General features: G+C 44.6%; 4 protein-coding genes and 2 long non-coding RNA genes across 10 annotated transcripts; 2 read left to right on the top strand and 4 right to left on the bottom strand.

The window, feature by feature from the left end:
- Nucleotides 1-12,523: 12,523 nt before the first annotated feature.
- Nucleotides 12,524-35,226, bottom strand: ACTR2 (actin related protein 2). Of its 2 annotated transcripts, XM_021555857.3 has the most exons (10): nucleotides 35,082-35,226; nucleotides 29,662-29,772; nucleotides 26,817-26,831; nucleotides 24,566-24,781; nucleotides 20,913-20,985; nucleotides 18,915-19,051; nucleotides 18,002-18,151; nucleotides 17,158-17,303; nucleotides 16,636-16,768; nucleotides 12,524-15,557 (listed from the first exon to the last, which is right to left on the bottom strand). In XM_021555857.3, exons 1-10 carry the CDS (start codon nucleotides 35,127-35,129, stop codon nucleotides 15,387-15,389), a joined length of 1,200 nt encoding a protein of 399 aa, XP_021411532.1. In that variant the 5' UTR covers nucleotides 35,130-35,226; the 3' UTR covers nucleotides 12,524-15,386. The 2 variants fall into 2 exon arrangements, with proteins under 2 accessions (XP_021411532.1, XP_021411533.1); XM_021555858.3 differs by lacking the exon at nucleotides 26,817-26,831.
- Nucleotides 35,227-35,356: 130 nt separating this feature from the next.
- Nucleotides 35,357-59,612, top strand: LOC146768066 (uncharacterized). 4 transcript variants are annotated; one of them, XR_014954078.1, is made up of 3 exons: nucleotides 35,357-49,088; nucleotides 51,732-51,833; nucleotides 53,217-59,612. It is a non-coding gene; the product is annotated as an uncharacterized LOC146768066 (long non-coding RNA). The 4 variants fall into 4 exon arrangements; XR_014954079.1 differs by having other exon boundaries at nucleotides 35,357-42,307; nucleotides 43,079-49,088; nucleotides 51,732-59,612; XR_014954077.1 differs by having other exon boundaries at nucleotides 51,732-59,612.
- A 2,443-nt stretch (nucleotides 59,613-62,055) lies between these two features.
- RAB1A (RAB1A, member RAS oncogene family) lies at nucleotides 62,056-75,181 on the top strand. The gene is made up of 6 exons (XM_021555856.3): nucleotides 62,056-62,279; nucleotides 68,215-68,287; nucleotides 70,240-70,335; nucleotides 71,665-71,760; nucleotides 72,747-72,878; nucleotides 73,138-75,181. Exons 1-6 carry the CDS (start codon nucleotides 62,257-62,259, stop codon nucleotides 73,333-73,335), a joined length of 618 nt encoding a protein of 205 aa, XP_021411531.3. The 5' UTR covers nucleotides 62,056-62,256; the 3' UTR covers nucleotides 73,336-75,181.
- A 608-nt stretch (nucleotides 75,182-75,789) lies between these two features.
- CEP68 (centrosomal protein 68) lies at nucleotides 75,790-85,055 on the bottom strand. Its single transcript, XM_085576123.1, is given in 8 exon segments — nucleotides 75,790-76,414; nucleotides 77,098-77,119; nucleotides 77,121-77,244; nucleotides 77,712-77,808; nucleotides 78,019-78,141; nucleotides 79,217-80,644; nucleotides 81,145-81,573; nucleotides 85,013-85,055. Coding segments are annotated over 7 exon segments (2,229 nt in total). The 5' UTR covers nucleotides 81,529-81,573; nucleotides 85,013-85,055; the 3' UTR covers nucleotides 75,790-76,363.
- A 6,249-nt stretch (nucleotides 85,056-91,304) lies between these two features.
- On the bottom strand, nucleotides 91,305-124,096 carry SLC1A4 (solute carrier family 1 member 4). The gene is made up of 8 exons (XM_021555867.4): nucleotides 123,530-124,096; nucleotides 114,893-114,935; nucleotides 113,725-113,787; nucleotides 108,863-109,029; nucleotides 105,967-106,200; nucleotides 104,604-104,798; nucleotides 102,951-103,085; nucleotides 91,305-100,757 (listed from the first exon to the last, which is right to left on the bottom strand). The coding sequence occupies exons 1-8, from the start codon at nucleotides 124,051-124,053 to the stop codon at nucleotides 100,523-100,525; spliced, it is 1,596 nt and encodes a 531-aa protein (XP_021411542.3). The 5' UTR covers nucleotides 124,054-124,096; the 3' UTR covers nucleotides 91,305-100,522.
- Nucleotides 124,097-124,531: 435 nt separating this feature from the next.
- On the bottom strand, nucleotides 124,532-132,014 carry LOC146768067 (uncharacterized). The gene is made up of 3 exons (XR_014954087.1): nucleotides 131,899-132,014; nucleotides 131,280-131,384; nucleotides 124,532-127,954 (listed from the first exon to the last, which is right to left on the bottom strand). It is a non-coding gene; the product is annotated as an uncharacterized LOC146768067 (long non-coding RNA).
- Between the last annotated feature and the right edge of the window lie 10,963 nt (nucleotides 132,015-142,977).

A 142,977-nucleotide genomic window follows, 5' to 3' on the forward strand; every position in this document is an offset into this window, starting at 1 on the left:
GTGGAATACTTTTTTTAACATATCCCAGTGATAGCTAGGAGGGGAATGACATGTTTTCCCAATCAGAGAAGAGAAATGTGTCAAGTAATGCCCTGGTTTTTTTCAGTCTGACTCTAACTGCTAGAGGGTCTGCTTCACAATTTGTTAGTTCAGCTGTGAGTGTTGGCTGCATCTTCGAAGGACTGTAGGTGGATGATTTTTTTTGTTGTTGTTGTTGTCAGATTGAAGTCTGCTTTCACCTTTTTTTACCACTTTCTCATGCATCAGTATCAGTATTTTTCCATCTATGAAGCTAAATTATTGTAGCTGCAAAGCCAGTGATTCCAAGAGATTTCTCTGGGCTTCTGCTTGTATGATGAGAGAGATTCCTGTGCTCCAAAAGGCTTAAAATGTCTGGATCTTGCTAATAACAACAGCCCAAAAGGGAATAGTCCAACTGACTGTATGTAGGCCAGACTTAATCAATTAACACATTGAGATAATGACATACCAGCCTATGGAGCCTTCTAAATATAATTGTGTGTGAAGAAGGCCACTGGCTACAGGATGCCTTCACAAGTTAAATAGCACAGAAATGCCAATATTTAGGTGTGGGATTTCCAGAAGGCCGCACAGAGACAGAGATCAACAGCGACTTCTGAATAAAGGAGCATCTTTCCATGCCGATATCTCTACTGCAAGCACGGCTCAGGGGACGCTGAGGTCAGAAATTTATTTCCACTGCTGTCCTTTATGGCTGGTGGTTGCAAAGCAATTCCTGCTGGAGTTGTGGGGTCGTTCCCAGGGGCATCGTTGCAGAGCACGCGGAACCTTCGCTTGCCGCCAAAGCTTTGCTCGTGTCGTCCAAGCCCACGTGAGCCCAAGTTTGCATAGCAGCTCTTAAGAAAGTGGGCCCCAAAACGTCCGAGGGAGCCCCCTTTCATGTGGGAGATGGAAGCCACGTTGTCTCGGCACAATTCCAGCATCTGCCCTTGTGTGCTCGAGCGGACGATGGAGGATTTCTGGTGGTGGCTCCTGAACCGGGCGCCCTTTGACAGCCAATAAAGCTGGGTGGATTTGCCTTGATTTTGCCGTGGGCTAAGTTGGGTACAAAGGGGTTACAGCCAATTCTTAATTGGTGGCTGCTTCACTGTGTGTGTGAGCCCCCAGCTCAGCCACATGTACAAGGAGGGCAAAATAGGGGTGACTTCCTTTCTGACGCTTCTGTCTAATCTGGTTTGATTGTAAGATCTTGCAGGCAGAGATTGTTGCACGCTGTCTGTGCACTGGGGACCCTGGTTCCAGTGGTGTGTGACAGCCCCCAGCAGCTACTCTCACGTGAATAAAATATGACCAGCAGAGTGGTCTGAGTAATCTATCAAACAACCCCCAGCTCCACCCACATACAGCTCCTCCATATGAATCCTGAGGTTAATTTAAAGAATCTAAAGAATGGTAGGATTAGTGATTTTGGTTGAGCACTGAAGATTGATGTAACCTCACAAGCTCCCCGTGCTGTTCCTCCAGGCTTGGGGTTTTACATGGTTGCTGGCTAGTCCCCAAAAGACAGGAGTAGGTTTCTAGCTGCTCTGTGGAGGCTATGCCAAACTACAGGTTTAAATATTCATTGCATTCTTCACATGCCAAATCATCTAAATTGGAAAGCAGGAGTCTAAGATTTTGCAAAGCTGCTCTTGCACAAAAAGACCATTAAAAATTCATCGTGACAGAGAAAAACCAACAACACTGCCAGTAGTAAGGAACTTTCTGTTGACTTGGCTAATGCTGTGTGGAGCTAACCCACATTAATCCACTTAAATGGAAGGGTGAGCCTGATCCAGTAAAAGCAATAAATCCTCTTTAGAGCTGACCAGACTCCAGTTGCACTATAGAGAACCAGGCTGAATGGCAAACAGTTGGCAGGAGGTAACTGGATGGGGCCTGAATTTCCAATGCACCAGGTAATTTAACCCACAGCATCCCCTTTCCTTTATATACACAAACCAGCTGTGGGTAGGACCACATCCCAAAGGTCTTGGCACTAGGGGTGGAATGGTAGACTGCAGGATGGGGAAACTCCCTGCCAATACAGAACTGGAAAGGTTGAGGTATCTCTCTGTCATCACAGGGACTGGGTACCTGGGATGCCTGTGTTGGAAGAGTTGCTGTCCCAGGCAGCTCAAGCAAAAGGGGTGAAATGCAGGGGGCAGAGGTGGAGAGAGAAAAGCCTGACCTGGAGCTGGTGGGGCTCTGCCTTGTCTTGGAGGCAGCTTGCAGATGTTAAGAGAGAATGGTCAGCTGCTGCTGCCTTGCTATGGGTGAGGGACTAAGTGGGGTGCTGTTAAATCCCACAGAATTACATCTGAAGCTGAACTGGCTTGGGAGCAAGGGGATCTGCGTGCCTGGGAAGTGGCTGTCACTATCAGCGTGCAATTTTCTCAAGGCTGACCCAAGACGTGCAACTAAACCCAGACTGGGTGAATATCTCCGTTTCCTTATTCCTCTGAGAAACTGGGCCCGAATTTAAAAGGCTGTTTAACACTTTGAAGCCACCCACAGTTCTGTCTTTGCCTCCCACGCAAGCTCCAAGGAACTGACTCATTCCCACCGTATTTTCAGCTGTGCGTAGATCCTGCTCTCAGCCCGGGAAGTTCCCGTTCAGCCAAGCAAATCAAGTGCACATTGTGACTTGAGTTAGCTGGGCTTGAAAGGGTTTTGCGACACCAACTCACAGCCAGCAGTATCTGAAGACATCTGGCCTGCCTTTTAAAGTCGAGTAGGGGCCATAATCTTGAGTGAGCTGTATAATTTATGCCTGATCTGCCGTTCTCTATTCATGATGCTTCCTTATGTTAAATAGCTGTTTGTGACAATAAGTGCCGCTGTCATCTGCTGTTATATGGAAAGAGGTCTGCTCACAAGCAGGCATTCACCTCTCCTCTCCTCTTCCAAGTGGCAAACTCCTGTTTCTCTTGCCAGGGGGACACTCTTTTGGGTTTTGCAGGGCTTTCAAGGATGTGAATGAGACACACAGCTCTGGATGGTTTGTGACTCAGGAAAGCTTTTCTGCAAGGGAGGATGTAGGGTTGTCCCTCTGTCTCTTGCCAGCTTGGTGAGCTGAAATGTTTTTTCCAGTTTGGACTGAAGTCCTGCCATCCCTGCATTTCTAGCTCACTAATTCTTTCACTGCTGAGGAGAATAACTCACTTCTTGCTGACATCATGTTGTCCTCCCTCTATGCCATATCCACTGTGAGCCTTTAAAGCTTCAAGCTATGCCTGAACAATTACACCCACGTTTTGACTTGGAAACAGAGACAGATGAAGGCAGCTAGAAGGAGGACGTGGGAGCCTTGCCTTCTGTTTTCCTGTTCTTCACACTGGGCTCATTACTGCCATCTTTCCCCTTGCCTGGTAGCAAATTTCCAGCAAATGTTTTGGGGTCAGCACTCCCTGCTTCTCTGTAGAAAACAACTCTGGTCTATTTGGGCTCCAGACCACTTCTGCATGCTGCTACACCACAGCACAGCCTTTCCAGATAAACATTTGCAGGTTTGTAAGCACAGTCCTACTCACTACATCATTACAGAAGAGAGGGGGAGTAAACATCCTTTGCTGTACAAAGGAATTGTCAACAAACTCGGAGAGAAGGAAAGAAATATCCAAAGGCAGCCTTCATTTCTGGCTTGTTACATTTGGTTTCTTTCATGTTACTCACTGAACGTTTGCCCCCTCTGCAAAAATCCAGGGCAAAGGCCTGGCTGTTGTCTGCACTATTAACTAATGAAGTCAGGAATTTACCTCTGTCACCACCTGGGAATTGAATAATATAAAACCCAGCTCCTCTGTCCTTCTGGCACTGGGCTGAGTTCCATCAGCTTCCGAGGAGCTTTTTGGAGTGCAGAGTCCTGACCTGCTCACAGTGGCTAGTATGAGCTGAGACATGAATAAACAATAAAGGAGATAAAGGAGAGGCTGGGTTGAAAGCAACAGCTGTTTCCTATGGACTCCTGAATAAACTCCAGCTCCTCTTGATGATGGGCTGGGCTTTTGTCGTTGTGCAAAGGAATGAACTGCTCTGGGAATTGCATTCTGATATGAGAGCAGTGGTGCTTGTGTATCACTAAGTATAAAGGGTCTGCTCCAAAAATTTTAAGAATAAAAAGACGTCTACTTAATAATGTATTTATTTCAGGTAGTTCCCAAACTTTTAGCTGTGTTACCTCACTTCAGCTGTGGTTCTAGAAGTAGAGTTACACCCAGACTTCCACATGTAGCTCTTATATGGCAAAGAGCAAAGTCCTTAGCCCAAGACAGCCTTTTGCTGACTCCAGATGTGCTCCTCAGCCATAAAACACTTTGCAGGCCCAGTGCTACATTACATAAGCCACTCAGTGGTTTTAAGATTCATTTCACCAGGAGCAATCCCTTCTCTGTGTAACTAAGCAAAAGGTTTGGTTTGAACCTGTTGCTGTAATGAATTTCTAAAGCTGGGCTTGTGGGAATGACTCTATTAGTTAAGCACGAGCCTCTGCTCTGCTCTGCTCTACCCCCAGGAGTTCATATCAAGTTTTTGAGTTTTAGGCATTTACTCCTCTTTTCCACCAGTGGAGCAGAGAGACGAGCTTGGCCAGAAGTGGATTTTCCTCGTACTTCCGTTGTGTAAGCTCATCCCATTTGTTTGGAAATCAAGCATTTTTCTTTTATACAGAGGCAGAGGTTTTGGTTATCTCAATAGTACAGCAAGAGAAAATTCTAATATCAGATCCAGGAAACAGATAAATACAATATATCTTAATGCAACAATGTCTTCTGCAGTTTACTAGTACCAAGTTACTATACCTGCTAAATTTCTAAGGCTGATTCTGAAGTCAGTGTGTTTAAACTTTGATATTAGTTATAATTCAAGTAAATTCCTTCATTATTTCCTTTTTAATAGAAAATTAATATCTCTTTTTTTATTGTCTCTTTTTAAATGTCTCTTTTCTATTTTTTACCAAGTCTTGCCCATCTCAACTGCTTTCCTGAAGCTCTTTTTTGTTTATGCTACACAATTTCCTTCCTTCCTTCAAGTCCAGACCCCCTTGCTCCCCTGGGACTTTGTATGATAGCTAGGCAATAATCATGTACTTCTGCCCCAGAAGCACAGATAGGGGCTTCCTCCCCCTGCTTCCAGTCAAAGGAGGATGTAAGGCATAATGGTAATCTTAAACAACACTGCTATTCATTGTTTGAGAGATCTGGGAAATATCCTTGAATTCAGCTTGCTAAATTAGCTGCTTCTTGAGTAACCCACAGCTGCTGCGTATCTGTCCCATTACATTTTACAAAAATGCAGCAGTTCTCATTACGTAGGATATTCTCTAAACATATGGACCTTCCACTAGTTTATGTCTCTGTGTAGCTCTGTTGCCATGAATGTACACACAGAAACATTTTCTTTTGTACTTAAAAAAAAAAAAAAAAAAAAAAAAAAAAAAAAAACCCCAAACCCAACAATTCTTGAAAATAGATTAAAGACAGGCATTTGCAATTACTCAGATGGAGCAAAGATGTTGGAGTGCTTCAGAATACAGCCTTTGTCAGGAGCCAATACTTAGATTAAAATGTTGCTTCTGGCAGTAAAAGTGTGACTACCAGTGGTTTTAAAGCTTCATCCTGCCTGCTGTGCACATGAACATCTCCCTTGAAGTTGGCAGGCATCGCCCTGTGCTTGCAAATGTTGAAAATCAGATGGACCATCAGTGTAGGGTGATGCTTAACTGTCTGTATGAGGCAATGACACGGGTTTGGATTTGGTCTTGTGTTTTTGCTCCTTCACATTGATTTACAGGGGAATTTGGTTTGCAAGAAAATGTATTTCTGATGTTACTGTGTTTACACTTCCTACTCTTTAATAACTTCTCTGCATGAGCAGGGAACTTGAGCAAATCTTGAAGAGAAAGGTTTCTGTCTCCTCCCTCCTGTGCAGTTTTCTAGGCTTTGTCCTTCAAAAGGAGCAGCCTTGAGGAAAACCCAAACTTCCATCTTCCATCCAAGGAACATCCCATGCTCCTTGGGACATAGCTGGTTCCAACAGGGAGTAATTGAAGCATCAAGTATTTTAACTAAAAACACAGCGCTGAACAAGTGAAAATTTTCCTTGTACCCCTAAAAATCTGTTCAATGCCTGGGATCCCATTCAGGGTTTATTTCACTGACTTCAGGAGGGGTCTGGCCAGGCATGAGCATCTACTGTACTCTAAACTTTGGGAGAAGTGCCATGCCTGCACATTGCCTGTTGTCACCTCGCACAGAACAAGGGGTGACAAACTGCATCCTCTGTATCCTTGGGCTATGCTTGATTGTGTGGCCACCAGCAAGGGACAGCATCTCTGTCACAGTGCTCCTGACTGTGTTCTTGTGGTTAGTAAGCCAGTGGTATCTATCTCATTGCCTTCTGTCCCTCTGCTCCTGGTCATCTCTTGTCCCTCTTCTGTTTTACTCCTCTTTGCTCCTTTTAAAACTAAAGATGTCCCCCCAGACACATCCACCTGAGTACAGGTACTGCCTGATTTGCTTCTGTATCCTGTATCTGAGCCTTCCTGCAACACACGTGGATATCCAACCCTTGCTTAGTGCTTTGGTGCTCCAGGAGGGGAGGATCATCAGTCTCCAGCAGGAGCTAGAGAGCAAAAGGAGATGGGAATCCGTGCAAGGATGTGGCTTTCCTGCAGCCTGGGGGAGCTGCCAGTTCTGGGGGCTCCCAGGTACCACGCTGGTGCATTTGGGAGGATGTGTAAAGGATTCCTAGAGCTGGTGAGCTGTGGGCAAGCAGCTGCCAAGCCCTGGCAAGTCAGAGAGGCTGAAGCCACAGCTGTGGGCCCTTGAAGCCAGCCAGGTGCTTCATCCTCTGTTGCAAGGACATGTCTCCTCCTCGTCAGGATGCACAGGCAGGAACTCTGCAAGAGAGGCCCTTCTCACGAAATAGAGGAAGAGGGTTTGGGTTTCCTTTCAGTGGCCTCTAAATCATTTGTCCAGAACACAGAGCTGTCTCTTCCTGGAAATATTTAGGCTCGTTCCTTTAGAAGTCATCTATGATTGTGTTAGTATTTGTGCATAAATGAATATTAATGGTGACTGTGGTCTGACTACCGGGCCCATTTCCTCCCACAGCTGTTTTTGTGAGAGACCTGATGCAAAAACATCTTGTGCACACATCTTCCAGCCTGGCTCCTCCGCAGGCCAGCTTGATGGGGAGTGCTTTGCTGGTTGTGGTTTAGGCATGGACACAGCACATAGCTGCTCAGTGCTGTCAGGCTCTCAGCAGATCTGCATTCACTTCACTGCAGACATTTAGGTACCAAGGGGAACTTGTGTTTTAACTGGAAAAAAGCTTATGTGCCCAAGGCCTCCTGTTATAGGGGAGGTTGCAGCTGAGCAGAGGTTTGGAGGGGCTTAATGCTGGAGTTGGCTTCTCCAGCTGGCAAGGAAAGCCCACCCACAGCTTAGGTGGGACCAGCACCTGAAATCAAGTTTTGAAACACCTGCATTATAGCCCTTTCATTTTATTTGGATATTATTCTGTGCGGTTCTACATTTATCGGGTTTTTTAGTGGATTTATCCCAAAGATAGTGCTGGGAGTGAACCCGGGGTTCCTAAAGAAAAAGATGATCCCAGAGATTAGAGATTCACAGAAGACATACTCCAAATGCCCCATTTTTTAATCATTAAATGAGTATAACCTTACAGATGTAGACTGATTTAAGTAGGGAAAGGGATTTTCTGTATGACTCACATGTCTGAAGTATTGCTACTCATTTTTTTATGTAAAACCCTCTCAACTGTTTGCAAATGAGCTGCAAAGGATTCCTGTGCTCGGAAACTCTTGAGCAAGTGATTTTGGCTTCGAACACTTGAAGAGGTTGTTTGCAGATGATGCGTATGCTGACCACTTCTGTTGAGAAGAAGCCTAATTCAGAGTATACAGCAGGCAGCAAAAAGGCTCCCATTGCCCCAAATTAGTCATAAATAACTTGCCTTACTCTAGGTTTTAATCACATGATCCAATTACAACTTAAGCCCATCAATATGAAATAAATATTCCCACCTTTGGTTATTTTCTTGGTGTGGAAATCTGCTCACAGCCTCATGCCCAGCAACGAGTCAGTGTTTTGTGTTCCTGTTGCAGGAGAGGAAGGGGGACACAGGAAGGCTGACTGGGGGAACAGGCAGCTTGAAAACCTTTCTTTCAGCCCAGAGTGGGAGCAGAGCAGCCCATGGAGAGACTGTCACAGATCCAAGCAGGCTGGGGTTAAACGGTTTCCTCAGCTTTTCTTCCTAAATCAATTTGAATATTCTTGGCAAGCTCTGTTACTATGCATGGTGGGCAGCTGTGATTCAAGCAGGGAATTTTTTTTCCCCTTTCTACTGTCCCAGTCTTCCTGTCTTGTGCAGATGTGATCCTTTCCCTCTGTCTGCCTAACAGCTAATTATTTTACCAGATGAGCCCATAGTCTGAAGAAAACAGACCATGCATATTCTTGAAAGCAACAACTGTGTTACAATGTCGGGGGGATGGGTAATTAAAAAAATAAGGAGTCACTTCCTTCTGACCCACTCTACTCCTTAAGAGTAAATAGCAAGCATTCTGATTTACAAGTTACCTCCCAAGTTAGTACCCCCCACATTTAACAGCAGAACCTTACACTGTGCTTTTTGGGAAAAAGACAGTTTGAATATGTAAGATATCCAGCTAACAGCTCTGCAATCTGTGGCAGCCCCAAAACATACACACCCCTGCAACTGCAAGAACGTGGACAAGAGCACATCACATCAGCTGCTCCCCAGAAACTGCCTGCTGCACTCACTGACCCTTCATTCCTAATCCAAATTACACTTTTCTGATTAAAATCCTTAGTCCCAGGCTCTGGCAAGGGTAGAAATTCTGCTTCTCGTGTTTGGTGGTTATGCTGGGGGGTGTTTTCTGGTGGGGTACCTATCTGGGCTTTGTAGCTCACTGCAAAGCTCCAAACCAGCGTCTGCCACCGTGTCCCAGGTGTGAGCTGAGAGCTACCAGAGAGCACCACGAGCACACAGGTGAGTTGCACAGCCTACAGACCTTGAGAGTGCTGCACTGTTGGTTACACGGGCAGGGCAGGAGGGGAACGCTGCATTTCCAAATCCCACAGGAGCTCAGCACCTGGGATGGGAGCTGCAGTGCTGTGCTCCTGCTGAGCCTGCTGCCTGCCTCCCTCCCTCTCAGCCCAGCATCCCAAGAAGAGCAGGGCAGCACTGCTGGCCCTGGAAAGGCTGGCACCTCCCGTGTATTTGGGGTTTAAGCAGGGAGGGGCTGGCTGTTCTTCCAGGGTAGAAGCAGCATATGAATGCTGAGAGGCAGGAATGAGGGCTCCAAAGCAAGGCATGCAGCTCAAGATGAGGTAGGAGCTGTCTGGTACTTTTTGGAAAAGATAAATTAGGGCTTAAGGTGCTAATCATTATTGCTTTTGGCAGGATAAGGATTTTTACAGAGGTTTAAAAGCTGCAGGGTCTTGAATCACAGGAAAATGCCACCACTTTTTTTTGGCAGGCAGCTACTTTTCCTAGGTGGAAGAAGCATGCTTCGGTATGGGGTAAAACCAAGGCCTGCCCCTAAAACACTACATCCACACCAAGGGATCAAGTGGTCTGGGTATTTTATCTTTAAAATTCTGCACAAGCAAACATAAAAGGTGAGCCATACTGCTCTCAAGGCCAGCACTGGCTGCCTTCCTGGATAATCTGGGTCAGTGAATCCTCCTTCATTTGATCTGTGGCTTAAAAGTTGAGGTGCTTCCTTTTGACTAAGCAGACTGCTCTGCTGAAAGCTTCCTGCCTCAATCCCTGCAGCAGGATGGAGAGAGCTCTGCTCATCCTGGACAGTCTCACTCACTTCTCTAGGAACACATGACTTTACTGACAGCAATGAGCCAAAATAATGAATTTTCCTCCTTTTTTTTTCTTGCCATTTTAAGGGTGGATAACCATTTAATTAGTTTTCACCCTCTGGGGCTGTAAGTTCTTGTATAATTAGATAATGAGCAATTATCATTAGCGCATTTTGTTCTCACATGGCACTTACATGGATTCCAGCAGTGACCACATTTCAAAGGTTTGTGTTCCAGGTTATTACCCAGTAATGCTACGAGAACACCTCTCTTACAAGAAGATTTTAGAGGGGACAAATCTCCCAGTTATTACAGGTGCTAACATAAATCCCACCTGCTCTTACTGGACTTGTCCCACACGATTTGTGCCAATACCCACTACAACAGGAAAACCCTAAAATATTCCAGGGAGATGATGTGGTTGTGTCCTTCCCGAAATCCCGCTTTTCATGTCCTTAATGCCACCCTTGCTTTTCCTGCTTTGGCAGGGAAAGCCAAAATCAGGGTTACACTGAGTGGTTTAGAACAGAAAGTTCCAGGCCAACACAAAGGTTTCAATTTGGAGTATCCCCCAGGAGCGCTGCTGTGTTAAGAAAAGTGCCTGATGGTAGTCAGGACTTACAGGATCTACTTGCACTGAGGCCAACAACTGGCAATTAATTAATTCGTTAAAATGCCTGGCGAGATTAAAAACGGGCACGTGGTGAGAACATGAAGATCTTGAAACCACTTAGGCTTTAGGGCAAACAAAAACCAGATGGGAGATGGGTGCAGAGATTAAAAGGTGTAATAAGGGGCCCATAACTGTCATTTTTCCTGCAGCTACAGTTTAATTACTACTCCTCAGCTTTGGGAACAGACTTTTTCTTTAATAATAATTTTTTAAAAGGTATGTGAAGTAACATGAGTTCTGCAGCTGAAGATACCATCCCAAGTACTCTTAATATGCTTTATTCATGACCCAGAATAGAAACTGTTTCCCTAATCTTCAATGTTAAGGTTGCTTTCAAAAGGAAAACCAAAATTTAAAAAAACCCAAATAAACCAATTGAGAAACAAAGCCCCATACTGCCTCTCCTCCCTGAACTTCTCCTTTTTCCAGCAGCACCACAACAGAATTCTGCATGAGGCACAAAGAAGGCAAGAAGCTCTTCTCCAGCTGTTTGGGCAATAAGCAGATGTGCACAGAAATCTTGTTTTGTGCAGCTGTTAGTCGGTTCAATGGGCTGCAGCACCAGGTTACAGGAAGGTAAGCAATTTACATGGAGGATGTTATTAAAGAGCTATTTTAACATTGTACTGCAGGGAAGGTAAGAAGCAAAATTAGCAGCCTGATCTGAATGGAAGAGTTTTTTTCTTGAGGCCTATAATGGCAAAGTTGCAGTGGCTTACAGCACCAGGACAACAAGCCAACCCAATAGGAAGGAACAAGCATGACATAGCAGAGCCCAAATAAAGTAAAATTCTAGCTGAAGTACTTGCTGAAAAAGTCCAAATCAATTTCCTCTAATACCATTCTTAGTTACAAAATAGAAGCAGATATATTTGGATTAAAAAAAAAGCAAAACAAAAACAAAAACAACAAAAAAAAATATAAAAAGCGCTCAAAAATCCACACCAAACCCAACAAACCTCCCCTTCAAACAACAACCAAAAGCCCCTCAAAACTAGATCTTCCAGAATTTTGGAATAGCTAATGGCACTTGTTTGTGGAAAATAGCTGAAGTGCCCACAGGGAGGAATTCTCTATTGAAAAAGTTGACCAGCAAATGTTGACTGAGCTGTATTTAGTCCTTTCCACACAAAAGCCATGTCAGGCAAAAGAAGCAAAAGGGGAGGAGCAGGGACCATGAATTAGTACTGAGCAGAGGTATAGCCAGATGTACTTATTTCTTCCCAAGAATGCAGTGATGGAACACAAATTTGGGGTTAAGGGTGGCCTTACTTTTTTCCCCCATTAAAATCCTACCTATCTGCATCTGTCCCTAAGATCACAAGTGTTTGGCTCAGCCACTGAGGCAGATGCATCCAGAGCCAAACTGCACACAGTGGCTCCATCTAAGAAAAGCAAACCCATTATCCCACCAGGAACAAGATGCCTGGGGAACATTCCCCCAGCCCAGCATGTGCAATGAGCTGGGGGAAGAAGCTGGTTGAGTTCATTTCAAAAGCCAAATAAATGCTCTGTGAGTGGTGGACCAACCACTAACCCGCTCAAGTCCTTCTAAACACAAAAGGTCAACCCCACGTGCACTTTTTCTATCAGTTAAAATCAGGGATGCAGGTGAAATAGCACATGCAGTCAATGCCAAGGAGACTTTTCCTAAACAGAGCATCATTATATGGCTTCTGAGCTTTGCCAAGGATGCTGAGGTCAACACAAGGTGAGGGCCCTTCCCACTTTGCAGTATGGAAGTTGAACTAGAAAAAGATTCCTGCCCAAGGATAAGGATTTTTTTCTTTTTAACGAAAAGGACTGGAGTATTGGCTAAAGGATGAAGTATGACAGCAATCAGTAGACAATGTGTTATTTTGTCATGTCAGATTTCCTCAGCTCGTGATAGTTTTGCGATGGAAGTTAAGTTAGAGAAATCCTGACAGAACTGTGATTTCCCAAAGGAAACAAAGCAAACATAATCTACTTTGAAAAAAATCTGATTTTATTTTTTGTATTGAAAAGACCTGTCAATTTAAATAGATGTTTATTTCCATTCATGGTCTCAACCAGTGTTGTGTGTTAACATTATTCAGAACTGTATAAAACCCATCTGTGTTACATTGGTTAACATCCTAGAACACTGGGGGAGGGGAGGGTTTGAAGCAGCTTAACATTAAAAATAGGATGTTCCCAAGAAACTTACAACTGATGCGGCATCTTCTATTCTAATTTTAAAGGAGCTGAAGCATTTTGCAAATACAATTCAAGTTATTTGGTCTTCAAAAAAACTTTAAAACCAGATTGCTTTCATAGCAGTAATGAAGCTGTCAGCTGAGAGAACACATACACAACACTCTTGTGTGTGCAAACACATACATGGAGAACCACACCGAGCACAACTGGAACACCCCATTCAGTATTTGGATTACAAATGTGCTCCTTCGAATCCATGATCACAGTTAATTTAAAATGCTAGTTTCTTTTTTTAATATATACATGGTTTCCATGGAAACCCAAGATTCTGCACAATCAACTGACATTTATTACTCATGGTGCTGTGAAGTTCTCTAGCAAAGGGGCCAAATTCCAAAACCTTTACTCAAACATGCACATACCTCACTGAAACCAGTGGACAGGGGAGAAGATGGTGCAGAAAAGGGGTTGCAGGGTCAAGGTCTAGATTTGAAAAACCACATGACAGATTGTCATTTAAAAAAAGTTTTTAAGTCATTCTTTGGTTTATTTCCATGATTCCCAACACTGTCTGAAAAGCCCAGAGACAGTCACATGAGAAATCATAGCTCTAAAGCAAGCCCACAGCATTTTTAAGTCTTGTGTATTAAAGGTTGAGAAGACTACAGGAATTCAGAGTACCCCTTACATTCATGTCCCCAAAAATCTAGTGACTGCTTAAGTGCATGCACTGAGGCACGACCGGCATGCCTGTAAATCCGTATTGTTCAAGTTAAGAGTAAATATAGCTGCAAAAAACCCCACCCACCTATAATTAAATGGTCATTGCTAGCAATACTATAGTGACTGTCTTGTTATTAAAGAAATGCAGACATGGTTGCTGCCCCTTTGGCTTGCTCAGCCAAAGGAAGCTGCCTGCTCAATTTAGAAAGGAAGCACATTTTAAGAGTCCAAGGGAGTTTAATATTTCCATGTTTCTGGGGTCAATTATTAACGTAAAGATGTAGACAAATGGCAAGTATATGAAAGCATCTCTCATACATTCCAAGGTTTGGAAGTCAAGAGCAGATCTTGACTTCCTTATCCTTAAATGTTATGGTAGGCTTTGAAAACCAGTAAGAAGTGATATAATATTTCTATGGAAAGCAAAGTAGAACTAAGTCTAGCTAGCATTTGTATGCAAGCAGTTTTTGCTATGCTTAATGTAAGGCAGATTTTATTGCAACTATAGTTACCAGTCTGCTATAGGAAAAAAACGCAGGCAACTATACTCAAAGAAGGTGGCTGATAATTACTAGTGACAACTTCTATTTTTTAGAACAACTCAGCTTTAATGTACTTTCTGGAAACAACATTTTCATCACTGGTTTTCACTTCCTTCCCCATCCCATGTTAAGTATCAAAAATCAAGACTGGATAAAATGAATTGTGGCTATTTACCAACCAACATAATCTATTCCAATATTATTCTTAACTGGAACAAATATAAGTAATTCTTTATAACCTACTGCCACTGGTTGTTTATAAATATCTGCTTGTTGCAATAAACATTGGTCATTGAAATATTCATTTGCAGTAACTACTTGGCACTAGGTTAATATACTTGTAAAATTTAATGGAAGTGCTTCTAATGTACATACAAGCACAACATCAGACTTTTTAAAACTTAGTTCTGGGGCTTTAAATATTTATAGTTACAGTTTTCACAAGCATTTCTGAAAGTATTAAATCTGTTCAATAAGTTCAGAGGCTCCTGTCTCAGCATACCTAAGTTTCTTCAACAATTACAGAATAGCTAATTTAACATTCTTGCTTCCTATGCTGAGACAACAGGGTACTAAAATTTAGTTATAAAAAGAGGCATTTTTGGTCAGGCTGACCCTCCCAGCTGTCCCTTAACAAAAAAGAAACACAGCTCAAACCTGTCTCCTCTCTCCAGAAAAAAAGACACCTAAGGCCACAAATGTACACTTGCCAGAACATCAGGTGTTTCTCCATTTGTGCCAACATTCCCACTTAGAGAAATACAGTCTGAAGGCCCCACCACCACCTTGAAGGGTGAACCATCTCAGAAGCCAGTTTAGGCAGCAGTGCATATGAAACCACATTACATCAAAACAGTGTGTTAAAGTCATTCCAGCTACTTCAACTAGTTTTCAACAATGTTTAATCAAAATTCCTAGTTGCAGGAAAGAAAAAAAAAAAAACCCCAAACTTAATGTAGAGAGAGGCATAAAGATGTAAAGATAACCACCACAATGATAGCAAAAACTCTTGTTTAAAGGTTTTCTTATGCTAAAAAAGGCACACAACCCTTTGTGAACTAGAGACAAAAGCTAGCAGGACTACAGCAATAAACCCAGAAGAAAAAGCCTACCAGAATTACCCAATTGCCTACTGGGAGGGAACAATGAAATAGACAGGCTGCTCTTGCTCCGTTTTGTTTGCAGGGAAGTGGTCAAATTTAATAGTCAAATTTAGCCACATTAAGAAACATTTAACAAAAGCTACCCCAAGAAACCAGAACAAAACCTGACGTTTGGGTCAAAAGGCCACAGACAGGCCCTTCCATAGCATGTAGCTGAGTGAGTTCAGAGATTGGCAATGAAAGGAAAAAGCTTTAGACATGTGATGGGAACAAGCTTTGGGATTTATCGAACAGTCACACCAAGCTTCTCCAGCACACGCACTCCCTTTTCTTGGTATTCTTGTCGGGTCATCCAGAAGTTGTCTTTGTCTTTCATGATGTCTGCTAGAACAGCACCCCCCAGAAACACCATGTGCTTCCGACGAGGGGGATCTTCGATTCGGATCTTAAATTTCTGGGAAGAAGAACAAAAATCGTTACGAGGGTTCTTGAAGCAAAGCCTTGCAAAAGAAAACTGGGCTTTCCACCAGAACAATGAAGTGGAAACTGTCTAGTGAGAAAAATGCAACTAAAAAAGCTGAAATGTTAGCACAGGGCACTCTGTGCGAGCTTCCAGCTTGCACAACTGAAGTAAAATAATGACTCTGCAATGAAAATTACACACAGCTACAGCCACTTGCTGAAAAACTGTACTTTCAGTATATCAACAAAAAGCCCAGGATTCAGAATACTGACAGAAAATTAGAGACCAAATTTTTCATTTCAGGAACACTATTAAAAGTGAAATAATTCCTAATCTTTGATGGCTGAAATTATCAGAATCACAAATTTTGGAATTTACACAATCTAAACCAGCTTAACTAATTAATATTCCCTTAACTTCTTCAGTGCTAAAGCTCTAACTTCAAGAGCTACAAAGAGAGTACAAAGCTATGACTGAAATACTGTCTCAGATGTAAAACATTCTGTACAATTGAGTCATTCCACAGAAGACCTTCAGAGAACACTATATGAAGAACCAGGGAAGTTCAATTCATTGGAAACTGCAGTCAGAGGAATTTTCAGTACAACACACTGTTACCTCTGTAATGTATGTGGCTGTTGCCTGCTTATCACATTAACAAATGGAAAAGGGAAATTTACTCCACCTGAAAGTGTTAGAGAGCTCCAACCTCTCTCACTTTTGAGTATTTCAGTTGTAATATGAACCAAAATTTTCACTGATTAAAAAAAAGAATTTTTTTTTACTCAATGGCAACTTCAAGGCACAGAAACTCCTTAGCTTTGTTTAACCAACATTACAATTTGCGTCCTGGTATTTATCAGCCTATTCTACCTAAGACTTGGGGAATTAGCAGGGTCTAGAAGGGAACTTTATTGCAAGTATGTACAAAGCAGAGGCAGGGGCGTGAGGAAGGAGGGGCAGCGGTTTCGCAATGGGCAGGGAGGGCCGCCCGCAGCCCGAGTCATTCCTGAATCCCCGCTTCCCTCTAGCGGGGATTCAGGGGAAGCCACGCCATACCCAGACCCACCGAGAGCTTCTCCACGTCTCCTTTGAGAACCCGCTCCAGGTAGAGCTGCTTCAGCTCCCGCTCCAGCCGTGAAGGCAGCCCCGGGTACATGGTGGACCCTCCAGACAGCACAATGTGCTTGTAGAACTCAGACCTAGCCAAAAGAAAAATTGTCCTTTTTGTAGTGTGTATAGTTTACAGACAGGGGAGAAATACAAATCTAAAAAACTACACAAAATCAAGCTACACAATTTCAGCTGACTTACTTATACTTTCCCAGAAAGCAGAAATAAAAATATTGTGCTTTCAAGATTTTATCTTTACTCATTCTTATTGAAATAGTTTCCAGACAACCTGTTAAGCTCCAAATGCTCAGCCTGAGCCCCATTCCCAGCATACACCCTTCTCCCAGGTGTATCTTAAATTTCTTTATTACTGTCTAAAGTGTCTAAACACATTATTAGCGTCTAAAGCAAAAGTTGTTACTTTGAAGACAGTTCTTGCATCACCCCTGACACAGGATTTTAAACGTTCTGCTCTTACCTGGTATCAATGTCAGCAGCCTGGATGGTGTTGAACAGCAATTCAGCCACACCAACCCCTTCAACATTGATTAAGTGAGGCTGGAAGAGAGCCTCCGGTGCCTCAAACCGTTCTCCACCAACTTTGATAATTCTGCCATCTGGGAGCTAGGGAAGAAACAACACCATTGAAAAGACTACTTTTAGCCACTTGAATGCTAAAAAAAAAAAAACAAAAACAAACCAAGAGGAAATGACCTACATTGCTCCCAAATGTTTTAACACAGGAAATTGTTGATAACTGTCAGCACTGCAAGAAGTCATTCAGTAGTACTGAAAGAATATACAAATTCTTTAATCACTCTGCAATTCACTTGGAAACATCAGGGACCAGACACATCAATACTGAGCTACCAAATATTTCCTTGCTATACCAACTCCTAGTATCAATTTTAAAAATTATCTTACAGCAAGAATAATGCTTTTTTGCAAATTTTTCCAACTGTGATCACAAAGTTTCCACTAAGAGAAAGTTTACCTTTTCTGACAGAAGGTATCAGCCTCACGTCTCACTGCTGCATGGATGAAGCTGAAACAATTTTATATGCTTTCTCTACACTTTCTCTACAAATTCTTGCACTGTAATATTAAAATTTCAATTATCTACAATGACAAATGTGAGTACAAATCTTACAGAAAATCTGAAAAAAAAAAAGCCTGCAGAAGAACTTCCCAGAACCAATTTGATTCCACAGGCTGAACGGTGAGCTACCGCCAGGAAAAATTGTGAAGGAATCAAAGCTAAATGCTACCTGAATTTAAACCTAGGGAGTTTAAGATGGGGAAAGCCGTCTTGAGACACTCACCGTGTAGGATTCAACTAGAACTGTGGTCTCTAGTGCCAGCTTCTGCTCCTGCTCAATGTTGTATCCCACGTAACACAACTTCTCCTTGATCATGCGAACCGTCTCAAAATCAGCAGAATGGTTGAAAGCATAACCTCGCAGCAAGAGGAGCTGGAGGGAGAACAACAAGTTACCAGCAAGTGAGAGGAACAGCCCAGGTCTCTCAGTAGAGGGGTAGTACATTTAGACACATTTCTCTGTTCACCTCCCTTTTTAAGTGGCAAATTTGGGTATTAAGAGAAATTTGTATCTATTATCCCCAGAAAAGCAGCAGTGTTACTCCAAAGGGGAAATTTTCTTCATCATTACAACTCGCAGCATAACCAGAACAAAGACAAATTTAAAAAACCCCAAAATAATTCTTCTCTTTAGAACTTCACTTCAGAACATTCCCATATTCCAGCTTAACCATAAGATTTGTCAATATGTTGCTTATATTTAAAATGCCCAAACAAATTGTCTATCAAACATGCTCTCTTATTTAATAATCAGGGAAGAGTCACTACACTATTTTCTATACTGCAAGAAAGTCTTTCTGAAAACAGATGAGTAGAGCTGAGAGAATACAATTTCTCTTTCACTTTAAGTATTGAGAAAGCAAATTTTCAAGCTTTTGCTTCCCAAATATGGAATAAATTCCCTTCCTACAAGATTGCCACTAAGAAAATGTGACGTCTCTGAATAACATCAAAATCATCACTTGTGATTTAGATGAGAAAACATAGTAAGAACAGACTGAAGTAACACAGAGAATACAGGAGTTCTTAATGTAATTAAAAGAATAATAAAGGGAAAATACACGGTGGTTTCTCACCATCCAGGGATTTTGACCACAGATACCACCTCACCCTTAAACCCTTTTCCTGCAGCTCACCTTGATGAGGTATCTGGTGATATCCCTCCCAGCAATATCTAACCGTCTCGTGAGGTGAGGGAGGGAGAAACCTTCATAAACTGGGCAAATGTGAGTCACACCATCCCCAGAGTCCACCACAACACCAGTCAACAGACCTAAAAGAATTGGGGGAAGCACAGCTTTTATTGCACTTCCATAAACAGAGCAGAACAGCAGCAAGTTTAAGATAGGATTTTTCACTGTAAACCGATAGAACCTCTCTTCCCTCAGTCATCAGTAGATATTAAACTTCAGGTTTTCAGAGTAACAAATGCTTTCTTTTTTTATTTTTATTACTTTTACCTAAATGTTTAGAACTCTACCACTCACAATTTTATGTGGTCTTTTGACATCTTAAATTGCACTCTAATTAAAGGGAGTATCTACACTCACTGAATTCTTATTGGGGCACAAATTCCTCCACAGATTCGGTTGTGCAATCTTATATTCATTTCTGAAATATGAAGAAATCTAGAGATATTCAAGCCACAAGTTTACCTTGTTAAATTCTTAGGACTTGTTGAATTTTACTGGTATAGAAAAACCCAAATACTTTCATAAGGTACAAAACACTTGGACTATACAGCACACACCTAATATTTCTTCACACAAGTGGCATTAGGCTGAATGAGATCCACTTTCTTAGACTAAAAAAAAATCAACTCTCATGGAAAAAAGTTAGCCACAAACTATTAAATTCTGAAATATACAAAACAAATACCATGAACATGCAGAAACAGAAGTTTATATACTTAGGAGGCTAAAATCAATGCTGAAAGTTGATCAGAAAACGCTTTTATAGTTTCTCACAAGCTACCTAAATTAAGAAACCGTATTTTAAGGACAGATCTTAGAAGTGTAGTGCACTGAAATGAGGCACATCTCTATATAACTTTAGCCACTACTTTAATCTTTGAAATAATATAAGTAAATAGGATGTTTTAAAGGACTTTTTTAAAAAAAAAAATGTCTCAAGCAAATGCCTGATCATGTGCCCCTTGATTTTTACATCTTAGAAGGTCTTCAGCTTTGTTTTAGATGATGGTTTATAGAAACACTGCAGACTGCCCTAAGTTGTCTCATGTTCTGCTATTCACAAAGCAATTGAGCACTACACAGTGTAAGGTACATGTACAATTACAGCAGAATTTAAGACTGCAGATGTCAGTTAATTAAATATTTGTAAAGAATCAACCAAAGAAAACTAAGGGGGAAAAAACCTAATACCACAGACTGCAGCAAATAAAATTAATACTCAGGTTTGAAAAAGTGGTTTTGGTTCAAGTAATTATATTGACTTGCATGGCAGAGCCACCCTTCCAGTATTCCACTGCTTTTGGTCCTGGACAGACACTACAATGACACATTAATACACAGGGATATTTGTGTCCTGCTATGTGACAGCTCAAAACACCAAGTCACCAACAACCAGATGCAAGGAGTCATGGTATTAGAACTGATGTGCTTGAGTAACTTCTTAAAATCCTAGATGGATTGAAGTTGATGGTAAAATTTCCATTTAATTCAGTCAATCCATAATTTTCTGCTCAGGCTGAGGACCACTTTAATTTAGTTTACTTACAGCAAAAGACTCAAGTTTTCTTTTTCCCTTCCTCCCCCCTCAAAATAGTGCAGAAGTCACATGATCATTTTCTTGAAATTACTCTCTTACTTGTGGTAAAAAGTTCTTCCTTTTTCAGGAAGAACAAAGTAAGCCATTAAGTCCTGATGCCAAAGGCAAAACAATTACACCCTAAAAGAGTTTTGAGGAACCAAGTTTTTGCATTAATCCATGAAAACACCTCCAACAGTGGTACCTATCAATAGCTCCTCAAAACAAAAAGGAAGCTGTCAGTCAGAGCTGAGCCTCCTTAGAGAACAGCATGGACACAGCCCAACACATGGTGATGCCATGTTAGTACTTAGGCTCAGCAACACATCTGGAAACTAAAGAAATTTTAGGTTAATTTTGCCTACCTTGAGCATACAGAGTAAGAACAGCCTGGATGGCTACATACACCCCAGAAAACTGGTACGTCTCAAACATAACCTGTAAGATGAAGGCAAAAATCAGCTTCCAAAACAGGCCAAATACCTCAAAGAAATTTCACTGGTGTTTGAAAACTGTATTTCTAGAATTTTGCATTTTTACTAATCAAAAACACTTCCCAAGAATTTTCATCACACAGATGCCATAGGAACGTTAGAAACCTATGTGCTTTGAGACAGTAAAAAGTGCATTCAGGTCTGTATCTTACCTATTCACACCAGACAAGCCAGATGAAATATTCCACATCCATTAAGCAACAAAAGCAAATACAAGACACCCACACATCAATTTTTGCAGCTTTACACAAATTTTCACTTTTCCAAAGTGCTTAATGAGTGGGAAGCAGTACTTGTAGACCAGCCAAGCAGTTCATTACTGAAGTGTGACTTGGTAATAAAATGTTTGTTTAGGATGTATGCTTTAAAACAAAATTCTGGCATTTTTCATTCTTCATATTAAGCCATACAGACGTTGTACAACAGCACACTATGTCAAATAAAGACCATACTCCTTCATATCTTAATCTAAAATGAGCCCAGTATCACAGGTTGCTCTCTGTATCCGGACCACCTTCTTCCCTTCTTTAAAGGGTAACCAATGACAAACTTTTAAATTTAGTGTAAAATCCACTAGAGATAAAACTGCAGATTTGCAGAACTAATACTGAAACAGGAAAAGTAATTCCTTGTCTTGTACATTAGGCTTCCCTAATCACTGAACCAGTTTCAGTTAAGAAGCAGGACAAAATTAAAGAATGTAGAGTTCATAGGATCTTGTCTTCTTCCTAAACACAAGAAAAGGCCAAGTAAACAAATCATGCTGTACAGCAGTTTTCCCCTCAATAAGCTGTACCAGGAAAAATGGATGAACTCTGATTATTCCAACACATACAGAAGCTTTGCTTTTGCTACCCTGCAGCCTTCATAACCCTTCTGCAACTTCTAGGCTTAGAAACTGATTGAATCCTAAGTGCTCCCACAGCTCAAGTAAAAGATATCTAAATATTTTTGAAGATGCCTGACAATTTTAGAATTCTGAACTATTTAAAGAAACCTCCTCCGTTAGAACAGTGTGAAAAGGAACAGAAAGGGAACAGTTGAAAGGGCAGCAACTCAAAATAGATCTCCTTTGAGTAGTCATTGTCTAAACCCAACACTATTCCCATGGATATTTTCAAACAACCCGAGTGCCTGTTAAATGAAAAAATAATGTAAGAAAAATCTAAATTATCACCTTCATACAACAAAATCAGTATTCAAATGGCACGGGTTACTGCCTTCACATGTACCAAACCCTAAAGGCTTCTACAAAACCTTTTATAACCTTTGGGGGTGTTGTCATTCATTCTCTCAAGAAAAAAGAAATGCATTCTCCTCTGCATTACTTTCTTTGACATGGAAAATGCCTCGACACAGGGCATGTACATTAACAAATATATATAGATATAAATAGATATAAATACTGAGCAATACGTTTCCCTGAAAAGATTCTTCTTCATGTAACAGCAGAGTTTTGATTACCTACAAAGGGATGTTCTAACTCGGTACAGAAAGAATTAAAAAATGGGGAAAAATATAAGGAATTCTAGGTTGGGTTAGATGAAGTGACTGTGCTCAAGCATCTCTTGATTTGCCACTACAGTCTGGCTGTTCCTGAGGGTGTTACACAATGAGAGTGCAGCAGATAAACAGCAAACACTCCATTAAGCTGAGGAGCAACCCGGGTCTTTTATGTGCTATGAGAGGAAAACCACTTTTTAAACACATATTTTACAATATAGGTGACATGTGAACACGTGCTGTCTTACTATTGCAGGTGGGCCTGACAAAGTGATGAAATGAAGAGAGAATTACTGGAACCAGAATGAAGGACAGCATATATAATTATCTATCATCTTTATATGGTCCAGATGACTAAGCTTTTCTTCTAAAATGTTACTGCACTGTATCCCAAAATGCAGATATTATTATATTTATTGCAGGCATTAGGAAGTGTCTTCATTCAGTCCTCTGCCTCATACTGGGCTTGCCTCTCTGGAAAGGAGGAGGCCATGACAAAAATTAAAGGAATATAAATACTTTGCAGTTAAACTAAATATTCCAACTTCTCATAACATTGTGCTCCATTAAAACCATTAGCAGAAACAATGAGCTGTCTAACTCAAACTTAAATTTACAAAAATGGATTCTAGCTCTTATTAATCTTCTGCATCACGATCTTTCAATCTTGCATCTTGCAAGATTAAGTATCTATAGTCTCTGGGGTAGTGTTAAGAAGGCAAATGAAGCAATGCAAATATTCTATCAGAATTCAGAGGCCATACTTAACTCTTGAATTTTTGGTATAAAATTACTTGGCACAAGAATAACTAAAATCCATCCTTTTGTATTTACCAGGAAAGCAGAAACAAAAGCACTACTGTTGACAACTGAAAAGCAAAGAAGTCTGGACAGGAAATATAGAGTCATTCCTGCTACATGGAGGCCACCCAGAATAACCTGCTCTGCCTATCACACCACAGCTGGCTGATATACACGGTATTACTAGTGCTCCATTACCTGATACTTAGGTCACAGAACCCTAATGTCCACAATTGCTTTAAAAAAAAAAAAAAAAAGCTGAATTTAAATTGCACAGTAATTTTTTTTTTTTTCACTTAACTTTTCCCAACTTTGCTAGACTTCATTTGCTCCCTGGTCACTGAAAGAAAGGATTAGTGTAAATGTATTCACTTCCAAGTTGCAGAAAGCAATACTGAAGCTGTGACATCAAAAGGATTTCAAAGGAAAGGTGCTGATAAATGTAAATTCTTAACAGACTAAGGAATGATTTTTGGAGAAAAATATATATATATAAAAGCTTTGATATTCAAACCTATATGAATTGAAAATACCTATGATGCTTATGAGATAAAAATTCAACAAAACAGAAAACAAAACATTCTGTTCTTGTCAAACATTACTGCTCTTCAAACCTGAGTCTTCATCACAGGTAGAGGAGCTAAACAACACATATCTGACAACCTGCATTGAATACAAGGTTCAACTGGAACTTAGATCACCCAGGGCAGCACTCTGAGATTGAGGATGCAAGAACCAGGCTTTCCTTCTTAGAAGGCTTTCATTGATAATCCCTAGCACTAATTAAAGATTAGTGCATTGGCTGTCATCACACCTTCGTCTCAACTACCTCCAGCAACACTGCTCCCTCCATCTGGTAGGCACCATCTAGCTCCAATCTCCTCTGCATTACTGGCTTATACAAGTCCAAGTCATTTAAAGTAATTAACATTCATCCAACAACTAGTAATCAACATATCCTGGGTATGTGAAGACAGACTTGTATTTCCAATTCAGTGTTTTAATGCTGCTATTAATGCTCGAGACAAGAAGCCTGCTTACAGCTTGTGAATGAGATCAGCTGGTTTGAATTTAAGCACAGCAGCATTCATGCCTATGGCTGAGAATGGGTTTTGGTTAGGGAACAGAACTGCTTTGCTTCACACAAAGCAGTGTTGCTGGAACAAGGAATCTCTCAGTGCTCCAATGACTGTAGATCAGCTCCTACTAGGCACACGTACCTCCACAATCTTCTCCCTATTTTTAGTCGGATTCATGGGAGGCTCTGTGAGTAGTATTTTACAATTTTTTGTGTCAATATTAAGTTTTTCTGGTCCAAAGGTGTAATCCCAAAGGTGCTTCATGTCATCCCAGTTCCGAACTATGCCATTCTCCATCGGGTAATTCACTTCCAGCATCGATCGTAATTCACTGGCTTCATCACCAACCATCAGATCCTGTAACATTTTAATACAAAAACATGTCAGTCTTTACAAGGTTTTCTAATCCTCAAGAATGACAGTGAACTGCTTCAGCCTGTGTCCAATGTGTTCTTAAACAATGCCCACATTTTTGAATCACTTGCAGGTACTTAGGAGAGAAGTAGAATATATTTCATGTAATATTTAAATTTGGCTCTTACCCATCCCATAGCTTTTCCAAAATAAACATTATTATATTTGATTTTTTCAATTAACCTTTAAGAAACCAATAAACCCTGTTAGAGCTAGAGACTACAAAGACTTTTTAAGTACAGATGTTTCTCCACTGACACCTTCAAAATTATTTTACCAAATACTAATTTCTAAGAGCCGAGATGCAAAACAGCACATAAGGGTAGTAGGTGGGATTGGCAGAATATTTTTCCATGCATGTTGCAAATTTCTGTGCACAATACCAAAAAAGGAATAATGAGTGGTGAATAAGCATACCGAACAGGAGCAAAAGCAAATAAGAGATTATAAATTCCACACCAGACATTAAAAGAAACAATGGTTTACATATTGCCTGTGTCAATAGGGTGTGAAGAGACACATCTGAATATAAAATATAACCTCATCTGTTCCTTGCCAAAAGTCCCAAGCCAGAAACCCCAGTAATGCATTCTTGCACAAACACAACCAACTAATGCAATTTGTATAGTCATTTCACACTGATTAAGCAATCTGTTTATTAACGTTAGTTATGCAAACATTGCACATTCAAATTAGTAGCATCACATCTTCTCCTTTCCCACGTATTTCCCACAGGAAGTATGCACAGTAACATCTTATCTTTGCTGCTCATTATAGCCCATATTTTTCTAAAGAAGCCTGAACTGACTTACTTGTACTTAGGCTGTAAGAACATTTTCTAGGTACCATTAGTTCTGTGTCCATAATAATATTAATTGCACCAAAAAAAAAAAAAAAAAAACCAAAGCCTGCTGCTTCATCTTAACATATACCACAACAGTTTGCAGCTGCTGTGGCACAGTGGAAGTGAGTTACTCAACCTACTATTCAATGCCAGGGAAAAAAAAAAGATGCACAAGAGAAAATCTGGCATCTGGTTTACAACACCTATTTTAGAAGTAACCCAAGCAGTTGCTGTTGACTATATAAAAAGGAAGTTAATTGAAAATAGTTTTAGTGAAACTGTTCCTCTTTCACCCCCTCTCCCTGATAAGGTGTTTTATTTGTTTTCCCTTGCACAGCAGATCACATTCCAGCTTTTGACTGTAGAGAAGACAAAAGTCAAGACTCCGACACTTTCAATCCAAAGCATTCTGGTGAAACCACACTATGAGAACTCCACCATGCAGCCACATTACTCATGAGAATTTAAGACAACATAAACTCCACCAGTTAGAAGAATCAGCTTTTTTTGTGCACTGCTCTTTGAGGCTCCAAGCTGCCCAACAGGACGCAGCCAGGAAAAGCTGCTATCCAAAGGTGCAAAGCGTAAGTTGCACAAAATTTTCACATCCTTTTAAAACAAAGCTAAAGGGCAGAACAATTGTTCTCTCTCAAGAACATCAGCACTAGCACACTAACAAACATGTACACTTGGCAGTTGAAGAGGAAGAAGGACAACACAACCAAATTTGCAAAGAGGAATCAGTATTGTGGCATCCAATATTTCCACCACTTCAATACACAGTAATATCTGTCTAACTGAAAATCTGAACATTTCTTCAAACTCTTGGTTTGTTATGTTAAACACAGTAATTTCTACTGTTAAAGATGCTGAGTTCATGTTGATCTTTCAGTGTTATTCTTGCATCTTGCAAAACTACAGGTTACATAGCATTTAAAAGCAATACATAAAATGTTCTCATTAATTAGTTGCCAGTAAACCAAAGCAATGAACAATGTCCAAAATAAGTATGTATTCAAATGTAAAATGTAAGACAAGACAAAACAATGAATAGCATTTAAAAAATAACATAACAGCTACTAGGTCTCATCAAGCAAAAATGGTAAACAAAAAGCACAGGGGCACCTCACTTACCATCATTTTGTTATTCTACTTCAACAGGTCAAGAAAGGTGAAGAAAAGGTAGAAGCAAGAAAGTCAGAAAAGGCCTAAATGAAATTCTCAAATTATTTTAAGTACACAGTAGAATTAGGCTGAAAAGAGATGCATGTACAGCAGGAAATGATCTGAGTTAGTTTAGTTAGGGCCAAACTAACATTATCAGGACATCAGATTAAATTGTCTCTTTAAAGGAAGCTATTGCTACACGTCAGTGGCAAGTCATGTTTTGGCTTCCTAGATTGCAAGCAAGATCAGTGTATCTGCCTATCTCTCATAAACAGGATTCTGTGTATATATATTCTGTAACAGTGGAGCTTTACTCTGGGCTAGGTGTGTACCTGAAAGACTCTGCACAGGACAATTGACTATAATTAGTTCTGACAATTGCTAAATTTAAATTTTATTTTTTAAATTCACTTCATATATCTAAGAACTGAAAACTACTCCTTAGTACTGACTTATTAATACCCCCATAACCTGCTGCAGACTACTACATCAGGAAAAGCCAAGAGCAGCATCTATACTTATGGTTTTAGTTGCAATTTTAAGCAAAATTATCCCAGTAATAACTGAATTCCTGAGTGGGATAAAAAGCTATATCCCTGCTGCTAGCTGAAAGGAGAATGCATAAGGAAAATATGGTCACAGTAACTTGAAATTGGTAACTCAATGGATGACCACTGTTTTGATCAGCTTCCAGGCTGCTTTCACAGAGTTTCTGAATTCCACAGGAGTGCAGCTTTCCTGAACAGTTTTGAAAAGTTAAACTGATAAACTCCTTGCCAGCTTCCTTTACTCAGTTTTAAACTTATCCCTTTAGAACTCACAGCATATGCCTAGAATTAAATTTTGGCATAAAACTCTATCTGCTAAACTAAATTTAAGAAATCTGCAAGATTCTCACAAAGAAAAAGAGCACTCACACTTAGTAAGTCTTTCTACTGTATTATCCTACTGGGACACCCAAAGTGTCTGTAGCAGGGATTTCTTCTCTTGATACACTACCTCCTTAAGAAAGGGTGACAAGCTGTTATTGTCAAATGATATAATACTAGAAAGAATCAGTTTATTCTCTTTGAAATACACCCACATGATCCATGCTCAAGCAGAAGACCAGCAATGCATGCAAGATGATCATTTACAGGTTCTTTTGCTGATCTCATAGCAATTACCAACTTCTACATCCTACCTTTTCAATGCAGCACTGTTATCTGTAACAATATTAAATTATCAGATAATCGGAGGATACCAAAACTGGCAGGACAGGCTGTATTGAACAGGCTGGAAAGAAAACATTACTTCAACTGTGAGAATTCATGCAAGAAACTTTTGGGAGGAGTTTAGACTCATAAATCACTGCATAATTTCATAAAATTTTACCAAGACCTCCTTTAAGGAGACTCCTCACATTAAGGTCAAGAAGATACCCAAGGAAATACCTCTCCCAGATCTTATTAGAAAAAAGATTACGTTTTATGTCTCCTTACAAAAAAATACTCTTTACTGTGAAAGGGAAATATCTCTATCCTCTCAAACAAATTGTCCTAGCTGATACAAGAGAAAGCATTACTGAGATAGTAATGAGACAAACCTACAACCACATTTTGGGAAGCTCTAGCATCTTTTAGCCTTTTGACTTCCTTGCATGGCCTTCTGCTGATACTACAACCATTTCATAGGCAGAAGCAGAAACCAAACAACTCAAGTTCTCCTTGTCAACTACAGGATTCTGAAAATATGGAACAAGACTGGACTGATTTTTTTTTAACTCTTCCTAAACTGCTGCTCAGAACAACTAAGGAAAGCAAAATTGAAACCCTGTCTATGTGTGGTCCTACTTAGCCTTCACTGGCCTAAGTGGGCACTTCTACAGTTCTGCATTGCCTCCTGCTTCTCCCTCACTGTCCACCTGGAGTGTGCACCATGGTCTGTCTAGTAAGGCAGTCATTACTTTACCTGACCAAAAAATCCTTCTTTTTCAGCTGGATCAGCTCACTAAAGCAGATTACAACATGCCTGCACAAGCAGCATGACCAGCACAAGTTGAGAATTGTGTGGCTAGAAGCAAGAAGGGAGGATATGACCACAGCAGGGCCAAAACATTTACCAAAGCCTATACAGCAGAAGCAACTAATAACATTTGAAGTGTTACTCTCTAATTACAAAATAAATGAAAAATTATAGCTCCCTGGACTTCAGAAAATTAACTCTCCAACAGTGGTTCTCTCCTCATGCCTTGGAATAATGCCCCAAGACAAAGCAGCCTGGACAGAGCCTCTCCATCTCTAACTGGTGTGGAGCACCTAAGTCCATCAACAGCAAAAGGAAAACGAAAACCATAGAAACGATGAAACGCAAACACAGCCAAGGTTCAACATCTCATACAAGATCACAGATGATCAGCTCTGAGTAGAAAGCAAACCATACAGAAAAACCTGGAAGCTCCAGCAGTTCTTCAGCACTGTCTCAACATGCCACAGAACAGCTTGGTGACAGTCAGTCACTTCTGTCTGATTTCTGCCTTCTGATCTTGGCACCATTTGCATTATTGGCATTTGAAGCCCCTTTTTGCTCAGAACCACTCCAGCCCTACCTGCTGCCTCCTCAGGTGCACTATCTGAAGGCCTCCAATGCTTTAGATTACCTCTTCTTATCTTAGTATCTGGTGACAGGCTAAAATCCAATACAGAAATGAATCAAGAGATACTGAAACAGCATAAAAGGGAGTTAAGGAAAAAATATTTCCAAACATTACACAACTCAAAAGCTGCCCTAAATATTTTCATCTGTCAGAAAGAAATAACAATAAAAAATTTACCTTGATTTCAATGTTTCCTACTTTAGCAGTTGATCTTATAATGGGTCTGCCAACCAAAGCTGGAAAAATGTGCTCTGGAAAATTCGAGCCTGCATAGCCACATTTCACAAACTGAAAAAGAAGAAATAATTCTATTAGAATACGTATTACTTTTGTTTACAAATAGAAACCTGGTTTGGGATAAAAAATTAAAAGTCCAAATCTGAGACCATGTGCCCCACTGAAAACCAATTTAATATATACTCTCAAATAAATTTTACACATTTTAGATGGTGCATAGATTTTTAAAACTGAGTAAAAGTATTTTCCAGAATGTTTCCTGAATCAAGATTATCAGATTTTTGAGAAACAGTTTAAAATGAGTAGGTACATTGGAAGATGCAAAAGATTCCAGTGGCAGGATTTCCTGCCACTCCATCCAAAACGTCCTCTAGCAACCTGAAATCTGTAATTTTGTAATAGATCACCTTATAACGGGTACCCAATAAAACCTAATTAAATCACCTCTCCAATTACGAGCACATGGTAGCATTATGAATTACACACCAAAAAAAGCCCCAAAACCTTGTGAATTCAATTTTCACACTCTTGCAAAAAGTGCTCAAATGTGAACTCACAATTCAGACGGATTTCTCAAAGTTTCATAATTTTGAGGCTTTCCTTTAAGGATAAATTCTGCAGTAAGCACTTCTAAAACCAACAGCACAACCAAAACCTCAGATGATTGCAGTTCACACCAAACAGGATGCTCTGAAAGAGTGTTTATTACCCAAATATATACAAAAGGAAGCTTTATATCACTGGCTTCCAAGATAGTATACACACTAAGAAAACAATGACAATTTACTGAACAATAAAAAAATATATAGTCACTAGAGGAAGTACAGTTGTAAAATGTGAAATTTAAATGTGCCAGCAAGAAGTTTAGTTCACGGGGATCAGCAAGCTGTGCTCTTCAGTATTTTGATAGGGTACTTTAATGTATCATATTCCACTGTTCTGGTAGGAGGGAACCTCAGGAGCTGCATCATCCAACGCTGGGCTCAAACCAGTCACTGCTGAATTCTGAGCAGCTTGCTCAGAGCTTGGACCAGCTGGCTGCTGGGAGCCTCCAAGAACAGGCAATTCACAGACTCCTTGGGACCTTGTCCTAAAATGTAATTATCCACTGCAGGTTGTATTAAAAACCATTTGCTAGAATTTTCCAAATATTCGCCGAGTTTTCTGAAGCGAGGTCTGAAGACTGCCACTGGAACAATTATCCCAGCAAAGAGTACAGCTAATTGCAGCTGAGAGGAATTCTGTCATTACACTAACGGTAACATGGAAAGTCACTTGTGCTGCTGCTCCTAATTATTCACCTTACTGCACCAAAAAAGGGCACCTGTTGTGGAAAGAAATTCAGAGACCTGGTTACAGACAAAACCAAGACATATTTTAATTAAAGTTGGGGTAATAGAGGGGAGAAAGGATTTTTATTTTGTTTTTTTGTGACCCTAATTTCCTTCCTCATTCAGTGGTTGCCCTCCAAAGGCAGAGCTGTTTAGAATACCTGAAGAACGACACTGCGTACATAACTCATTTCACTCATTCTACTTCAAATCCAGAATACTCTGAAAAGGCAAGTATTTATCAATTCTTTTGGTTATACTAAGGCCAGACCTGCCTAGGAGTTGTGTAGATCTTATCTGTGCATTCAAGAATGCAGTGCTGCTGTGAGAAAGCAAAGAGCAGCCACAGGCACTTCTGGATCACATCCCTGAGTACACCCGTATATCATATTTAGTGGATAGTCCATATCCACTAAACAGGATATGGAATATCTAAATACATCTTTACAACTTAAACTCCTGGAACATCCCCTCAAGAAGCTCCACCACTCAAATTTTTAAACCTCCAGTATTTATATAGCAACCCTGATATATGCAACCAAAACAATTACTGCACAAAAATCAGTATCTCTTGGCCACCCTTTAAAACACCTCTCAGAATCACATACAACTATACTGACCTAAAAACTGCTGACCTACAAAACCACAAAAATTCTTACTATTTGACATGAATAGTAACTTCCAGCCTCTTTTTGCATTTAGACCTCGATGCATCTTCCCGGGAAATTAACAAATTCTAGGTTTTAAAAACAGATTGTAGTTTCTCCAACCAGCCTGTAACATAATCAAAAACAGATTTAATTGATGCAAACTACAATGAGCGAGAATAAGCTTGGACATTGACAGTCTGTTTCCTACCTCTTTCTGGCCACAACAGAGAGCCTTAAAAATTACATTTTACAAAGTGTAGATAGACTGTGTGATAGACTGTGCCATAGACAGAAAGAATTCTAACTTGACTTCAAATTTGAAATTTCCCCTTCCAGTCTACACAAAAATTTGGTGAAGGTAAGAACAAGCAGGCCTTCTTTGTCAGCTTCCCCATCAATGGGGACATGCCCACTGTAGTATTCTCCCTGACACTATCCTAAATATTCAGCTGGTTCTGCAGGTTTGTGATCACCTAACATTGTCTATCATGGCTGCAGAAACAGGTAAAACTACCAATAGGAAAATGCACAGATCTATACAATAACAGACTTTGGACTCTCTTAGATTTTTTGAAGGGGTACAGGAAATATAAGATACAGGAAATCCTTCAAAATCTTCAAGTAAATGTTATGAACAGCAGTAATCTAGAACAGATTCTCTTTTCTAAGGCCCAACATGAAACACTCACTGCTCTGCCACTCTCAGTTTGAAACACTCTAATTCAAGTTCAGTGCACTTGTTTCTCTTCCACCTCTTGCCAAGCACACCCCTCACAGCAATTATTGAATTACAATGCTCATGTTTCCAAAAAGAACACAAGCACTCCATGAATTTACCTATTTCTGCAAGAACTTCATCATCATTTGTTTTTGCACACATTTGCTATACATTCAGAATGTTCTAAGAACAGCTATTTAGCCTGCCTGTGTGCAAGACCATGTATGTAATTTTTACCATATATAGTTTCTTCCCCATTTCACTGTGGTTTATACGGAGTCTTTCACTTCCTACTGAGTCATCAAACACCAAGAACTTGCATGTATAAGTGTTCTTTCAAACTAAAAGAATGAGGAAGCTTGCAAACGGGTCACGTGACTGGTTTTAAAATGAATAATAATACTCTTATCAGATCTCCCTGCTTGATCCTTTCCACTGATGCAACTCTCAAACAAAAACCCTAAACACAGTTACAACAATTTTACAGGCCAGTGAGTAACTTTCTGCTTGGCCTCTAACAATAAGAGCATCCACCTCTAATGCTGCAGACCTTTGAGGTGCCATTGCCTGCCTCCCACACTATGTGTTGCAAGAACTTCCTTCGAGCCACTCACCTCTTCCTCAAAGACTGGCTGCAGCCTGATGCATCAGGAGTCCTACTGCAGCCTAACAAGAACAGCAAATTGCAAAGACGAGCCTAACGTTAAAAATTCACCCGTTTTTCCAAAGATATTCTCCATTTTTTACCTATAAGTTTTCCGACACATGGAGAGCGATTTCATTTCAATCATGCTTTTAAGTGTGAGATATCAGAAATAATGCTAAACATTTCTTGTCACATAGGCAAAATATTATTATCAAAATAGTGGCTTGACAATACAGAACTACTTGATACCTCGACATGCAATTGAGACTCAAAAATTTTACTGAATGGAATTTTTGTGCAGATTAGTTATCCCAATCCTTGTCCAATTATCCCAAATCAATCTGAACATTTTGAGTTGACTCATTTAACAATTAAAACACTCTTTCACTCTACTCTCCCACCCAAGGAGTTCTGTGGCTTCCAGGCACACATTGTTCTGCCCAAAAACCCAGCACAACCCAAAACCACACAGGCTGAAATGACACAGGCTCCTCTTGCACCATAAAGACACCTTCCACTCCTGTGGTTATTTATATCCTGCTGGTCCAACTCATCGAGGGAAAAACTGTATGGATCCAAGATGTGTCTGGAATTAACAGCATGCACAGATACCCCAGGCTGTAAAGAAATGTGTGTGGCACACCCAGCTTGGGAAATCTGGTTGGAAAAATTGCTTTTACCCTCTGTGTCACACCTGAGACCAGCCAAGGCACAACACTGCTGTCACCAGCAATACACTCAACATTTTACAACTCAGTGATTATTGCCATATAAAGGACCACACCAATGGATGAAGCTCTGAATTTTTTGTTTTGTTTTTTTTTTTTTTTTTTTTTTTTTTTACTCTGGGCCTCGCAATAGGAAGATTAAAGAAAAAAGAACAATAAAAGAAGTCAAACAAACAAACAAACCGTAAAGCAGCTTCCATATCCTTTTGTAACAAGAAAATGCTATCTCCTTTTCTTTCCTTTTTCTAAATGATAGTGTAAAAAGTGCCCAAAGGCTCTGAACTCTAACCCTATCAAAGATAGTTTTTGCTATATGAGGGTTAATGAAGACATCATCACTGTCAAACCCCGAAACTGTCAAATATGATGTTCTTCTTCCTGAACCATTCTAACAATTTCAGATGCTAACTGAAAAACCCCCTAATTTAGGATGCTGAATCTGTAATAAAATAATCCTTTGTCTCAAATATTCTTTACTAGGCTTATTAAAAAAAGAAAAAAAAGTCTTTTTTGCAAGTGTTCATATAAAAAAAAAACCCTTGTTTTTTTTTGCCATTCAAGAGATCTTAATGCACCACCAATCGAGGTAACTCTGCACATAATATTGCTTTACTGGGGGAAACCTAGACTGCTAAAAGAAATTACCGAGGGGAAATAACCACCGATAGCATCTGATCTCCTCCTGCTTTAAAATGGTATCTTTTTCACTTCCTGCCAAGGTGCTTCACAGCCTGACAAAAGGATGGATTTTCCAGCGGTGCCTGCACGCTTATGGAGGCCAGGAAAGGTGGAAAGGATGGGGAGAAAACCTTTCATTTAGAAAATGCCGATTATGGGAGGTACGCGGCAGATCGGAGAGGCACGGAGGAAAGGATGATGCTCTTAAAAAAAAATAAAATAAAATAACCAAACACATTTCCCTCAAGTAATAATCCTGGAGACACAGGACGCATCCTGACTGCCCAACGCATAATGCGCTGATTCAGAATTTTTAAAAATCGCCGTTTTTGTCTGAAGGCGCGCTGCTCAGGGGACCGGCCCAGGTCACGCAGGGGAATCGGGACCGCCGAGGGCCGGGGCCGGGCACCGCAGGGCCCGGGGAGCACGGGCACACCGGGCCGAGGGCCCATCGCCCATTCATTCCGCGGGGACGGCGGCCGGGCCGGGCGGGCGGTGCCGGCAGGAAGCCGGGCCGGCTCCGGTGGGGGAGCGCCACCCGCCTTCCCCTTCCCCTTCCCCTCCGCCCCGGCGGCAGGGCGGCTCCCGGCGCCGCCCGCGCGCACTCACCCCGGTGCCGTTGTCGCACACCACCACCTTCCTGCCCAGCGTGTCCATCGCCGCCCACACCGCCGAACGCGGCTCCGCACCGGCAGCCCCGACACGACACCGAGCGCGACAGCGGCACCGCCCCGAGCTCCGCCGGGCCCCCCGCGCGCCGCCCGCCCGCCGGAAGCCGTCAGCGCGCGCCGCCCGCCCCGCCCGCCGCCCGCTCCGCCCCCGTTGCCGGGGCGGCGGCGGCGGCAGCGGGGCACGGGCGGTGCGGCGGCCCGGAACCGAGCCCCCGAGCCACCCCGAGCCCCCCGAGCCACCCCGAGCCCCCCGAGCCCCCCCAGCCTGCCGGCTCGCCTCCCTGCGCCCGCCTCCCACCCGTGCGGAGGTGGGGGTCGCCTGAGGGGCCGCCCGCCTTCCCCCCTCACGCCGCCCCGCCTGCTCTGCCTGCCCGCGCGGGGCGAAATCAGCCCCGAAAAGCTTCTGTTTGCCGGGGATGCTGTGTCCATTCGGCATCTCCCGAGCTTCTGCTCCTCCCACAGGCCTTGCCCAGGTTCGCCCGGCGAACAGTTTGCATTTGTGTGATGGGTTCTGAGTGAAGGAAAAGATAAAGTGTGATCTGGCTCCTCTCTGGCAGCTCCATATTTGTAAAGGATAAGCGTGACCTCCTGCATTGTCTCTGGCAGCCTCAATATTTGTTTATTGTGTTGCCCCAAATTCCAGAAGAAGTCAGGAGCAACCCCAGGTTTTTCCCTCCATGCCATGAGCTGTGTCGGTCCCCTATGAACAGCAGCCTGTTCCAATTGGGTATTAGATGCCAATATTTGTTTATTGTGTTGCCCCAAATTCCACTGACTTCCACAAGAAGTCAGGAGCAAACCCCAGGTTTTTCCATCTGTGCCATGAGCTGTGTCGGTCCCCTATGAACAGCAGCCTGTTCCAATTGGGTATTAGATGCCAATATTTGTTTATTGTGTTGCCCCAAATTCCACTGACTTCCACAAGAAGTCAGGAGCAAACTCCAGGTTTTTCCCTCCATGCCACGAACTGTGTCGGTCCCCTATAAACAGCAGCCTGTTCCAATTGGGTATTAGATGCCAATATTTGTTTATTGTGTTGCCCCAAATTCCACTGACTTCCACAAGAAGTCAGGAGCAAACCCCAGGTTTTTCCATCTGTGCCATGAGCTGTGTCGGTCCCCTATGAACAGCAGCCTGTTCCAATTGGGTATTAGATGCCAATATTTGTTTATTGTGTTGCCCCAAATTCCACTGACTTCCACAAGAAGTCAGGAGCAAACTCCAGGGTTTTCCAACCATGCCATGAGCTGTGTCGGTCCCCTATGAACAGCAGCCTGTTCCAGTTGGGTATCACACAATATAACGTCTGGTATAGTTAAGAGAGTTACATGTTGTGTGGAAAATCACACTGTGAAAGGCCAGTGTCTGCAAAGGAGACAGAGGAGCCCTGCAAAAATCAACTTTATTCGAATCAAGGTAGAGAGCCATGCCCCTGTGGAGTTTCAACTTTCCCCGGGTACAGCCTTCCCAAACTGTCCCCTACACATTCCCCCCTGAACGTGTGTCCCTCCCTCATTGTGCACTGCATGACCATTAAAATTAAAATTAACCATTAGCCCACCCCGGGAGGAGAAATTAATACTCATAAGTCTATTAGCTCTCTGCATTTTCCCCCAAAGTTCAGAAGTTCAGGCTGTGCTTTGCTTTGCAACAAATGCAGGGCTTGATGTAGGTAAAGACCCCCACGCCCATTCTTCCAGAACCTTGCAGGTCCTTTCAGATCAAATCTTTTGTAAAGACTTTAAACCCATTTCTTCTATCACATATGAATAGATACACATGTTTATGGTTGTCTTTTTTTTTCTACCTTTAATTTTACAGAACAGTGAGAACAATTAGAAATTTTATAAATACCAGAATATAGGCCATAATATTTGACTTTTTTAAACTTTAATCACATCCAGATATTGAGGATGAGGAAACAAATACCTTGTAGGACGAAGAGGCTGTGGGAACAAACAGGGACTGATCCAGTGGCATGCAGCTGTGATGGAAGGACATCCTGGTCACTCTGCACAGCTTTACCTGGGTACAATTGCTTTCTAATATACATAAGATTAATGATCTCCTTTTAATCTGCTTTTCAGAGCATGGCACAATTTACATTGCTCCTTGAAGCCAGATGTGTAAAGCAATTGCCTTAAAAGCCTGCTCTTTGTCCAGAAAAATGAATTAATCTATATGTTTTAAACCCCTCAGCTTGTTGAACCTAGCATAGAGGGCTCACTGGGGGAACTACACCGTTTCCTACTCTGCTGATGGACTTGCTGAGTAATTCTAACCAGCCTGTGCCTCAGACCCACAAAGCTGGATTTGGTACCATGCCACCTCATACTAATGCTCATGTATAAAGTATCTGCAATCTCTCAGTGAGAAATGTTTCATTTTGGGTTCAAATTATTTGTCAGACAGAATGTTTCAGCTGTGCCTTCTCATGCACAGTGGTGGCAACATTTACTCTGCTCCAAGGCAAGCTATGTTTTAATGTGGCAGCAATGAAGCAAAAAAGAAGCAAACTTTCTTCCTAACTTTTCTGAGGTTAGATATTCAGTAGATCCTTAAATAGGCTATATATAACATTCAACCCCTTTTTAATAATGTTTTGTAGCTTTTATCAGAAGAGCATTTTCCTGCCAGGAATTTAGGCTATCAGTTAAAGAAAACTATGACAAAGGGTTAGTTTGATAATTGCCATCAGAATTTAAAGTATAATCAAAGTCTCAATAAATAGTGATATTGAAGTCTAGCAAATAGAAACGGTTAATTTGCTGTTTATAGCCCAGCATGAAGATTTAATATGAAAGGGATACAGGTCTGTACCAGAAGTACCAGAACTTATATCCTTCATGATACAGTCAATAAATTCACCACTGTTCTTACTACCAACTGTTGTTGCTGTTAGCTGCTGGATAGCTGTCAAAGATTTTTGCATTTTTTTAAATGTCATGTACAATGCAGGAGAGGAAATATAATGTGGTTTGAACAGACATCTCTTTTAAAACTTTATTTTACTGATTTAGCTGGACTGAGATATTACTTCTTGTTTTAAAGATTTTTTTTTTTTTAAGCAGTGTCAGTAGGAAGAAAAGCCATGGAGGGAACTAACCACAGTTTCCTAAGAGCCCTAAGCTGTGACTTCTGTGAGTGAGCAAGATGTCATGATAGAGGATAATAAAAGTATGATGACTAAGCAGAGTGCCGAAGCTTATCAGAGAAAGTACTACCTCTCTCTTATAATGAGTTTGATAGACCTTTATGAACTTGCCAATTAAGTGCTCTGTGCTTAACCTAATAGTGCAGGCATACAAAGAGAGGCAGGAAATACCCAGAATTAAAAGGGAAAATGAGTTATTGCAACAGCTGTCCTATAGCTCTGCTGGGTATAGAAGAGAAAGGAGGGTATAGTGATATCTTGCTTGCAGCAAAGCAAACAGTGTGTTCCTCAGCCCCACCTCCACTCCCCACAGAGCCAGGGCTCTCCCAGTATATGGAATTTGGACCTGGAAACTCTGGCTGGCTGGAGAAACTGAGGCCAGTTCATTCCTATGCTGATGAGGCTGGTTCCAGTGCTGTATTGCCAGGGCAGGAGAAAGACATTCTACCTGAAAACCAGCATTAACCTTTTCAATAATCTGTTTGGTGCTTATTGAGCCATTTTACCTTTGTCTTGGATTTATTTCATTACTTTACCAAAATAGAAGGCTAGAAATATTCACAGAAAGTGTCCCCTGACTAAACACTGATCGTTTTCTGGATTTATCAAACTGTGGATGTAACAAGTTAAAAACAGTCTGGATACTTCTGAATAGATCATGGTTTAAAGGGCAGAAAAGCCCTCAGCAGACACACCTTCAAAACCGTGACTACCTCATTAGCATTAAGGGACTCTGACCTTCAGCAGATCCTCAATATCTCACTTTCCTGCTTACCAAAGCCAACCAGGCTCAGGTGCCAGAGGCAGTGTGGCCGTGGGGGCCAAAGCAGGATCATTTTCCTGCTAAGAAAAGACAATTTGGTTGTCAAACTGCACCAGCCCAGGAGTGCTGAGCAGGCCTGGATTTCTGTGAAGGACAAAAGGGTCTGGATTCTCCTCCCTATAAGCACCACCCATTCTGAGTCATCTGAGCTGGAAGTACTGGCATAATTGCAAAACATCTTCACACAGATGGTATGATCCGGTGTAGCTTACATGAGGATTCTTGAGTGAGATATTTGACTGTCATTAAAATACTATGAGGAGAGGTTTTTATTGTTGGGTATTTTCACAAACATTTCTTCACAGGTCAGAGAAAATGCTGGTTTTTTTAACATCACAAGGGTGTGGAGTATGAACTTTTATTTTTGTTGGCTCATTTCCAGATAAACATAAGAACACATTGTAAAGGTCACTTTGTGTTTTAAATTCAACAAAAATTCCATTTTATGTAGTATCTCTAGCATATATCCCACCTGCCATCCAAAACTTTTAAAACTCAACTTCAAACAAAGTTATCTTATAGACTTCAGGCGCTGCAAATCATCATGAATTTTGACCGCTGTAGATGTGATGATGTCACAAAAGCCCAGATCCATGCAGGACATACACTTGTGCTGATTTCACTAAAATTTATGGGCCACAAATAGTTTTATGGTAAAGAAAATCTGCCTTTATAGCTTTGCTTCTTATTTGAAATAGTTCAATTTCTGAGGCCCTAAGATGAAGCAGTAAAATGTGGAGATGAGATGTGTTGGACACTGGACTCATGGGATACCCCTGGATGCTCTCTCTGGACCCTGTTCTTTAGGGCAATATTTAATGCCCTAAATATTTTGTAGTTGTTTAGGCATGTGCAGCAGATGCAAGGTATTAATAAATCTGAATTCTTCACTTACATCACTGGTAACATTTTGAGGCCACTTTCCAGAGATATAAATGGTACCCAATAGAATTTTGGAGTTTCAGAAACCTGATTTCCAGAGATTTCAAGTTCTTTTTATACCAGCTGAAGCGAATGAAACTATTTTCTGAAAACTGGGTTCCAGATATTAAAGTCTGGTAGGAAAAGCTGGGTTATCCAAAATTAGATGCCAGTTCTGAAAAGATAATTGTGAGTGATGGTCTCATAGGGGAAGTCTGAGATAAAGTTAAAACTAGAATCTAAATCATCTGACACCAATCCTGTGCATTAACCACAACACTGATTTTTTAATACTGTGAATCCAAATCCTGACTTGTTGAAAGAATAAATACAGTTTTCAAAACTCATCCACAGCACATGCAAAATAGTGTTTTGAACTAATTTGCTGAATTCTGGTAGCTGAAGTCAATTTGTATCTTAAATTTTCAAAGAAAGTGGTTTCAAATAAATTTGTTCTTTAGTGTGGTGAAGTGAAGCCCCATGCAGGTAAATGTTACTTTTAATTAATTGATTAATGGATGTATTTTTTTTACCATTCTTAATCTGTTTTCTGTACTTCTAAAGTCAGTTATTACCAAATATTTCTACATGAGAGTATCTGTGGTTGCTGTAAAATACTGTACATATTAGAAGATAGAAAGCAGTGGGGTTTTCCTTTTTTCCTATGAAGGGAGGCTGAGTAGCTGGGGTTGTTCAGCCTGGAGAAGAGAAGGTTCTGGGGAGACTTTATTTTGGCTTTTCAGTACTAGAAAGGGGCTTTATAAGAAAAGTGGCAGAAGACTTTTTACCAAGGGCTGCAGTGACAGAGCAAGGGTAAATGATTTTAAACAGAGAGGGCAGACTTAGACTGGACTTAAGAAAGATATTTTTTATGGCAAGGGTGATGAGACACTGGCACAGGCTGCCCAGAGAAGCTATGGATGCCCCAACTCTGTGTTAAAGGTTTGACTAAATGAGAGAAACATTTTGGAATGAACTGCAATGCCTTTCATTAAGTAGCTTTTCCAGAATGCATACAAATTCTGTTATTGCTGGGAGTTTGAATTGCATCTTCCACTTTTTCTCAAAAGACTTGGTGTATTTAAATTTTTAAAAAATTTAAACTTTTGTTTCTGGCCAAGTCAAAAAACTTACTAAGATTGAGAATGGAAACAGGGAAATAGCTCAAATATGTGGATGCAACACTATCTTAAGATAAGGAAAACCTCTCTTCTCTTATCACACTCAATATCAGAAATTTTCAACTAGCAACTTTGTAGAGATTTTTTTCCCTGAATTTCAAATTAACTAAGTCAAACAAAAAAGAATGGAAATACAGATATTTTTTTTATTATTTTGCAGATGAACTTTGTACGTACATGAGAACTGTATGAATGAGAATTTTTATTCTTCTTGATTAGGGAGATATTGATGTCTCAGGCTAGATAGTAAGAGAGGAATGTGCATTTACTTAGATTCCAATAGCCAGGCTCATGAAGAGAAAGTCTCAGATGCAAATAAAAGACTGTGAGGTTGTTGCCTAATTGATTAGAAGCAAAGAACTGTCAAACATCAGGAGAGACCAAAGTGTAAGATTGGCCTCTAATTTTTCAGCTTTGGCAGTTTTGATGCCACTTGTACTTTAAATTAGTATTAATACTTGGGGGGGAAATGCAGCCTTTCTCTCTTTAATCTTTCTCTCTTTAATCAACACTTTATAAATGCAGTAGCAGATTTCAGATGTCAGTAATGTATTTTTATCTGGCAATTGATTAATGTGCATAATAAAATGGATAGGCCCGTCTGCTGAGACGCTGAACAGTGACACACAGAGTAGAGCTGCTTGAGAAGGAAATAATCTTTTTTTTTATTATTTTCATTAGGGCTCATAGCTTTGGATATGCATGGAAATCAATAGCTGCTCTAAGATGGATATGGCATACTGCTTGGTTGCTCTAGTCCCTGTAAGTTATGTAAATATTTGTTTCTGATTATTTTTGAGGAAACATCCTTTCTACGCAGAATCAGCTTTACAATCAAAGCCAGTGTCGAGAGGAACACCCTGACCAGATTATTAATCAGCCCGTGAGGGAGCGGAGATTTAAAACAGGAGGTGGCAGCCTTGAGTAGGAACTCGCTGCTGGCTCTGCTCAGTTAAGCTCAGCTCCGAATGGAGTCAGAGCTGGGCACAAACAGCTCAGCATCTCAGCCCTTTTTCTTAAACATCACAACGGCAAGCAGCCTGGATAGTGGAGATGGCAACAGCTAGCTTTGTCATTTTTGCCTGGTAATTAAAAATGCAGTTAATTAATTTAATGCTTTTAATGTGAAGCTGTGAGTTTTCCTAGATTTTTTTTTTTTAAAACATTTGGGCCAGTAGTTGTAGCAGGAAAGACTGCAGCACACTTCAGAGGCAGAATTTAATCTGTGTCATTCTCCTCTGGCTCTGTTTCTTCTAAGTAGGAAAATCATGTTGCAGACAAGAATAACTAATAAAATATGGAGTTGATTTATTCAAATGAAAGTTGTCCCTATTTCTGGTCTCCTTTTTGGTACCCTGGAATGTTGGGTGATTCGTCATCCCCTAACTGTGGTGTACAAGCGGGTCATGAGGTACTTCTGTCTCCTTCATGAACTACCCCACAGTAATGCCAAGATAAACAACTTTTATTAGCAATATCACTGAAATTTTCTAATCCATAGATCAGCAGAAAACCTTGCAACTGCACAGTCTCAGCAGGGAGAGGAACTTGATGACATCATTGTTTTTCCCCTGTGAAAATGCATAGTTGGAAAAAGACAAAAAAAGATTAAATGAATCAGAGTAGCTCCATGCAACCTCCCACTTCTAATCTTTTTGAAGAATGTGAACCGTACCATTCACTGGTAAAAAATGTAACCAAGAGAATTCTGCAGTGTTGTTAATTTCTGATTGATATTCATAGTAGGAATTATACTTGTAAATTTTGTGTATGTATTGATTGATTTTTCCCTACAGCTCCACATTTGAAAAATATATATTTTGGGCCAAGTTTCAAGTTACATTTTTTTCCTTCAGGTGTATGTGAAAAGTCTTCATTTGAAAGTTTGCTAAGCAACAAATCCTTGAAATAGAATAGGTTGCAACTCTGCTGGAAAGTACACATGCATGTAAGTATTGATCCGTAACAGAGCTAATTTTCTGAGCTTGTTTTTTTTTGTCACAGTCTGTAGACAAAAAATAGCATTTTCCTCTTTTTCCCTGTGACTTGAATCGTGCAGTTAACCTGTGCATGCACAGATCTGTCTGCTGCTCACTGACACCATTGCCTGGATGGATCTGAATCGGAGACCACATTTTCTGTAACAGTCCAGTCCTGTTAGGCACAGCAGAAGGTCGGGGAACCTTCTGTTTAATCTTTTTATTAAGCAAATATTTCCTTAAGTTTGCATAATCAGTCGCCCAGCCATGGCTTCCACAAAATCCTTTAATAACTGGCAGGGTGTGGTGATTACATTTCCTCAGAGGCTTCTCCTCCATCTGACTACCAAAAGTAATTTATTCCTCAGTTCACTTGTTTTATTTTTCTTCACTTCCTTTGTCTGTCACAGGCAGGCAGATCAGGGAGTTAATAGCTGTCTTTTTAGTGCAAGAAGTGGGTGGGGGATGATTCTTTGAGCCGGATTCCCTAAAGAAATAAGGCTTGTGTTATCACTCTCTGCCTATTCCAACACTCAACATGCAGCACTAATAATGTGGAACCCCAGTGGCCATTTCACTTCATGTGGAAGAGGAACAGGGGACTCCAGTCTTCCAGCTTCCTAGCAATTTATGGAAGTGGATGGCTGGGGGGAGGAAAGAAAGCCTACTACTACCTTCTAGTATAAAGGTACTTGTTAATTTAGGACATACATGCCAAGTTGTGAATATCAAAATACCAAAAAATTTGATATTTATTTGGAGTCAAGATGAGCACCTCCCTTTTTGTGTGTGTTTGGCCACTGAAATTGTGAAAGAATGTGCAAAAGTTGCTTGATACAGATGATCAGTACTGATCACCACTTCTAGTTTGAAGGCTGAGTCATAGCAGTTGTTCTGTGCATTAATTTAATTTTCACTCCACAGCATTTTGGGATTGGAAAATGTGCCAAAAAGCCATTTGTTCTATGAGGAAGTGCAATAAACTTGGGCCTTATAATGTCTGTGTTGCTGGAGAAATATGGTTTTCTTTTTTTGAGTAGGCAGTTTTGGAGTCTTAAGGGCTCTCTTTCTGATTTTGGCTTTCTTGGAACAACAGTAGCTGCAGCCTTGGCTGGGTTAGGACATGGACAGATGTTTTGTTCCAGATACAGCTGTGCAGAGGAAAGAGGTTTTCCCTCCACAGCCACATGGGTGCTTCTAGCTGCTACAAACTGCCTTTTCATGGAGAAGTTTTCATGGGTTTTCCCTAATTCATACTAAGCACAATGAGGTTTATCATTTTAAGCAGTTTAAAATCCTGGTCTGAGGTATGGCAGCTGGCTCTGCCTCACCTGAGTTAGTAGTACTGCCACGAGCTCTTCTGTTAGCACCCTGAAGAGTGGTCAGGAACTTCTGAGGTGCCTAATCCCACCCACTGGCACTCCTAGATGTAGAAGAAACCACCTCTACATAGCCTGAAGCCCTTTTGGTAATTCACAAACATCATGGGCAGGACTTCTGCCTGCACAAAAGGTGAGTGATTGCCATTTGGGGATTTGAATATCTGAGCTCAACAAACAGAAAGAAAAACCCTGACTCATATGCTTTTGAGCAGTCACATTTTAAATTGGGCCACAACTGCAAATGGCTTCTTATGCTGAGAAAAACTGTAGATATGTGGAAAAGGTATTTGAAGAACCATTTAGTGGTTTGAGGCACTAAGGAGATCTATGACTGTGAATGGCATGAGCAGATATTTAGGGAACCCTAGCCCTGTGTGTGGTAGAAAAGTCTAAGAGAAATGAGCAAGAAGTCCATGAGTAATGGTATCACTGAAGCCTGGTTTCCAATGAATTTGTGCTTCATGCAAGTTCTCCCCCTGGCCTGTGTGGTCTTTGTCTTAGATGGATTGTCTGATACCTGGTAAGAAGGAGGCTTTTGCTACATTCTTTTCCATGGCTGGAGACACCATCTGGATCTCCTCTTTTTCCCAGCTAGCTGCCTGCTTTCACTAAACTTGGGATGGTTTTGTGTCTTAAAACCTGTGATTAATTTTCAAATTTAGTTGAAAATCAGCATTGGATTCAAAAGTTACTCTAAGAGGAAGTGAAGACAGCAGAATAGGCACTCACACACAAAATATGATGACAAAGCCTTTTTTTTCCTTAGGGAATCAGAACAGTTGGAGAAGGAACTTCCTTTATATTTGGCGATTTCCAGCACTGGCAATGTTACTTCATTGGGACATAGAAAAGGCAGATGGAAGCAGCTTTCTAAACTTAAATCTGCTTTCATCTTGCAGCCCTGTTTTATAGAGAACTGAGGGACAGGTTTACAATATTGTACTATTGTGGGGGGGTTTTGTTGGCATTTATTTGGAACTTGGTTATTCATTAGGTGAAAACATGCTAGGAGTTGGTCTATATCTTTACATAGATTGCATTTTTAAACTGTTTCTTACATCGGTATTACTGACAAGATTAATTTTGTTTAACCTGCTAGTCATTCCAAAATTACATATATTTGTCTAGTGGGGATGAATGAAACAACAAAATCCAGTAGCAGGTGCACAAAGCAATCTACCTGAAGATGTAGGTCAAGTTTAATAGGCACATTTTGTGAACCAGACCAATTTTCTGTAGTTCTTACCAACATCTTCATCTTTGATCTTCATCTCAGTAGGTAAGGACTCCATTGTTTTGCTAGTGCTTTGGTTGGCTTGAATAATTGTCTTCCTTTGACTATTTGAGGACATGTAGCTGAAATATCTGGTAGTGGCAAGCTATGCTTTTGTCCCAGGGAAAAACCACAAAAGCTTAAATAGAAAGTGAGAGAGGAACCTATCAGAAGAACTGTTCAGAATAAACAGCTGTGCACATATCCTCTGTGTCTCTGAAAATTTCATTTAGCTCCAGGCATGGGCTTGAATAACCTATCTCATGTTTACTAGCACCAGCTAAAAATTTACTCTACACAGAGAATATACACCTTTTTATTCTACACAGGGAATGTGTACCATGTATCAGCCTTGATAAGAAAAAAAGGTGGGTTTAATGTAGATTATATCATTGCCTGTAAAAAAAGATACATCTTGACTGCAGAAAACAAAAGGGCTTTATCTAGGTGCTTAGCCAAGTGCAAACGTTTTTCCACCAAATAGAAAATATCTGTTGACATAACTAGGATGGAAGAATCTGTATAGATAGGTGTGATAAAGAACCTTCTTCGCCTCACTGAAATTCTCAGTAAAAATGTACCCTTCAGTAGGGCTCGTAACAGAGTAATATTTCAATTAAACGAACTGTAACTTATGGTTCTACAAAGTAATAAAGCTTCTACAAGAACTATATGTACAGTACACCTTAGGATGTGTTGTCTAACAGCACAGCTCCTATGCAGGGGTAAGTACTTCTTAAATCTGAGGAAGTTAATTCCTATTCCCTGCTTTTATTTTATTTTTTACATTACTCTATGAGCTAGCAGACTTCTGACTTAAATTTGTGTCTTCTTGGCCTTACTTTTCCAATTTTAATAGGCAATCAGTTTGCAGGGCATGAGCCCTTCTTCCAACAGTCCCGTTTTTAATATTGAATATCACTGAGGCAGTGAGATGAGAATCCCCCTCTGAAAGGAATTCAGGGTGGTGTCAATCCTGCCAAATATAACTTTCACAATGCTCTGATACAGGTGGTGTGACCAGGGTTTGAGTGACTCCTGCCTGAGCAGTCCCAGCCTTCTAAACTACTAGCACAGGTGTCTTGACTGCTCAGATCTGTGCTTGCATGACCTTAGCCAACTTCTGAATCAGCTCCAGGGCCAAGAAAGGCAGTGGTGCTGGGTTTTCCAGGCTCCTTAGGCTGTTTTCCTGCACACAGGGTTTCCAGCAGGTGAGAACTGAGCCTTGTGTATCACCTATGAGTGCTGGGTATGTACAGGAAACAAGAGCTATCTTCTAGTACAAGGCCTCCTTTAGATACCATGAAGCTTAAGTGCATTCTTTCTGTTAATACCAACAATTTATCTACTACTACCACCTGAATCTAAATGAGTAGTTTGTGGTGATCTTTGTACTTAGCAAACTATGCAAATAAACTGGATTTTTTGATTCTGTGAAGGGAAAGGGTTTGTTTGTGCAGCCTTGGGAGCAGACATGGGTTTGTGTTCCTGGCTGCAAGAGGAACATATGTGGAATTTGGAGACTGGGAGACTGCTTATGAGAAGTATTACTACATGCTCATCCTATCCTGGATGGCCTTTTTTAGACACTGAATATTGGAAGTGTCTGTATCATGGAAAACAAGTTTTAGCCACAAATACTGTGAGGAGTGTGCCTGAGAGCAGAGACCATACCCAAAGCAGCTGTGGTGTTCCTCTTAGCATGCCCAGTGTAAGTCACAGCAACTCAGGTCACATTTTCCAGTGCTATTTTCAATGGTCCTGGGGTAGTATTTTGGATATTAGCAGTTTAAAAATTAACTGTTGCCCAAGAATATTTCACTGATTTCACTGGTGAGTAGCTAAGAAATTCTGAAGGCTACAGGGCAGTCTTTAATTTAATTTCTTTTTTCTTTCCTCCTTGCCCCATTTTTCCCCCCTTGAAGCTGTCACAGCCTCGAATATAGAGATTTTTACTCTCTGATCTCATGCCCTGAATTATGACCTCATCACTCCAGACCAATTTCTGGTATTCATTTAGCAGTACCTCTACTAAATGAGGTTATGTAAGTAAACTGTGGTGATAGTGAGGTTAAGAAAAAGCATGTAGTTTAACTTCTAGAACCCAGGCTAAAACTTTAGTGCCAAAGCATGGAAACTCTATGTTTTTCCTAATGCAAATGAACAAACTCAATTATTGAGACAATAAAGATGGTATTGTACACAGTTTTGGTTTTCTTCTTACACAGATTAACTTTTCTTATTGAAGAGAACAGAAGTAATTGAGAAAGTAAAATGAACCACCCTCTAAAGGCCAGCCAGCTTCTCTCACCAAATGGTCAGTAGGCAATAAACAGGCAATTCAGAAGATAATTCATTCTCTCCATCTTTGATACCCATTTCAGGAGAGAGGAGCTTGTCCCTCAGAAGGAAGGGATGTAGTCTTATTTGTGCAACTATCACTGCTTAGCTTTCAAATTAACACTAACAACCTTATCCAACCTGTTTTTGTGACTGGAACCTAATGAAAATGCAGTCAATATTTGCAAATGCAAAGCTCTGCAGCAATATGAGTCTTTCTACCGTATTTCACCCTGCTCCACAGAGCAGCAGAGGAGATTTTTAATTTACCCACTAAGAACAAAGCGCTGTTTTGGCTCTCTGCTTCTTGGAAACCATCTTTGCTCTGCTATTTCCTGTTATTTTCTCAAATTTTGCATTTCAGAAGAGAACAAGGACTCAAAATCTCTTTATGTTTGTGGCAGTGTGAGGTGATTTCTTGGACAGAAGGGTGCTGTTTGCAGGTGAAAAGGGAATGAAGAGCAGAAGCACTGTAGAAAGTTTTCTCCTTTTATTTGTGAGGCTTTGATGCCTGGAGGCCAGCATGCCAGGGCGAGCAGGCGCCCACAACGCTGACCTTGCTTAACACGTTCAGCAGAAGCTGCTAAATCTCATTTCCTCAGACTTTCAGCATTTTTCATGAGTGTTCCTCCTTTCGTGACGAGCTGTGGGGCGGGTCGTGCTCGTTCTGGCAGCTCCTGTGACACCTCACCTATGGAGGTGGCCTTATTTCAAACCTTTCTGGGTGCCAAGCTGAATTAAGTACTTCCAGAATCTGCAGATGACCTGGCAGGAGCTGAATGATTATCCATAAAACCACTGGCACTTTATGGTTTGTGCCCTTGACAGATCAGTGGTCGGGAAATTTGTTCACATGCCATCTGCACCTGCTAGCCTTGCCGTGCAGGAACAGGTAATTTCCTTTCCAAACACGATTGGCTTCTGTTATCAGTAGGAAATTGACTGCTCTTATATGAAAACAGTATCCTGTTTCCTCTTTTCTATTTCCACCGAGATAGGAAAGGACTTGTTATTGTTATGGTCTCAGTGCTCTGTCCAAGTTCTCTTCCCCACATAACTGCTTTTTCAGTCATTCAAAACCGGTTTGGCAATAGTAACAGCATCATTCTTCTACTGTGTATGAGATTGTCACAAGATCATTTTTTCCCCAATATCACAGGCTTCATTCTAAACAGAACTGCACAACCTACAGTGAAAAGATGTCCTCCTTCTTTTGTCTCTTGGTCTTTCTTCCTCATTTCTATGAAAGAATAAGAGAGTTCAGAATAAAGTGTCTATCTGGTGCTGGTGGTAGGGCTTAAGAAATAACATTATGGAATTGAAGTGTACTTTTCTTCCTATTTCTTTGTCATATAAAAGCATTGATGCCAAGTGTCGCTCACAGTGCTTTCAGTTTTCTTCTCAAATGGCAGAAAGCTGTTGCAATGACTTCTTTGTAAGGGTGTTTAAATCAGCAGATACAGAATCAGTGATGCTGGGTAGGATGCAGACAATTGCCTCATCTCTAGCCTCAAATATCACCTTTGCAGAGAGCTACAAAGGAGTTTTGTTGCTGAAAATATGATGGTGAATTTTATTTCCACTCTAAACAGCATAAAGGAGCTGTGTTGGCTTTAACAAATGATTCAAAGGTTTGCTCTCTCTTAAAGTTAGGGTAAATTTTTGTGCATCCAATGTGTGCTGTGTGCCTTTTTCCTGCTGTCAGTTACTGGAGATGGAGATAGAACTGTGGTTTTGTCTGTGCTTTCATGTAGCATTATTAAGGAAACAGGTAATCCTATTTGTCTTGAAATCAAGGCAAAGATCTCTTGTGCTCTGTCCATCTGTTCCAGACACCAACAGCATGCTCATCACCATGGTATTGGAACAGTCTGGTGCACAAATAGCAATCAGCAGTTATTAACATAATATTGTTACTTGGTCCATAAAGCTAATATTGGCAGAGATACAAGACATCACTCACTGTGAGACAGTTTCTTGGGTGATGTACTTTGTTCTGCCAGAATATGATAATAAAAATCAGTAAAAGGATGGGGTTTTTTGTTTGTTTGTTTCATGTAAGCAGCAAAAATTGCCAGTTTAATATAAATATATTTAAAATTTGTCTTTACATCCAGTAATTTACAATCCATTCTTACTTAGTTGTAGAGCAGCATTCTTTAGAAAACAAAAGGCTTTTTTTATATGTATTAGATTTAATCAAACCACTGAAAGTTCCCCTTTCTTTCCTTTTTTTCCCAGCTGCTGATATAGACTGTTACAGGACTGGCTTTTTGCATGCAGATCACCATTTTATCTCAAACTGGACCTAGACAAGTTCAGGTCTATTCAGCAGGTGATCTGTAGTGCTGAAGGACTGGCACGTGATTGCAGCCCACCAGGAATCTCCAAGTCTCCCAAAACATCCTGAACACCCACAAAATTTGGATGTTTCTTATTTTTCCTTACTCCCTTTCATACATCTCATTTATACATGTTCAAAAGCCCATCTTCAAATGCCTCCTTTGTTTGGTCACTTTTCCCTTTGATGTAACCTAAGGATTTTTTTTCAAAGTTGAACAGACTCACCTCTAAAATCCCTGATATTTAAATTTCTGGTCGAAAGGAGTTTATTCCTCTGAAGTGGCACATTTGTGCCAATCCAGTTAAATTAATAGCCCATCTATACATCACTTTTCTTCCCTTCTTAATCAGCATATATTCCTGGGAGACCTATTTTGTAAGCTTGTCTACAGAGACTGCTTTATCACAGCAAGATGGAGTCTTTTGATCCTGCAGCTTCACAGTTGCAGGGTTGCAGCCATGAAACAAAAGTGAAACCAAGGCATTACAGTTCCTGGGTTTTATGCACAACAACTTTTGCTCACTCTAGAAGGCAAACTGCTGCCAAATTAATATTTCTGTAAGCATTATAGTGCCCATGCCAGTGCTGCTCTAATGAGAGGGAACATCTTTATCTGAGCTGGGTGTGATGATGTCAGTAGGGATGAGCAGATTGTGTCAGCAATTACTACTCTTTCAGGGAACATGAAACTTAAAATCATCATGATGTTGGTTCAGTCTCCATTTTTATATCAATACCTTCCTTTTTTTTAAGTTATCTACAATAGCTAACTACTATTAATAATTAACTATCACAGTAAACTAATTAAAAAATGTAAATGGATTCTTAAGGATATTGTTGCCAAATGGAGGCATCCATTTGTTTGAAAAGGCCAACAGGATCTCGTTATTACAAAAGAGGATCATTTCCTGCAGGTCAGCTCTGTCTTGAACACTTTTTGTGTTTAAAATTAATAAAATTAATAGAAATTAGCTTTTGGCTCAGCTAAGGGAAAGAGTCTAAAGTACTGAGTGATTCTTATACATGTCTAGATGCAATGAAGGGCAGAGGGCAGCATTTTTATCCTGTCATTCCCTGTTATCACTCTCAGCTATTAAGCAAGTGGCGGGTATTAACATCAACTTTGCCTCAAACATTTAAAAGGTGTTACTTACTAGACAAAGTGCATGTGCCCCATGTTATTTCTTTCAGTGCCTATCTCTGACTGGATGCATGCCAGATAGTCCTTTGGGATATAGCCCAGTGAGCAGGAGAAGTGGGTTTGAACTTGGCAAAATGGCAATAAACATAAAGGTACAGTTGGAACTTTCTTGGAATACTCTCTCCTATCCTATTATCCTAGGCCAGTATCTCGGTTCTCTGCAGCCAAGTGCTTCAGAGCAATGTTGTGGAGAGGAATGAGTAATTTCTGACTCAGTTCAGTGCATTTATCAGACTGAAAAAGCTACAGCTGGACTAAATGCCATGTCCACAGCTTGTTTCATGAAGCTCTTTTTGTCATGTAGAGTGACTGCCCACCAAAAGCAAATGAAGACACATTGCTTCAACTTTTATAAGAAAGATCTGTGGCAAGTCGTGTTGTATCCCTGAATACTAAAAGTTTCCAGGGATTGTTTTGGTCTCTCTGCTCCTGTGCCTGCAATGAGCATTGCAACAGTACATGTTGCCACTGCACAGTCTCCCCTTGTCCTCTTCATTTGAGATAGGCTGCATCCTCCTCTGTAATCTTTGAGATTTATGACTTTCAGCATGAAATGTAACCACTAAAATAGGGCAGATGGTTTTTCTGCACAATTCTGAATGACTAGCAGGATTTGGGGGAGAATATGTCATAGTTTTGTAGAACTGGGTTCCTTTCAAAATAGCTGCTGAGAGTGGGGTGCTCATTCAGTTCACCACGTGTTACACTGGGCACACTCTAGAAAAGATCAGACACTGCTTTGAATTAACAAGGAGGGCTGGGATCTCTGATATTGCTAATTATGTGTTGGTGGAAAGCACAGTAGCCCATTGTGCTTTCTGAACTAGAGTATTAGAACAAAAAAAAAGCAGTGAAAAGTCATCACTGCAGAAGCTGTCACCCTTGTTCCCTTGTGTTGCTCTAGCTCTTCTACAGGGAGGTCTCATGGACACCAAAGAGGAAAGCAAATGTAGTTGTCCTGATTATTTCTTGTTTCTTCAAATCCCATCACACACAATAATCCTCTGTGGCTTTCTGCCCCATGCAATGTTTTGATAGTCTTGATTTAGCTACGATGTTCCTGTGGCTTTTGAACCATGCATTTTAGCAAATTTTCTATTTGGACATAAGAGCCCAGCTATGGAATGCATATTACACAGCGCAATATTGTGTTAGAAAACAGGCAAAATTAAGTAGTTAATCCCATGTACTCAAACTGTCACCCTTTGTTGCAGGGTACAAAAGGAATCTCATTAGTTAATGAATAGAGGCAAGGCATGCAGTGTATAGGGAGTGACTGCATTTAATTGTGAATTACTTTATCTTTGAAAAATCTTATTTTCTTAAGGTAAAAGAATCAAATCATTTCAGTACCTTATCTCCAATAATATTATTTGTAGTTATTTTTCACAACTGCAAGTGGAATATAAATAGGTAATGGTGAATTCATAGCTTCTGAAATGATATCTGTTCTCTCTCCTTTTGCTTGCTTTCAGGAAGAAACTGGAGAGCTGCTTCATCAGTGCCAATCCATACTGTGGTTGGTCTCATGAAAAGGATCTTATTGATGAATTACTGCAGCTACCCTCCCAGCCATGGAAGAATACCTCATACAAAAAAAATCCATAGGTGACTAATAAGTGTGGTAAGCAGCCTGTGAGATTTGGGAGAAACATTCTGGTATCCTGGAAATCAACCTAGACCTGAATTACCTTCCATTGTGGATATTTTAGTCTTAATTCATGCTTTTCCACCACATTTCAGAACGTCTCCTTTATCTGAACAGCTTTGCTTTCCTGTTTGTTTGTTTTTCATGTTTGTCAGTCATTACACAGTGCTATTTAGAATCAATTTAGCACCCTTCCACGTGTTGAGTGGTTGTGGTGAGTGATGATTGCAGGATTAGCCTGCTAGTAATTAAATGTTGCTGCCTCTTAGCTTGAAAATGAAACATCTCTATGGAATGTAAGTTTCTTGCTTTATTTAGGTTGGGCATGTCTAAATAGTATGGATAGGTTTACCAAGTCAGTGCAGGCACAGTGCAATCATAAAGTAATAAATTAAAAAAGCAAAATGAGGAAGGGGGAAGAGAAGAGAGAGAGAGAGAGGAAGAAGAGAAGAAGAAATTGAGAGAAGGGAAACAAATTCAACCAATCATTAAAACTTTGAATTGCATGGGGAATTTTCTACACTTTGCTGAATCTTGGGTGTAATTTCCTAATTTTGGCATTGTGCTGTCCAGATAAAAGCTTCCTGTCTGGACTCATTTTTACTCACAGATGAGTCTTCAAAACTTGTAAGTGTTAAGTTGTGTAAAATAGGATGTGTTGCCTCTTTGTTGAAGCCTAGAGGGGTCCCTGTCTCAGTGAAGCAGAGGCTGGGTTCCTTACCATTTGTGGACCCACTTGAATGCTTGATTTTCATATTGGCTTTACCACTATGAAGAGTTTAACCTCTTGAATTCAGTGATTAATGTTCTAAGCAGAATGAAGCCCTTTTTTATTTTTCTCAGAATCTGCTGCCAAAAATCACATTATTTCAGCATTCAAAGACAGTTCTTTGCTTCTTCAAAGACTTATTAGACTGATCCGTCCCATGCTCCTCACAGGACTGCAGGAGTGTAACCTCATATGATACAAATGCTGAGCTTCTGTTTGAAATAATAGGGATGATGCCTAATCCTGAGCAGACCTCAGAAGGATTTTAAATAAAGGTTGTCACTGAGAGGCCTGTAAGCTGCCCTCACTTGGGTCTGTCTGGCCTGTGTTAGGCTGAAGATGAAGGCATTTGAATGTCTTAATCAAAGCAGAGTGTGAGCTTTTTACCTAGAGCTCTTGTTACATTTAAGGATTGATGCTGAATAACAATAATAAAAGATCTGGTTTTCTGTTGATTTGTTAGTTTAATTTAGTGTATGATAGCTCAAAGTTTAGTCTGCCAGCCAACGAAGGTATGCAGTTATCAACATTACTGATAGGATAAACCAATTATGTAAGCTTATTTTCAAATCTCCCTAAATCCCATAATACTTAACCAAGTAAAACCCTTGAGCTAAAATGTACCTGTTTACAGAAAGGTACAACATCAAATAGAGGTTTCAATTAGAACTTTGGGTAGACTAATTTGCCTTGTTGGCTGCTTTTTTTTCCCCTCTGTTGCCATTTTGAGGTATGAAATACAGCAAACTGAAAAGAAAGAAAAACACAGTTGTAAGAAAGAATTTTGAGAATTTTCAGAAAGACTTCTTTACTTGCAAGGCTGTGGAGGGCCAAGCCCTGAACAGTATGTTCTGTGTCTTGAGTGTCTAGTTAGTGCTGCATCTTTGTGCTGTAACAGTATTTCCAAAACCCTGTGTCTAACCATTGCCTTGGCAGGACTCCAGACTAATCCTGTGGGGAGAGGAAAGTGCCTGTGGAGCTTGGCAAAAGTTGCTTGTCCTTTCCTCCTGATGATATGCATTTGTTCCTGGGTAGTGTGGGAGGTGGCCCCTCCTCCCTGCATTCGTAGCCACCATGGAAACAGATAATTCCAAAAGACAGTCTAATAATGCTACTGCAGACCCAAATGTCCTTACAGAGGTCTGAGACTCTCTCTCCTGACACTAAATTGTACATGCATGTGCAACCAGTGTCACAAGCCTGCTCATAAATGCCCCAAACCAAGTGAGACAGAGACTCCAAGGGGTGAACAGCATGAGAACAACATGCCAAGGGCCAAGAGAGACAAAAAACCACAAAGAGACTCAAAGTTTAATTCATGAAATGATATTGTCAATGTCAGGCCATGAGACAAGAGGGGCAATACAGAAAGTACTGAAGATGCTGTGCAGGGCAGGTGTGTAAAAAGGATGAGCATACAGAGGAGGATCGTGAGCAAAGAAAAATTGAGAAGAAAGGTTTTGAAAGAAGAAGTGGTCAGAAGAGAGCCTGGTGGCACAAAAGCTGATAGGGAAGACAAGGGGCATGACAGCAGAATGAAGGCTAAAAGCACAGCCATTGATTTAATTTGCTGCTTTTCATCAGAAACGTATCCTTTTGCCAGTTCTGGGTGCCATGCACATGTGTAAGAACATACAAGCTTTTCAGCTTGCCAGGGTGAAACTGCCCTCCAGAACTCTGGTGTCAAAGGCACCTACGAGACCCAATGAAACAACCTTCAGCATTAAATCAATGTCAGTGCTCAATAACATCCGGTGCCAGGCAGGGAGATGCCAGCCCAGCTGGGTGAGTACTGCCAGAGCATTTGGATGGTAATTGGCTGATGAATCGAGCTCTTAAGCAAGCAGATACCTAAGCAAAGAGCAGAGCAGCCAAATTCCAGGGAACACTGCCCTGCTATCTCCGCTGTGTTGCAAAATCCGTGAGTCAGAGGGAGAAGACAGCCCTGGGCAGCACCTGCAGGGAGTACTCTGACCCCCACCTCAGCAAACCTTGTGTTTCTGGGCCCTTTTCAAGTGTGCTTCCAGGCAGGACTCTGCCCTGATGCCTTGAGGAGGTGAACCAAGATCTGCAGCAGGAAGGAAGGGTTCATTCGCTGGAAGGAGATGAGCGCTGCCAGCAGGACATCAGGAGACAGCACCCTCAAAGCCCAAGCTCCTGTTGCAGAGTCGTGGGGCAGAGTCTGAGCTGCCATTATAAAAACAAACAGGCCAGATCCTCAGCTGGCACAGAGCCACAGAAACTCAGCACAGTAGCTCGAGCTGTGTCTTCTTTATTGCTTGGGGCATTGAAGATTATGATTGAAATGATGCCCAGGATGTAACAGATGAAGTAAAGTGTCCTGAATTTACCAGCATCTTAAGTAAAAGCCTAAGTTGCTTAATTTATCCTTGGAATAATTTTAGCAGTGAACTTTTTTTTACCTTTCTTGTGGGTGCTGTCATAAATGGCCTGTGGGAACAGTGGAATTGTCATATCTGGACATTTTCAAGAATATCACTATTGAGATTCAAATAGATGCAGCTGAAGCAGAGGAACTTGAGTAGATCATCTCCTGGAGTCTCTCCCAACCTTCTTTTTTGCATGATTTTAGTAAATCTGTTCAGTTGCTGTCCTAAGCTGGCAATATTACCCTGCTTCCAGAGGCTTGTGTCCCAGAAACTCCAGCTCCCAAACCCCTCTACTTCCTTCCTAGCTGCTCATACAATACACGATGTGGTTTTGTCAGTTTTGCAAATTATTGTGAAATCAAGATCTGAACTGTGGCAACAGTGTGAAGTAAAACAGAAAGATATCAAAGTTAATAGGTAACCTGCTTATTACAGTGTTTCATGTCCTGCTCAACATCATTTTCTACTTCAAATTTGGCTGACAGTTGCCTTAAAAACACAAGTGTGCTCACAGCAATACTGAAGCAAACTAGGCTTGAAGAGAGGAACCAGAACAAGGTGCTGGATCTCCTTCTAGGACTTTCCCAAAAGAGATTTAGCTCACCACAGTTGGACATCTGCTCCCAGAGCACCCTGCTATCATTTCACATCCAAGTGCTCTTGACACTCCACCCTGCTGGCGCCTCTTGTCTCCTGCCTGTGACTGGAATCACAGTGAAACCTTGGGCTCCATTCCCCTCGCTGTAGGAGGTGAAAGCACAGGCCAGATGTCCATCCAAAGTGAGGGGTAGAGCTGGACACGAGCTGGTTCCTGGTGATTCACAGACCACTGAATTCCCTTAAAGCAATGTGTGATAGTGGACCAGCTCTGTTAAACAGTTCCAGAATACCACTGTCTTGTCCAAATTATTTTCCAGACATCTTACTACGTCTGAGTATGGGTATATTTGTACTTTCCCTCCCAAGGGTACCACAGGTCCATCAGCAACTTACTTCTCCCTTGCCCTTTACTTCCTAAATTGAGAATGAATAGGAAGAATTTGTTGACACCATTTTAGGTGTACTGCCAGCACATCTGAAATGGCCTGGTTATGTTGTCTGAAAAACACTGGTAGCTGACAAGTCCTGCAGAGAAATGATGCACATGGGAGGGCTGTGAGCGAGGCGAGAGAGACACGCTGCTGTTGATAAGCTGAAATCAGTGTTTGTTCCCCAGCACTCCCAGGATCCAAACAGCCAGTTGCAATGTTGTGTGCTCCTGGTGCCTGACCTTCTCCAGAGGCTGCTGGGCATCTGTCAGCCTGAGAGCTGCAGACACTGAGAAGGGGGAGGGGAAAGGAAAGGCAGGGAAAGGCAGGAGGGCAAATAAATACCTGTATTACTTTTTTTCCCCTGTTTTATATATAGTCCAGGGAAAAGGACCTAGCAGGGAGCAAATGATTTCTGAGCACTGCTGTGCTAATATGACAGCTTTATGGGGAGGCAGTTCTGGGTCAGGAGCCCAATTGCTCCTGCCTTCGGTTCAAGAACTGTTACACGGGGCAAAGAAAGACATTTCCAGGGTAAAATTGTGCACACCTGAAACTTTCCTTTGCCCTGTGACTGTGTGGTGTGGTTATGGATTATTTCCTAAAAAGTAAGGGCAGAAAAGAAAGGCAGAATGAATGTTGTGCAGGTTGCTGCTCTCTGCAGGTGGTCCCATCCCAGCCCCACTGCCAACCCTGCAGCAGGGGGGGAACTGGGGCTCTGTACTGTGATGCAAAACCTGTGCTCGTGCAGCTGTGCATTTCTCCTCCATCATCTGTGCTATTTCTCCTCCTTCCTTTCCCCCCTTACAGCTGACTACAGCCATCGAAGCTTGCTTTCTCTCTTCCTCTCATCCTCTGTCCACTTGTCCCCTCATTCCTCAGAGCTCCTCTGGCATGGGCCTTTTGTAGCCTGGGGAGGAGAGAGATGGGAGCAGGGGAGGGCAGATCACATGAGTGAAACCAGCAACCAGTCGAGTTCAACCTCAAAAACACGAGTTAGTGGGTCAGGATGCTGCCCCAGGGTGGACAGGACTGAGGAAGTTGGTTACAGGTGGAGCCAGTCTGTGCTCATGGCTTTTCTTTGGATGCTGTGGTAGAGCACTACAGCGAAGGAAATTCTACAGCTGATTTTACTAACAGGATTAAACAAACCTCTCTTTTCACAGGCAGAATTCAGCCCTGAAGGTACGTGAATAATATCCCCAGAACTGGCATCTGATACTGCTCCCTGCATTAGATCCTGTTAGCAGGGAAACAAGCCAGGCCCCCCTGACCTCCCAGTGGTTCCTGGTGTTCAGGACAAAGCACGAAGAAGCCCTGAAGGCAGGAGGAGGGACAGGACAGAAGGTGGTGGAGGGTTATAAATCATCCCTGCGATCCCAGATAGAAACCAGGCAGGGGTCCTGAGCCTGCTCATCCAGTCTGACCGGTACGTGTGCAGACACCGGGCTGTGGCGGTGACACCACAGCAGCAGGTGACACCACAGCAGCAGGTGACACCACAGCAGCAGGTGACCTCAGCCTGCCACACGGGAAGCAGAAGGCTGCCCCTGCACCTCCTGCAGAGCTGGAGGAGACCAACTTCTCCTTTCTGCCCTTCCACCCTGCAGCCATGGCTGCTACGGCTGCCACGCTGCCCGGACAGCCACATGGATTAAATACGCTTTTAGACATGGAAGCTGTTATTTCTCTGAAATGAAACAGCTTCCCACACTCTTATTAACTTGTGCCCTACTTCAGAAGTAAATGTAATTTGGAATTTCATGGTTAGCTGTTGTTAGGTTAGACAAACCTAAATTGGTTTGTTCCTGTGTCTTCTATGATTTGGCTGGGTACATTTAAGCAGCACCATATGTGGCAGAGTCCTATCTAATTGTGGCTTGTGAGCATTATTCTTCACAAGAGTAAGGAACTGGGGTGGTTGGAGCTTTTTGTTTCACAGGGGTAGAGAAAAGTTAAAGCACGAATGTTTAAAATGTCCCTGCAAAACCAATTTTTGTATTCAGCAGAGAATGAATTGCTGTCTGCTAAGTGAAGTTTGTCATCTGGGGTATTCCTGTACATCACCTTCCATGGAGTGCTTAAAGAGAACCACGGTAGCAGAGAGGAGAGCACAATTCAAAGGACTCGCTGGATTTCTGATGGCAAACATCAAAACAAAACGAGCTTTGTTTCACAGATACACAAAGTGATGGGGAAAGGGAAGTGGAAACTTCAGCCATGACCCCCACAGAAACAACAGGACATACAGTCAGTTCTGTGGTAGATTCAACTGCAGATTGCATTACCCAACCAGCAGGGTGAGAGAGCTGAGGAAACCCCAACGCTGTGTAAGCAGCACTCAGCATTTCCTATTGCAGCCAGCACACTTCACCGACTTTGTGCAAGGAGCTGAACCTAACTAACACCTCAAAGATGTGTGCAGTATGAGTGGCTTTTCTTCATCTTCTTGTGGGGACAAAAAGGGTCCAGAGCCCAATTTCAGTTCCTCTGGGGCTTCAGCTCTAATTTGAATCTAATCAGCTGTCCAAGGGAAAGACACCCATTCCTGTGGGTTATTCCAGTAGTCCCTGGGCATGGAGCACATTTAACACCTAGATGTCTGCAGTAACAGCTCCCAGCTTGTAGCCCAGATCCTGCACACGCACACTTGCACAGTTGTTTCAGTGATCTCACAGGCCATCTGCAGATTGTTCCTCCCGTCCTTCGAGCTGGTTGGAAGATAAACTTTGGTCGGTGTATTATACTGTGCCCTTTGTAGTGAAATAACATGGGTAATGTGCATTTAGTGGTGGGATTTAAATTCCCAAGCTGATTACGAGGAGCTGTTGTAAGGCTTAGCAGCGCCCTGTGTGTGAGTCTGGAATGATGTGTGCTGCTGCAGGCTTCTGCTCTCTGATGCTGTTGAAAAGGCCAGGGCTTTGCTAGGAATAAACCTGAGAACATCAACAACTGAAGTGTCAGCAACACAATTCGATATTCGGCGACACTGTTAGAAGTGCTTGACCACAAACCAGGCTCCTGTACTGTGAATTTTCCAGCTTTAACAGGTAGCTTGCTCGGAGATCCCAGGCGTGTGGCAGTCTCTCCATGCCCGCTTCCCAGCAGGCACCAGAGCGCAGAAATATTTACTGCGCCTAAAGAATGCAGTGAAACGGGATTAATGCTTGCAAGGAAGTTTTGATAAAAGATGCAACGGCAGATTTTTTGATAAAATATTCAAAAAGGGACAGTGACTTATAAATCCACGTGAAGAACGCAGGCCTTGGAGGAGCTAAAGGTGCCCTGTGCCGCTCCAGAGCCAGCGCAAAGCCTCCATCGCTGCCTGCCACCCGGGGATAGACCCCGGGGATGGAGCCGGGGATAGATCCCGGGGATGGATCCCGGGATGGAGCCGGGGATAGATCCCGGGAATAGATCTCGGGATGGAGCCGGGGATAGACCCCGGGGATGGAGCTCGGGATGGAGCCGGGGATAGACCCCGGGAATAGATCCCGGGATGGAGCCGGGATGGAGCCGGGGATAGATCCCGGGAATAGATCTCGGGATGGAGCCGGGGATAGACCCCGGGAATGGAGCCCGGGATGGAGCCGGGGATAGATCCCGGGAATAGACCCCGGGATGGATCCCGGGATGGAGCCGGGATGGAGCCGGGGATAGATCCCGGGAATAGACCCCGGGGATGGAGCCGGGGATAGACCCCGGGGATGGAGCCCGGGATGGAGCCGGGGATAGATCCCGGGAATAGACCCCGGGATGGATCCCGGGATGGAGCCGGGGATGGATCCCGGGATGGATCCCGGGATGGAGCCGGGGATAGACCCCGGGGATGGATCCCGGGATGGAGCCGGGGATAGACCCCGGGGATGGATCCCGGGATGGATCCCGGGATGGAGCCGGGGATAGACCCCGGGGATGGATCCCGGGATGGATCCCGGGATGGAGCCGGGGATAGACCCCGGGGATGGATCCCGGGATGGATCCCGGGATGGAGCCGGGGATGGAGCCGGGGATAGATCCCGGGAATAGATCCCGGGATGGAGCCGGGGATAGACCCCGGGGATGGATCCCGGGATGGAGCCGGGGATGGATCCCGGGGATGGATCCCGGGAATAGATCCCGGGATGGAGCCCGGCCTGGCCCTGGCCCCGCCCCCGCCCGGCCTGGCCCCGCCCCCGCCCCGCCCGCGCGCTGACTCGCCCGGGCTGCCACGTCTGCCCGCTGACGTCACCCTCGGCCGGCGCCTCCCGGCCAATCAGCGGCGCCGGCCGCCGCTCCGAGCCGACGGGGCCGAGGGAAGAAAGGCCGGCGATGGCGCATGCGCCGCCGCCGCCGCGGCGGCCGCCGGGAGAGCGAGTCCGCCGGAGGGGGCGCGGCCGGCGGGAGGCGGCGGCGCGGACTCGGTTTCCCGTGGCGCCCCTCGGCCGCCCCCCGGCCATGTAAGCGCTGCTCGGCGAGCGGCCGCCCCGTTTCCTGGTCGGGCTCCGGCGGCCATTTTGGGCAGCGGCGCAGCGCGGAGGCCGCGGAGCGGGCGCGGGCGGACGGGCCGAGCCGAGCGCCGGGCGATCGCGGCTCCCTCGGACCAGCGCACCGCGGAGCGCCTGCCTGGGCGGCGGGAGCTGCCGCCGCACCGCCCCTCACAGCGCGCTCGCCGTGCCTCGGGCCGCGGGCCCCACGGACATGTCCAGCATGAACCCCGAATAGTGAGTGCGGGACGGGGCGGCCGCGGGGGCGGAGGAACCGCGCCGGGCCCGCCGGCTCAGGGGCCCGAGGGGCCGAGCCCCCCCCGGGCCCGCGGAGCCGCGCCCGGGCCCGAGCGGCGGCGGGGGAGGAGGAGGAGGAGGAGGAGGAGGGGCGGGAGGCAGCGCGGCCGCCCGGGTGGGTCCCGGCGGGCCGGGGGGGTCACTCGGGTCCCGGGGGGAACCGGGATCGCGGGGCCGGTTTTCCCGAGCCCCGGGATGCCCATCGGGGCCTCGACTCCAACAAGTGCCCGGGGCAGCGGCGGGCGATCCCCGGCGGCGGCGGCACCCGGCCGGGCCCACCCTTCGCCCCGGCCGCGGTCATGTGTGTGTCACATGGCGCTTGCAAAACACTTCTGCCCGGGTGGGTTTTGCAACGCCGTGACTTGGTAATAGCACGTTCTTGGGGCTGTTTTCAGCTGAAATAGCGCCTGCTTAGAGAGCCTGCTGACGACTCGAGGGGTTTGGGGGGGTCCTTGTGTGACTATGGCCTTTTCCTTTAGCTGGCCTGCTCGGAGTCGAGCTGTCTGAATTCTGGAAACTCGGGGAGCTGTGTCCTGCCCGCCAGGCTGTCAAGAACAATAAACTTTATTTTGTTCAAGACTTTCTTGCGTGAGTTAAAGGCTTAGTTTAGAAAGCAGTTCAAAAAAGTCAGCTGATGCGCTTCCAGCCCTTTCACCTTGCAGGGTTTGTTTAGGATCCTTTCACTGCTGCTGGCTTTGCTGGCACCCCGGTTTGAGGTGGTGAAGCCACTGTCCCATCTGCTGTCACTGGGGTGGCTCTGGTACTGGAATGCACGTGTGGTGTGACATTGCTGCTCTTGGAAGACACCCGCAGTTTTGTCCCCTCAGCTGAGGCTCCTGACGTGTGTGGCCGTGGCCCCTGTGCTCTCCACTTATGTCACAGGGGCTGGTTGCAGGCACTCCTGTCCATGAAAATCACCTGAGGAGCAAACAAGCAGTCATCGGCTAGTGAGGGAGTTGGCGACACCCAGGAGGTACAGCCAGGAACTCGAGTTACATCTTGGCAAGATTACATCACGGACTTGCTCGTGTAGCTTTGGAAAACACCAAAAGAGTGGCTGGTGGTGGGCAGCGGATGAAAAACCAGCAAACACCTGGTGCCCCGTGGGCCTGATGGCTCTCACGAGTTAAACTCCAATTTCCCTTGCTGAGTTTTGCAGTGGGAAAGCTGCCTGCAGAGTGGTAGGCCACTAAGAGAAATAAGTTGGAGGGGGGGTTTTCCATAGATTTTTTTTTTTTTGCCTTTCTTGCAGTCAGTCAGCTTTCCAGACTGATGCAGAGGGTGGTTCCCTCAGCGGGGTACTGAGTGCTGAGGACAGTGTTTTCAGACACTCATTGTCAGTGAAGAGTGCTTGGTCCTGCTGCTGAGCACGGCCGAGTTCTTGAAAGTGAAACAAGAGGAAAAGCTGGAGTTGGAGATGAACTCCAAGTGTTTAATGGCCACTTCCTGAGAGGGTGGTGTCGGCAGGATGAGGGGAGGAGATGGGAAGGGTGTGGCGAGATGGACAGAAATACCTGTTAGTGTGATGTGTGTACTTGGATCCCTGTTAAAACAGGAATGAGATTTAAGGGATTATGACATTGCTCCTTCTAGTTCCATGTAAGAGGTGCATCCATTTGCCCTCTCAGGAGTGTCTTGCCTGTAATGTAACTCATTCTCACTTCCCTATCACAGCTTCAGATCAGGCTGCAACCCCAAATGCTCTCTCCTGGGCATGCCAGAACTCCATCAGAAGTCAGTGGGATAGCTAGTTAAAATTTCTAACTAAAGACCTACTTCCTTCAGCTTTCCTGATAAAGCTACAGGGTTAGGTCCTGCTCATGCAGAGGTTTGAAGGAGAGTTGTGCTTCTGAGAGCTTCCTTGAAGCTTCAGGGCTGTGGGGCAGCCGAGTGGACTGTTAGTTTTTAGGTTGAGTGAAGGAGCTGAAGAGGGGTGGATGTGATACTAAGATTAGTGCTTGGAAGCTAAATTCTGAAAACACCTGCCCACCCAGCACTGGGATGTGTTCCCTCTGTTCCTCCCTCCCTGCCAGTGTTTGAGTGAGCAGAATGTCAATATTGACTCTGTTGTGACTAGATCACGTCGGGTTCAGCATTTCCTGCCCTTCTGCACCTTGCATGTAGCACAAACACACTGGTGGGCAGCCAAGAGGGATCAGGAGTTACTCTTGCTCAGTGCTCTGCCTGGACCTTGTTCTAGACACCTTCCAGCACACATGAGGAAACTCAGGGGGTTTCTGCATTCTTCAGAAGTGTTTGGGAATACCTGTGAGGTGGGTTTCAGTCTTGGGTGACAGTTGAGTGACAGCTCTTGGGTTGCTGGAATCATCTGAAGGTGTTTGTGTTCTAAGCTTTCTAAACAGCAATCTGCCATGCAAAGTGGCATTGTGTCTTCTGGATTCTGTTTCCTTACACAGAGTAATCAGAGTGACACTCATGCACCTCTCCAAAATTTCTGGGATGGTAGAAAAAGAGTGGGGATTGAGGCTGCTGTGAGTACCTGCTTACAGTATAAACCTGCAGTGACATCAGTGATTAAAGCCAATTCCAGCAGCTCCTTGTTGCAGACAGGTGACTGCCTAGCCTTGTCTGTTTTGGCATAAAACCTTCTTGGCATTTAAAAAATCCCCACTTGCCTCCTTATATAAATTAGATAAACAGCAGTACTTTAAAGGCCTACAGGTCCCTTGTTCCACAGAGCTTTGGCCTGCTCTGTCCTCAACTTGATTTGGAGGTGCCTTGTTTGTTTTTTGTTTTTTTTTTTTTTTGGCAAGAGGCAGTTACATTTAACATCTTTGTCCTTTATTGCTCTGGGGAGAGGAAGTTATGGGGAGGATTTGAAAGCATCACTCTTACTCACTGTACCCACCTGCCTGGCTGCACATGCTCTTCCAGTGTGCTCTTTTAAACGACCCAAGAATGGCTGGCTTATGTAAATGGTGAGAAATAATTGAATGATTAACCTGAATTCCCACTGTCTCCCAAGGAGCGTGGAGAGGGCTGTGCTGCATAGCTTAGCCAGCTTCATGGAGGCTCCCTAAACCAGAGGAGCTGATGAGTTTTAAGTTTCCAGCTTTAAAGAGCAAAACTTAGTGGCTTCAGAAATATTTGTGTGGCTCTTCAGGAGTAAATACCAAATATTTGTGTGGCTTGTTGCTACAGTTGAACCCCTTTACCCAAATATTCTATTGGTATAGCTCAGTCTAGAAATAGGTTTCTGCAAATTTTTATACTGTTGCTGTACCCAAGAGCTGTCTCAAGCATCACACTCTAACAAACTGCACATTTGGTTCTTATGGCCCTCAGTAGGCACCTGCTGTCTTTTAAAAGGTCTTGGGAGCTGTATCTTTTAAAGCTTTAAGCTGTACTTGGAAAGGAATGCACTGTAATATTGGAATATGGAGTGTTCTAAACTATTAAAACCCTAAGTTCTTAGAGTCTTGCTTACGCTATTCCCAAAACTGATGAAAGTCTTGCCACCAAAATTAGGTTTTTGTGACACAACAGCCATTGCTAAGGTCAGAGGCAGAGCTAACTCAGTAAAGGCTGTTTCCAGCTGTGCACCTGATGCTGGCCCAGGTTTTGGTGGGGCTGAAGCAGGGGGCTTAGGACCACTGTATGTCTCTGTGATTCTGGAAATACTGAAGCCCAAAGCAAGGGGACAGCTAAACAGCAAAGATATCAAATCCAGTGTTCAAGGCTTCTCAGGTCTTACTGTGTTAGCTTAACATTTGTTCTGTGTACCCACTGCTACTGTTCTTGTTTGCTGCTGAAGTGAGAGATTCAATGGGTGGGTTTGGCTGGGAGCTGCTTTAGCACAAGGAGTAACAGAGGAAGAGAAGTTTTCATGCTCGGGGCCTAGGGGAACCTGAATTACTCTCGAAGCAAGTGGAGGTTTTTAAGTGGATCTCAGACCCACAGCTGAAGCCTTATCTCTACCAGGAAGGAGTTAATTTTTTTCCATTAATTTATTGAAGACAATACAGTAACACAATATTCTTGTGTTAATATTCTCAAGGGAATTATAACATGCTACAAGCTGTAAGTAATAATTTGACTTCAGGATTGCTGAAAATTCCGTGTTTATAGGGAACTGAGCAACCCAGACTTCCTGCTGGAGTTGGAAGGAGCTGAGTGAAGGCTGAGGCACAGTGGTGGGGAAGAAGGCAAGGCAATAGGTGTAACTGTGGAGCAGGTCCTGGAGCCCTCCCACCTTTGGTCTCCAGGTTACAGAGTTTCTGCTGCTCTTGGGGACCAAGCTATTACTGGGAGTGAGAAGTTTTGTGGTCTATAGTAGTGCTTCAGCCAACTCAAACCTACTGAGATGTGTGGGTTGTGGGGTGATGTACCTTGAGTCCCCTGAACAGTTTGGGTTGTCATTCTTCTAAAGCAGTCTTGCCTTGTGGTAGTACATGACCTGACAGGTGGAATGGTGAATTCTGTGACTGTAAACTGCTAGGTGTCATTTGACTTTTTTTTTTTTTCATTCATTTAGTGCTTTTAGCCGTACACTGTTAGGAAAGGTTGCATTTTTAAGGATGGGGTTGCTACATTTAGCACTTCTGACTCCTCTCTAGGCTTGGCAGAAATGCTGCAGAGACTGGAGGTTCCAGCTGGGTGAGTTGTGCAGCCTGGGCCCAGCCAGGTGAGGGGCACTTGAGCAGAGGAGTGCTGAGAAGCCGTGCTTGTCCATCTGCTCGGCTGTTACCAGCTGGGGACGGATGCAGTTTCCTGGCTGGATGCCTGCCAGCCAGAGGCAGTGGCGATTCTAGGGGATAATAGGGGGGGACAGTGGACTTCAGGCACTCCACATATCCTTAATCTTTACTCTCCTTGCTTAAGTGGGCATAAAAATATGGCTGCTGAACTGTTGTGGTTAAGTGAGAACAGGTCTTAGTCCTGGGCCATTACAGGGCCGAAGAGTTGTCAACTGAGAATGAGTTAGTCAACTTGAGAAGCAAAATAACTTGTGTAAGTGGTGGGTTGTTATTTTTCTCTGTTACTTGTTCTCTAGCATGAAATTTCCCCTTTAGTCTTAGGACTAACACAAAATCTCACATTTTGCCAACAGTGACATCTTCACTACTCTTTCAAGTGTAAATATAGGCTGGTCAGTGACACTGTGCTTATTCTTTAATGTTGGGAAAACTCAACATTAAACACAAGATTTGTCAATTCTTCCAATGTATCTTGAGAATTACTGATACCACACCTGACATCCCCTGACATAGCCTCATCTGGAAATGACTTGAGCTTTGCTTTAATTCCTGGAATGCGGGTGTGGTATCGGTCACTGCTCATAGTCTGTTGTGGAAAGTGGGTATTCATTGTGCTGTTGCATTCTGCTGGAACTTAAATATGAGTAACTTGAGCTGAGGAAAGAAATGGCTGTGTTTGGCAGCTCCCTGGTGTTGGTGAAGCTGGGCAGTGGGATCAAACCTCTGAGTCCAGAGAAGCAAAGATCATGGCCCTGGAGGGCAGCAGGCTGTTACCACCTCCTGTGTGTTACTTGAGTTACTCAGCCAGACAAGGGGGCTTGCACTCAGTTGCAAAGCATGGTTTTCATCTCAGCTAGACCACAAAGGCTGAGCTAGGACTGTGCTACTCCTGCTGATAGTCCCTCTGTTACCCTCAGAGTAACTTCCCAGGAAGGCACAGTTCCACACAACAGTGCTGTGCTCAGAGCACCTACCTCACACTTCCCTTACCCAGTAAATTGTGAATTTCTAAACTGAAAGAGGAGCTTGGAGTTGTAGGTGATTTCCCTAGCAGTGAATTCATTTACCCTTCTCAAAAGTCATAATATACTGGCTAAGGAACTTCATTCTTGTCAGTGTTTTTCATTGAGTGACCTATTTTTTTTTTCCTTCTGCAGTGACTATTTATTCAAGCTTCTTCTGATTGGAGACTCCGGTGTTGGGAAATCTTGCCTTCTACTTAGGTTTGCAGTAAGTGATCATGCTTGGCAACTATGTAAAAGAGATACTTAGCAAGACCTTCCTTCAGGTAGCAGGGCTGATGTCTGACAGGCCTGGTAATACCAAAGAATAGGTATAGTATTGCAAACTCCTCCTGTTTTCTGAATTTGTGTCTATCTGATGTAATTGTTTCACTGAATTGGAAAGAAACAATAGCAATAATATGTCCAGCTAAAATTAATTCTATTTTTCCTGTTACTTGAGAAGAAGATACCTTAATTTAACTTCCATCATTACAGCAGTGGTAGAATGCTGAGGATGGAAGGAATTCTGGGGCTGTGCCCTTAGGCATGAGGAGTACAGACCTTGATCAGTTACTTCTTGATAAGAACATTTCAGCCAGATGAAGTTTGATATCTGCAGTAAAAAGACCTACCAGTTGTTTAGCGAGAGAAATAATGTAAATAATACTCCAGGAATAATAAGGCCTTCTGCTTTCCTTAGTGAATGTTAAAATTGCTGGTGAGTTATTCTGGCTCTAGTTTTCTTGTGAACAAGAAAATGTAAAGTGGGTTTGACAGCTCTCAGTAGAAAAAGCTGAAGTCCAGTGAACTTCTTATCTCTGTGCCAAAGTGCAGCTTTACGTGTCCCTGGGAGGAGAGCAAGGGAAGTTGTACCTGGTATTGTTAATGTCAAGTGGTGGCCTGGGTGTACAGACAGCTCAGTTAAAGCCATTGTGGCTGCTGTTGGTGCCACCATGAGCAGGAGGAGGATGTCACCTGCTCTGCTCACAGTATGGAGGCACTGGGTTGGAAGTGACTCCACAGCTGGAGCAGCACTCCCAGAGCAGTCTAGCCTGCTTCACTTGCACATACTTTTGAATTAGTTTTGGCTTCATGTAAATAATCCAACTTTTCTTTTTTGATAGCCAGCTCAAGTTTGTGCTCTGTTATCTGATGCTTCTTCAGCTGAGTAGCCTTTTCCTTCTGAGATGCATTTTTCCAACTAAACTGCTTTACCCTGACATAAGGAATTATCACAGCATACCACACCTGTGTTTTCTTTCTGCTGTAGGTTAAACTAATACAGGCTTTTCAGAATGCCCTTTGGAATATTGAAATGTTAAGGAACTAAATGTCATGTCATTCTGAAAGGCTTAATACTTGGATGTATTAAAGATGTCTTCCATTCACAGCCCAGAGGAATCCCTTGTTTTTTGTGATACCTACTGGTTGCATAAAGCCTTTTGTGGTACATTGTGTGTGAAGTTCTATCCTTTGGGTACTTTAGGAGTAGAAACTTCCTTCGTGCTGACAAGCTGACAATCACTGGAAGGTAGCAAAGACTGACCCAGCAGTTTCTGTGTGCCTTAAGGCCTGGTGGAGACTGCAGTCAGGGCCCTGCACGCTGCTGAGGCAGTGCTTTCCCTCCTGTATCGACACAGGCTGCAGAGCAGAGGCCTCAGCACGAGTACTCCAGCTGTAACTCTAACCTGCCTTAGCAACCAGCTGCAGCAGCAGAGGATCTGACACCCTTGTGTGACTGAGACAGAGCCTCTGACTTGTTCTAGGTAGCTGCTGTGTAACACAGATGAAAAACCATCAAAGGAAAATAAAAATGTGATGTGTTTCAATAACTTTAGTGGTTATTCTAAGTAGCTCTTCAGTCTGCCAACATGAGCAAAGACTGTTTTTTACACTGCAGCTCACAAGGACTTGACACTACAGGATTTCCAGAAAAGAGGCTTTTTTTGACTGGTTTTTGAAACCACCAACCAGGTCTGGTTGGTGCTTTTAAAAGCTGCAGAATTTTTGAAAAGTAAACAGTTGGTGGAAATGCTTGGCCACCTCCTGGACTTTGCCATGAGAGATCAGGCTGGTTTTACAAGGAAATTAAGTACCTTTGTCTGACTGGTGCATAATGAAGTAGGTGACTGCAGAAGAGGTGCAGCTGGCTTGACTTATGTTCACTCTCTCTCCTAGGATGACACGTACACAGAAAGTTACATCAGCACGATTGGTGTGGACTTCAAAATCAGAACTATAGAACTAGATGGGAAAACAATCAAGCTTCAGATAGTAAGTAGCATTTCTCAACTCCTGTGTGCTTCAGTCTGTTGGAGCACAGAGTTATATCCATAGCTATTGGTGGTCATCTTTGTACTTTAACATACTTGCAGATACAAGGGGTATTTTCCCTGTTCCAAGAGGCGAGGCAGTCTTTGCAAGTCTTACTTGTCCTTAAAGAAGGGTGCTTATTATCAAGGCTGTTTTCCTGGAAGAGGAGATTCTGTGCTGGAGTGCACTCATATCAAAACTGGTGCAGTTCTGCAATATTGTGCCAGGATTTGTGTAAGTGCAGGAATACCACACAGTTGTCCAAGATGCCTGAATTCCACAGCAGCTGTTACTACCAGGCTGCACTGTCTTAAGTGCTGGAAACTGCTTTTGTTAACCTGAATGGAAAAACTGACACAAAGGCTTGTAACTGGCCTGGCTGCCTTAGCACTGGGTGGTGTTTTCTGGTTATGCTTTTGGCCTTTCACTTGGAATAAACAGGGGAAGAGACTTGGCAATTCTTTAATCTTGAAGCACTCTAAAAGGGTGACTGGTGTGATGAAATCTAATATCTGTGCAAGGTCAGACAATCCTTGTCAGCCACTGCTTCCAGCTCAAGCAGAGGCTCTCAGGACTTGCAGGCAATGACTCAGGGATTCAGTGTTGTGGAGCAGAGTCCAGCTAACAGCCAGAAGCCTGAGATTCCAGACTCTAACTGTTGTGAGTACAGAGCAGCCCACTAGGAATGCTGTCGCTGCTGAAATCTGTCTGTGAAGTCTGTTTTTAATACACAGCCAGCCCTGTTCTTGACACAGCTCCAGGGAGAGAAATATTTGGGTGAGTCCTGCTCCCGTCCTGGGTGGGACAAGAGGTCAGGCACCTTATGTCCTTTCTTAACTCTCCCAGCAGGAGAAGGGAACCAAGTTTGGTTTGAGTTGTTGCTTTGCTGAAGGCTGTGTGCCAAGGAAGTTCAAGGGAGTGGTCGTGTTAGAGATCTGCAGCTCTCTGACCTTATTCCTAGCAGGTTTTCAAGTCCTGCTTGTGTTTGCTCTTCTGACCACTGAACCGTGGGTTCTTCACGGGTCAGGACTGCTTAATGTTTTCCCCAGAGAGATCTTTCGACTGCGCTTGACCGAAACCAAACAAATGAGCACTTTAGCAAAGTACATACAAAGTGTAATTCTCAGTTAAAATACGTGATATCCTCGAATCCTGTTTGATGCATAGGGCTTCAGAGCCCCTGCAGTAGCTGTGGTTGTAGTTGTGTGGCTGCTGGGCTGTTTCTGGGAGCTGATGTAGGGCACTGGCTCAGCCAGGCTGCAGGAGCTGACACTGTCACTTGTCTTGCAGTGGGACACGGCGGGACAGGAGCGGTTTCGGACTATCACTTCCAGTTACTATAGAGGAGCTCATGGCATCATAGTTGTGTATGATGTTACAGATCAGGTACGTGGCAAACCTGTGCCTGCAGAGTTTCTCCAGGCTGATGAGTAAATTGGGAATTTAACAGCTGGGCACATCTGAAGGAGACAGTGACAGAGTTCTACAGGCTGTGTTAAGGCTTATCAAGCTAAATGTATGTGTTTGCCTCTGGCTTGGCAGAAATAAAACACAGAAATAAAGAGAGCAGTGGGATTTGTGGCTCCTAAGCAGCTGTATCTTAGGCTTAACCTAAAACTTGGTGAGGAGGTAACTGGTTGTTCTGTGTGAATACATCTCACCTTGCCTTTGGTAGCAGGAAATCTGAGTTACTGATGGAAGCTGTTGAAAGATTCCTGAATGCACTTGAACTGTGGTCTGTAGTAAAGACCAGCATTTGGAACAGAAAATTGTCAGCCTGTGTGCAAGATACAACTGAGCCAGTGTTTTCTCTGAAAGGATCTCTGAAGAACTGGTGCAGTTGTTTGAAGGGCACTCGGGAAGTATAGGATTTCCTGAATTAATAGAAAAAGAACACTTGTGTTCAGTCACTAATTGGAATATCAGTCCAGCATTTCTGGAGTCAGAGGTTGTTTCAGCGTATCTACAACAAGGTGGCTTGCATCTAACACCTGATGCTTAGTAAGTATGTGGGATGCATCTAGTTTCAGCTGTGTGCCACATCTCTTATCTCTGCTACAAGAGGAGGAAGAAGAGCCCTAGATGGTAGAAGATGTTAATTATTCAATGTATGAAGTGGGGAAAAATAATAGGGGGAAGAGTGCAGGAAGGGCTGATTGTGTAGGGCTGGGAACAGCTGTATGGCCCCTGTGGTGACTGGCATGTCCTGAGGCCATCAGGGGAGTTGGGCAGCCCTAGACAGTCCTCTCCCAGGGTTGTGAACCACATGGATAAGCACAGTGCTTCGTATTCCTTCCTGATCATGACCAAAGGGATAGTGCTGAACTTCCCTCTTCATCAAGGGCCTTGCTTACAGTTCTCTTATCTCGTAGGAGTCTTTCAATAATGTCAAGCAGTGGCTGCAGGAGATAGACCGTTATGCCAGTGAAAACGTCAACAAGTTGTTGGTGGGGAACAAGTGTGATCTGACCACAAAGAAAGTAGTAGACTATACAACAGCAAAGGTATGTCGGGGCTCGTGTGTTTGCTGGGCTGAGCCCCTGCTCTGGTTTGTCAAGCACAGAGGTTCCAGTGCAGGGAGGTGTCCTGGTGCCACCAACAGGGGCAGTTTAAGGACCCCCTGCCCTGCAGCTCATCCTCAGGCTGGAGATGGGGTGTGGGGTGGAATCCAGGAACTTGTGGGGTATCCAGTGGTGCTCCAGGAAATGAGGTGAGGTATGGACCTGTGTATGAGCTTACTGTTCACTGTTTCTCGATTTGCAGGAATTTGCAGATTCTCTTGGAATTCCGTTTTTGGAAACCAGTGCAAAGAATGCCACAAATGTAGAACAGTCTTTCATGACCATGGCTGCCGAGATTAAAAAACGAATGGGTCCGGGAGCGACAGCTGGTGGTGCAGAGAAGTCCAATGTTAAAATTCAGAGCACTCCAGTCAAGCAGTCTAGTGGAGGTTGCTGCTAAAACTTGCCTCCCCCCCTTTTGTCTCACAACAATGAATTTGCAATCTGAACCCAAGTGAAAAAAAAAATTTGCCTGAATTGTACTGTATGTAGCTGCACTACAACAGATTCTTACCGTCTCCACAAAGGTCAGAGATTGTAAATGGTCAATACTGACTTTTTTTATTCCCTTGACTCAAGACAGCTAACTTCATTTTCAGAACTGTTTTAAACCTTTGTGTGCTGGTTTATAAACGTGTAATCCTTGTTGCTTTTCCTGATACCAGACTGTTTCCTGTGGTTGGTTAGGATGTATTTTTGTTTTGATGTTTCTATTGGCATGTTTAGATGTCAGGTTTAGTCTTCTGAAGATGAAGTTTAGCCATTTTGTATCAAACAGCACAACAGTGTCTGTCACTTTCCATGCATAAAATTTAGTAAGATATATGTAAGATCTGATTTGCTAGTTCCTTCTTGTAGAATTATAAATGGAGAGATCACACTATCTGATTAATAGTTTCTTCATACTCTGCATATAATTTGTGGCTGCAGAATATTGTAATTTGTTGCACAATATGTAACAAAACTGAAGAAATGTTTAATAAATATTGTACTTATTGGAAGTAATATCAAACTGTATGGTGATAAATATTGTCTTAATTTGTATGGCTAAGGGGGAAATCAGGCTTGCATTGTGCACAAAACAACATATCTGTGTGTGCAGCCGTGGCTCCCAGACCTTCCCTGCAACTCGCCCAGTGACTGTGGCCCCAAAGCCTGAGCTGCCATGGTGCTTAAGGCACGAGTGCTGTACCAGGAACACCCAGCTGAGGTTCATGAGGCACAATGCACTCTGAATGTACAACAGTTCCCTAACTTAGTCTTGGAACTTAATTTATTTCTCAAGGACTCCATGCAGGGAATTCCCATCAGCTTTGCATAGCAGGGGAGAGAACAGTATTTCCCTAACGTGAACGATTTCAGCGAAACCTTGAGGAGGTATAACTTTCTACCAGTATGTTATGTCTTTTCTATATACTGTTAATTCCATCCTCTTTTAATCAGTATCTTCTGACTTAGTGCAACAGCTTAGCTTCTATTCCCTTCTGCAGCGAGGCACCAGGAGGGTGACATGGGGATAGCAAGGCCCCCACCAAACTGTTGCTCGAAGTAGGCGCTTTCTCAAACAATTTGGAACTAACCAGCAGCCACGAGGTTTTGGATGGTGTGTGATTCTTTGTACAGAGCTAATCAAATCATTAGTGCCTGATGTCTAGCTAAAAGCCACAGGAAAGCTAGCCTATAACACTTCCTATACATGTAAAATTGTTCAGCTTTATCTAAACTCAAATGTTCAGCCTATTCTGTAAATAGTCTCATGTTTGAAAGACCATGTAACATTCCCCTAGTAGTAAATACACCCTGTGATAGTAAAAATATAGCCTAGGTATGTTGTGAGGTATAAACTAAAACTGGTGCAAATATCCTCTGATTTTTTTTTTTTTTTGGGGGGGGGTGACTTTGGCTAACAGCTTTCTTCAACATAGTTGCATAAATCAACAGGCAATTGTAATACATAAAGTATTGTCATGGTTAAGTTGAACTCTTCCACTTGAGACCTTCACAATAAAGTGATGTGCTTTCTAGTAGAGATGTGCTTGTTGGTATAATTCATTATAAATGTGACCTGCTGCTCCTCAGGAGCAGTGAGTGCTGCTGAGATCAGGAAGTGAAGCGGAATGAGGTGTGTTGAGGGCAAAACATCTTCCCTGCAGAGAGTGCACAAATGAACTTCAATGTTGAGATGCCTGCTACATACTATCCAAACCAATGTTAATATATACAGTAATAAAAGCATTGCAAAACCAGTTGGGCTACACCAGGTGTTTGGTGGTTCTTTGTTCCCCCTCAGTCACCAATGGGTCTCTGGGCTGGTGCTGTTCCATGCTGAAGCCTGGGGTTGGCTGAGCTGTGTGATGAGGGTAGAGCAGGCCTAAAACTCCTGGGAAAAAGAACTGTAGTTTCCTACCTGTGAGCTGAAATATTGAATACTTTTGCCACAATGGGCCAAAAAACCTTGCCCTTCAAGCCAAGGATGTAGAAGATGGGAGAATATCAATCCTCCTGCACAAACTTCAATGAATTATTTGCTGTAACTGCTTCAGTTTAACTGTGCTTTCACCTTCTACTTGTGCAGAACAGAAACTTCTCTGTGTTCTGTTCACAGGAATGGGAGGAAGCCACAGTGTTCTTGTACAGAATACATCATCACCGTTCAAGTCAAAGGTTAATTAAAGCCACATACCAACATTCTGTAACTTTTCTTGGCCACTTACCTTATTATGCTGCTTCAGAGCTGCCCTTTTTCTGTTGGGGTTTGGAAACCCTTGATGTCATCAGCAGTGATTTAACTGCAGTAGCTAGAAGTGGGAAGGCACAGTTTCACCCCAGGAAACCAGCACAGCACTACCACAGCTCCTGCCAACAGCAGGTACCAGCAGGTTACACAGAACCTGGCTCCTCCCTGCCTGAACTCACTTCTTTATTATTTTATTTGGATTCAGTATTACAGCTTTTTGTGTTTATGAATAACAAAATTGAAAGTTAAGTAGGCTCTGCTTCAGCAGGGAGTGGTAATTATAAACAGGCCTTCAGTTTGCTCCCAAGAACCAGAAGGAGTTGCTATTTCTTGGCTTCTCACACCTATTTTTGATGGGCATAAACAAACCATGAGAACAGGGCTATTAAAATCACACGGATTTACTTAGGGAGCGCACGGCACACTATGGATTACTGAGTTAAAAAACTTCCTGACGTTTTGCTAACAGAACAGCCCACTTCAGTAAAAAAAGGGAAGCTATGTTAAAAAAAAACAAACCAGCTGTACATTCCTGACACAACTGGACATCCCAGCACACCTGCTGTATGGGGCACCTTTCTCAAGCCATGGTACAAAACCGCACTGAAATCAGCCCCGTGGGCAACTGGACACAGATTTTGGCATCTCTGGAGAGGTGATGGAGGTGGTTTGGTGCTTGCTGCAGTTCTTCTCAGCCCTCCTGAAATGGGCTAACGCAGCCTAGGTCTGACAGAGGCAGCACCTGAAATAAAATGAGGTGTTTGATGCTGTGCTTTGCCTGCAGTCTGACAAAGAAAGAAACCCCATGCTCTACTCCCCCATCGCACCAGTGCACAGGGTACAGCTGGGTAGAGGCAGCAATTCAAAAACAAACCAAACCCTACCTAAGACACTGTTTTTCGAGTTTGACACCCCTGAAACACTTGCCTCTTATCTTCTTTCAAGGGAGATGGTCAAGAAATAAACAAACAAGTTTTCTAGCCCTTGTATTATACCTGAAATCACTTGTTTCCCTTTCCCACCATCATACAGCAACCAGAATGTTTCTGAGAAAATACCAAACTGAAACGTATCCCTTCCTCATCTCCCCTGTGCTGTGCAAGGGATCTGGGGAGAGCAGGTGTCTGCTGGACTGCTGTCATCCCCAGCCCTGAGTGACAGGGACCTGCCTGCCCCGTCCCTGCGGAGCTGCCACCGCTCCCCTCGTGCTCTTGGGTTTCATCAGCTGGTTCACCCGCACTGCTCTTTCCCTGACACGGTTAAACATGGCAGGGCATCTATTTTGAGTCTCCCTGCTGCCTGCTCAGGCTTTCCAAACAGAATCAAAGAAATAACACTGGAGCCTGATGTCTGGTGTTTGCTAACTCGAGTGTTTCTCTCCCCGCGCTTCCTCCCCTCTTTGCCTGCTGGTTTGCCCCTGCTTACCCAGGGAGCAGCTGTGTGCTGAGCCCTCCTTGTCCTGCCCCGCGTCCTTGCCCCCCACGGCAGCCAGGATGGACTTGTACAGGTGTTCTGCGTGGCTTTCCAGCTCTTCCGACTGTTTGGCAATCAGAGCCAGCGTGTCTTTCAAGGCTGGAAAGCAAAAACGCCCGAATGGAGGTGACAGGAATGTGATAATTCAGTGTCTGCCAGAGCTGAGAGCTCTGCCTGTCCAGGCAGACACTGGAAGGAAATCAAGTGTTAAAAATCAATAATGTGCTGTACATCCCATCCCCATTGCGATGCAGCATTTGCAGGGGGTGGGGACTGACCCTGGAGGTGCCAGGTTCATCATGAAGACACAGAAATACGGGGGGGTCTTAAAAAAACCTTTGGAACTGCAAGAAAGCCTATCTATAATGCAGCAACTTGACCTCTAAAGTCCGTTTGGTGACTGCAGCTACAGCCCACCCCTTACAAATCCCTTCTTCTACATCATCAGAGCAACCACTCAGTGTGTGCTGTGGTGCTGGCCAGGCTGAGCCAGTGATTTGGGGGAAGATGCCTTGGCCAGCATCACCCGTGTCCATGAGCAGCCCCACACAAGTGCTCCTCCTCACCTGGTGAATTCGATGCCATGCAGTCCAGGAGAGCTTCTCCCCTCTCCAGCACGCTCTCAGTCAGGCTCCGGTGGTCAGCCACATCCTTCCTGAATTCCTAGCACAGCAAGGAGAGCAGCGTGTCTTAGAAGGGTTTTGGAAACACACACCTGTGGCAGGTTGCCCAAGGAGCAGTTTCCTCCAAGTAGGCTCCTGGTGCTCCCAAATTTGGCTTGGCAAACCCAGTGCACCCTGGACCATTCCAGAGATGCTTGGCTTCCCACTGCCTGCAGCACAGGAGAGCGGAGGAAGAGGAGGTGACACCCACCAGGTAGCGGCGCAGCGATGCCAAGACGCTCTCGGCATCGGGCGAGGGTGGCACCCAGCTGCCGGTGACATCCACCACGGTGTACAGCCAACGGATCAGCTCTTCCAGCTGGCAGCAAAACATCTGCTCAACAAAGCATAAAAAAGGGGTCACGGATCTATTTCTGCAACAGAGACAGCGCAGGGACATGAGAAGGTGAGCCAGTGGTGTTTTGGAAAGCACCTGCTCCCTGTTCCTCTCCGACCCCGGCACAAAACATCTCTAAGCTTGGGAAACCAAGGGTCAACAGGAAACAGGCAAAAATTAATTTAAACTCCTGAGCAGTTCCAGCACTCACTGTGTTCACTATGAAATGTCTGCACAGTGAGGTGCTGGAGGCTGGTAGCACCCAGGCTAAAGGAGAGGTTGGCCTCCACCGCCTCCCACCCAAGAGATATCCTCATCCTCTTCACAGAGCCATACAGTTAATTTGCAGCTGCTTTCCCCAAGGGATTGTCTCGTTCAATTAAGTGCTTTCATTTATTTTTAAAGTGTCTCGGTAAGGGATTATTTTTGTAAGATGCTGCATGAAACCCAGGGGCCTCTGCTGGCACCAAAATCAGGCTCAAGACCTGTTCCTGCTCCTCAGGAGTTTTCCATAAAGCAGTGCTTTTCCCTGGCATTGCAATTTGGCATGACAAATACAGAGAAGATGCTTTTAAATCAACAGAGTTATTTCCATACCAGAGGAGGGAATGAGTTTGCAGCTATGAGCATATTAACACTCCTGTGCAAACAGCCTAGCATGGTTTCCAAATTCGTCCCAGCACTGGGGTGGGAAGAAGATGGAGAGGAGGGTGAGAGCACAGTGCTGGGATGAATTTAATAATCCACAAAATAACCAGGAAACCCTTCAGAGTTGCTGCAGCTCCTGCCCGGTGCAGCAGCGCTGCAGGACGGGTGGGCTGGGGGACCCAGCTGAGTGCCACATCTCCACCCAGCCTGGCCTGTGACACTGAGCCCCAGGGAAAGCAAGATGGGTTCTGGCTCCATCAGAAGGAATTATCTGCTCTGGTGAGCCCCCCTGCATAAATTACCACCAGCTGCCAGGCAGGACACATCATGCAGAACAGGAAGCTTTAATTAATCGGTCCATAAAGACAGGCACATTTTATGTGAGATCTTCCCAGAATAAACTTTATTTCTGGTCTCAGCCTACCTTAACACACTGGATAAGGGACTCGCTCTGCTGGCTCTTCTTTGGATCCCCCTTGACCCGTGGTTCATTTAGGCACATCCTATCCAATGTGTCCCTGAGACCAGTTGGTAGATGAAGCCTGTGGGGAGGATCCCTGTGGATCCAGCCATACAATTCTGTGTTTTCCCAGCTGGGCTTTTGGGAGCTGCGGTGTTGCCACCGCCCAGCATAACCCTCAGTACTCCCTCTGTCATCCCCACCTCTCACTTCTTCAAAAGGAGCCAACCGAGATGAAAGGGGCTGCTTGCTGGTGCTGTGATGTGGAAGGTTATGGTGGTCATACCCAGGCGTCCTTATCGTTAAGGAGAGATTGGACAAAAACTGAGCCAGCCTTTCCAGCTCCTTCAGTGTTGGAGGCAGGGAAAGAAATTCTTCATCACTCTCCCACTCCTTCCTCAGGGGGAGCATTCCTGTGGTGGGTAAAAACCCACTGGTGCTTTTCACCTGCCCTGTGTAGTTTGGACAGGAGCTTCCTCTGGTATCCCAGCTTCTCCCATTGGCAGCAAGGTGCCCAGGTGAGCTTGGCCCAGATGATTCATCCTTAGTAAAACCTCTGGAAAGGTGAGAGGAAGCACTCCTTGCAAATGATGCTTTGGCAATAGGTGAAGGTTCAAAGTATGAGCCAGTTCCTGAGCAGCCTCTTTTCCCAGGCCTTGGGGTGGAGAATCTCTCTGCAGAGGCCACAAACTCCCAAAGTCCATTTTCTCTGCTTCCACGAGCCTGCCCCACTCGGCCATAGATGCTGGTGGACCTGGACATGCCCTCAGGAGAAGCAGAAAAGCTGTCCAGATCTATTCCTGAGTCATGGAGGAAAGGCTCTGGTATCCTTCCCAGCTTGTACCTCGGCTTCAGCGGGTAAGCATAGTCCAGCAAGTCCTCGTACTCCTTGTTGGGGTTCCAGTGGGGCGAGCTGCGGTCCGGAGACGGGGGCAGCGAATCCGGAATGGCACAGGCCCAGTAATCGGCTTGGTAGGAGGAGATCTCCCGGATGCGCCCCACGCTGCTGCGGTAATCGAGCAGAGCGCCCGGGGGCTGCCGCCTCTGCAGGGCCCTGCCTTCCACTGCCCACCGGCAGCTCAGCTCCCGGGCAGCCGTGGTGGCTGCAGAAGGGACGTCCGTGCTGGCTGGCAAGCTCCCGGACGGCTCCTCGGAGGGGCCGTTTCCTTCTGAGGACAGGGCCGAGCTCAGCACGGAGCGGCTCCGGGGGCTGGGCGGGGTTTGGGGCCGCAGGAGCTCTGGGGTGGAAGGACACGGGGACTGAGCTCCCAGACTTTGTCTCCGACAGCCAACATGGGCATCGTGGTGGCTGCCAGCAGAGATGTTCTCCTCGGCAGAGCTGCGCCGGCTGGGAGGGCTGGACACCGGCTCCCAACCACTCGATGCCTTCACCTGCTTGAGGATGGGATGGGAAAGGAAAGGGAGAGAGAGAAGTGCATGAAATGAAGCACAGCATCCAGAAAAAATGGTCCTTTGTGCCGGGATATGGAGATAAAAGCCCAACCCTGGACCTACCATGAGCAGAGGCTGGAAGTGGAACCCTGTTCCATCTGTGGGATGGGCTGCAGCTGCTCAGAGCAGGGCTTGTTTTTAAGGAAAGGCATTTCAAGGGCTTGGGAAGCTGCACGAGTCATTTGGCAGCAAGAGGCTTATCTAAAGGGCACTGTCCTGAGCAAGTTCCCAACTCTGCACTGGCAACATGGAATGAAAGCAACAGCTTGGGTGTTGGAGCCCAAGCCCTTCCCCACCACACATCTTAGCCTGGGCACGGGTGGGCACACTGGCTGGGAGAGATAGAAAGCCCTTGTTGGGACAGCCCTGACAAACAAGTCCCCACCTCTCCTGGGACTTCCTGGTGGTGCAGCAACACCTGCAGGTACAAACCCTCTCACCTGCTGCTCTTTTGAGGAGAGGAGCCAGCGGCCAGCTCGACAAGGCACAGGGTCACCATCAGCATCGGTATCCACTAAGAACTCTTTCCCTGAGGAGTTTGCTCTTGCTCTGGGAAATTTGGATGTAGATGCTGAAGACACTTCTGGGCAGCAGCTGGAGCCTCCGTGAGTAAGGTCAGTGGCCATGTGACTGTGTCTGCTCACTGCCACACCCTCTGTCCCTTGCAGGCTGGGCTTGGCTTCCTCTGTCCCTAGAAGCTGGTGCAGGCTCCCTGCCAGCTCCGGGAAGTCCATCCCCGTGTCCGTGCTGTCCCACCTGCCATCGGCCTCACCCTTCCCGCTCAGCGACTCTTCAGAAGGTGATCTTCCCACATCCACGGCCATCCGGACACAGCTCCTTCCACGGGACGGTGTTGAGCCTCGGGCTCTCTGGAATACACAGCACACAGCAATGGCATCTCAGTGTCCCCCCTTGTCTCCACGCCAAGAAATTGGGTTTGCCCAATAACAAAGAGCTGAAGCATGATCGGGGTGAGACCCCAAAATTCATAAAGGAGCATCTCGGTACACCAGGTGGGACAGCGGAAAGAGCAAACCCTCACATCTCAGCAGCATTTTCTGCTTCAGAGGATGTGACGCACAGGGAAAATCTCACTCCAGCCTGGCCACACCAGAACAAACCTGGGCTTGGTACCAGGCACCGGAGTCCTGCACTGATGGCCAATGTCCCCAACACTGGGGACAAAGGAGACATCATTAACTAGGACATGAAGCACCTTGTGGCGTGGCTGAGCCCTGAAGGCTGTTGGGGTGGAAAACTGAGCGTTTTTTAAAGATACAAACCCAAAACCTTGAAGTGGAAGCCACCCAGAAGCAAGAAGAAGCTATAAAAAGTTAGAGAGGGAGGTAGGAGGCTGTAAAATTCAAACCTGGAGCTCAGCTCTGCATTTCATGAAATTAACTCTCTGGGAAATTAATTAATGGAAATACTTGCACTGACTGGGTTTGGGTGAGGAGCTGCTGCAGGATAACCCGTGAGCCAAATGAAGGAGACCCAACACAGCCTCCTCCAGCAACTGCAGCCCAAACCAGGGTGCTGGCAGCAGGGAAATGGCAACAGAGTGGTTTTGATGGTGCCAGCAAAGAGACCAGCCAAGGGAGCATCAACACCAAACTTAGCTAAGAAGAAATTTAAATTTAAAAAAAAAATGAGGTGAGAAAGAATTCCCAAACAATCCTTGGAAGTGGGAAACAAGATGATACTCTCTCCTGCCGCCAGCTCTTTTGTCACAGTCTCGTTTTATGATCCACCCCTCCCTCCGACAAGCGGGGTTTTCCCACGGGCACGGGAACAAAGAGCGGCGGGAGGACGCGCCGGGTCTCCAGGGGAGACCGAATCCGCAGCGCAGGCACAACCTGCGGCAGCCCCGCAGCCGCCCGTCCCCTCCCGGCGCCGGCAGCTGATCCCGGGGGAACGAGCACAGCCCGAGCCCACACCCCGTGGCCCCCAGCCCACAGCTGGACCCCCAGCCCACTCCTAAAATTGTTACCAAAGCCAACTCAACGCACGTTACGTTAGCTGAACTGGACTGCACTGCTCTCTTCTGCCCTCGGAAAGGTTGCATTTCCACACAAAGCCGTGGGGTTGTTGTAAAAAATGTAATCAATAAATCTGCCCTTGTTACGTGACTTAAAAATATATATAAAAGGAAGAAAAGCTTAACAAGGCATCAAAGCAGCCTCTGAAGTTTAAAAGTGAATGTGCTGTAACCAAAAGTTGACCTCATGGCAGCTTTATTTTTAAGATGCCACGTTAAATTCAAAGGGATTTGAACATCGTTACCTCCTCCAGATTTGGTGGTTTGGGTCAGGTGTCAGCCCAGTAAAAACAACTGTAAAAACATCTTAGTTTGACCTTAAATCTGAAAAACATGTGTTAAGCAACATAAAATAAAACTTACAGGTCACAGTCAGTCTGTTATTTTCCTGACTGTGTGGAGGAGGGCAAATATTCTGACGTTAAGATCACTTGTTATCTTATGGAGGCAGCATGCAGTGATTTACATTTCTACGATGCCATTGGTCTTTTAAAAAAAGAGCAAGTGCTGGCTCACAGGTTCATTAAATCTCCAGAAGCTAATTGGATGCTAAAGAGAAACCAGGAAACCTGCCAATACACAGGAGTGAGAGTAAATCTGCTTACTGCAGGATTTGTAAGGGTATTTAAAGGGACACCAGAGATCTCACTGCATTTCCCAAAGTCTCCAATTCAGGCAGCTGATTTCAATTAACTTCAGAGAGAGCTGGATACCCAAACCACACCCGGACACAAACGAGACGGGGATGTCGCACACGCCCCACACACAGAACAGCCGGGCAAAAAGTCATATTTAACAACAAAGCAAGAACACCACTGCCACTAAGTGCAACTCCCAGCTACACGAGCGCCTAGAAAACGAGCTTTCTCACCATTTCCCAACAAGCCCAAAAAAATCCAGACGTCAGGCTGCCTGTGGCGGCGACGCATCCAGATTAACCCTGGCGACAGGAGGAAGCAATCCCAAATCCTCGGGCAGGACTGAGGGATGTACCACAGCTATAGGCACGGTGGAAACTTTCCACTGGCCTCAAAACCACGGGAAAACAGCCCAAACACCCAAGCCCTCAATTGTCTCACAGAAACGATACCCGTGGCCGTGTTTTTAGATAACGGAGGGAGACAGTGGGGCTGCTTCATTCATTTCAAAGGGAAGGTCCGCAGGGATCTCTCCTGAAAAGTGATCCCTGAGGTTTTTCACACCGTCGGGAGGGAGCTGGCGGCCAGGGCATAAAGGCGACGGACAAGGAGGGCTCTCTCCAAGGAGGGCTCTATCCAAGGAGGGCTCTATCCAGGGAGGGCTCTGTCCAAGGAGGGCTCTGTCCAAGGAGGGCTCTATCCAAGGGGGGCTCTATCCAGGGAGGGCTCTGTCCAAGGAGGGCTCTCTCCAAGGAGAGCTCTATCCAAAGAAGGCTCTATCCAAAGAGGGCTCTCTCCAAGGAGGGCTCTATCCAAGGAGAGCTCTATCCAAGGGGGGCTCTATCCAGGGAGAGCTCTATCCAAGTAGAGCTCTATCCAAGGAGGGCTCTATCCAAGGAGGGCTCTATCTATCCAGGGAGGGCTCTGTCCGAGGAGGGCTCTATCCAAGGAGAGCTCTATCCAAGGGGGGCTCTATCCAGGGAGAGCTCTATCCAAGTAGAGCTCTATCCAAGGAGCGCTCTCTCCAAGGAGGGCTCTATCTATCCAAGGAGGGCTCTATCCAAGGAGGGCTCTGTCCAAAGAAGGCTCTATCCAAGTAGAGCTCTATCCAAGGAGCGCTCTCTCCAAGGAGGGCTCTATCTATCCAAGGAGGGCTCTCTCCAAAGAAGGCTCTATCCAAGGAGGGCTCTCTCCAAAGAAGGCTCTATCCAAGGAGGGCTCTCTCCAAGGAGGGCTCTGTCCAAGGGGGGCTCTATCCAAGGAAGCGGGGATCGCTCCCCTGATGGAATGCACTGAGCACAGCGGATGCTGATGGAATTTCCGTCTCCCGCCAGCTCCGTTTTGGCTGGGGACCATTTCTGGAGTTGTTTTGGGGGAGAAAAAAAACCCCACACCGCTCTCGCCTCTCAGGCCTGCGGGATCTGAGGGCTGCTATTTTAAGCTCCTCTCCTTGCCCGCTTTCTGTTCGCCGCTGGGAAAAAAACCGGCAATTAAGCAAAAAGACAAGAAGTAAAGGCAAAGAGGCCGAGGAGGCGGCGCACCCGGGGGCCCCAGGATTCCAAAGGGAACGCGGCCCGGGACCCCCGGGATCCCCCCGGACCCCCCTCACGCCGCGCCCCGGCCCTCACTCACCCAGCGCCGGCCCCGCCCCGCCCCCTCCGCGCCGGCAGCCAATGGCAGCGCCGGCCGCGTCAGCGCGCGCGCGCCCGCGCCGCCCGGCAGCCAATGGGAGCGGAGCTCGAGGGCGGCCCCGCCCCCGCGGCCGGCGCTGACCCCGCGCGGGACGGGCGGGGGCGACACGCGCCGGCCCCGCCCCCCGTGACCCTGCCTGGCCCCGCCCCCGCCCCTCACGGGCTGGCCCCGCGCCTTTTCTACTAAAAAGATAAAAAATTTAAGAAAGACTCCTCGGACTTTGAAACAGACAGGGCAGAGTGACCCAAGGGTTCTTTCTGTGCTTTCTGACAACAACTGAGTACAAGTGTAACTAGCTGTAAGCAGAATGAATATGCATGAACCTATTGTGAAATTATTATGCATATTGACATTAGTCAGGGTAATAAAAAAGATCAGAAGTTCTCAGGGGTGCGCATGTCCACTGAAAGGCAATGAGTCCTCCCCCCAAAGGCAATGCATCCACAGCGCTGTGAATAAACATACCGTTCCCTACAAATCTTTATTAGAATTGTAGGGTTTTAATTTTTCTCCACTTGTAGCCCTGCACTGACCCTCCCCAGGTGCAGCTGTGCCCCTGCACATCACCGCTGCAAAGTGACTGCAACGGGCACTGCACGGGCATGCCAAGGGATGCCGGTGTCCTCCGGGCACAGCTGCAGGCTGCAGGACCTGCCCTAGGGCTGATCTGTGCCAGCACCTTTCTCCCTCGCTCAGGATTTTTCATAGAGGTGGAAAAATGTGCTGCCACACTGTGGGATGCTGGCCGTGCCCTGCCCTCTTCCTGGGAAGCTTTAAAGCAGGCTGCTCTGGGGTTTGTACCTGGCCACACCTTGGTGGCTGGAGTGGATGTATCCTGACAAGTTCCCATTTCATGCAGAAATACAAACATTTCTCCTTGTTGCTGTGCATTGGCTGATTCTGGGTTTTGTCCATGTCACCTGCTCCTGGAGATTATTTCTTCACTAAGATTTTAGAGGTCAAGTCTCTGATAAAGCACTTTATAAGACAATATTATTTGCAGTTTTAGGCCAGGAAGGACCAAAGAGACATCCTGGGTTTGCTTATCAGTTTGGCAGCAGGTATCCCAAATCCCTGGCTAATGCTTTGGTCCTAACCACACTCCTGCAGCCTGCTCCAGCTCTGCCATCCCAGTATTATGGGCCAGATTCCCAGTGGCTACCAACTGGATTTATTCTGCTGCACCCAGTGGAGCCAGCCCCACTTACATCTGGCAGCTGGTCCATTTACATTTTTCCCTTAGACAAACACAGTGGGAATATTTTTTCCAGGGCTGCTTCAAGAAGCAGAGCTGTAACGCTGCAGCAGAACATGGTGGGTGCTCTCAGAAGAACTCACAGCCACGACAAATCCAGGATCATCTCTGTTCCCGTGTAGTATTTCTGTATTTGGGGTTTCTCTGATGCACGTTACTGCAAGTCTTCTTCCATCAGGCTGCACCTCTCTCTGCCCCGGATGCACACTTTCTAGAGTTGCCTTTTTATTGGCGTTCAGGCAGGCAAAGCCCTTGTGAAAGAAAAGCCCTTGTGAAGGAAAATCCCTTTACAACGTTGTTTATTGCTCATTCTCCGGGGAGCCGCTTGCCTGCCGGTAGAGGCCGTGCTGATTTCAGGCCTCTGAGTGGAAAAGCGGAAGCAAACACGGATGGGGCCGTGATTCATCGCCAGGCTGGGCTGTTTTTAGCTGGTTTCAATGACTCGGGAGCTGCCAGGCATTGTTCTGGGAGCTCAATAGCAGCCGGCTGCAGCCTCGGCCCGGCAGGAAAGCTCTGCGTCCTGTTCCGCCCCCACCAAACAAGGGCCAGGATGTCTGCAGGAACAGCCAGAGCGCCAGAAACCTTCCCCTGCCCTTGGGATGGCTGGGTGCGTGTCAATAAACAAGGGGGGAATTAGCTGGTGATCTGAAGGACAGGTTATTTAAGAAATTCAGGGGGACAATACTGATTTTCTTCTGCTGGCGTCTGGCTTTGTTGGGAACTTTGCTGTAGAGAAACTTGATCAAACCCAAACCCTTATTATCCTTATTAAACCCTTATTGACCCTTATTATAGATCAAACCCTATTTGATCTATAATACAGGGTCAACCCAGCCAAACTCACGCCCAAACTCAGACAAGACTGGCAAAGAATAACAAGGATATTTCCTTTCTGATTTGAGACATCAGGATTCTTTCAAACCTGGGTTTTCCAGCAAAGACAATGGATTTCTCTGCACCGGTGGATGCAACGATTCAGCAGTAATCTTCATATCTATGACATTAAATAAGAGCTTCCTTATGATGATCAGATTTGAAAGCAATGTATTTGTGATATATGAGAAGTTATTTTTGTGGTGAGAATATGCTTTTTTTTTTTTTTTTTGCACAGAACTGGATCCATCATGAACACCAGCTGTATGCATTCAGAGTTTTAATATGCCCCTAACTGCAGTAACCTGCAGTTATCCAGCACGTGTCTTTGGCACATCAGTTTGTTACTTCTTTCTACCCTGAAGGGTTTCAAGCTCCAAGCCAGACAGTCAGCTCTCTGGGATGAAACCTGAAGCCTGGAGGTGCACCATATATTCTTGCATAGCATCTGCACTATCTTCAGCATCAAATTTCAGTCTCGCAATGCAAATGTTTGGGATGGATGAGACGTCAGCAAATGCAGGGCTTGGACCTAACCTCTCTGTTCCTCATCTGATAACAATATTAATTAGTCTTTGTGCAAACTGCTCAGGACTCTCTTTGGGATGCCTAACCCTTCTCTGAAAGTGTTTGTTTGCAAGTGTTTGTCTTTTTCTTCTCAAGGCTAACAACCCTATTCCTTTCCCCAGAGGTCAGGATATCCACATCTTGGACCATTCTCTCTGTTCTCATCTTCATTCTCATTCTTTGGGCCACATTTCTTTGAAGCTCAACACTGATCCAAAGCTCCAGCATGGGCTTGGCTGTACTTGGGCAGAACCGGTGTGGTAGTCAGGCTGTGATCCTGCTTACACACCCTGGGAACAGGATCTGATTTATTCACAGCACAGGACTCCTGCTCCTGACTGCCTGTAACTTCCTGATCCTGCTCCTTCACCTACCATTTCCCACTAGTAAAAGTGCAGGTAATTACTCTTACCTAGATTAATTCTTTCCAGCCTCTGTTTCCCAGACTCTCTCTCTCAATTTTTCTGATGCTGCTGGGAATTTCAGCCCTGCACATTTCCCTTTTCCCACACCTTCTTCTCCAGGTAGGGCTGCAGATTTTCTCTGTTTTGACATTTGATGTCACTAATCAGCGACTTATGGTCCTGGAACTACAGCAGGCTCCCAAGGAATCCAGTCATTCAGCTGGACAGCTGCTCTGGTGATGCCTACATAAGCAGGTTCAAGCTCAGCCATGCTGCTTTAACTTCTTTATAAAGCCATGAGAAGACTTGCCTGAAGCCTACACACTTCTCATTGCTCATCTAAGATCACCACTGCACTATTATTGAATATTTCTGAATATTACTGAATATTACCAAAAAGGTAGCTGCTGTTTTTTCTTCCTGACTTTGGAGAACCACTTGAAAATACAACTTAAGCACACTTGTGGCAGCTGACCAATAAAATACATAAGGCAGGATTAAGGAAGAACAGAGGGAAAACTGGAGTGACAAGTATTTTAACGTCAGCATGGAAGATCTGAGTTGGGTGTGTTGTCCAATGCCAGCAGCTGGGCTATTTGCGTCCTTTTACCACTTGTTTGCACAGCTGGACCGAGTGGCAGGATTAAGCTCAGGGAAAAGGTCAAGCAGAATCTGCACTTCTCCTTTCTGGCCACACGATGTGCCCATCACACCACGAACACAGCCCGGCCAGCCCGCCAGCAACTGCAGATGTAGCCACAAAGGCATGGGGGTTCCAGGGGTTTGTGTTCCCTCACAGCACCTCCTTACCTCCAGCCAGGGCCCCTAAAACACTCACACAGCTGCAGATCAGGGCCAGGCGCCGTGGAGCAGAAGGTGGTGGATGGGATGGAGTTGCTGTGGCCCAGATGCTTTGCCTTTGAGGAGGGTGACAAGCTGCTGTGAAAGAAATAGGAGCCAAGTGGTCAAGAGGCAGTGGCAACTCTTCATCAATGTAAATTATAACAGTGAATAATTGGAATTAAGTTTACTTACTAAATGTGAGATTTACTTCTGCTTTTAGTGGGGAAATGCAAGTTCTTTTTCATTCTAATTGTTGGGATGCCTTGGCCCTCTGTCATTTCTATGTTCTGTGAGCAGAACCAGGAGGCTCTTCAAAACTAGAGCTGGCATCCGCAGGAACCAGTCATCAACACAGAGATTTGTAAAAGAAATATTTGGATTAGTCCAGATTAAAATCTGTGCATGTAAGTGCCAGAAGAAATAGTAGAGCTGGAGGACTAAGAATGGCTTGAATTTATAACAAATGACACCAGAAAAGAATTTGGGATTGATAATTTGAGCCATTGCTAAGACCACAGGACACACAACCCACTTGAGGGAGAGCCTCCTCCCTAACAGCAGGAGAACAGACATCTCCCATTTCCCTCCCTTGCAGGCAGGCAGGAAGAGAGACTGCAGCAAAGAATCATCACAAAACAACTATTAATTGTTAAAGATTATTAAACAGATGCCCCAAAACTGGGATGTTCACAGGCATCCCCCTTGTGGTGTATGTTGCACACAAGTGATTGGGGCGGGACAGAACTTGTTTCTTGAGAGTGAATGAAATCTGTTAAGAGAACCAGTGCAGGTGGCTACAATGAGTTTAAAATATAAATAAATACCACAGTCCCCTTCTGTAAGATCTCCTACAACGATTCAAAGAGACTTTAATGCTTATAATGGGGACATAGCAGAGATCTGACTTCCAACAAACCCATACATTTTAAAGGTGACCAGTGAGAGATCACACAGACACCACACAACCTGTGTGAATCAAACCATTCATTTCAGGGCAAAATAAATGGTTTTGTGTTCTGTTTAACTCACAAGGCACTTCCCTATAATTCTATCTACCTTAATCAGACAAACTGGGGATTAAAAAAAGGACTAATCTGCTCATTGGCCATAATTGCATTTCCTCTGCAATATTAAGTTAGAACAATAGCAGTGGCTTTTGTAATAAATTTACTGTTAAACGCTTTTCATGTGAACAAGAAAAATGTGTGTTGCCTGCTTAGAGCTTGGAAGAAAGGAGTGAAGAGTATTTTGCAAAAAATGCTTCAAAAAACCCCAACAAAACTAAGAAGTTGTAAAGCAGGCGGCCAGATTTGTAGGTGGTGATGGAAAACCAGATTAAAATAATTAAATTTTAATTAGAACTTACCCAACTTTTATCTCTTTGTTGAAATATTATAGGAAACCATCTCTTTATCCATAATAATGCCTAACAAGTGCTAATAATATCCGGCTGGAGGCACCTGGGACTCATTCTAAGGCTTAGCTGAGCTCTCATTAAAGAGAAGAAATGATTCCACCTTTTCCATGGGTCTCACAAAGCTTCATGGGTTTAACATGGCAAATCACTATGGCTCTGACAACCACCCCAGAAGATTTCAGAAAACTTGTGTGCAAAGCTGACATGTGAATGGCCCCAGGCTCTGGTCCCAGAGGATCAGAAGTGAGCTAGTTCAGCTAGGAAGTGAGAAGCCAAAGGCACAACCATGGAGTCAGACAAGCTTTTTGGAAACCACCACATTGGTGGTTTTGTAAGATTTACATTCCAGGGCATAACACTGGTCCCAAATTGTAAATCATAAATGGGCAGGTCCTTCAAATTCTGCTTCCTTCTTTTGGTGCTTGCAATTCTTGTGAATTTTGCCCCCTTTTTTATTTGTTCTGGGAGTTTAATGCTTGAAGCTAACCCACCTAAACTTACATAGTAGATGTTTTTCCCTGGATTTGTGATGTTATGCGTGTGCATCTCAGGACAGACTCCTCTCTTTGGAGACATATAAGCTTTTAATGGAAAAGCTGTGTCAAACCCACTTAGATGGCAAACCCAGGCCCTCAATTCTGAGACCAGCACACTACTTGGATGGGCTGTATGGCAAATCTAAAATTACCCTGAACTTGCCAGCCTGGCTGATTGAAAAGCATTTCCTAATGATTACTCCCACTGCTCAATCCTTCTCCAAGGAACAGTCAGTTGGCTTGGCAGAAGGGCAGCAGGCGTGTCTGTCAGCCCTTCCACCCCACCAATGCATAACTGCTGATCCAGGCTCTCTCCAAACAAAGATGGAAACGTGAATTCTGTTTGGGGTGGTTTTTATTTTAGATCGAGAAGCTACACAAAGAGAGAACAAATATACATTTCCATGAGAGAAGGGAAAAAGAGAGTATCGCATTGTGTCACCCTCCTAACACAACAAACCATCCCCACCTGAGCCACAGGACTGCTTGCTCCCCAGGTAGGCAGGGAGTTCTTACTCCAAAGGGTACAGCACACAACAAACATCTGTAACATCTGCCCCAGGGTCACACACCCCTAGACACAGCAGTAAGGTCTTTTCATTGCATATGTGCACAAACATCTGTTCTTGGGAGACAATGGAAAGGCTGATAGAGAGTCACAGGGGTGAAACTCACAGCTGTGAAAGAGGAACAGCTACTGATGGGCACAAGGATCAACACACCCACATGGCACAAACACCTCTTCAATGGAGTGGTTACTCTAAGAACAAGGCAGATATGTTTGTATCAGTGATACTGGATTGTACTGGAGTGGATGGCAGTGAATTTCAGAGTTCATATTTCTTTTTATTACAGTAATTAATCAAACGGTTTAGCATATAAAAAATACAATAATTCTCCCTCCTAATCAGAGCAATTTGTGTTCAGGTAGAAATAAAAGCACACACACACATACACACCTCAGGATTGCTGCCAGAGAGCTCACAGGATAAAGAAAAGAAAAGCATTTTCCTTGTCTCACACCAGGACATCATATTCACCCTCCTGTCTCCAGGGGTAATGGAGTCTTTCAGCTTTGGTGCATAGTTATATTTGAAAGCCAAACAGCAACTTGGAATTTGTCCTGAAGGGAACCAGGACAAGGCACCTTTAAGGATAATAAGGCAGAAGGAGACTCCTCATGTGCAGGGGTGGTCCTGCTATCCCTGAATTGGAGGGATTAATCAAAATCTAATCAAAGTCTTCACCCTCACAAAGTGTGAGTGAGTCAGTCTCAGTTTGCTGTAACCAAGAAGCAGCTCAGGAGCAGAGGTTTGCTCAGCTATTTGCAGTGCTATGCATGGTCTCCATCCCATACAGCATGGCCTTACAAGAGTGCAGCCAGGATAGTAACTGAGGAAGTCTAAATAAGATTGTGTCCTTAAAAGAACTGAATTCTCATGGATGGCAAACACATCACCTCCACAGTGGCCTTCAGGGAAGACAAGTCAACAGAGCATCTGTTGTGGAGCAAAGCAGGGAGGCAGCGACAGCTGGGCCACCTTGGTCACAATTACTTGACTAATTAAGTGTAAAATGTCATTAAGGTATTGCCTTAATGAAGCAGGGTTTGTTCAGACGCTCTCCAAAGCTGAAAGCATGTCTTTGTCCCCACCCAAGAGGACAGGAAGCAGCCCATGTCCTCAGATGGGGCCAGAATATCTTTAAGTTTGATCTATGTACTATAGGAGCCTGGTCCTGCTGGGATCTGGGCAGACTCCAAGGAGCACAACAGACTCTGCAGGAGGGATACAGAGAAGGCAAACTGAACAAAACATGAGGAAGTTTCCTTCTGCATCAACACTGACCACTAGGAAAACACTTTTTTCTTAGAGGCACCACATCATAAGAATACTCTGAGCAAGTAAAATGCCTTTAGTTACAGTCAAGAAACATTGCTTTACTGCTGCTTTGTTGATCATGATCATCCTAAGAGGCCCAGACCATTCCTCTATGCTGCTACAGAGGTATTTCCATTAGAAATCCAGAAACCACAGAAAGCTCAGGAAATTACATCAATGCACATCAGTGAAGGCCCTGGCCTGTCCTTTTTGCAGCATTCCTTCCGGTTCTAAAAAAAGCTACAATCCAAACCAGTTAATATCTAGAGTATTTTTTCTATGGTTAAGCACAGCTCTCTCTGTGGGAATGTAATCTGGGGGATTCAGATATTGTAAACAGTTCCTTGAGAGAAGAGTTCCCTTAGCAATTTCCTTCTGCAACATGTAACTGCAATTAAGTTGCATGCACATGCCGCATGCAGTTTAGTTTCAATTAGTAAAACACGCTTGGCAAGGAAGAGCATTACTTTCTCAGTGTTGTTTTACCAGAAGGAGCAAGTGAAAGCTATTCTAAGGAACATCTAAGACCAAATTTCTTGGTCTCTGTGGCTTAAAACCACACCATTAACTTTGCATTACAACAGAGTTGGCTCAAAATCCATTTCCTCATGCTGGTTCCCGTTGGTAGCCCTGCTTGCCTTGCAAGCAACATCTGTGGCCTTGGGAGACAAGTATAAATGTTTCTTGAGCAGGATTTTACATAAGAGCTGTTGGCCAGCTGAAATGTCCACAGTGCTCACCCCCTGCTGGCACAGAGATCTGAGGTTAAATCCAAATGAGATTTCGTAACTATTAAGGATGATGCATCTGCTGACACTGAGATATAATTTGATAAGCAACCACCCTGTGAACACTTGAATGAAAGATTTTTTTTTTTTCCTCTCATATGAAAATCTCTGTACAAAATCAAATATATTTATAAACTCTCAGATGTGGATTCTTTTAAGGAGGTGATAGTTGTTAGCTAAAAATGAACCTGGCTTTGGGACTCAGTCTGCTCCTAGCTGGCTTGGCAACCCCTTATGTGACTCAAGAGAGTTTGTTCACCTTTTTCTGTATTCATTCACTTGTGCAGATGTGAACTGATGCCTGCTGGTCACAAATGCCTGTAAACACCCATGCAGAGAATGAATTCTGTGTGAACTTTAACTTCCCAAGACAGTGCTCAGATGTGAAGACCTACAGGAGCCAAATAAGGCTCTTGATCACTTATTGTCAGAGTTAAAATATTCAGGGGCAACTGTCTCAATGTGTCACCAAAAGTCTGGAAAAAGTTTTAGATCATTTGTCAAATGATCCCTTTTCCCTCCTGCCAGAAAACTGAAGCACATGGCTTTCATCAATATGGTCCCATAGATAACAAGTTGGTCTTTGTCCTTGGAGAATAATGGTTTCCATGCATTTATCTGAGGAGCATTTGTCCTAGCTATCCTGCAAGGAGGAATGTGGGTCAATCTCTGATCCAGAACTGTACTGCTGTTCCTCTGGTCATGGCCAGCAGCCAGCAGCAGCTTATCAGAGCTCCATGCTAGCCCTCTGCATGCTGCCTTGCTGCATCTCAGAAACTGCAGCACTCCTGCCTCTCCCTGCAAATCCCACCCAAGCAACAGGCAGGGATTTGCGTTGTCTCTGCTACATGCCAGACAAATGCCTGCAAGCCTCTTTGATCCTATCCATATCAAAATGTCAAGGAAAAGATGCTCCTTTATCCTCTTGCTTACCCTGTCTTCTGTGACAGTGCCCCTGCAGCCTTCCAGCTCTTCCTTCTTTTTCTCCACCTTTGTCACCCATACTACCAACAAGACAACTTGTTCTTTTGAGTTAAAAAGCTCTTTCTCCCACTGAAACTAGTCAGGAACTAAGCTGTCAAGACTCCCAATATAGATGTTGAATCCATGGTGATGTCTGTTAATTTACCTGAGCCTAAGCTTTCATGGCATGTCAGGTGAGATGGAAGGAGGCAGACAGAACAGGGCACTGTGTTGTCCTTGAATCAAGTCACATCCTTTTTCTGAGCTGCAGCTCACACTGACACCAGCTCCCCTGCTCCCCCCAAATTATCCCAGCAAATGCATCCACCTGATTTCTCTTCCATTCCTCCTCTAGCACAATGCAACTCTTCATACTTTCATTATTTGATTCCTTTCAGATTTTTGAAAAGTTCATTATTCCTCAAGATTTACTGCTCTCTGTCTTAAGAGTGCTTTCCAAATATTGCAACTCACTATCTTCCACACTATGGCCTGTGAGAGACACGTAAATATCTGTAAACCTAATTTACAGAAAAGGAAGCACAGGTATAAAACTTATGCAACCTGTGCTGTTCATCTGTCACCAAATCAGTCACTACAGGCAGCTCTGTCATTATGATCTGCCAAGGCAGTGAACCTTGGCAAATCAGTGAAGATGTGACAATTTTTCTTTGGTGAGAGTTTATATTTTGGTCTTTGGACTTGGTACCTGAGGCTTACTGCTCACTGCCTGTGGGAGGGTCAGGATTAAAAATTATCATTTCCAACAGGATGATGCTTTACAGTGGCTGCAGGAATGCTCTGTGCTAGCAGAGGACCAGAGTGAAGATTTTGCCCAGACTGCTGGCCAATGCTGCAAATCTTTGCAGAAGAGGTGGTGGTTCCGTCCCTTTTGCAAGCTCTTGAGGACTCAACCTACAAAATATGGCTGGGTGGTCAGTCACAGAGATGACAGGAACTTGGACTTGACTGAAAGAGGAACTGTCTAAACACTTCAGATTTCATTGTTCTTGCTGCAAAATAAGGAGGAACGCAGAAGAATACGAATGGTGACACTGGGTCAGGTCCACATCTGGCACCAGTCACAGCAAATGCCCAGGGAAGAGTATGGGAACAGAGCAAGCACCAGGAAAGCTTCCTGCCCCTCACACCCTCACCCCAGTCTCTCACCACCTCAGGGCCACTGCCTCCTCAGGGCTGCCCAGAAAAGACAAAGCAAATATTGTTTCACCAATCCACGCAGTCCTTTGGCCAGCTCCACATCTCTGTTACATCCCAGGGACACAGTCCTGCTTGTCACATCCTGGCAGGGCAAGCCCTGGGATTGGCTCCAGCCCATTCTCAACACAAAAGCCATCCTGACTGCAAGAGACATCCCCAGAAGGGGTTGAAGTCCTTTGCAATCACCCAGTCTTGCAGAGCAATTACCAAGACTCAGTTAAAGTTCAGTTCTTAGGAATACAAGATCTTTACTGAAAATATCCCACAAGCAGTCAAGTCCTGGCACCTTCCACTGCTCACTACAGTTTTTCAGGCATCTACACCCACATCTCACAGCACAGAACAAACACCTTTCTCAATGTGAGAGACAGATACTGCTTGGCACTCTCAGAGCAACTCTAAATTACCAAGGCTCACAAACCTCTGCTGAGTCCAGGACAGGAAAAAGGCAGAATGCAAACTGCAGCCCTCAAAACTCTGTCCCCTCTCCCATTTACTCCTGAGCCACTGAAACATAAAAAGAACATACAGTATTCCAGGAAACAGGATGAGATCAGGCAGTGATAAATAAAATGGAGTGAATAGTCAATCCTGGAGAAGAAACAAAAGATGGTGCAAAATGCTCAAAGAAACTTTACTGAAGAAATGGCTTGCAGACTCTTCAATATTTCATAGAATCCACTGAGGTGGAAGGGACCCATGAGGATCATCAAGTCCAACTCCTGGCCTTGCACAGGACACCCTAAGAAACACACCATATAATTTCCATATCTTTCTCTCAAAAAGTAATTCCTGTACTAGAGGGTAGGACATGAGCTGAGGAGAGAACTTGCACCTTCCAGAAAAAAAACCAAAACAACAAAAAAACCGACCTAAAAATCTAATAGAAAATAGTGTTTTCTACATGGAATTTATTTCCTCTTAAAAAAAAAAAAAAAAAAAAAAAGAGGCAACTGACTAAAGGTTTCCAATTTACACTTATGCCAGCAGAACAGAAATATATGTCCAGGCAAGAGACATTGGAGTTAAGTACTACAATGGCACCAGATTTGTGGAGTGCCTGGGCAAATGGCAAGTCTTCTGTCTCATGAGACTTACCAACAGGATCCACATTATTACCGTGGCAGCTGTTGGAATGTATCACATTTTTTACAGTTTCAGAGAGTGCAGTACTGGATCTTTCACATTCCAACCTTAAGAAAACAATCCAGGTAGGGAGTTCTAGAATGCATCACAGCTATAGTGAGGAATGGGAATATGACAGAAGAAATCAAAATGTAAATTCTGACACAAATGATTAAAAAAATGACCAAGATGTTCTGACAAGCAGAAATTATCCAGCACTGCTTCCATAGATCCCTCTTGTTGTGCAAAAACAACAAAAAACCTGGCATATTTTTAAGTCTAAAGTAGGGCTTCTGTAAACTACAGATTTGTGGCAGATTAAGAGCTGAATACTCATGATTCATATAAATCCTATGATACCTGTCTCCAAGAAAAGGAACGTCAGATTTCCTTGATTAAATTCCTGCTATGAGAATGATCTGACCTCCTTAAATCCAACTGCTCTAACAAGGGACTAGACACACATCAATGCAAAACATGGCAACCCACTTGTGGGGACTGGGAGAGGCGTTCAGGGAAGACTGTGAGCTTCTACATTGCTATTGGAAAATACTAATACTGGCTATTTGCTTCAGTTTTCCATTTCCTGGGATCCCCTGTCAGGAACAAAGTGCCACAGCCTATTGCACACTGCTACAAGGATGAGGCACACTCCAGCTGCAGCACCACAGAGAAGAAGGATCATATGGCACAATGGCATGGTAGTGCCTTGCAAGGAAGCCCAGCCTTTGGGTTTGCCCAGGGCAGTACTTCTACCTGTGGGCAACAACAGCTTCAGGGTGAAAAAAAACTAAAAAAAACTTGTGATGTGCTCTTCTCTGAAATGGTGCTGTGATGCTTCATGGATTGTCATTTTAGTACTGCCCTCATGTGCTGATCCTAGCTGCATGTGTCACAGAGAGGGAGAGCAGCATACAACCACAGAATGTTAAAGGGTGGGAAAGGACCTTAAAGATCCCAACCCCCCTGACATGTGCAGGGATACCTCCCACTAGACCAGGTTACTCAAGGTGTTATTCAGCCTGGCTTTGAACACTGTCAGGGTTGGGGCATCTACAACCTCCCTGGGCAACCTGTTCCAGTGTCTCACCAAATTTCATCTCTTTCATTTGTACCTATTGGTCCTTGTTCTACCACTACAGCTCCTGACAAAGCCCCTCTCTGGCTTCCCTGTAGGCCCCCTTCAGATACTAGAAGGTTGCAATGCAACCTTCTATTCTCTGGGATGAAGAAACCCAGTTTTGTCAGCCTGTCTTTGCAGGGGATGCTCTTTGTGGCCCTCATGTGGACTTCCTCCAACAGTTCCACATCCTTCTTATGTTGGGAACACCAGAATTGTACACAGTATTCCAGGGGGTCTCACAAAAGTACAGGAGATAAACATTTGATGAGGGATAAAATTAAACTACAGAACCCAGCCCACAAGGGACAGTCAGAATTTTCAGCTTCCTTGACACACCCATATACTATTTTAAAATCAAAGTATTTGGGGTTCTGGTGCATTCAGATATTTCAGAGAGATGCTTAGACTTAAAAATGTGCTTTTGGTTTCCTGAGTTGAAAGGAATTGGGATGATTCTAACAGGAAGAAATGTGAAGTTGATCTGCTGGGCAAAAGACATCCCTACAGAACTGTGTCTCCTTCCATTTTGAAGGTGAGCCAAGGAATGACCAAATTTTGTGGACATGGTTACAAATAAACTGGTTAAGAAGAAACTCCACCTGCAGTTTCCCAGAGGGCTGACTAATCCTTTCCTCCTTGGACTGTCTGCATGGCTCCAGTGCACTGGATTAACCCAGTCATGCTGCACTCATGGTGCTCTCCCTCAGGGGTGGCCACATCTCACTCTGAGCATCTTCCTGCAAAATTCACTGAGTCCTTCTACCAGGAGGGATGCTTTGCAAAGGAAGGCAGCTGCTGCCATGGAATTGGAGTTGTCTCTTCCTAGTGCTGATATCTTTCCAAGATAGATTCCTCTGAAGCAAGAGAGGAGAAAGAAAAAGGGAGACTTTAGCATTACTTTATATCAAAGCTAAGTGTAAATATATATTGCTGAACTAACAGTGTGGAGATGGACCATATGCAATCTCTTGTTGAAGTAACCAAGGGAAAACATCATAAGCCCAGGCAAATTTTTGGCATGTGTAGTCATATTTTTTTTAACTATTAGCATCCAAAGAGCCAAGATAAATCAACAGGATCTTTGCAATGAGCCTGCCAGACTTTGTTCAGGTTTGGGATATAAATTCAGGAAGGACACTGTAAAGGCAAAAAAGGAGGAGTAAGAATCCAGAAGCGTTTAGCTGAGCTTCAAGCAAAGGTTACCACCTGCCATTAAAGCATTACCCTGGGCCAGCACCACCCAGAATTACTACAAGTAAACTGCTGCCAGAAGAGCATTTATGGCAGGACCAAACTCCTAGCAGGAACAGTAGCCAGCTCCCACAGAGAGATCACTGGGGTTATAAATTCACCTCTTCTCTTCCCCTTTCAAGCCAAGACTCAGAGTTGCCTGTCATCAGTTTCCACATGATGCATGCTCAGAATTTTTCCTCCCCTATTCAATTTTGCTGAAAGAGAGTATGACTAAAGTTGTTTTGACTGATCCATTAAATAAACATGAGCAGGACATGGTGTGTTAGCAGAGGATCATGTGTGTTTTCATGAAGGGAACTGACTTCTGGACTTATGGATGTTGTCCCAGGCAAGCCTCTTTCAGACTACTAATGCTGGAACAGACTCCTGATTTTTTTCAGCCCCAGAGGGATTACTTTAACAAAATTTGTTCTTCCTCTGATTTTTTCCTTAACAGCTTGGTTAGAAGAAAGGAGGAAACCAATCCTTGATCTGCACAAAGATCTCCTCTGTTTGGTCCCACAGTTTGGGAGTTACTCACCAAGGAAAGCTGCAATGAGCTGCAATGTAGACAGAGAATGAAACAAGTCCCTATAAGCTATTAATTTAGGTATGAAACAAAAAAAATTATTAAAAATAAAACCCAGCTAGTTTTAAGGACATACTCAATGTTTTTAATGGATCGGAGAACATGAGAGGAAGGGGAGTGGGAGAAAAATGTTGCTTCATAATAACATGGCTGTAATAGTTGGTAAGTGTTTCCAGGCTAGAAAACAAATTTAAGCAACATTTTCACCCACTCTGGAGTTTCTAGACTGCTTCTCCATTCAAACAGCAGCAAAAATTTTTCCCTACAATAAGCACATACTAGGTTTGTCTACCTTCCTATCTTCAACCCATCTGAGCCTTCACTAATGGAAGTCTTTTTACCCCATAAGCCTCATGGCAGTTCTCAGGTCCATGTACACCAGTGTGCAGCGCAACACGTATACATGTATGTGCATAAACTATCAAAATACTATTATAAAGCGAGCGCTCCTTCTCAACAGCCCTTCTCTGCCCACCCCACCTCCCTCCCCTTCCCCAGGCCAGCATATTTTAAAACAGACTGGAACTGAGCACTTGCAGGAGCCACCCAGCCCCTGGTCGTGCTGCAAATGTCTGGGTGCGTTGGCAAGTCCCCGGGCACCTCCAGGACTGGTGTCGACGAGCGGCCTCGAGCTCACAACACTGATTCCTTGGATTCAGGGTCTGCTGTGCTGCTTGTGTTGGACACTGGGTTTTTGTGGGTTACCAAAGGTGACGTTTCTGCTTCAGACTTGCTGTTAGCAACTGCTTCTACGGTGACTTCCTTCAGTTCCTGCTCTCTCTCTTTCTTGTCTTTTTCATTCAGGTAATTAAGGATGCCTGCTCCCAGGGCATCCCCTTCCACATTCACAACTGTGGTGGTTCGGTCCCTGGTGAAGATCAGAAACAAAAGCCAAAGCAGCAGGGTTTTAGTTTTAAGAGAGTTTTAACACAAAAAGGGGAGCTGATTCACCCCTGCTGAATCACTTAACATCAGGGGAACTAGACAAGGGAGATGTAGTTGTCACAGGTGTTTTCCACAGAAATATCATCACTATTTCAGAACTAAAAATGTGCACCAGAGCAGGTTTAAGGTCAGTAAAACTGTTACCATTAGTTGGTTCTGGTCTCTCTGTGGGTTGCAGCAATGGTACTACTGTTTCTCAGGCATCTTGCTTTTCACAGGTCACCTCCTTCCTCTTCCTTTTTCCCAGGCCAGCATTTTTCAAATACATGTTCAGAGCAGGAACTTACTTTGGGCTTATCTAGTAAGTGATTCAGGGCACCCAGCTCTCTTTTTAACTACTGTGACTGGTATCTTAATCCAAGCACCTACTTAAGGGATCCTTCCAAAAGCAAGCAGAACAACTTGTGCTCTCTGCATTTGCTGCCCATAGCACCTGCCCTAATTTTTGGTGCTACAACACAAAACTAGTGTGCCAGGGTGTAATGGAAGAGATTTATGGGTCATAAAGATGAACAGTGTTCTCATGTGGCTTTTGAGACTTCCTAATCATTTTGCAGCCTAACTTTAACAGAGGCTCAATTTGTAATTGTGGTCCTCCCTGGTAATTAAACAGCTGGCATGAAAGCAAGACATGGGACTCCTTCCTCCCTCTTTCCCCCTTTTGTTACCAGAAGGTTGAGCTCCTTGACTAGAGCACTTGACCACAGAGGGTTGCTACCTATTTTAAAAGGAAGGCAACCAGCACAACACAGGCTGAGAGCAGCCCAGAGTGAAAGGAAGGGCAAGTTTTTCACTGTTGCCTCAAAGCACTTGCAAATACAGGTGTGGAACACCCGGCCACTATTGTACTTCCTTAGGAAGACAGGATAAAAAGGGCTTTGCCTGTATCTCCTGTCCTCTGGAGGTGGCTGATCCCCACGAGGTTACAGCAAGAAAGAGTGTGATGACCCTAGGGAAGCTGTAGGAATATGCTTCACAGACACATGTTGTGTGGGAAGGGAAGGTAATACAGCTGCCACCTTCCCCAGTCTCTGAGATTTCCACATCTGCTGTGGTAATGCACCATCTCTACAGAGAGGCTGGTGTTTCCAAAAAGCAATGCTGAGGCATTATGTGCAGTCCAAACCAGGAACTGCCCAATAATCCACCAAATGGAAACAAATTACTGAGCAGGATTCAGATCACTTGACCCATACTGACCTCTTACTTCTTTCCCAGAAGATGGAAAGGAAAGGTTACCACCATCAATACTGTCTACTAAACTTGTAACACTCAGCACTGTGCTCCAGCCATTACACTGCCCATAGCAGTGACAAGTGTCACAAACCCTCTGTGTCCCTGCCCTGCCAGTGGACAGCACCTCTCTGTGATACTTGTGTTGGTGCTTTGACCAGTCTTGAAACTATAAAAAAAAGTTCTAACAATAGCTGACAGGAGCTTCTGATGGAAACTGCTCCCCATGTATGACTAAGGAAGTTTTCCACAAGTGATGTTCAGACTCAATTTCCCTTGTGCTCCCCTGCCTTTCTAATGGCCAATTAATTTCCAGCATTATCAACACATTCTAAATGGACTTTTAACAACCATTCTAATGGGACTTGAAGGCAAGAAGAAATACATTTCTACAAAGGCTGAATAAAAAAGCTTGAAGAGGGATTTTAGCATACTGACTGCTTTAAATGGGAAGGCACCACCTTTTCCATTCCCCATCACAAGTTACCTGTCCTGTAGGCAGACATCTTGTAAGAACTTGTAAGAACTTATTTTCTACTGAGTTATATTCTGGACTTTGACCACATTTCTAGCTAAATATGCTACAAGGATGCTGTAGTGAGGTGGATGTCACTCTTTTCCCATGTAACAAGTGACAGGATGAGAGGAAATGGCGTCAAATTGCACCAGGGGAAGTTTAGATTAGATATTATGAAAATCTTTTCATGGGGAGAGTTGTAAATCATTTGAACAGACTGCCTGGGCAAGTGGTGGAGTCCCCATGACACAGCTTAATGGGTGAGCATGGTGGGTGGTGCTACACTGACAAAACCTGAGCGTCTTTTCCCAAATTCCACATTTCTATGCCTCCCAACAGCAGGTGGGTGAGGCTTGCAGTACTCACACGATCCAGTCCACGGCCAGGATGAGGGACAGGTCGTTGGTGGGCAGCCCGATGGCCTCCAGGATGATGGCGATGGTGAGGACGCCTCCGGCAGGGACCCCGGCTGCTCCCACACTGGACGCCGTGGCTGTCACGCTGCAAATCAACAGCCACAGGTTAGAGGAGCTCCCAGCTCTGCCCTGCTGCTCTCTGTCATGTGCTCCCCCACCATGAGAGCTGTCAACAACCCCCCCAGCATGGGACACCCACAGCGGGAGCGCTCGCTTCCCAGGCAAAGCCCTTCCTGCCTGCTGATGCGAAGGAATGGACAGAGCACAGGGCTCAGCAGGGACCCGCAGCAGTTACTGTGGTGATGGCTCTGGGTTCAACACCAGGACTGCCTCTTCAGCATCAGAAACATCCAACACAGCTCTATCCTGCTGCCTCTTCAGCATCAGAAACATCCAATACAGCTCTATCCTGCTGCCTTTTCCGGGTAAGAAGCAACCAACACAGCTCTATCCTGCTGCCTTTTCAGGATAAGAAGCAACCAACACAGCTGTATTCTGCTGCCTTTTCAGGATCAGAAACAACCAACATAACTCTATCCTGCTGCCTTACTACCATGCCCAGCTCCAGTATGCTGAGAGACTTACAGCCCCTAAATCAGGAGCTGGAAACCTGCAGTGCATGTGCTCAACACACCTTTTTGTGTGCAGATGTCTGCAACTGAACTCTCCTTGGGTTATCACTGCATCATCCTCAGACCTGTCTTCATATCTGATTCGCTGAGAGTACCTCAAAAGCTAATTTGGCTACACATCAAAAAAAAAAAAACCAGTGCCCCAGCCCTGCCTTATAGACAAACAACATACTGGGAAACACAATCAAAAAGGAAATAAAACCTGGCCAGGAAGGGGAAAAAAAAAAAAAAAAAAAAAAAGCCATGAAACAGCTCTAGGAGGCATGCAGGATGGGCACAGTGAGGAGCCAGAACTGCTTGTAGCATCCTCATTTAAGGGATTTTAAGGAGAAAAATGAAGATAATGACATTTCATGTGATATGGGACATCAGAGGATATTCCAGGCATAGAGGGGAGAGAGTCTTTGAGAAGGAAGTAGGACTGGGGTGGTGGAGGGGATAATGGAGCAAATCAGTTAGGAGGGGAACAAGAGATCTGACCAGGAAAGCCAGCAATATGATGGTAGGAAGGACAGAGATAAGCAGGAACAGAGTCTTTAGTACAGAACAGATGCATAAGGAATCAAGATGCTGGCAGGAGAATTTTCCAAGACATCCAGAGGGGCAATAAGGGGTTGCTTTCTGGGCAATGCAGAATGCCTCAATTATGCAGCCTAATGGTGACTGGAGGATAGAGCAGTGAGATGCTTAAAGAAGGAGAGGAATTTCATGTGAGAAAGAGCTTTAAACAGCTCAAAGACTGTTTCAGAATTCAATTACCCTTCCCAGGTTCCACCTTTTATTAAATCGAGACTCTGGCAAATCTTGTAAAGGTTTAAAGACTCCATTCTTTAATCACCCTATAATTATGTTACATAGCAGTTTGTAAGCTTTAGGTCAGAGATGTGGAATGCTAACTGTTAGCTATTAACGGAGAGACCACAGCTTGAATGTGTTTGGGGGCCAGAAGAATGTGGTTGCAAGGAACTTACAGAATTGTGAAGATCTGCCCAGGGTTGAGGTCGACATTATTCAGCTGAGCAATAAACACAGCTGCCATGCACTGGAAAATAGCAGCTCCATCCATGTTTACAGTGGCCCCAATGGGAAGGATGAACCTGCTGATCCTCTTGTTGACTCCGTTGTTCTCCTCGATGCACTTGATCATGGACGGGAGTGTGGCTGAGCTGGAGACAGAACAGGGAGAAATGGAACACAGAGCACCAGGGTGCCCTGAATGCCCCAGCACTGTCATGGCCTTCATGCTTCTAGCATGCTGCAGACAGGACTGGCAAGGCAACAGTGCCATCTTACAGTCCCTCTCTGGCATGATGGCAGTGAGGGACCCTCCTTGTTGGGTTTTGAGCAGAGGTTTTTAATAATCTGTTTTCATCCAGAAATAGCTGATAAGGACTTTCATCTCCCACAAGCAAGAACTCATGACTTAGCACAGTATGCAGCATTACATGGCTGTAGAATGAGCAAGTCTCAAAATACAAACATATAGTAACAGATGCAAATATAGCAGTGGAGGTTGGAACTAGATGATCTTTAAAGTTCCTTCCAACCCAAACCACTGTATGATCCTATGATAATAATATCTTCTCAAATGAACAGAAAAATAATTAAAAATTAAATATCACTCTTGGACTTACTTCTTGCATTATAAATTACATGGTTTTATTCACAAACCCTCTTTTACTATGCAGAAGGAGGGAGTTTATAAATAGTACTTCAGCTCCATTGACAGACATGGAACATGCTTTTGGGGATGACCTGAAATGATTTTATATCATATGTCATTTGATCAGGTGTTTGTACTTGAGAAAAGTGTAAATGACACACTCAATTATTTGGTTATGACAAATAAAAGCTGATCAGGCTAGATCTTTGAAATTAATGTTAAATGCCTTTACACTAGCAAGCAAGTCAGCTTTGCTCCTACAAGATTAGTCTAAATTTATTCCAGGTCCTTCTAAACTTAAAAAGTAAACCTCTGAGGACACAGTCACTCACTACTGACCCTCACTTCACTTAAAACTGAAAGGACAGCTGGCAGGATCATTTAAAGGCAAGGTTTTTTTTTTCCCCAAGGTATTTCCAACTCAGCATCATGCAACAGCCCCAGTATTTTGAGGAATTCTTTTCAACAATTGATAATCAACATGTGCTGTGTGGCAGGCTGATGACAGCAGTGGGACTCTCTATGCTCAGAAGACTCTTTCTGCATTCTCAGGAACAACATTCATGCCTTAGACTAAAACTGGATCCAGCCAGTATGACAAACAGCCAGGGTCACAGCCAGGGTGACAAACATAACCAGGCTACAGTCCCAGAAGTGGCACAGAAACCCACCTGGAGCAAGTGGCAAAGGCAGTGGCAAGTGGTGTGATAAGTCCTAAGAGAAAACGATATGGATTTTGCCGTGTGGCTGCAAAATAAATAAGTGGCAGAATGATTCCTCCATGGATGACGTGGCCCAGGATAGAGGCAAAGATGTATTTTCCCAGACTGGTCACCAGAAGCATAATATCTTCCATTTCCACAATCTTGCTCCCAACAAGGAACATAATGCCAATAGGTACATACCTGTGTAAATGAAATATTGGCTGTCATTAAATACAAAAAGGCCTTGGAAAACATGGCATTTTCTGTCCTGGAGATAACATTCCCCTAAACAATCTGCTGCACCTATTGAAGGGTAGTTCCTTATTCACCACATGCTCAGGTCAGGCAGATTTGGAAGGCTTTTCTAAGACTCTTGTTTGGTGGATGCTAAGCAGTCAAATTTTAAAAGGTCTGTTCACTTATGCCCTCAGAGATAAGGTAAAGAGAGTGCCAAAGGGAAGGTGAGTGGGAAGCAGAAATGCTGCCAGGACCTACCAGGACAAGACACCAGTGGGGAAGGGAGCAGCATCACATCACTGGAGTAGAGAGAGGTCAAAGAGGTGGGTCTTAGACATGCAGAAACTCCCAGCACGAGTACAGAGTCAGGTCATTAAAATCACAGACACACTGGGTGCCAACTCTGTGGAGGTTAAGAGAAAGCTGTGCACATACCAGAGAGCTCAGCTAAAGGCTGCTGATGCATGTGCCAAAGACAGCAATTAACTCTGCTATTTGCCTAAAAAGGACTAAGTTAAATGATCAGGGTTCCAGAGCCTCCCCCAAGCCAACAGCCAGGCACTCATACACATCCATGCCTCCTATCTAGAAACATGCCACGTCAGCATTTGTTTGAAGTTTTCTTTGTCAAGAACACACAGATCTGCTCCAGGGGAAGGGCCACCTGCAGGCCACAGCCACATCTCTGGTCCCTGTAGCCCTGAAAAGACTGAACTGCCCCTGCACCAACAGCACAGCAGCTCTAAACAAATTGTGTGGATCACTGCAGGCCCAGGGCCAGCTCCTTCCTTAGGCCAGTTTGTGTCTGAGTACCTCTGCTGATGCTGTCCATGCTTCATCCCTTTCTTCAATGATTAAGAAATACTAAAAGATCACCAGCTCCCCAGAATCCTGCCCCAGGAAAATGTGTGACTACAAAAGATTTGCCTGTACATCTCAGGAATAAAGACTCCAATGCCCATGTTCAGAGAAGCTGATTTGTGGAGTCAGGACAAACTTCAGAAGGTTTGGTTAAGCATGCAAAGGTGTGGAAAGGTGGGCAAGCAGCCTTAAGGCTGCTCAGATCACTCACTTCTTCCTGGCCTGCCTCTCCCTCAGTGGTTCTGCAGCTTCTCTGTTCCATGCAGAGAACATCTCCCTATGTCCCAGATCCACGTGAGCATCCTCTATCCCTTGGCCAAGTTTCTAGGGGAGCCTGTGGAACATTCCCCACTTAGCCTCTGCAATTCTGCCTCTGAACTGTCTTTCTGAGGACCCTGATTAGCCAGATCCAGCTGAGCCCTGGTCCTGCACAAGCTCTGAACACTGAATTCCTCCCCTGAAGAGGGAGACCGGAGAAGAAAGAACTGAAAGTTGAGACCCAAGTGCTGCCAAAACAAAAGAGTGGCTGTTGAACAGGACCAGATATGAGCTCAAGCTGCCTTTACTCCCAGTAGTATTTCACCATTCCCTTGGGAAGCACATGCAGCTTGACAGATTTTGAAAAAATACCAGGACTACACAAGAGCCTTAAGGAAGGAAAGAAAACAAGTAAGGCCTTCACTGTTAAGGGTCAGCAGTGGTCCCTATAATCCACAAAATAAAGGATTACATACCAACTGATTGGCTTGAAGTGCTAGCACTGTAATAAGCTGAATACATGAAATGCCTCTTATCAGTATTCAGTGTCCAAGGAATTACATTCAAGAGCAAAAAGCTTAAGCTACTTGGAGACTAATTTTTCAATCCCTTATGATAGCAACTAACACAGATCTGCCTGTGTAAAATCAGGTGTTTTGTTAAAACCCTACTTATTAGGGAGAGGAAAACAGTAGGAATGAAAAATGCAGAATGAAGGGAAAAAAATACATTTAAATACACATTTAATACATTAGGTACATTTACAGCTTTTAACCAGCTTTGGAAAGGGGGTGAGAAATGCCCCACTGTTAATTTGTTTGCTAGCTATCTTTATGAATATTTTTAACTCTGTATGACAGGTATTGGTACTGTTGCTTTCACAGGAGCAGCTTAACTCCATCCAGCTACCAAGGACAGCCATGACACTGCTCTGAGGCCCAGGTTCATCCCACCTGATGGAAAACTCAGCCAGGAGGATGCTCCTACACCAGCTTAGGCCTGAACCACTCTCTAGAGGTGCCTGCCTCCTCCAACGCTGGTTTCTTGACTAATGAGAAAGCTTAGTGTGCTCCAGTTCCTAACTAACAGACTTTTTTTGGCATCAAAAGCTTTGTGGGTTTGATCAGAGCACCAGTCAGCCCATAAACTTTTCCAGACTCCAAGGAATTAAGTGAAAGAATGTATTCGTTTATTAATAGGTAAGAGAAAAAAAAAATCAGCCTTAGGAAATACTGAGTTTTCTTTCCACTAAATAATCAAAAGGGAGTCCTGGAGAGGATTTATAGGCAACCCTTTGAAGTTCCTGAGCCTGATACCTTAAGCTATGAGTGACTGTCTCATTACAGGGCACAGGCAAGGAGAAAAGACCCCATTGTGTGACATCACAAGATCCACTTTTGCTGTGATGAGGATCTCACAGGAAACAGCAGGACGGAGAGATGAAATGTGAGTTTGCTGACCTGAGCATAACACTGCAGTGCAGATGTACCTGCAGTCACACACTCACCACATAATCCAGGTAACCAAGACCATTGTTGCCTCATTGAATGAGTTAAAGAAGCGAATCAGATCTTCCCCCTCTGGGCCAAGCTTTTTCAGTGCCACTCCTAAAACCAGAGCAAACAGCACCAGTCCCAGGATATTCATCCCTCTGATCTCAGTACCGATAGGGACCTGCACAAACAAAAAAAAAGAGGTAGCTTGTTACATGTGAGAATAGGACAAAACTTAACAAAAGGGTCACCTCATTTTGTTGTTGTCTGATTGATCTGAAATCAACAAGGAGAACCTGTTTTGGAAAGGTAGAGCCTATTTTGTTGAAGGGAATCCAGGAGATCTGGATGCAGTTCAGGTACAAACCTCCCTAGTTATGAGCTGGCATGGATTTACTGAGAAGGAAAGGGGCTGCTACTACCTCCCCATGTGCCCTTCAACACAATAGTTGTGTTCTCAGTGACCTGAACAAGAAAACTCCCCAGTTTACTCAGGACTTTAGTGCAATGATGATACCAAGGTGAAAACCATATGAAAACAACCAATGTTATGAAGCAGAAGGAGGGGAGAAAGGCAGAGAAAGGCAGCAAACTGTGGCAACTTACTCCTTCATCTGTCCATGTCAGCTGTGGGAGATAGGGAACAGAAGAGAGATACCTGTTCCCCTTCTCAGAAATCTGTCACTGCCTGGGAAAAGAGGATAAAAACAGGATCCACCTATTGACAAAAACTAGTCTACCCACAGGTCTGCTCTGTTAGTCCTTCACGGTTTGCTTCTCAAAGACAGCCAGAGCTCTCTTTGGCAATGTAGTATCATAGAACTGAATGAGTACTCTTGTGGCTACATAAAAATATAATTGTTTTGACAAAGTGGGTTTTTTTCTCTCCAACTTGGCAGTACAAACATGTCAAATTGTTGTTTTATTTGGAAGAACTTCTATAACAGATGAAGTTTGTGTAAAAGTTTTGGCTTTTTGGCTAGTTTAAGTGGACACTAGCTCAACACAAGGAAAGAAAAATACATTCTGAGCTGAAAGTTTGAAATGAGTATTGACTAAAGAACTCAGGATACTGATCTCCTAAATCTGATAAAACCAGCCAGCTTAAGATTGATGTTTTTTCTGGAAGTACACTGCTGAACTGGACTGTCTCTCAATGGCACGTGGAAACAAAGTCCTGCAGGGAAAGGGATAAAATGTAAATTATACACAAAAGCAGGAAGGTTAAACTGCTGTTAAGAGAAGTGTTTACAAAAAGTGAAGGTGCTGGCATTTTTTATTCACTAGGTAAAAAAAATTAGATATGGAATCTGCAATTTTTATGGTGCTTGGTTGTTCAGGGCTCAGCTGCTCTGATATTATTTGATTCCTGATTGAAAGAACTGAAAACGTGGACAGATATTAAGCATGAGGTAAAGTGTATCTGCAGAGATGTCTGAGGAAACATGCTGTCACACACACTAACACTTTTCTGTCTGGATAGTTTTGGCTATATTCTGTTTTTTCTGACTGAAAGCTCTAAACTCTTCTGTGGTTAGAAAGTTAAGACAAAACAAATGACCCCCTCCTATTAATTAAACAAATCATCTGTGTACACAGGATGTTATTTTGCAATATGTATCATTTTATACTGGGTTCATTTGATACAGGGGTAATATGAGAAGTTCAGCTGGAACAGAATTTTATCATAATAGGCCCAAACCATTCCTTAAAAAGAAAAAGTCCCAAAACCAGTGAATACTCTTTTGTTTTGGTTTCCATCCTGAAAAAAAATGTATAAAACTTTGCTATGGAACAGAAATTGTGTTTCAACACTTTAAAAGCCCAGCATTCTGACCTGGATGTTTCTGGGAGAGAAACTGTACTCTCCAGAATGAGAGTACATGGTCTTCTTTCACCCTTGGAGAGGTCTCTGTCCACCTTGCTCCCAGCACTGTGGTAACTGCTGCTGCTGTTCTCCAAGTGCTCACACTCACCAGCTCTTCAATCCTAGAATTTATGATCTGGTGACCTCCTGACCTCTTGGTGACCACAAGATGTGTGTGCCACTGCCAAAAGCTTGTGAGCGCTCTCCCTCTATTCACTGCCAGGCCTTGCTCTCCCCTTGTTTCTCTCTCACTGATTTTTTTACAACACACAACACTCACCACCACCTCCCAACACTGCAGATGTAGGCAGAAGATGCACCACTTGCCTAGAGCAATTAACTTATTGCAAGAAATTCCTCCCTGCAAATCCAGGGGACGATCTGCAGCATCCAGGGAATTCCACCTCCTTGCGACACCACTCGGAACGAGCCCAGCAGAAAATTTTCAGCGGAAGATCCTCACAATCCCAGCCTCTAAAACTGGCAGATGCTGAACAGCCTTTTTGTACTCTCACACAAGAGTGCATCACCCCAAAGGGGCAGCCAAACCAAGCAGCATTGTGGACACCAAACAAAAACAGCTTTAATGAGAACTTTGTTCCTGGACAAACTATGGGACACGTTATTGTTTGCCTGAAATTATGCATTCTCTTAGGAGGATTCATGGAGCTCGTCTGGTCCTTGAATCTCTCTGAAGATCCCATTGTTTTTTAGCTCTTGAAACAAAATGCTTATCAAGGAAACAACTGCTGACATTGAACAGTCCCAGTAGTAGGTGGCTGAAAAGAAAATGCAGCCATGTGATGTGAGGAAGAAGAGCAACCACTGGTTTGTGTATTTTTACTCCTGTCCAAAGAGGAACTGAGCCCCTCCAGGCTCCCTGTGCTGCAGATGGTAAAGTGAGATAGTCTGTGCCCCAGGAAGTCTTGCTGCCAAAGAGACAGAGAGGATGTAGCCATAAAAGCTGGGTAAACATGAGGTGAGCATGTGAAACAACAAAAAAGGACATGGCTGAGCAAACAAGTACGTGTCCCACTATTCACCTCCTCAGTGAGAGAAGACAGAGCCTAGTAACCAGTGGGGGGGGAAATATAATCAATGGAAATTTTTGATCTACACTATTCATATAGAAAGTTGAGGGAAAATATTTCCCCTCTTCAAATATTCTGCTGATGAAAGAAAAAAGTAGATAGGAATATGATCTTATTCCTCTGGAAACAAACTTCTGTCACTATGACATCCAAAAATCATACTCTTCTTTCCACACTTAATCCTCATCTATCCATAAATACTATGGTCAGACCAGTACTAAAAGTTACCTAACAAAAACTTAGATGATTCTCTCTTTTTATTTGGTCTGTTCTTCCCTAGAGACAGTAGGGCGTCTTCTGGAATTAAAGAAGGTCAGTCTGGTTTTGCTCCAACAACTTAAAAAAAGGTTTTGGAAAAGTAATAGCAGAAATAACTTTTACATCATCACACCTGTTGGCAAAAACAGACACCAGTGGCATATTCAGAATATTTTTTCTGATGTTACATCAAACAGGAGACTGATAAGAAGGAAAAAGAGAGGGGAAAAATGAAAAAAATAATGTTGCATTTTAAAGGGCCAAAAGATGCATTCTTATCTCTTAAGGAAAAGTGATGGTGTTGAACAAGCATTAAAAAAGTACTTGACAGCCAGCACTCTGTTCAAGGGATATGGTTAGCCTTAATCCATGCTTGGTTGCTACGGAGCCCATATCAAACCTGACAGTGCAGATAAATAAAAGACTTACTCCCTTTTCACTTACCCTTGCTTAAATGTCAAATAACTCAGCACTCTGCAACAACACAGAATGTTCACAAAACGCTGTTCTGCATCACCTCCTCACACACCATGCAAGGGGAGGAGAAGGTAATGAAGCCAACGCTTCCTGTGCTCAGGGATAGGCTCCAGAGTCCCTCTGGGTGAGCATAAACTGCTTTTTCCTTGATGGTTTTACAAACTGGTGGGCAAACCCCAGCCGAGCCCTTCCATGACAAATGCAAACATTACAAGTCTGCTGCCCTAGGGGAATTCAAATCATATTAAAAATGCAGTAACCCAACATCTGATACTGAGCTCAGACAGAGCAGCCAGAATGAGTCTGAGGAAGAGAAAATCACCTTGAAAGTAACTTCTCAGACCAGTCTCCCAAAAATCCCATGGCAGCACATGAGACATTTTATTTGGAGCAAGGTGACACCTTGCAGGCTGGGACCCTGGGTCTGTTTCACAGCATGCTGCTTGTAAAACAACAGTAATTATTGCTGGGCCTGCAACATGTTGGCTCTGACCAATAATAAACATGTTTGATAGCCCTGTCTGCAGGAGAAATTATACTTAGTGGGATACAGAGCATCTCTGGAAGTCCTACCAGCTACATGTGGAAGATACCACTCTCTACTCTATCTACACCTACACACCAGTTCCCTTTATGACACCATTGCAAAAGTAGCCTATTTGCAATGTTCTGTCTGTAATTTCTACTCCTTCATACCACTTTTTACTGCTTCCAACAAAATTTCAGCAATGAGAAAAAATTCTCAACCCAACAAATCTTTATTTTTTTTTTTTAAGAGCCTTGGGTAGAGGGAAAAAAACTCATTTTATCCTTAATAAACTCTTAATGAAGAGGAGTAAGGTTTAAGGGACATACTCAGCCAGCTTGATTGCTATTTAGTTCCAAGTCTACAGAAAGTTATTTGGAAACATTAGGTAGACTGACTAAAATTTAGATCAAGTGAGACCAGGTCTAAGAAAGCATGGCCTAAAAAAATGAAGTGTCATCAGTTGAGCTCAAATTTCCTCTTAACCACAGCTTTCTGTTGTGGCTGTAGGTACTCATTCAGCTTGTGTGTGTGTCTCAGTTCCAGGCAAATAAAAGTACTTGTTTCTTTCTCAAGACTGCTGGAAAGGATTAAAGGCTGTGAAGTAGTCAAATATTACTGACAACAATTTGTTTAAAATCTAAGAAATTACTTTACCTTTTCCAATGTGATATTTCCCAAGGTTGTGTTCCTGGGCAGCATCTGATAATCTGTTGCATACTGCAGGTAAGAAAAAAAACCACAACCAAACAAAAATGGTGAGGCAGGCATTAAAATTGTCAGCAAAATATCTAAAATCTAGGGCAACAATTTACTTTGATAAACAAACTAGACACCTCACAAAAGCAGGGCACTTATTTGGGCTTGTTTTCTTTAAATATAAAAGGAGGGAAGGAAAAGCTTCCGTCCTTGTCAATTCCCTGTGACAACAGCAGCACAGAGGAAAAGAGGACTGCTTTATTTCATCCTTGTACACACACAACCCTGACACTAGAGGCATCACAAAATATCCTTTTAGTGTTATTTTTGTACTGCTTCTGGTTTTGCTCGTGGAATATTGACTTGTACTGTATTATATATTCATGCAAAATGGAACTTGATTTTAAGAGTTTGCCCTTGGTTTTGATACAAAAGCAAACCCACCATGAAGGCAAAAGCTATTATTTTGTTCCTGTATCATAAAGAATCACTCTTCCCTATGACAATGTTCTCAACACTCTCTATCCTGACACAAAAAATTATCATTAAGAACTAAATTAAAATCTTTTTGGAGCCCTACAGCTCCTATCCATCAGTTTAAACCACACTATGTTCTGGTGCCAGTTATCATCCCACCACACAGACTCTGTTGGAAGAGAAACCAGGCTGAGTAATGAATCCAGCATGGGAAACAATGAAAAATACTGAATAAAACCATCAGGCAACAGGTAATGCTTACACATGGGAGCCTAAAGGTCTTCAGCCTTGTCTGTTTTGAGCCCAGCTCTGAACTACATAGCCAAAGGATTCTAAGCTAGGATTCTCCTGCAAAATGGTAAGCAGCCTGGCACAGGATTGCCACTGCTGCCCAACATGGCACCCAAAGTTTAAATAATGTTTTTGGTGAAGGTAGAAAAGATGGCCTTTGAATATGCTTTTGTTTGAGGAATATTTTTCAAATAATGTGCCATGGAAGTTGTATGTCTGACTATATCATGTGCTTTTAAAAACTCTACCTTCTGTAAGTAAATTAACACCACCCTTCTAGTCATGACTTTTTCTAGTCATCTTCCAATAAAAGAGCCTCTGCACTGTAGCTCATCTCCAAAGTCCACACAGATCTTACCGTTTCAAAAGCTGCAGCAACAAGATTTGCAGGAAACAGGTTTCTGTAAGAGACAAACAAGAAAATTAAATATGTCATGGAGAACTTGTTAAAATAATGCACCAGTGTATCTCACTCTCAGAAACAGAATGCCTTTTTCAAAGGCAAGCACATTGGCACGGGTGAAGTGTGCAGCATGGAAGATTCTCGGGCAGCATGGAGCTTGCTGTGTGTCCAGAGGTGTGGATGCCATCTTCCTGGGCTCACATCAAAGAGATGACAATGCTTGCTGCCACACCTCACCTTTGGGCAGGGCCACCAGAGGCAATCACCCACAATGCTGGTTATACACACCCACTGCCCAGTGGCTACGGAAAATGGTTCAGCCACACCAGCTGCAGCACCAGCTTATGGCCTCCACTGTCAGGCAGGTTTTTAACATTGCTCATGTGATTACACTTCACTCACAGCATCAACATAAAGGACAATCCTATCAGCAAAATCCACTTACAAGAGTGGCTTAACCCTTCAGCACAGCAAGGCCAGCTTCCCTGATCACCAAGGCAGAGCAGAATAGCATCACAGGGCAGACTTCTCTGCAAGGGCTTGGACAACACAGATAGAAAGTACAGGCAGCTCCTACAGAACATCTGAATCCAGCAGTGCCTTCACACAGAAATGCCAATCTAGCATCAGGTTAGTGCAGAGAGGACAGCATGCAAAGTGCTGTACACTCTTTCTGACCATCCACTCTTTCTGCCACAGTTACCCAGGCAAACCTTAAACCAGGCTGTGGTCATTCCATGAATGGCATGGAACGTGCAAATCCAAACCAGAGCAAGAAAAGGAGCAGCAGAGTCAAATCTTTGAAAGCAAGAGGGAGATTAAAATGTGGCCCAAATAAGGACTTTGGCCTCTTTGGTTGCATGGCTCTGTTCTGCCACACAGGGAGTTTTCCCACAGCCTTGACAGCAGCTGTAAAGGACATGGAACTTCATCAAACACCTGTCTGCTGGAAAATACCTCAGCCTCCCTCTCCCCCTGATGCCCTACAAGTGTATTAAGAGGATTGCTGCAAGAATAATTTGTCTTCTGGAGTCTACATTCCACCAAGCATGAAAGAAACAGCAACTTTTTCTCCTCAAAAGCTGTCAATACAACTGTCTGTGTGAAAGCAGGAGAGCGAGCTCTCACTCAGCAAAGACACTCAAGAATTGGTCAAATAAGATCAATGGAACAGCTAATGGTGCATCAGTTCTTGCACAGCTGGAACTCTCTGGTAGATGAAAACCTTGAGTAAAGTAAAAGCAAACTTGCTTTTATCAGGAGTAAAATATCACATATACAAATGGGCTCATGCTGTTGGGAAAAGAAGGCTATTTCTTTTCAGCTTTTCATAGCAGGATGATTACTTTTCTTAAAAAAAGAACTGACTGGACTTTGAAGAAGCTAAGAGATTAAAAAAGACTGAAAACCAACCAGAAATCAATTATTTTTTTTCCTTTAAATCAGCTTTTCCATCCTGACGAAAACAAAACCAAAGGAAGCAATACTAAAGCCTAAACAACATGGTTCGCCAATGTTTAAATGTGGCCAGGAAACCAAACCCTCCATAATTTGCACATTATGCCAGGCATGGGCTTCAGTAACTGAACATTAACTTATCTCCAAGCATATACTTAAAGCACATAGTTAAGTGATGCCAGCAACCCTGTTACAGCAAGGCAAGGGGCAGGTTCTTACTTCAAGTGTGAATAGTGCTAAAAAATAACCTAGAGCAGACACTTTATTCCTCCAGCACCCGTCACAGGACTTGACAATTCGCCAAGTAAAAAATTTTGATCTTAAGCAGCTCATAAGGAGTTATATGTTCTGTTCAATCCAACTTCTAAGTACACCTGACTGCAAAATACCAAACCACATAAAATAATGTTTTGTTCCTCTGTTTCAAATCCCAAAGCTTAAGAATAAAATGTGCTGGGTCATAAAAAGCAATCTTCAAACAAAGGGCTTATCTTAGAGGCACAAGGTCTGCACAGACTACACTTATTGCTCACCTAAGATCAGTCAGCATGTGAACTAAATTCAATTTTAATTACAGGTGGGTCAGATCACAAGTTCTTACCTTTGGATGGATTTGTGTAAGAACAGCACCACAGTGCCTGAAAAACGGGGCAAGATGCTGCATGCTTTGGGGAGAGAGAAAAACTGGCTGGTGACCCGCCTGGGCCCATCATGGACTTGTTTCTCCAGGGTTTGCTCCTCACACCTACTAGGGTGAAGCTCACCCATCACAGAAACAGACACAGCTCTGTGCCTGTGAACAGAGGAGCTGCATTGGGAAGTGGAGACATCCCTCCCGTGAGGGTGAACCAACAAACAGGAAAGCTGTTGAGCTGGGTAATTGGGCATGCAAATGAAATTTGGGTGTCTGCCACTTGTTTTCTCTGTGAGGAGCAAAGGTTTAGAAGGTTTCTGTGCTTTGAAAGCCTGTAGCAAACGTGAACGTGGAGTTGAGGGAAATCACCCTGGTTGTATGCTGGATTGTTGACTGTTTCTGATGCCCCCCATGCCCTACGTCAGAGAACATGGTCGTCTCTCTGAAGTAGATGTGGATTATCACAAGAACACAGCATTGGCCAAACCCTGGCTCTGGGTGATAAGAAGCCCAGCTCAGCAGTGTGGGACCAGACAGCCTTGGCCCCAAATGCAGGGAGACAAAACTCGCTGCACGTGGCACAAACAGGCCAATAACACACCATGGCAGGGACAGGTGTGCTGCTGTACCCCACGTGCTCCCCTGCTGCCGGCACATCGCCCCACACACTCACAGACCCCAACTCCTTTGTGCCATAAAAGTGAAGCAGGTGGCACAGAGAGGCTTTACTCACCAAGCACAAGGCAAGCAAAGCCTCTCTCTGCCTGCTGCGAGTTGTGCAGACAGCCCCAAAAAAAGCTTTATCAGAAATCCATCTGACAGCTGCCAAGGGGGACAGCTGTGTCCTGGGGCTGAAGCAACAGCTGGGCTGAGCCAGGGAACCTCCATGTAACTGCACTACACACAGGGTGAGAAACCCACCCATCTCAGAGCCTCTTCAAAGAGGAACAAGAAAGTAGCAGCACCAAGGGCAGGTGTTAAGTGTGTATTTCCTGCTTGAATACTGTGCTCATCACACCATCTCCCTATGCACAGCTGGATAAATGCACCTTGATTCCCGTGAAAAGCTGCTCCTATCAGTCAAACCTGGGTGGAAGATCCCACCATATTTCTGCTGTAATGGAAATCTTAGTTTATCTTGGGAATCCCAGACAACTAAGGGAACCTGAATCTGGCAAAGGGAGAAAAGAGGCTGTAACTCTCCTCCTTCTCCATTTTTATACTATGGTCAAATTGCTCTCTTCTTTACAGGCATGTATCTTTCCACCAGTGGGATGAGGATTACACAGGAACTCCTCCACTGTATGTGTAGGGGATTATTATTAACAACTGTTTCTAAATGATTCGTTTGCTAGAGCTCTGCAAACAACTTTGTTCTGGCAGCAAAAGCGTGAAGGGAAATCCAGGCAAATGGAATGAAACCCTAAAATACTATGCATTCCTCTCACATTGCTTCTTACAAAAAGGTTCCACTTCTGAGGCCAAAAACCTTGCTGTTGAAAAACATACTTTTTTGAGGAAGACTACAAAAAAATATAATATTCTGTGTTGGTTACCTTCAGTTTTCAAGGGTTCTTTCAATGATACAAGTTCACTCACAGCAATTTTATTGCCATCTGTGGCAAAATGCCAGAGCCCAGTTCAAATTCCTCCAGTGCCTCTGTTTTTTTCTGTCCCAAGATTTTCATTCAATATCACACAGCAATTTTCCTCATCTGCTTTTTGATATGTGGATGCACAACACATGCCCTGTACATACTCATATTTGTGAGTGTGTGCATTTCTTTTTAACACAGAGAAACTTGAAAATGTGTTTACTTATAGCAGATATTTGGCACTTTTTTGTCTTAATGGCCCAGTCTGTATTTTTGATGCTTGCAAAATAAAACGTAACTGGGGGGAGTCAGTTGTAAAAGGCAACAAATGAAAGGAGCAGAAATGTTCAGGGGATTACTAAAAAAACCCTGCCAGAGAGTGCAAGCACATGAATGAAAACAGTGAGCTATTCCTACAGAACTCATTCCAGACTCAGAAAGTGACACAAATCAAACTTTAAGAACTAACCATCAGCTTCAAACCCAGAGGTCAGCCTGTCTCCTGGTGTAACTGCAGCCATTGCCTGGACATTTTTATTATATTTATGAACTCCAAGGTGGCATCTCCCCCTCCTTTTCTAACAGTCACACTTTACTGTCTTTCCACATTGGGATTTCAGAGATGTCCTTCATGGCTGCTGGTTTTGGGTGACTTACTGGCAAGACCAAGGCTGCAAGAACAAGTGCTACTGGAGCAACTGGTGCCAGGAGAGGTTCACTGCCTGAGTGGCCCACTCTGGCCACCTGCTCTGCAGCCCAGCCTGCAAAACACAGCTGATGCTTCTCCCTGTGCTCATGTCTGCCTTCCCTACAGCTCTGAAGAGACTTGGGGCAAAAGCATGAGCTTGCTGTGGGTGCTCCCTTTGGCAGCTCAGCTTGTAACATCTGGCAGGGAGACAGAAAGGGCACTGAGAGGCAATAAAATTTAAACTGTTTTTGCAGACTTACCTGGTAAACTGGGAAACCCTGACCTTACTGCTTGGGGCAGACATGTGGACCTCTGTGCACTCTTCCTGTTAAAAAAAGGGATTACCTCCTTCCCTTCCCAGACTGTTACAACTAGGTTTGGATTAAAAACAGAATTTGTTTCCCCAAAGACAATTTCACAGTTGCAAAACATGTTTTCATCCCAAAATTGGGCAGAGAAAGTCTGTCTCAGATCCTTTTTTCCACTAAAAAAAAAAATTGTAAAATACTCTGTTGAAATGTTCCTTTTTTGATGACTGAGATTCTCTACTTAAGTCCCTTGTATAAAATGACAGCAAAACATTGACCTCACCAAAAAAAGAAATGCTACAATCACCCTGATGGAAATTTTGACAGGATCAATAGGTTCCTGTGAAACTGTTCAATTTTGTTGAATCAGCAAATACAAATCAGAGCTAGAACAAAACTCTGACCTTATTGAAACATTCAGTCATGACAATTGCCCATCACAAGTGTTAACAGATCAATAGATTCTTGCAAAACACTTGATCCTGCTGTTTCAACTGCTTTCCAACAAGCTGCAGGTAGGCTGTGTGAGCAGGTGGTTGGAGTCCCATCCTTGGACTCCCTCTCCCTGGTTACATGCAGGGCACAAGCACAGCCAAGCTGGCTCTCTACAGTGTCACCTTCTCAAGTGGGGGCTGAGCCCCAGAGCCCACCACATCCCAGCCAGCCTCTTCTTCCAGCTGCCAACCACTTCACAATCAAGCTCACAAGCTCTCTTTATTCTCTGTTGATGTATCTTCTCCACCAAATAAATAAGGGAAAACCCCAGAAATTCAAAATTTTCCCTCCACTCCCCTCATCTTCTGCTGACAGACTTCCATGATCACTGCCTTTGGCCATGCTCCTCTTTATGAAGCTCCAAGGAGCTGTCCACATGACACACCTGAGATGAGATGAGCATCTCATCAGCATCCCTGCTTTGTGGCACAAAAGCACTTCATGACAGCTCTGCTGTCCCCACCCCACGTCCTGGGGCAGAGGAGAGTGTGCCTAAGCCCTGACTAGACATGCTCAAGGTTTGCTTGCCTCTAGCACTTGCCAGAAGGGAAACCAGGAGGGTGCTCCAGCACCTCCAGCCAGACAAATCAGACCTGAAGATTACAGTCAATGGACAAAACAAAACAGAGACAGCCTTTGGGTTCACCAGTGAGTCATCATTCATTTGATACCAAAACCCAAGATAAATCTTTTTTCCAGAGGTTGTTTGTCCATGCCTGGATGCACATTTGTGGGGAAGCTTTAGACTTGGAAAAGGAAAACCAAGAACTAAGTTTGCCTCCAGACATCATGGCAACAATGAAGAGCAACATCTTGAATCATTAACTAGAAGACTTCCCAAAGGCAGAAGTGACTTGCAGAACCAAATAGTGACACACAGCTGTGATATCCTCTTTGCTGTTTCTTCCACGGGTCATGTTTCACATGGGTTTTCAGTGCTGATGGGGGACTCAGTTTACCCATTTGCAACTCATTTTTACCTCTCCTCTGAAAACACACAGCAGGGAAGCCTTGAAGGACAAAGTCAGTCTTGTGCCACAACTGAAAAGTTTTCTTGCATTTAATAGAAATTTTCATGGCTAAACGAGATAAAAGAAGCAAAGAAGAGGATGCTGCAAGACACACCCACACAAAAAGCAATCATTTTGACCCTCCAGGCCGTATAGAATCAAGGCTTTGTTATCTCAAGATGAATTTACTCTACTAAGTTTCATCACAGCAGGGACCAAGTTCAGTGCTCAAACAAAACACCCACATTTTCAAGAACAGTTGAAAGAATAATATTATACAGAAGAGAGAGAGAGAGAGAGATCTTATTTCCTGAAAATCACATACTCTCTCCATCCCTCAGTCTCTCAGGGATTTGTGCTAAGACTGAACATTTTAGTGATGGCTATGTCCAAACACAACTTTTCTGGACTGGATTTCACTGTTACTGGTGTAACAACTTGACAGCCCAACAGTGTGGCTGCAACAGCCCTTCCCTGGGTTTCCAAGGAAGATGTATTCACAGCCCCCCATACATGCATTGGGGGAAAGTTCCTGTCCCCCCATCTCCTAGAAGAAAATTCCTCTGCAACCCACCATGCTCTACCCAAGTCTCATCATTATGAGTCCTACTTTGGAATTAGGGACTCAATCCCATCACCATCATAACCCTTTTGAGGATCAACTCCACACCTGCATTTACAGACCAGACCAAGAAACAGCTGTCTGCTCTGAAATGCAGATCTTACCCACAGCCTGAAGCTCACTGGAACACCCCTGGCCTGTTCCTCAACTCCATGCAGCCAGGTGACACAGGGATGTAACACCAGGTACAGCAGCCACACTAGGATGCACTGGGGCAGCCACCACTACAGGCATCTTCCCAGCTCTCCCAGGTGTGCCTACTCTTTTTTTTTTTGGCAATTTTCCTTCACCTCCCTCCCCTCAACAACATATCACCACTACAGCCAGACTACCTACTCTCGTCCTGCTATTCCTTCTTAACATGCTGTCAGGAACTGCTGGTCCTAAATTGTTGGTTCTTGAGAGAGGGAGAGGTGAGCTGAGGACACTGAGTACATGTCTGCCAACGGAACAAACCAGACTTACTTTCTATCCAAAGAGAACATGCTTGTCTGAGGGGGAGAAAAGAAATTAACCTGAATTTGTAAATACAGTTCTGGGTTTGGGGTTGGTTTGGCTTTTTTTTTAGGAAGTCTTTTTATCTTTGTTGCTACATCCACTTGTCTAGACAGAGCAAAAACGTATCTAAGCTGAAAAACTGGACTCATAAAAGCAAAGCAAGCAATCAAAAAACAAAACAAAACAAAAAAAAACCAAAACACAAAAACGCACTCAGTTTTGTAATTACCAGGATATCCACTCAGCTCAACTTTCCAGCCACTTGGCTCTGACACACACAGGTCACTTCCCTTATTCCTGTGTTTGTACCTGGGTGCAAAGCACAAGGAAATGCAGTTGGAAGCCCAACACTCAAAGCACCATCTGGATGTATGCCTCGTTTGTCTGTGTGCTCCTATCTTATTTTAAAAGCCAAACTGATCTCAGCAAGACATGGGCTTTGAGAAAAACAAAAAAGGTGAAGCTTGTAACTTTGCAAGGAGGAGTAAAGATACACTAAAACATTAATTCTGAATAGAAGTGGAAGCCTTGTTTCCAGACAGATTTGGGGAATGCACGTCTTGTCTTTGAAAGATGCAGAGGTAAGAAGGGGAGCTCACGAACCTACAGAGCATCCTCACACTGGACGACGTTTAGAGTATGCCCTCCATGGAATTACAGGGCTGTCTTTCCATGCCCACATCAATGGCAGGGCACTCTAAGAGGCAGGCAGGCATTTGGGTGAGGAGACTGGCTGAAGTGTTGGAGAATTAAAGAAGAAGGTGTGCGTGAGGGATGAGAAGAGCTGCCCAGCCCTGCCCTGCCTGCAGGAGACAGGCAACGACAGGCAGCAGGGCAGGGGAAGGTGCCAGGGAAAGCCTGCCCCGCAGCCAGCACCCAGGAGCCGCTCTCCCTCCAGGCAGAACCAAAAACGGGCCTAGGCACCCAGAACTCTGAGCAAGCCTCGGCTCATCCTCGCAGCCAGCCAGGCCAAATTTAAAACAAAGCGGGCAGGAGCAGAGCACCAAGCCCTACGCCTGACCGGGCTGCGGGTACTTGGGCAGAGAGCCGTGCTTCTGGAGAAGCCAGGATTAGCATGGAATGAAAGAGATAAAGAACGAGGTTGAAAAGGTGAAAAACGATGGGAAGGCGCAGGAAGATGCGAAGATGCCGGAGGATAAGACGATGAAGGAGGCTGAGAAGGAGGAGGAGGGCTCCGCGGCTGCAGCGTGCAACACTGCCGGGTCTGTCATCATCCTCCGGCGGCGGGAGGGCGGGGGAAGGAGGGCAGCGGGGCGGCCTCACCTGATGAGGTCCAAGAAGGAGTCCACCGTCTCCTTGCTCTTGGGCAGCGCGCCCGGCAGCCCCAGCTGGGTGTTGAGCGCGGAGGCACCGGCGCCGGGGCGGATGATGAAGCCGAGGGCGACGGCGAGGCCGGAGGCGAGCAGCGTGGTGCCCAGGAAATAGGCGACCGCGATGCCACCCAGGCGGCCGAGCGAGCGGGTGTCCAGGCTGGCGGCGCCCGACACCAGGCTGCAGACCACGAGCGGCAGGATCACCATGCGCAGCATCCGCAGCAGCAGCTCCCCGGGGAAGGCCAGGTAGGAGACCTGCGCCGGGCCCAGCGCCGCGCCGCGCACCGCGGCGCCCAGCGCCACGCCGGCCACCACCCCCGACACCGTCAGCAGCACCAGCGCGTTGCGCCGCAGGAACGCGCGGCAGCCCCGCAGCCGGGCCCCGCCGCCGCGCCGCCGCTCCGCCGCCGGGCCCTCCGCATGGCCGTTCCGCCCGTGGCCCGCCTTGCCCTCACCCGCCGCCGCCGCCTCCATGCTGCGCCGAACCGCGGCTCGCCGTGCGCCGCTACCGCGCGGCGCTCCGGGCACGGAGTGAGCGGCGGGCCCGCCCCGGCCGGGCACGGCAGCGGGAGCGGCGGCGGCCCCGCCCGGGGGCGGGAGCGCGGAGCCCCGGCCCGCCCCGCGCCCGCCCGGCCCGCGCTGGCTGCGCGCCATGGCCGCCTCAGGGCCGCGCTGCCCCGCGCCCGGCCGGGGGCCCCTGAGGGAGCGCAGCGCCTCCTCCGCGTCCCCGCGGTGTCCCGAGATCACGCGTGGCTCCCACGGCTTGCACACATCCCCGTCGGTGCCACAGAGCTAACAAGTGTCCCCACAGCGTCCACCTTCGTGGCCCTGTGGGTCACGCTTGTGCCTCCGTTGTCCCCCATCGGTATCCCCATTGTTCGCACACACCGCTGTAGTGTCCCCATGTCCTCTCAACCATGTCCCCTCAGTGTCGCAGGGCTCACACGTGTGCCCTCTTTTCATATCCATGTCCCCTCAGTGTCGCAGGGCTCACACGTGTGCCCTCTTTTCGCGTCCGTGTCCCCTCATTGTCGCCCCTCAAAACCATCGTGGTTCACACACACCCCTGAAGTGTCCCCATAGTTCACACATGGCCCCTCAGTGTCCCTACAGCTCACACATGTCCCCCTCCATGTTCTCGTGGTTCAGTCACATCCCCTCAGTGTCCCCATGGTTTGCACACATCCCCGTCGGTGCCACAGAGCTAACAAGTGTCCCCACAGCGTCCACCTTCGTGTCCCTGTGGGTCACGCTTGTCCCTCCGTTGTCCCCCCTCGGTATCCCCATTGTCCGCACACACCGCTGTAGTGTCCTCATGTCCTCTCAACCATGTCCCCTCAGTGTCGCAGGGCTCACACGTGTGCCCTCTTTTCGTGTCCATGTCCCCTCATTGTCGCCCCTCAAAACCATTGTGGTTCACACACACCCCTGAAGTGTCCCCATAGTTCACACATGGCCCCTCAGTGTCCCTACAGCTCACACATGTCCCCCTCCATGTTCTCGTGGTTCAGTCACATCCCCTCAGTGTCCCCATGGTTTGCACACATCCCCGTCGGTGCCACAGAGCTAACAAGTGTCCCCACAGCGTCCACCTTCGTGTCCCTGTGGGTCACGCTTGTCCCTCCGTTGTCCCCCCTCGGTATCCCCATTGTCCGCACACACCGCTGTAGTGTCCCCATGTCCTCTCAACCATGTCCCCTCAGTGTCGCAGGGCTCACACGTGTGCCCTCTTTTCGTGTCCATGTCCCCTCATTGTCGCCCCTCAAAACCATCGTGGTTCACACACACCCCTGAAGTGTCCCCATAGTTCACACATGGCCCCTCAGTGTCCCTACAGCTCACACATGTCCCCCTCCATGTTCTCGTGGTTCAGTCACATCCCCTCAGTGTCCCCATGGTTTGCACACATCCCCGTCGGTGCCACAGAGCTAACAAGTGTCCCCACTGCATCCACCTTCATGTCCCTGTGGGTCACGCTTGTCCTTCCATTATCCTTCCTCAGTATCCCCCCTGTTCGTACACACCACCATAGTGTCCCCACAGTTCACACGTGTCCTCTCAATCACATCCCCTCAGTGTCCCAGGGCTCATACGTGTGCTCTCTTTTCATATCCATGTCCCCTCATTCTCCCCCCTCAATACCATCATGGTTCTTACACACCTCCACAGTGTCCCCATAGTTCACACATGGCCCCTACAGCTCACACATGTCCCCCTCCATGCTCTCATGGTTCAGTCGCATCCCCCACGTGCCCGTGTGTCCCCCTCGGTGTCCTAATGGTTTGCATACATCCCCATCAGTGCTCTGTTCAGAGACCCCCCTCAATGTCTTCACAACTCACACATTGTCCCCATCAGTGGGGCTCACGTGTGCCCTCAGTGTCCCCCATCTCCTCTCCAGAAGCTTCTCACGGAGGCAGGAGCCATCCTCTGCACCAGGACAGGTTGTGTCTGTGTCCCTGTCTGCACGGTCAAAGCCATTCAGCAAATCCGTGGGTTCATCCGGGATAGGGTGACGTGGACACAGGGACTCTGAGCACCCTTCCTTGAGGAATCCCGTATCTCACCACGCTAGGTGGTTGTCTGAGGAGCAGACGGTGTCTGTGATGATACATGGGGCTGATAAAGGGCACTTGGGGCTTTCAAACCCACGAGAGCCTCCTGAGTGCACTACTGTCACGTTTGCTCACAAGGGCACTTCCAGGAGCTCCAGCTGGTGTTTGGACTCTCTCAGGGGCTCCATTTCAGCTCATTCCCTTGACATCAGCAAAGCACAGCCTAGCAGAAAACACGCTGTGAAAACAACCAGCCACGCATCTGCTTTCCGAGTACACTGCACTAATTAAAGAGACTGACAGGGTGTGATGCAACAGTAATCCCGATTTAATAAGACTGTTCTGCTTTCTGATCTCATGGATAGACCTGAAGCTCGTTTTACCATGCCTGGAGCTCCTAGGAATTTTCTGTGTGTAAACAGGCAACAACACTACTGACAAGCAGTTGTGTCCACCAGCATCCACTTTAGAGCTTCATAAAAATTCTTGATTCCCTCTTGCACTGAAATTAGACTGACGATACCAGCACATTCTTATTGATTCTGGGTTTTTTTCCCCTGATAACTTTCCCTTTGAGTAACACTTGGTTTGTGGAAGTCTGTGAATCAATGTCCCATCAGATCAGCAGATATAGGAAACTAAACAGATATAGGAGACTAAACAGGAAAACAAGTGTCTGCAAACACTTTTAAAGACATACAATTCCACAAACCTCAAAAGGAACAAAAAATTACGTAGATCTTTTAAAATCGGGTTTGAATTTTTTTCTGCAAATAGGTCTGTGAATAATAAACAAGTTACTGTCCAACATAATTGTTTATTTCTCGATCAGAAGCATTTCTAAAATGACAGCATTTCTAAAATGACAACAGAAAATTACAAAATAAATATAAAAATAAATATAAAAATCTATTCCTTGTTTCAGTTGAGAAGAGATTCTAAAACCAATCAACAAACACAAATGCTGTTCCCTTGTGCAAAGTGAAAGCAAGGGGAGAAATTCAGGAAAGTGTGAACAAGAATAATGTACTAAATCAGAAAACTCATTGATAGCAGCACATGTATGAGACCAGTGCAAGAACCAGCACAGAACCTTCCCCACCATATGACAGTAAACTCCTTCTCTCTTGGAGTATCCCCCATGTCCTTGTGGGACTGACCTTGCTCAGGGCAGTGCTGTGAGAACAGCCAGGAGCACACACCTCCAGCACTGTAAATCCCAGTGAAAGTTCTTGAACCCATGCTGGGGTTGTTTGGTGATAGCCAACCCTTCCAAAACAACACTTTAACAAAGGGATGCTGGTGTCAGGCTTCCTCAGCAATCACACCATGAGAATTCCCCCTAATTTCCCCTTCCTTTTTCCCCCCCTCTTGATTTTTTGATTCAAATACTGATCCAAACAGTTATCCTTCCTCTCTTGACGTATCTCCAGATGACAAATGCTTTTGCCAACGAGAAGATGACATAGCACGTGAACCTCCCACCATACAAATGGACATCATCCCAAAGATGTTCTAGGCAAAGCTAACTGTTTTTCCACCCTGTGAGAGTTCATGGATGGCTGCAGTGATTAACCCTGAAGCCTGATGGCTTATTCATTAGTAGTCATTGACTGATCCATTTTGTCATGTTTTCATTTCAGCGCTTGTAGATCCTGGGAGCTTTCCAGTGAGTCAGTCTGCATGTTTCCTGTGTCCACCCCACTGCTTCTAAATTAGGGATTTTGACTTTCCCTATTTGGAACTTGGAGATTTTTTTTTTTGCTTAAGTGGCTTTCACCAACACAGGGCTAGGGTGCTTCCTCCAGAGGGATCAGGAACTGGCAACGGCAACAACAATAGAAAAATAACCAGAAAAAAAAATCCAGTTACTTTTAAATAAATTTTTCTTTAATGCTTTTGCTTTCAGTGAAAAAACAGCCAATATAGTTTTCACCACTGCCCCAGAAGGAAGATACCATGCTGTTTTCCAGTCAAATTCAACTCGATACCAGTTTTTGATGGTAGGTGTTTGAAATTCCAGCCTCAGTAGAAGGAATGAAAAAATCTTAATGGCTGTAAGGGAACCAGGTCCTTCCCTTCTATATTTCATCTACACAACAGTATAGATGGACACTTAAAATAACACACTGGAAATGTAGGATTTTAATGCCCCTAGGAAACAGAGGTCATTGTTTCTCATACTTGTGGGTGGTCAACACAAAGACTGGAAGAAATCAGATTTTAATTTCTTTGCTAGGGGAGGAGAGGAAGGCCTTCAAAGAGCTGTTTGCAGCTCCCTGAGTCTCATGACTGATGCATGCAAGTCTCAGCAGCTGGCACAGGTTAGAGTAGCCCTCAGGCCACATTTCCTACCAACCTGCATAGCAGCAGGAGTGCAGAGAACACTCACTGCTCTATCTCCGCTTTCCCCATCTTCCTGCTGCTATTTCCCTCTTCCTAGGACTTGCAAGGTCATCTGCAGCTTTTTCCTTGGGTCTGGCTGCTGTGTGCTCTCTGTTCTTGGGAGACCCAAGAGAAACATCATCAGGATTCCAGATAAGTCATCCATCCGTCATCTCCTGCAACTGCTTTGATTTGAAGTAGTTTGATGCCTCAAAGGCATGGTGGGGAGGAGAGAACAAGATGAAAGGGAAGAGGGCAGGAAGGAGTTGCATTTAATAACCATGCTTTTCATTAGAAGCCTGAATAAAGGTGCTCCTAAGCTTCCCAATGGAGATGTGCTGGGCAGCCTGCCGTGTCCTAAGGGGCTGTATTACAGTGTGGCCTTTTTCTGAGGAGGATTCATGAAGTGCACATGGGAGAGATTTTGTTTTCTACTGAGCCAAATGAAGTCCTCAGAAGAGCCACAGCACGTGAGCTGAGGCAGGAAGGCCTAGAGCACTTCCTTGGTGTGCAGACATTTAGTTTGGCAAGAAGTCTTTGTTGGGTCTGGGATGGCAAGCAATTTGGACAGACTCCAGCCTCATTGCAGAAATGCTCTCCACCTGCATTTGGGAGGAACGTGAGATGTGTTCCTCGGCTCTTCCCAGTGCCCCTGGCCTGCTCACCTCATTGCAAGCTGGATGCAGGACCAGCCTAGTTACCTGAATTTACCAGAATAACCCAGATTTCAAGACGTCTGAAACCACAGAAAGAAACCCCCTGTGATGACAGAAACAATGTTCCTGGCCAGCCACTGAAATAACACAGTCCCAAACACAATCCTACCACGGTGTCACGTGTTGATTCAGCATTTCTCCAGGCTGGATAAGTGCTCACACCTGATTGAAAATGTTCTGAGTAGGAAAAAACTGTCATCTGTAAGTGCATTTTCCAATAGCAGAGGCAGGCAAGAAATTTTGCAAATACCACTTGCTTGCACAAACTCCAACAAAATATAAACTCTGCAGACAGGAATGGTTGACCTAGGGTAAATGTTTAACTTTATCCTTCAAAGGCACATGTAATTTTACCAGAAAGAAGATTAAAAATATAGAATAATACCCACACACACATACCTTGTTTACTCTAAGGATCCTTTGATGGCCCTGGAAACAAAGTTATACTGAGGCAAGAGTAATTTTTAAACTGTGTGTCTCTTTTCAAAAATTAACATAATATAAACACATGAAGAAAAACCAATCACCCCCCCAAGAAGAGTAGAATTTTTTCCTTCATAAGCTCTCCCTGAGGTTTTTCGTTGAGTTTAAATCAAGGAAAAGCAGGGAAAAGTAGGAAAAAAAAGGGCGAGAACAAGAACAGACTTTCAAGATCTTGGATATGTGACAACCTGTCCTAGCAGGGGACATTGCCTCTAGCTGGTGGGGAAATTCAGGGTCAGGCTTTTGAAAACAAGCAGGGCTGATCTGAAAACAAGCAGTGAAGCTTTGCTACCGAAGAAGCGAGGGAAGCGACCGGAGCCTCTCGGCCATGGGAAGCATGCTTGAATGGGGAGCTTGAAAATGCTCCAAGTGCCTGCTGATTTCTCCCATGGTAGTGGGTTGATAAAGTGCCTTGCCACTGGCAGGAGGTGGATAAGTTGGACATCTGAAGGTTTGCCTGGCATTCAAGGATCCATACACAAGCAGAGTGTGCATTGATTTATGTCAGTTGTATGGAATATGCTATAAAAAAGCCACATTAGGGGAAAAAAAAAAAAGTATGAGCAATTTCTGAATGCTGGTTGTGATTCAGTGGCTAGAAGCAACAAGGGGAAGCTCTATCCTTACATATTTTATCCCTGATTACAGTATGACAATGAATACTGTATCCCTGATGATGGGTGACAGTAAACTGGGATGACAGCAAACAGGAATGACAAAGCTTCTGCCAAGAAAACATAGGGGACCAGGCAGCTGCCCTCTGCCCACTGTAAGGCTGTTCTCCCATGCCCCCAGCTCACTGCAGCATGTGACAGTGGCAACACCAAGGAGCTTTGGGAGCCAACGTGGGGACCTAACACATCTTTGAAACATCTTTGAAGGGTAAGCAAAGCAAGAATGTGGTATTTGCAGAGCATACTTTCCAAGTATCCAACAATCTGCAACTCAGATATTTCCAGGTGGTCCTTTGATTTAAAAGCCTTCCATTAATCTTCCACCTGGAAATTTGCCTGCTGTGGTTTTTAACCCCATCATCTGTTTTCCAGAGAAGTGGTTAATCCTCTGCAGAGCTCACTGCATGCTTCTGTCACCCTCTGCACCTCTCCTGGTGGAAATAGGTAGCTAGCAGGACTGCATCCACTAAAAACCTCCATGTTTGCTACAGTCTGTGAGATACAGATTTAAGGTGTTACAGCTTTTTGTCTCTCTCCTCCAAGGCTGCTGTTTAGCCACCAAGTGCAATTCCCTCCTCCATGAGGAAGGGAATTTGGCATTCTGGCTCAGGGGATGTTGTTAGCCTCACGAGCCTAATAAGGCTGTCGGTCTCTGAGGCATGAATTTCAACTCAGAGGTAAGCTCAGGCAGCTCCTCAGCAGAGGTTTCTCTTCAGCCAACCTACCCATTTTTATGAAACTCACAGAAATACACTTCCTGTGAGATTTCCACCCTTCAGCAAAATATTCCGTGGAATTGCATGTTGGAATCAAGTGCCATTAATGAGGGACGGGTGGATGGAGTCAAGCAGAGACACATCTCCCAGTGCATGTGCCAATATACCCACCTCAAACTTGCCTTTATGTTTACTGCTGTCCCAGCTCTCCGTGTGACTCACAAAGTAGTTCTCCTGATCTGGGAGAAAGGGCTGATGCAGATTTTTTCTTTAACCCTGAAAAGAGCCATAAAAATATGTGGAAATACAAGGCAGTCACATATATCTAAGGAAAATGGTAAATGCAGTAAATGCATACTCAAAAGAAAGGAGAAACACAGAAACACGTGTGATGAGTCTGCAGGTTAGTATGAAAATAACCTCAAAGTCTTCCAAGTCACAGCAGGGTGTTGAACTGCTACTCTCTCCCTTCCCTCCCAACATGTTTGCATCATGGAAAATGTCCATTGCTAAAGTCCACAGTTTCAGATGCATTTCTTATCTAAACATAGGAAAGTACAGAGGTACCTGATGTTTTTCTGGGGCTTGTTGTTCTCAGTGATCTCAAAGCCTCTGAGAATCTGAGTTTACCTATTGTACAATTTTCAAAGCTGCCTAGGCTACTGTAGGTATGTGAGATACCTGCTGGGAGTTCCAAAGGCCCTTTTACTCACCTGAACTGAAGCAATTTTAGCTCCCTAATGAAACAGCATCATTATCAAAACCAAGCAAAACAAAACAAACAACATACCTGTGCAGAGTAGATTACACACCACGGGCTGTGTAACAGTCCTGTTACTGCAGGTTTTGGAGTAATAGCCCAACTGGGAATTAAGATGAGAAAAACAAGGCAGGAGGAGTGTGAACTTTCCACCTGCCTGTGGTCAGAGCCAAGACCTCGTGCATCAGGGAGTGCAATTCACCTCTGGCACAGCGCAGCCACAGAGCAGGGAGTCAGCCCCAGGGTGAAGCCCCTGATCCTGCACTGGGGCTGCTGATCTGTGGGACACGTGTGCTTCTGGGGGGAAGGTGAAGAGGCCCTACTTAGCTTTCCTACCCCCAGCTTGCAAAGGAGCTTTGAGAAAAGTGAAGAGAGGCCACTCCTTGCTCACACACCACCTTTTTTCAGAGGTGACAGAGTGGCTCTGTTGGCAGCAGAGGATATGCTGAGCAGAGCCACCACATCTTTCTGGTGGTTAAGGAGAGGCAGCAGAGGGGGCTGCTGGAGCACACTGAAAGTTTTTTTCTGAGTGCCACAGGAAAAGAAACCATTATGAGAATGTGCTAAAAGCCTATTCATTGCTAAGGAAAGGGCTGCTGAAGAATGTGGGATGCATGCCGAAAACTGCCAGCCAGAGCAACAGGGAGATAATTAAAGCCCTTTGCAAAGACCCCCATCCCCTTCCTTTGGCAGTGGCAGTTCTGCACACGGAGTCGTTTCGGCCCTACCCATTGAAATCCTGTAAATAGCTGTCTGCATGGAGGCAGGAGCTGGCTGACAGCTGAGGGGCTTTTTCGTGTGGGAACTGTAGGTAGCAAATGTGGCTGTTCTCAGCTGTGCTCCTCAGAGGGGAGCAGTGCTGACCCTCTCCAGGCTGGCTGCTTGCACAGGGGCTGTGCACACAGGATGCTGGGGCTAGGAAGCCTTTGTGTCTGGAATATCTTGCCCTGAATCAGCACCTACCTGTTCTGGTGAACCTGAGAGCTGTCTCCTGCCCTCTCTGTGCCAGTTTCTGCCTTCCTTTCCTGCCTGCTCTTACATTTCTTTCTCTTACCCACCTTAGCTTTTTATCTCCTCGGGGTTGTTTCAGATGAGTGCCTGTGAGACAAACCCCAGCCGAGGGGAGCCCATCCAGGGAACAAAACCCTGGAGCAATGACTCCTACAAGACAGGCCGTCCCCTTTGCTCTCTAAGGTGAAGCTGATCCTATGAGGTTGCTGTGCCCACAGATATTTTGTTTTAGGACTTGGTGTACTCCCTCCCTGCACGCTCAGCCTGGTGACAACCCTGTAGTAGTAGGTGCTGTACAGACACATGATGGAAACCCCCACCCAACGAGGGTTTCTGCAGGATGAGTAGAGAAGTGGAGGCACAGGAAGGTAAAGAGACATGCCCAGAATTACCCAGTACACCCAGCTCTTTCATCTGCTGTGTCCCATGCTGTGCCCTCTGGCACCTGTATCACGTATCAGGACACAGCAGCACAGCTCCAGGCTGGGAGCATTGCTTTCCTGCCTCTAGGAATGGCACGGCAGGGAACCAGCAGGAAGGAGGTGGTGAGGCTCTACCCTCCGGGGGTTGAGATGATCTATTAACTACTCCTGCCTTCAAGGAGGCTCCAGCAGGACTGCTTCCATACCCAAGGGTTTAAAAGTCATGAGTCGGGTCCTTCCAAAAGCGTGAGACTTTATGGTTTCAAAAGCATGAGGTTTGAAGAAAAAAAAAAATAAAAGTGCATGCTCTAAATTTGCCTTTGGTACTGGAACCCTTGGATCATATTTTTGAGTTTTTAGCCCAAAAATCTGTGTTTATTCTGCCTGTTGGTTAGGCATCACAGAGCATCTTCCTTGTCTGCTCATTCAGATGTATTCATGAGACTTTTCAGAACCTGAAGTCTTCAAGCCCTCTGAACCTCTGTCCACCTTCATTAAATTTGGTTGATGGGTTCAAGTTGTGAGGGAATCAGCAACTATGTCCACACATAGTACCCTTAACTAAACCTTGTGTCCCTAGAAAATGGGACAGAAATAGAGGTGTCCAAAGTTACTGCTGCCTTTCTAATGTTACAACGAAATCTTCTTGGAGTGGAGGAAAGACATGGAAATACTTCATGTGTTGGAAAAGCAGTTGGACCAGGAGTCTCCCTGGAAAGAAGAAAGCACATTTAATAACCAAACTCAATTGAGGCAAAACCATAGAAAACAAACTGTCTGCACCAGGAATTTGGGGGAAGGGCCAACACTGGGAAAGGGGGAGAAAAAAGCACAGTGTATTATTTAGTTAAGTAAAAACAGAGCAGCACATCTGAAGAACATAACAGGGAGGTGCATGTTACAACTGGCCAGGATGAAAAGAATCAGAAAAGAAAGGAGAGGCAAAGACAGCTTTAGGAATAATGACAGGGAAATCAGATTTTCAGGCAGAGCTCAGACATGTCAGCTAAGTGGAGCCTTGTGAGTGCTGCGTGATGCTTAATCCAAAAGGCATCCCAAATTCCAGTAACAATATCCACCTCAAGCCAGCAGATGCACTGCTTCACCTACAGCCTTGGGGCTCAGAAAAAAATACTGCTGTTTGGAGGTTTGCCCTTCCTCCCCTGCATCCATCCCAAATCCTGACTTACCTTTGCAGGGGCCACAGTTCCTAACAAGGCAGGAAGGGAAATGTTCAGCTGGGCTCAGCTAGTGAAGGGTCAGAGATCTGCCTGCCAAAGCCTCATGGCATCTTCACCCCAATGCAACCTGGAGATAAATGTCTGAGATGGGAGTACAAGTCACTTTGATCTCTCTGGTTTGCATCCCCAGAATTAAATGAAGGTGTTCTTATAATTTCTTCTCCAGGAGACTGTGTGCACTGCCAGGAAGGGTTCAGATACCCCCAGTGCTGCAGCACATTTATGCAAGTGGTGGCTGGGTAGTGCTTGGTCCCTTTGTCATCTGGCACTGAGCTGGAAAACAGGGGAGCAGGAAGGGTTCTCCAGGATGTGCACAATGATGAATTATGCGAGGATAATACTCAAGGATGCAATACTCAAGGATGACTCCTGTGAGTCCTGTAACAGTAGACTGGCCACCCCATGCTGCCAACTGGAAACAGAAAGTGTTCAGGAAAAATTTTGAGATCCAGCCTGATCTGAAAAGGGGAAGCTAATGGGGACAGGAGGTCGTGGTGGTGGGTCTTGCAAGGTAGGTAGGAAATTCCTCCATGGTAAATCACCACTTCTTCCAACTCCTGCACAACCCAAAGTGCAGCATGAGCAGCTGGGCACTGCCATGTCCCAGCCCTGGCAGCACGGTCGCCTGCCTTGTTGATTCAGTTCATTCCCAGTGGGAGAGGATGGGCAGGATTTGGCCCTTTGTCTCTGGATGTCTGTCCAATCTGTGGGCTTGCAAGCAATGAACTGTAAAAACAGAAGAGTTGACAATTAAATGCTCAAAATCTACTAGGACTTTGTCCAGAGTGGGCTAAGCAAACAAGTACAGATGGAGCAACCTATGATCTGCACAGTTGCATGAGCTTTACAGTTAAGGGTGTACTCTATGCTGCTTAATTGCTTTAATCATACCAATTTATGAGCCAGGTTTCTTGCTTAATTAGTGTAATGAAGAATGAAAAGGGTGAATACATGGAATTAAGTCTTGACTTGTTAATTTGGCTTATAATCTCCATTACTGAGCTGGGAGAGCTGTGCTCATTTAGTGTCTGGATGTTTAATGTGGTTTTTCACATGGTGCAGAAAATGCTGAAGAATCAGCAAAGAAAGGGACTGAGCTGATCAGTAGCCCTCAACCTCAGGGCCTCTCAGTAAAGGCTGACTCAGTGACCACATGATGTCCTTGGAAAGGGCCATTTTGGGTGAAGGGGGATGCAAACTTTAGAGATGCTGCTGCTGTGCATGACACAGCATTTGCCTGTACATCTGGAGCAAATTTCCCACTTCATCCCCAAATGGTTCCCCCAGAACTCAGCATCTTTCACGGGAGAGCATCACCAGCCAGCTCCAGCAGGTTCTGGATGTATTTTTCCTCATGGGACATTCACCATTGTTGTTCCCACTCATGTGGAACAAGGCAACACCTCTCTCATGCCTCCAGAGACCCAAAGAGGACCTCAGGGAAAATAGCACAGAATTTTCCCTGCAGTAGCATTTTCAGACAGGAAACTATTTTCAAAGAATAAATTCTAGTGATAAGGTAAGGTTGGTTTTTTCCCACCCCAAAACCAATCTTTTTCTAGCTGCAGAGGATTGTTCCCACCATACTGTCAAATAGGAAAATTAATTTTTAAAAATCTGATGCAAATGCCTCTGTTTTCCTTTGTCCTCCCCTCTTTTTTGCCTTCTGCTGCTTTTAATTTTTGGACTTATTCTATTATTGGATAATTGCATTGGCTAATTGCATTAAAACAGTTTTAGCAAGATTGGGTAATTAAATTCAGAGCAATTGGGCTGAAAATGCACAGAATCTGGTAGAAGTATTTCACAAGAGGCTGAACTAGGTAAACAAGAAGGGATGTGTTAGTTTGTGTCAGGGTACACACACATACTTAGGGTACATGGGTCCAACTCCCAGATAGGAAATGCCATATTCGTGACTCTGGGCCCTTCCCCAGGACATGGAATCGATGGAAAACAATTTCAACTGGCAATGGAGGGAATTAGATTTTCATTAACACCAGATAAACCAATTCCAGAAGTGAAAACCCCACAAATGTCTTATGAGCTTCTCTTGTCACTGTATCTGAAGCCTCACTGGAAAATACAGCTATTATTTCTAAATGCATCCACTGAAATACAAATTTCCAATAATTCAAATTTCCAGTACTTCAACAGTTACAGCCAGGTGTGCAGCTCTACTCTTGGCTCTCTTGTAGCCAGCAGGAAACCAGCAATTTTATTTTAATCTTGTGCATATTCTGAAATAATTTCCTGGGAGCTTTTCACCCACCATGTGTGAAGCAGGTATCCAGCAGGAAAGGACATGGGACATGTGAAATTTTACCCAGCTTCTTGTTGCTGGCTCCTTCCCTGCTTCTCCCTTACTTCATGCAGAGTTTCCTCCTGCAGATCTCAGGCATGTGGGAAGGCTGGTGGGAAGTGCAGCAGATTTTGGTAAAGGTTTCCTAGGCAAACCCAGCAGCCCTGGTGATGGAGCCCTGTGCCCTTCTCCTGGCAGTGCTGCTTCTCAGGCACACAAGAAGGAGGAATCATTTCCCCTTCCCAGCACTGTGCTTTGGTGCTGGTGGGGAAGTGAAATCCTCTCATTTTCTGCTCAGAGGGAAGGAGCAGGCAGGAATTGCCTGTCTAAAGCCCACCACCACCATCTCTAATGCAGCTAAAGCAATTTGCAGAGACTGGAATGAAACTTGCACCAGTCTGCCTATTTACCCATCTTTATCTCTCTCTCATCTGAAAGCAAGGCACAAGTTTGTGAGTCAGAAGCAGACTAATTTCAGAAAAGCCACTTCTGAGAGTCTCTGGCTCCTGGATGAGATGCTGGAGCAAACCTGCCAGTCCCACCAAGGTATCCAACCAAGATAAAACAAGGCAAAACACTCCACATGAAATGACCCTGGCAGAAATCATCTCATAAAGGGCATCTTGTTGATAACAAAGGCTTCAGGCCAGGGCTCTGACTCTGCCACACCAACCACAGTGTCCACACTTGGTGTGATGAGGAGTGATGGTGAGCAAAGCCAGGAGAACAAGTCTGAGCCAAGTGCTTCAGCCTTGGGCTTTTCCAAGCATTGCAGCCTGTGTGGGCACAGGTCTGGGCAAAGCTGACATTTCCCAGCTGCAGAGGCAGAATTTAATTTTGCCACCCAAGGCACGAGGAACTGAAGTGTGTGTTGTATGGGTATGGGGACAGATCATGGGCGATGGGCTTCTGCTCCCATTGGAATAAGAAAGATGGGAGACTGCTGGGGGGAATCTCAGGGGAAACTCTAGAAAATTACAGGACACCTCCAGCTCTGACAGATATGACAGGGCCATACTTGCCTGACTTGCCATAAAACCTCATAGATTTCACTACCAGTGTGGATTTTGGCTTTTCCACCAGCATATACAAAACCCATAAGCATATGGACAGCAACCACAGCAGCAGATGTTATCACTCAGTGCTCCCCTGCCCACCCAAGCAGAGAAGATGCTGTGAAGGAGAGGGTGAAGGTCTGGCCCAAGTGGTTTGTACCACTGAGCCCCAGGTCCTCTGCAAGAGGGAGCAGGGGGGCTGACACTGTGTTGAGATCTTTGCCAGTTTGGATCCTGCAGAGTGCCTCAGGGATACTGGTGTTTTCTCACACCCAGGCATCTCCCCTGCAACAGGAGCCTCTTTTTTGTCCCCTCCAGTCCCACTGAGATGAACCTTGCTATAGACACTGTAGAATCAGAAGTGCTGGCATAAGGCTCACAGGGTCATTTAGTTTAAAATAAAGAGGAGCAGGGTATGGTTGTGAAAGGAGACACACATTGTGTGCACAAAGGGTTTGGGGTTGGTCATGGGCCAGCATCATAGCAGCTGTCATCCCCTGAGGTGGACATAGAGATAACAGTCACCTGCTGTAGCCTGCAAAAGTGGAGTGTGCTTTGCAGTTGCCAAAGAGGTGTCTTCTGGAAGTGGAAGAAGCAGGACTCTCCCAGCACATTCATGTCCTTTTGGTGGTGTAGCTCTTCTGGGGTCTGCAGTGAGTGTCCACCATGTGGCACCAATCCTGTGCATGCTTGCCCAGCCTCTCAGTGCACCTCAGAGGGATTTTACAACCATCTCCTACTCTCCCTGCATGTAGGGACTGAGCTTCTGTGTGCTGTGAAAATCTTTTCTCTAGTCTGGGGCCTCAAAAGGAGCACGGTTATTCTTCTAAAAGCTTCCTCCAAACATCTAGGAGAATTATTAGCTGCTGCAGAGCTCCAAAGTAAACTATAACTTTCTGAGGTCCTGGGGGTGCTCTCTTTGGGAAAAGGAGCTTGATGCCACGTCCTCACCACTACAAGCAGGGTCACCCTAAGCCCTCCTGGCTGCCAGCACCAGCACAGGCCCCAGTGCATGACATTGAGCATTTCCAGTCCAGCAGTCTCACTTTGTTTGCATTTTATTGCCCAGGCATGACTTATATCCTTGCTGATGGATGTGTCCACAGCCAGTGTGCCAGGCTGGGCACAGCCTGTCCTCTAAACTGAGCCTGAGTGCTGCAGGCACAAGCAGCAGCTCCTGGGGTCACACAGCATTTTTGGCTCAGAAGATGTTTGTGTTGCAGTTTCCTCACTTGGGTCCTCATCTGCCTCAGGGATGGTGAACTGGCCAAGACTGACAGAGTGGAAGGGCCCTCGGGTAAAATACCCTGCAGAGAGATGGTACATCGCTGTTTTACAAACCCTCCTTCAGCAGGGTACCACAACAACTTGGCCTGCCTGACTGAAGTGTTTTGCTCCTATTTAAGGATCATTTTCTCTAGGATGAATGCAGGACTTGCATCCCCCCAGGTGGGTATCCCCCTGTTCTATTAGAAGAACCAAAGAGAAGTTTTAATTCCCTTACTGAGCCCTAGAAACTGCTGCTTTTCTCTGTGGACCATGCTGCTGTTGAAAGCTGGTCCCATTCCCCTGCTCAAGGCAGGGGCAGCTTTCCATTGAACAGATCCCAGAGTCCCAGCTGCAAACTCTGAGCAGCTCCCTCCATAAACTCCCCTCGAGCACACAGAGCAGAGGCAGGAGACACTGACACCTCCTGGTATAGTGTCCCATGGGGAAAGGCTCACCAGCATTGCCTGAGAAACTCTGCTTTGGGGTGCACCCAACAGGACACACTGGGTTTTACTCTGCTGCATGGGCCACCTTGGAACCTGGTCTTGCTTTGAGGTGTCAGGAGATTCTGCATTTTTGTCATGAACACATGGTTGTTTTCTCATTGTTTCTGTATCAACTCATGGTTTCCCTGCCAAGGTTGTGGTTTAGGTTAAATAAAATTCATTTAGCTTTTAAATACAGTTTGCCATACAGCTCAGTGTTTGCTATATTGCAGAAATTTCCTTAATTTTTTTGAGAACAACTTTTGCTTATGAGCTCAGCCCAGCTGGTGAGCCCAACAAGCCAGGCAAACATTTCTGTGTCCTTTCCCCTCATGAGAAACGTGACCGTGCCATTGCTCAGGGACTCACAGACCACACTGTCTTACTGTTACTCACTTGAGGTCCATTCAATTTGGCAGAATTTTTGCAATGGGAGTTAATTAGGGAGAGCTTGCTGATGAGAAAATACTAGGGCAGATGAAAGTCAGGCTCAAGCACCTCTCTTGCACCTCTCACAGAAGTAAACCCAAATAAAAATTATTGCAACAGATGTCAATCAAATTCCACATTTCTTCTTAGCAGGAGCAAGTCACGACACTGAGTGTCAATATTTAGAAGCTGTACAGAAGACATGCATTGTCACAAAATAACATCATCCTGGAAAAGTAGACTAGAAATTATTCTCCCCATTTTTCAAGAAAATAAGGAGGGAAAGCAACAATCTTACTCAATTTATCGTAATAAATACTATTCCATAAATAATAGAAGAAGTAATGAAGAGTATAGCTCAAACCAAGCTCAGCCTTTTGGAGAAACTTCAGCATTTCTGGTTTTCATAAGGAAGAAGCATCCTCCAGTTCCCATCCTGTGAACCCCAGCTTTGAGATGCTGTCGGTACCGAACCCCCTTGTCCCTCCAGAACCGCAGGGCTCAAACTTTAGCGGGCTGGAAGATGAAGGCAATGGAATAAAGGGAAAGCAAAGCTATTTTGATTTCACAGTGCCACCCACTGTCGGTGAGACAAGACGGCACCGGGGCCGCTGCCCGGGATGGGCGGCGCTTGCTGCTGCCATCAGTAACAAAGATATTTATCTGAGATAGAGCATTCTGATTTCTAAGAGACAGATAAGGCAGATCTCTACATACAGTAGGATATAGACACACAGATATATACATACTGCTGGGGTGAGTTGTATATATATATATATATATATATATATTATATGATATAAATATTGTCTACATCAATCAATATCTGTGTGCTCATTCTGAGTCTTGATGGGTCACAGAAAGCTGAGCTGAAGTGAGTGGAGATCCAGCGAGGAGGAGACATTGCTGGAAAAGCTTTGGGTGGGTCTGGAGGTCCCGGGTGTCTAGGAAAACACATCAGTTGGGTGGCAGCCCCTCTTGGTGCCCTGCAGGTGCAGGAAGGATAGTCAAGGAAATTGGGAGGGGATGGAGATGTGGTGGTGCAGGGAAATAGGGGCCCATGTGCATGTTTCAGTGAAGATGCTTAATTTGGTGTTTGCAATAGATACCTATTTTGATTATCAGCTACTTATGTGTGTCAGGATGGATGGAATTATGTGATTAATTTCCTCTGTCTGGACATCAGGTGGAAAATGTTTCACCCGCAGCACCATGCCGCTCTCTGGGTTATGCCACTGTGCATCTACAGAAGGGAAGATATTTCCAACAGATTTATGAGGAGCTCAGACCAGAGCATCCCAAGACCCTCCAAGCTTACAGAACTGTGTATCCCGGGAGAAGACTGAGCTGTATTTTTCTATACACCCACCACCCATGGCCAAAGGCAGTGGAGAAGCTGGAGAGCAGGGTGTGCTCTGGTGAGCTGGGAGCTCTTGCAGGATGGTGTTCTTTTCTGCAGAGATGCCCTTGGAGAAGAGATATTTCATTAAGATTGTCATTTGCTACCGTTTCCATCCCCACAGAGGCTGCCTCCTCCTCACAGGCAGCATCCCCAGAGAGGGAGTGCTTGTGAAATATTCATACATCAGAAAAAATTACATTTGTAAGCGTGGACTGCGAAGCGACAACTGGCTGGAGAGGCGAGCAGGGAAAAACAACAGGAGTGAGGGAGGGAGAAAAAAACAGGCAGAATGTGGGAAATGGAAGGTGAGCTGTGATTTCTCCCTGCCAAAATGCAGTGAGGATCTTTGTGGGCTCTGCTGGGGTTCATATATGAGGGCATGTGTAGGGAATAGATTTTCTCCTCATTTGGGGATGTTTAAACAGCATTCATGTTCATGTTCTTCTGTGAGCCTGGAGAATAACCTCACCCAAGCATGTTCAAAGGGCAAAAATGCCCCCTAGCCACTGGCAGATCCGTGTCACAGGTTTGAATAGTTTGGGCATTTCTGCAGGGTCTACTCCAGTTTTAAAGAACGTACAAAAAATTCCACATTTTGGAATTTTTGGAGAAATGAGATTGAACAGCAGGAAAAAGGCAAACCCAAGCCCATTTAGCCCTGCATGTCAGGAGACTTCAGGCCCATGATCCACAGGAGGCAGCTGAGTGCTTGGTGCAGCCTTTGGGTATCTCCAGCACACATCTTTTACATCCTGATGGACCACACATTGCAAGAACTCCCTGTGAAATACATCTTCCCTCTTAAAAACCACCCTTTTCATTTTCCTCTTCTCTCTGTGTCTCCCCCTGAGGACTGGATTCCTTATGAAGATGCAGTGCCTAAGACTTCTAGCAGTGTCAGCAACAGTGAGAACTGGAAGAATCATTCTTTAATCCTGTGATCATTAAGATTCCCCATTGCTGATGCAGTCTGTTGCCCAGATAATTTATCCAGATACCCTGTAGGTATAGGAGAGGGGATGGATAGCATCCTACAGATGTTTTCTTGAGATGCTGCTTTCCCTGCCTGCATCCTCACAGCCTCCCTACGCCCTCCTCGCTGGGTCCTCGCCTCCCTTGCAGGAAGCACACACACACACTCACATGATGCAGGAGCAAATTTTGACTATTTTAGGGCCTGAAATTTCCCTGTCGGCATGGCAACTTTCAACTCCTCACCTCTGACGGAAGCTGCTTAAAATAGAAAATCCAGAAAGCAAGCTTTGTTCTCCATGCTCAGCAAGCCCAGCTCCAGTATGGCAGGCAGGGCAGGATCTGACCCCACAGGGTTAAAGAAGAGGACCCACAGGCTATCACCACCCCCTGCTGCAGTTCATAAATCATCACCTGAATCTTCATGACTTTTGCTGGTATCCCCTTCCTGTCCAGCCTTCTTAGCTCAAGGAAGCTTGATTTCAATATTCCCAGATTTATCCACAGGCACTGAGCCTCCA

Source organism: Lonchura striata, chromosome 3 (genome assembly GCF_050655825.1).
Source record: "Lonchura striata isolate lonStrDom1 chromosome 3, ASM5065582v1, whole genome shotgun sequence".
NCBI classification, from domain to species: Eukaryota; Metazoa; Chordata; class Aves; order Passeriformes; family Estrildidae; genus Lonchura; species Lonchura striata.

Excerpts from the sequence above, each read along its gene's own strand:
- ACTR2 (XM_021555857.3), bottom strand. The coding sequence starts at position 35,129 with ATGGACACGCTGGGCAGGAAGGTGGTGGTGTGCGACAACGGCACCGGG. Across the intron at positions 17,304-18,001 it reads TTCTAGTTGAATCCTACACG|CTCCCAGATGGCAGAATTAT; the intron begins GTGAGTGTCTCA and ends TTTCTTCCCTAG. Across the intron at positions 16,769-17,157 it reads GCTGCTGACATTGATACCAG|GTCTGAGTTCTACAAGCACA; the intron begins GTAAGAGCAGAA and ends TCTTTTGGCTAG.
- RAB1A (XM_021555856.3), top strand. The coding sequence starts at position 62,257 with ATGTCCAGCATGAACCCCGAATA. Across the intron at positions 70,336-71,664 it reads AAACAATCAAGCTTCAGATA|TGGGACACGGCGGGACAGGA; the intron begins GTAAGTAGCATT and ends CTTGTCTTGCAG. Across the intron at positions 71,761-72,746 it reads TGTATGATGTTACAGATCAG|GAGTCTTTCAATAATGTCAA; the intron begins GTACGTGGCAAA and ends CTTATCTCGTAG.
- SLC1A4 (XM_021555867.4), bottom strand. The coding sequence starts at position 124,053 with ATGGAGGCGGCGGCGGCGGGTGAGGGCAAGGCGGGCCACGGGCGGAAC. Across the intron at positions 109,030-113,724 it reads GAAATATCACATTGGAAAAG|GTCCCTATCGGTACTGAGAT; the intron begins GTAAAGTAATTT and ends TTGTTTGTGCAG. Across the intron at positions 104,799-105,966 it reads GCCTTTGCCACTTGCTCCAG|CTCAGCCACACTCCCGTCCA; the intron begins GTGGGTTTCTGT and ends TTCTGTCTCCAG.